Here is a 112500-nt window from a genome sequence, read left to right on the forward strand (position 1 = left end):
TGCCAGGGAGTTTTCATTTCGAGATTTCTCCGTCGGGCAAGGGGTGACTGGTTTAGCCCTTCCTCTTCTCCATCTCGTGGAAGGGTCTTACCAGGTCCTTTCCCTCCTTGGTTGCGACCCGAGGTTTTGTACAAGGAAGCTCCAGGAAGATCATGGGTACTTTCCTCCTCTCGGGCTCAAGCACCTTTGCGTTCCGTCGCCAAGTTTCAAACTTGCGGGCAAACTCAATGTTGGAGCATCTACTGTAGACGCAGTGACCGATGGCTTCCTCTCGGGTGTCTCATCCGTGGATGTCGACTAGCTCAGACACTCTTCCATCCTTGGGAAGAGCTTGTTTGAGCCCAAGGACAGAGACATGGACAGCTGTTGTGTGGAGGAAGTCGAATTCCGTTTTCACTCCTCCAAGGCGCTTACTTCAGACCCTGCAGGCCTCCGACACCTCTTCATTCAGCCTCGTCAGCCTAAGTTATCGGACCGGCTACGGCAGCTAAGACAAGGTGTACAATGGCAGTCCCCTTCTGTCAGGGACAGGTAGCACAGGAGGCTCTCCCGGGGAGGCATAATCCTAGAGGGAGCGGCAGAGTTCACAAACTCTAGGATTGGCAACCCCCCTTGCAGGTCTCACGCTGGGGGGATGCCTAAGGTTACTCGTCCGGATAACAGCTTCCCGATGCCTATTCCTGCACGATTTCCGTGATCAGCCAAGGATATCGCGCCTCGCTCTTACCATCTCTCCGTCACTGTCAGCGAATCCAGTGTCACTGAGCCTCTATGCCATGGGGTCGGCAAGAGGTTTGCCCGTTTGGCCAGAAGGATCCATGCCTTAGGAGTAGGTCCTCCATAGGGTCGTCGACGGCTTCCCCCCCCCCCCCCCCCCGCCTTTTTCAGTCGATCCTTTCTCATAGGAAAGCATCTGAGAAGGGAGTTCCGTCGCCGACCTCTCAGCTCTGATCAAGTTTGTCGAACAAACTTCGTCCAGCGTGGAACAGCAGAGTCGATCAGACTGGTAACGAGACTGCAGGACTCCTTATGCCCTGGATCGGAAGGACGGGTACTTCCAGGTTCCATTCCATCCAACCTCCAGGAAGCTCTTGCAATTCAGCCTAGACTACAGGTGTTCCTACTTAAGATGCGGTGTGGCGATCCCGCCGCGGCATCGCAGGTTTTTCACCAGAGAACTCTCCCTGCTTTCCTCATGGCCGCTCAGGAGCAGGCTTCCGCCTCCTTCGCTTTTTGGAGGTCTGGCCAACTCCGGTAGCCTCGGGTTCGACCTTCTTCAACAACGGGGCAAGCTTCCGGGACTTTACCAAGAGTGAGGGATCATGGTAATTTGCTTGGAGCCTTCTCTACTTCTGCCTCAACATCTGGAGTATCTAGCCATGATATTGACTCCTTCTCCGAGCCTTCCCTTCAGTTGACTGTGGCAAGGTTGAGGAGAGTCGCAGTACCTGTTCTCAGTCAAGCAGAGCTTTCAGCCCTACCTTGGAGCGTTTCCTGGGTCTCTTTTCCTCATTGACCCATCTAAAGTCCCGAACAGGACTCCAAGACTCTTTGGCAAGATGCTTTCCGGTGACGGTGGGACAACATCGACGCCTACGCCTTCCCACCTTTGTTGTCTGTTGAGAAGGGGTCTCAACAAGACCAGGTTGTCTGTCAACCTTTCGATGGCCCTGAGAGCTCTGCTGCGACCATACGCAGAACGGTTTCCGGACCCTCTACATTCCCTGACGGAGCTCCCGGGAGAGCTTCTTCCACGACACAGGCTACTCAAACAACCACGCTACAACATCTTTCACAAGCCGTTGCATCGCTTCGGCTTCACGCCTGGAGACACTACGCCGCCTCCTCAAGAAGAGACATCCCGCAACAGTCGCGGAGCGGAGGTCGCGTCACCTGCGATAGTCATCCGCAGGGGTCTACCAGGCGAAGTGGAGAGTCTTCTGTGGTTGGTGTCGTGGGAGAGATACCTCCTCCCTTGAAGCCTCTACTCCAGCAATAACGGAGTTATTGCTTTTCGGTGGGAGGAAACTCTTTTCTGCTCTCAGCATTGAAGCCTATCGCTCAGCCTTTCCCTGGCCTTCAGGCTGAAAGGAATAGACTTTTCCTTCCCGCGGGATCTTTCTTCGCTCATGCGAAGCTACGAACGTACCTGCCCCAGTCGGAGTGAGACCTCCTCCTTGGAGCATGGTTCGGACTATTTAGTCCCTTTAGAGATCTTCTCAAGAACCATTACGTCAGGCCTCTGATCGTAATCCGTCTTGGGGGACGGCGCTCCTGCTTACTCTGGCCTCGGCCAGGGTGTAAGCAATCTTCATGGTCTCGTACGACTCCGCCCTTTCAAGGGAATAGGGGGAGGCAACATTCAGGTTCGCTCCTGAGTTGTTTTCTAGACTCAGAATCTTGGAGTCCCGGATCTTCGGTTCGACTCCTTCAAGATTTCGAGTCTCCGTTCTGTATCAGATGACCCAGACCTTCTCCTCCTTGCCAGTAAAGGACCTGAGGGGTTATCTTTGAGAACAGCTGCAGTTTGTCCTCACGTGCAAGCCGGTTTGGGAGCACAGGAAGGACACAGGGGAGAGTCACCAGTTTACCTTTTCAGCTCGGACTCAAGGGCATTCATCTCAACCTGAATCCAGACCCTCCCCCATCACGTCGCCCCACATCACGATGTTGGATAGATCGCAACGTCCCTCGCCTTCGAGTAGAACTACTCTGTGACGCAGATGCTACAAGCTGGAGTCTGGAAGCGTCTAATGACCTTCGCAGCCCGCTTCCTGCAGGACGTGACCCACAGGAGTATTGATACGTTTCTATCGCTCTGTGGTGGCTACACAACAGCTGGTCTAACCTCAGGCTTCTTTTTGGACAGGTAGCAGAAGGTTGAGGGCATTGTTACCAGGTTTTAGACTGCATGAATGAAAGAAGTATGTCTGGCCCTTACTTCTTTCTTTATCGTTCCCTCTACTGGGGAAGCAGCATCCTGGTCTCTGCATAGCTGACCTCAAACCTCTGCAGGTAAACCATGCTTCCTTGTGTTCCGAGTATTGAGACAATACTGTTGCGTCCCCCATACCCTGACGAGGTGGTATTGGGAACGTCCTAATCCAGAGTTCCTTCTGGAACTCCAGGTCAACTGCCTAGGACGGGTCACACTTTTTTCCTTCACACACAAGCTTATGTAGGCCACACGTTCCTTGCGGAGCAAGGAACTTGTGAGGTGCAGGGACTCCTTTTCTCGAGTGCGACTCACTCGGATTCTGAGTCCCCGGGTAAGCCAAAGCCAGTATGGCTGGGGACTTTCCACCCTTCCTAATGGGTTAGTCACCCAATGTGAATAGCGTGGTTTGTATTTTGGTTATGGAACAAATGACAAATTCGGAGATAATTTGTATTTTTCCTAACCATACAAACCTTAGCTATTTACACATATTTGCCCGCCAGCCCTGTCCCCCAAGTCAAGTCCTACCTCTAAGTGAAAGATTTTCTCAATAAGCCTATTTTTTGTGCAATTGAAGAAGACAAAGACCTTTTATGTTTCTCAAAAGTAAATTTACTGTCCAGAATCACACCTAAAATTGTGAAAGAGTCATAGATATTTAAAGAAACATCAATACTGAGATCCGGATGTTGAGGAGCCACCGTCCTTGACCTACTTACAATCATATGACATGTCTGTTTAGACGTTTCTTATTTTAGAATGATATATTGTTAATTTGTTCTCTTCATTTATTTATTTCCTTATTTCCTTTCCTCACTGGGCTATTTTTCCCTGTTGGAGCCCCTGGGCTTATAGCATCTTGCTTTTCCAACTAGGGTTGTAGCTTGGATAGTAATAATAATAGTAATAATAATAATAATAATAATACTTTGAGTTTTGTTAGGATTCAACTTCATACCCCATAATTTGCACCATGCACTAATTCTAGCTAAATCTCTATTAAGGGATTCACCAACCCTAGATCTACATTCCGGGGATGGAATTGATGTAAAGAGAGTAGCATCATCTGCATATGCAACAAGCTTGTTTTCTAGGCCAAACCCCATGTCATGTGTATATAGTATGAAAAGTAATGGGCCAAGAACACTACCCTGTGGAACACCGGATATCACATTCCTATAATCACTATGGTGCCCATCAACAACAACTCTTTGAGATCTATTACTTAAAAAATCAATAATAATGCTAAGAAATGACCCACCCACTCCCAACTGTTTCAGTTTGAAAACAAGGGCCTCATGATTAACACGGTCAAAGGCAGCACTAAAATCAAGGCCAATCATACTAACTTCCCGACCACAATCAAGGGATTTCTGTACAGCATTGGAGATTGTAAGAAGGGCATCACAAGCTCCAAGGCCTTTACGAAAACCAAATTGCAAACTAGGGAGTAGATGATTACCTTCAGCAAACCTATTAAGACGTTTTGCCAGAAGACGTTCAAAAACTTTAGATAATATGGGAGTTATGGAAATTGGGCAGTAATCAGTGGGACTTAGCTACCACAAACACATGTACATAGAGGAGTAACATTACCAATTCTCCAACTAGTGCTAAAAGCTCCTCTTCTTGCTAACTTGCGCAAAATAACAGATAACTTTGGAGCTAAGAAATCTGCTGTCTTTATAAAAAACAAAGGAAAAATACCATTTGGGTCTACACCTCCATAAGCATCAAGGTCCATCAACAGAGCTTTAATCTCACGAGATCAAAAAGCTAAACTAGTTAGTTTAGCCTCAGGAAAACAGGAATGAGGAAGTTCAAGTTTTTCATTACTCTGTTTACTGTCAAAAACATCAGCCAAAAGGGTTGCCTTTTCCTTTGGACAGTGAGTGACTGAGCCATCTGGTTTAAGTAAAGGAGGAACTGTTGCATCTACACCAAAGAGTGCAGATTTAAGGGTAGACCACCATTTATGTTCCTGAGTTGTACCAGAAATTGTTTCTTTTATGGTTAAATTGTACTCCTTTTCAGTTGAGGCATAAACTCTCTGAGCAAAAGCTCGAAGCTGAGTATAGTTGTTCCAGGTCAAATCTGATCTGTTTCCCTTCCAAAGATGATAGGCCTCCTGTTTCTCCAAATAAGCACGTCTACAATCATCATTGAACCATGGTTTGTCCTTCACTCGGTACCTTAGCACACGAGAAGGGATACGCCTATCAATTATGTTGACTAGATTTTCATTCAAAGGGACGACAGGATCTACACTATTATATAATTGTGACCAATTCAAGCACAAAAGATCATGTAAAATCCCATTCCAGTCTGCTTGGGATTTCATATAAATTTTACAAGAATATGATATATCAGGGACAGGCTGCTCAGTCTTCACTAATAATGAAATCAAGGCATGATCAGATGTCCCTACTGGAGAACCAACCTTACTAGTTATAACGCCAGGGGAGTCAGTGTATATGAGGTCCAAGCAATTACCAGACCTGTGAGTAGCTTCATTTATGATTTGCTCACAGCCTGATTCAGAGGCAAAGTCTAAAGCTCTTAAGCCATGGCGGTCGGTAGGAGAGATAGAACTTAACCACTCCCTATGGTGAGCATTAAAATCACCAACAAAGACAAAAGAAGCCTTTCTATCATTTTCTTGTATCTTAGCCATAATGGTAAGAAGACAATCGAAGATAGAATCATCTATGTCTGGATTCCGGTAGATCGAACACAAATAAAAGTTGTTATGCCTGCCACAAACTTTTATTACCTGAATCTCATGACATCCACATTGATAGCAGGACTTATGAGAAGCAGGGTACTCGGTCCTAATATACACCGCCATTCCCCTGGCCCTAGGGATGGCATCACGTTTCAACATTATTGGCTTCTTAAAACCAGTTATAAGGAGCTCAGATGAGTGCCTCATATCAGAAACCAAAGTTTCCGAGCACAAAAGAATATCATACTGTCTGGACGCAACTGTAAGGTCTTGGATATTTGCATGAAATCCACGAATATTGCAATACAGAAGACAACATTGACGAAATATAGGACGTACTGGTCCCGGATTTCGCTCAATGTCTCCAGACAGCATAAGAACTAATAGAAATGAAAAAGAGACATCATACTTAAAAACTAGATTAACAAGAATTATAACAAAAACAATACGTACAGAATTATAAACAAAGTGATTAATGATACCCATAGACTATTGTAAAAAGTCGGAAAAACTGGTGAACATGGAGGAGCCGATACACCATGCAAGGCTAAATACCCTCCAGGATAGCCACTTCAACTGAAGGGAGGACAGAAAGGATGGTTTTGAGAAGAAAATTAATCAGAAAAAGGAAAAGACAACCTCTTGATAAACCACCAGGTATCTATGGCCCTTCTATTAAGCCTGCCCAATACACCATTTCAAAAAAACAAGAGAAAGAAAAAAAAATAATATGATAGAATAGTGTGCCCGAGTGTACCCTCAAGCAAGAGAACTCTAACCCAAGACAGTGGAAGACCATGGTACAGAGGCGATGGCACTACCCAAAACTAGAGAACAATGGTTTAATTTTGGAGTGTCCTCCTAGAAGAGCTGCTTACCATAGCTAAAGAGTCTCTTCTACCCTTACCAAGAGGAAAGTACACTGAACAAATTGCAGTACAGTAATTAACCCCTTGGGTGAAGAAGTGTTAAGTATCTCATTGTTGTCAGGTGTATGAGGAAAGACGAGAATATGTAAAGAATAGGCCAAACTATTCTGTGTAAGTGTAGGCAAAGAAAAAATAAGCCGTGACCAGAGAGAGGGATCCAATGCATTACTGTCTGGCCAGTCAAAGGATCCAATACCTCTCTAGTGGTAGTATCTCAACGGGCAGCTGGTGCCCTGGCCAACCTACTACCTAGTTCTCTCTTATTCGATGTCAGGGTGCCAGATAACTTCAAATTCTCTCTCTCTCTCTCTCTCTCTCTCTCTCTCTCTCTCTCTCTCTCTCTCTCTCTCTCTCTCTCTCTCTCTCTCTCTCTTTTGTGTGTGTGTGTAATGAATGAAATTTTTGTTTCTTTGCTAAGTCTCTATTGAGGTTTTATTATCAAGCACCACAGAGCTAAACTAAACTATCGTGCATCAGCATCATCAATTAAACTCCGGTTAAGGTTATGTGATTCAACTCATAGTAAAAGTAAATAAAATATGAGAGAAGCATTTCAAATAAAGCTATGGGAATTAGTATGCTCATTGGAAAAGGGTAGCTCAAATAATAATGATTTCTTTTAGTAAATATGAAATACTGTATCTTTCAGTAGCATGCCTTAATAATAAGAGAGTTATTTGATCTGAAAATTGAGGTTGATGACAGACTACGCAGGGTTGATCAGCTTATTTGAATGTAAACAATGCATAAAGATTATAATTCGCTATGTTTTTAATTTAATTACGATACAAAAATGTGAATATTACATGCATTATTTTGGATACAGTTAAGTGAAACACCAGGGAGAACGGAGAGAAAAGGACGAAACAATATGACAAAGAGAAGAAACGGGGAGGCGGTAGCCAAGTTCCTTCTTCTTGCACATCCCTCCGCCAAATCTACGATAATTGAAATAAATTAGCGAGATCAAGGAATTTGGGAAATGCGCGAAGGAATGAAAAATAGGAATAGGAATAGGTGGAATGAGGGATAAAAAAGGTTAATAACATGAAAATTACAAATGAATGCTAGAAAAGAGAAAATGAATAAAATTGCAACAAATAGAAAGAATCCAAAGAGTTGGAAAGATACATTGTAGATGTGTGTGGGAGAGCAAAGTAAATGTATGAAAGGGATTTGGGAAGTAATTGGGAAAAGGATTAAGAATATGATAATAATAAGTGACGGACAATGATAATGTGAAAGAGATATCATACTAATATGCATGTTATGTTATATCAGTGAGGTAATCCTGTGAAAGTGAATGGTCATATCAGTGGGATAATATCGTGAAAGTGAATATAGGCTGATGATGGACTAGGCAGGGTTGATCAGCTGATTTGAATGTAAACAATGCATTAGATAATTCGCTATGTTTTTAATTATAGATACGATACTAAAATGTGAATTTTGCATGCATTATTATTGGATACAATTAAGTGAAACACCAGTTTAATCAAAATCCGGTTTATTTCAAATATAGATGTAATTTATTACCACAGTTAAGGGGATCTGCCGGTTTCCGACTTTTTTAACGACAGGTTGTTGATATATAGGGGGTTTGTTAAAGGATATTGTGTGGAACTTTTGGGGAATTTTTTTTTGTTCAGTGACCTTAGGTTTTGTGACGCCAGAGCTTTTTTCGGCCAAAAATGGCCATTTTCAAAATGCATCTCCTCTTTTGATTTTTGGTTTTAAGGGATGAGATTTGAACCATGTATAAAACACATATGGACCTTCGATTTAAAGCAGGGGATTTTTTATTTTTCAATTATTTTTCAAGATATAAATTTTTTTTTTATGAAATTTTCCCGGAAAAATTACAGGAAAAAATTTGCTAAAAATCAGAAACTCAAAATATTAAAAATCCACGGCTTTTTTTTAATCTACTATGTTTCCCCATATTATATATGAAATTACATTAAGATTGGTCCAATACTAAGGGAGGAGATACATTTTGAAGGTGAAAAACTTATGTTTTGAGAAACGGGCCTTCGAAGTTTTAGGTACATAAAAAAAAGTAAAAGACTGTGTTACCATTAATTTTATGTTTTTTTGTTTTTTTTGAGTATTAACTGTATTTCAAATCTTATTTTTAATGTCTATTGCTTTAATGCAAAAGTATTATGAATAGAAATATTAATCAATTGATTATCTTTGTGCCTAAGACATTATTATTATAGGCTCCTGGTCCCCCCTTATCTGATCTTGTTATAAGGTATTACTCTAGGGTATCATAGAGGAGGAGTGGAAGTTAGCAAAAGAAAATTTTGTTGGGATTGCAAGTGATGTATGTGGCAAGAAGGTTGTTGGAGGCAGCATGAGGAAGGGCAGTGAATGGTGGAATGAAGGAGTGAAGGTAAAAGTGGAAGAGAAAAAGAGGGCTTTTGAAGAATGGCTGCAGAGTAATAGTATAGAGAAGTATGAAAAATATAGAGAGAAAAAGGTGGAAGTAAAGCGCAAGGTACGTGAGGCAAAGAGGGCAGCTGACCTGAGTTGGGGTCAGGGACTGGGTCAGTCATATGAAGAGAATAAGAAGAAGTTTTGGAAAGAAGTGAAGAGAGTAAGAAAGGCCGGCACAAGAATTGAAGAGACAGTGAAAGATGGAAATGGAAGGTTGTTAAAAGGAGAGGAGGCAAGGAAAAGGTGGGCGGAATATTTTGAAAGTTTGCTGAATGTTGAGGATGATAGGGAGGCAGAGATAATTGCTGTTCCAGGTGTTGAGGTGCCAGTGATGGGAGATGAGAATGAGAGAGAGATTACAATAGAGGAAGTGAGGAGAGCACTAGATGAAACGAGAGTAGGAAAAGCATCTGGTATGGATGGTGTGAAAGCTGAGATGTTGAAGGAAGGGGGTGTGACTGTAATTGAATGGTTGGTGAGATTGTTTGTGTGTTTTGTGTTGTCAATGGTACCAGTAGATTGGGTCTGTGCATGTATTGTACCACTATATAAGGGTAAGGGAGATGTGCATGAGTGTTGTAATTCAAGAGGTATTAGTTTGTTGAGTGTAGTTGGAAAAGTGTATGGTAGAGTACTGATTAATAGGATTAAGGATAAAACAGAGAATGCAATCTGGGAAGTACAGGGGGGTTTTAGAAGAGGTAGGGGTTGTATGAATCAGATTTTTACAGTTAGGCAGATATGCGAGAAATATTTAGCAAAAGGTAAGGAGGTGTATGTTGCGTTTATGGATCTGGAGAAAGCATATGATAGAGTTGATAGGGAAGCAATGTGGAATGTGATGAGGTTATATGGAGTTGGTGGAAGGTTGTTGCAAGCAGTGAAAAGTTTCTACAAAGGTAGTAAAGCATGTGTTAGAATAGGAAATGAAGTGAGCGATTGGTTTCCGGTGAGAGTGGGGCTGAGACAGGGATGTGTGATGTCGCCGTGGTTGTTTAACTTGTATGTTGATGGAGTGGTGAGAGAGGTGAATGCTCGAGTGCTTGGACGAGGATTAAAACTGGTAGACGAGAATGATCATGAATGGGAGGTAAATCAGTTGTTGTTTGCGGATGATACTGTACTGGTAGCAGACACAGAAGAGAAGCTTGACCGACTAGTAGCAGAATTTGGAAGGGTGTGTGAGAGAAGGAAGTTGAGAGTTAATGTGGGTAAGAGTAAGGTTATGAGATGTACGAGAAGGGAAGGTGGTGCAAGGTTGAATGTCATGTTGAATGGAGAGTTACTTGAGGAGGTGGATCAGTTTAAGTACTTGGGGTCTGTTATTGCAGCAAATGGTGGAGTGGAAGCAGATGTACGTCAGAGAGTGAATGAAGGTTGCAAAGTGTTGGGGGCAGTTAAGGGAGTAGTAAAAAATAGAGGGTTGGGCATGAATGTAAAGAGAGTTCTGTATGAGAAAGTGATTGTACCAACTGTGATGTATGGATCAGAGTTGTGGGGAATGAAAGTGATGGAGAGACAGAAATTGAATGTGTTTGAGATGAAGTGTCTGAGGAGTATGGCTGGTGTATCTCGAGTAGATAGGGTCAGGAACGAGGTGGTGAGGGTGAGAACGGGTGTAAGAAATGAGTTAGCGGCTAGAGTGGATATGAATGTGTTGAGGTGGTTTGGCCATGTTGAGAGAATGGAGAATGGCTGTCTGCTAAAGAAGGTGATGAATGCAAGAGTTGATGGGAGAAGTACAAGAGGAAGGCCAAGGTTTGGGTGGATGGATGGTGTGAAGAAAGCTCTGGGTGATAGGAGGATAGATGTGAGAGAGGCAAGAGAGCGTGCTAGAAATAGGAATGAATGGCGAGCGATTGTGACGCAGTTCCGGTAGGCCCTGCTGCTTCCTCCGGTGCCTTAGATGACCGCGGAGGTAGCAGCAGTAGGGGACTCAGCAGTATGAAGCTTCATCTGTGGTGGAAATGTGGGAGGTTGGGCTGTGGCACCCTAGCAGTACCAGCTGAACTCGGCTGAGTCCCTGGTTAGGCTGGAGGAACATAGAGAGTAGAGGTCCCCCCTTTTTTTTTTTTGTTTTGTTCTTGTTGATGTCGGCTACCCCCCAAAATTGGGGGAAGTGCCTTTGGTATATGGATGGATGGATCATAGTTGCCTACACTACTCATTGTTGCCAGGTTATTTAAAATCCTCCAGCTTCATATTCTTGATATTTCTTGTGTATTTTCCTTCTTTCTGGGAATTTCTTCTTTCTGGCACTCAATCTTCTTCTTTCTCTATCTTGATGTTCTAGGCTTTGTTGAAGAGCAGAAGATATGCCAAATTCTTGGAAGAGTGTTGCCTTTCTGTATCCAAAATTATGGTCAAGCACAGTTGTATGTGCTACAAACTTTACTCTATTTGCTCCAGCAAACTTAGTCTTGTGTGCTCTGTTCCAAATTTTTGAATGAAAACTTTCATTCGCGTTTTGTGTAAGACCGCGAACACAGCGTTCAAGCAATTCTTTCGTAGACAGTGCTTCATACACATCCTTTATTTTCCTTACACTCTCAGCATCTAAATTGATAACTGTTGAAGATCTCTTGAACTTTATTTTCTCTCTTTCTATACCCATTGCTATGCTGCGCTGAAAATAGCACCAAGAATCTTTCCCTTTTGGACAAAGTCCATGTCGTTGATCTGCTTTGGAACTGAATATATGGTTGAATGTTGCCATTATATCCTTCTTCATATCAATCCATGATTTACCAATATTACGGTGGATTGCCGTAATAACTAGTCATTAGGCTAATGTTTTTATCAGACAATCTATTCTTTCCACTTAGAGCACTAAATTTTCTTTTTTTTTCCAGTTCTTGTTACTCTCTCTTCTTTTTCATCTTCTCTTAGTCTCTTCATTCTGTTAGTCATTCTTTTCTTTACATGGTTGATGCATTCTACTTTCGTCACTTTTAAATTTTCATACGGTCCATTTCCACCGTTCATTGCACAAACACTATTATAAGCGCTGGAATCTCCGTCTCCAACAAAGGTGGCGTAGCGGAATCCCAAATCTTGCGACCTTGAAAACGTCCTTATGGCGCCTTCTGTTTCCATCCCTCCTGATGTTCCTTCATAGTTTATATTACAATCTTCATCATGAAGGGTTCTCCACACGTTGAAATCTTCTTCTGTTATTTTCTTTTCTTTTAGTTCAGTTGTTTTAGCGGCACATGCTTTGCAAACTTTGTTCATCACTTCAAAGTCTATCACATATCCTGTGCACACTTCTATTATGACTCCCATACCTACATTAGAAACATGGCCTCTTTTCATCCATGTCCCATCTTAGGATACGTCAATATTGAGTATTCCGTTTTCATCAGGCACAACTCCCATATATTTCTTGTAGTATGTTCTTATATTTTCAAATATTTTCTCTTGTTTCATCTGAAAATATGTATCCATTTTATCATAAAGATATCTAAGATGGTGTGAATACTTGTTATTTCCCATTGGTTTTATACCAAGCGTTCCTTGTAATCTCTTCAGTCCCGCGAATCCATAATTTTCCAACAAAGAATGATAGATTACTGACAAATTGGTTTTGTAAATTGGAGCCTTCCTTCCTTCTGTAGAAATCGGTGGGCATTTTGCAGGTTCTGAAATAATTTTCCCTCTACATTTAGGACATATCTTTTTTATTAGTGTCTCAAATCCATCCCTTGCCAAATGGATCCTCGGAATTACTTTGCATCTACAATTCGGTATTTGTGATTCAAGTAATTTTCAATATTTAACTTAGCCGGTGATTATATAGCTGCAACTCTGTTGCTCGACAGACAACTCTACGGAAAAACTCGCCAGCGATCGCTACACAGGTTGCGGGTGTGCCCAACAGCGCCATCTGTCGACCAGATACCCAGTTCTCAATGTAAACAAAGACTCAATTTTCTCTCTGTCGAGGTGTCGACAAGACGTACTTTACTCGCTGTTGCTAAACTGGAGTTTTTCACATCTAATTGGTGAAGTACTATATTCTAGTTTTGAGCTTTCGCAATGCAGGTGTTTTATCTTCATCTTAAATCTTGAACTCGTTTTGGATAGATTTAATTATGGTGACAAAGAGAGTATGGACTTTCTTTCACTTTTAAATGGCCGACCCTTCCCTTAGACGGAAGTGTGTTTAGGCTTTTAGTAATTATCTTATCACGTTATAAATTTTTTATAGATTTTCCTCTATATATTTTATATCTCTCCGCCTTTATTAGGCCTCTTCGATTAACTTTCCATTTATTATAAACATATAAAAATAAATTTTTCAATATTAAACTTACCCGATAATCATGTAGCTGTCAACTCCGTTGCCCGACAGAATTCTATGGAGGGATACGCCAGCTATCACAATACTAGAAGGGGGTGTATTTACCAGCGCCACCTGTGGCCAGGTACTCAAGTACTTCTTGTTGACACCTCCTCAATTATTCCTCTGTCGTGCTTCCGGCAAGACGTTCTGGGATACGCTTATGTTCTTGGAGTATTTTCACGACTTTGGTGAAGTATTTCTCTTTGATTTCGGCTGTCGCTTTACTGGAAAACTTCTATATTAGCTTAGTTAGCTTTTGGAATTAATTTGATTAGTTTGGTGACGAGAGAGTATGAACTCTCGTTCACCTTTCAATGGCCGACCCTTCCCTTAGACGGAAGTGTTGGTGTCTAAGAGAGTATAGACTCTCTTTCTTAATTTTGCTTAACAAAGTTATAGATTTATTTTATATCTCTCCGCCTCTTATAGGCCTCTTCGATTAACTTCCTTTTATTATAAACTCATTAAAATTAATTTTTATATTTGTTTATATTCGACCTTCCTAATAGTAGGCGGTCTTTTACCGAAGTTAATAAACTTTGAGCCCGTCATTTCGGTTTTACCTGTTAACATATTATGCTATTTCCGCCACAGAGTTTGAAAGATTTTCTTTGACAGTCTCGTACTGTTTTCAAAGCTGAACTAACGTTTTGTTTTGTCTCTGCAGTTGTTGACGTTCATAACGTTCAACTTGCACTCTATCGTTACGATAGAGAAAGAATGTTCACGGTTTCACGTTGCAGTAAGAGTAACCGTGTCTAGCGTTTTGTTCATTCTTTCTTAACTTAATGGTTTTGATCCTAATAAAGGAACTTTTCAGTTTTTTCCTTTAACAATAATATGTTTTAACGATATATATGATTGGGCTCTTCTCTCAGGTTCTAAGTCAAGAGAGAGAGAGAGAGAGATAGAGACGGAGGGAGAAAGAGGATAAACGTTTCATTCAAGCCTGCCAGGCGTACGAGTAACGTCATTATCGATTTTTGCTCTTCTCCTTAGTCTCTTTAGGGGAAGAAACTAAACGTTTCTAGAGTGATCTAGTGTTTAGTCTCTTTCCAACCACTGATTTATCTTTCATTAGATTTTTCTGTTACATTGTAATTCTGTTTTCGCAATTACTAACTTTGAGAAAGGATAGAATTGCGTATTTCAGGTACAAACCACTTAAGTTTCGAGTTCAGTGAAATAAGTGCAAACAGAAATCAAAGTGATAAGTGATTAGTGCGTGAGGGTACTTTTGTGCGCGCCAGTCGTCCTCCCAGTCCGGGACCTCTTGCAAGCTCCCAAGCCCAGGGGAGAAGCAATGTCGAAGGGCATAAGGGTTCAGCAGGCCTTGATCGGCGCACAGAAGTATTCTCGGTGGTTGTGGGCGTGTCTTACCGAGACCGTCACTCCCACCCGCAGACGATTGAGCCCTTATTTTGCTCGTCTGCAGAAGAGATTAGGGGAGAAAATAAAGGCAGAGTAACGCTGGTCTCAGGTCTCAAGACTTCTTAAACGTTAAGTCCAGACCTATGCCAGACGTACGAAGTTAAAGTTCACAACCCGAATGCAGTCGTTGGGTTAGCTCTGACTCTCCTAAGTCATCAGTTGATTACACTCCGACTTAGAGGAGTAAGGTTCTGCCACAACAGATCTCTGCTGTTAAGGCTTTACCTCAGCAGAACTTAGTGTCTGCCGACCCCAAGTTAACTCTACTGCAGTCCATACAGTCACAACTTTCGGTCTTGATGCGTGAGTGTCGGGCTGAGAGTGTTGCACCGCCTGCACTCCCTCCACCTGTTCTCGCTGCACCTGTGCTCGCCCAACCTGCACCTGCTCCGCCTGGTCGCAGCACCATCTGCCAGGCGTACGATGTTGTGAACTCTACTACAGTCCATGCAAGCACAGTTTTCGGACTTGATGAGTGAGTGTCGGGCTGAGAGTGTTGCTCCACCGCCTCCGCCTACACTCCCTCCTCCTACACTCGCTCCGCCTGATCACAGTACCATCTGCCAGGCGTATGATGTTGTGGACTCTACTACAGTCCATGCAAGCACAGCTTTCGGACTTGATGCGTGAGTGTCGTGCTGAGAGTGTTGCACCTCCTGCACCTGTGGTGCACCAACCTCCTGCACCCGTTCAGCCTGTGCTGCACCCGCCTGCACCGGTGGTGCACCAACCTCCTGCACCCGTTCAGCCTGTGCTGCACCCGCCTGCACCGGTGGTGCACCAACCTCCTGCACCCGTTCAGCCTATGCTGCACCCGCCTGCACCGGTGGTGCACCAACCTCCTGCACCCGTTCAGCCTGTGCTGCACCCGCCTGCACTCGCTGCACCCAGTCGCAGCTCCATCTGCCAGGCGTACGATGTTGAACCACTTTCGGAGTTTGCTGTTCACAGTGTTGTTCAGCCTCAGCCTTCTTTAAGGCAACCCTTGCTTTGGGATCAGGAGAGTTACACTCTTCCTCCTCCTCCCCTTGCTGCTCCTCCAGTGGTGCAACTCTCGGTTGGGGTACAACAACCTCTCCCCTCCGTGAGTCTGTCTGCTCAACCAGCGCTGCACCGAGTTCAACCCTCATCTAGGCAAGCTCATCTACACCATGCACTTGCGCCTCAGGAGCCTCAGCTTGCTAGAACTTTACCTTGTTCTGCGCAGCCTCTCCTTCTCATGCTCCACTCATCTCTCAGGAACAGGAACGGACTACTCCGCCTCCGTCCTCCGCTCAGCTGGTACAATCCTTGGGTGCAACTCTTGCTAGGAGTCAACCTCCTTCACCCTTGCACCTGCCTTCTGCTCCGTCTGTTGTTCAGCCTATGCAGTCTGAACCTCAGGTTTTCCCTCAAGTTGAGGAAACCTCTGTTGTTGTTCCAGCTCGTTCTGACTCTGCTGTTCAGCATACCATGGTTTAAACCCCATGCAAGCATGCATTAAGCACTCTAGCACTGGTCATGGAATTTCTGAGAAATGTTAAACGCCATGCACACGCTCTGCTTTCCTTTCAGCAGGCTCTGCTTACAGCAGGCTCTACTTCCTACATGCTCAGCATTCAGCATGCTCTGCATTCAGCATGCTCTGCATACAACATGCTCTGCATACAGCATGCTCTGCATTCAGCATGCTCTGCATACAGCATACTCTGCATACATCATGCTCTGCATACCTTACCGCATGCTTCTCAACACATCTTGGGTTGTTGCCAACTCACTAGACTGTCAAGCAGTTTCATAACGTTGCCTTCTAGTCTGCTGCTTTGCACCAGTGAACCCTCACTCAGAGAACTTAGCTTTTCTAGGATAAGGTCCCTGTAGATGAGAAAGTTCTTTTCTCCCTCCTTCTGATATTCCCTTGAGGACTCTGTCATTTGGAGGGAGCCTTTAGCTGCATAACCTCTTATGGACTTTTATTTAAGCATAACATGCTTACAGGGAAGGTAATGGTTACACTTCAGCCGCTAATCCCGTCTGTTACCACACCTGCTCCCATAGACCTTGAGCTGTGTTGCATGACATGCAGTCCAAGCTTAGTCCTTGTTAGAGGATTTTTTGTTTACGGAGTCAATGTGTCACGGGGAAGACGTTCAACAACCAACAGAAGGGACTTGTTGTGACGCAGTGGGCAACCTCAGCAACCCGTTAAGGAGTTGTCTGTACGACCCAGACAGTCTAGACAGATTCGGGTTGTCACTGTACTTCCTCGCTTGCCCATGATTGACAGTTTACAGACTGTGCAGCAGTATCATGATCTTGTGTCCGGCTCCGTCAGACGACTGGCTTTTAAGAGCTCCCTCAAGTCGTCGCTGTCTGGAGATTTTCTAATGGACTATGGATCTGACCAAGGAACTGGGCCTCCTGGTCAATTTTGAGGAGTCTCAGCTCGTTCCATCCCAGACCATTGTCTCCTTGGGTATGGATCTTCAGAGTCGAGCTTTTCGGACTTGTCCGTCGGCCCCAATGATCTTCCAAGCCCTAGAATGCATCCAGAGCATGCTGAGAAGGAACCGATGCTTAGTCAGGCAGTGGATGAGTCTAACAGGGACACTTTCATCGCTGGCCCTGTTCATCGAGTTAGGGAGACTCCACCTCCGCCCCCTTCAGTATCATCTAGCTGCTCACTGGATAAAGGACATGACGCTAGAGACGGGCTCAGTTCCTGTTTCCGAAGAGATGAGGTCTACTCTAACGTGGTGGAAGAACAGCATTCTTCTCAAGGAAGGTCTACCATTGGCTGTTCAGTCCTCCGACCACCGTCTCTTCTCGGACGCATCGGACACGGGCTGGGGTGCGACACTGGACGGACAGGAATGCTCGGGAACATGGAATCAGGAGCAAAGGACACTTCACATCTATTGCAAGGAGTTGTTGGCAGTTCATTTGGCCTTGATAAACTTCAAGTCCCTCCAGCTTAACAAGGTGGTGGAGGTGAACTCCGACTACACCACAGCCTTGGCTTACATCTCCAAGCAGGGAGGGACTCATTCGAGGAAGTTGTTCGAGATCGCAAGGGACCTCCTCATTTGGTCAAAAGATCGAAAGCTCACGCTGGTAACGAGGCTCATTCAGGGCGATATGAATGTCATGGCAGATCGCCTCAGCCGGAAGGGTCAGGTCTTCCCCACAGAGTGGACCCTTCACAAGAATGTTTGCAGCAGACTTTGGGCCCTGTGGGATCAGCCAACCATAGATCTATTCGCTACCTCGATGACCAAGAGGCTCCTCTTGTATTGTTCTCCGATTCCAGACCCAGCAGCAGTTCGCGTGGATGCCTTTCTGCTGGATTGGTCCCATCTCAACCTGTATGCATTCCCGCCGTTCAAGATTGTCAACAGGGTACTTCAGAAGTTCGCCTCTCACAAAGGGACACGGCTGACGTTGGTTGCTCCCCTCTGGCCCGCGAGAGAATGTTTCACTGAGGTACTGCAATGGCTGGTCGACGTTCCCAGGACTCTTCCTCCTAGAGTGGACCTTCTGCGTCAACCTCACGTAAAGAAGGTACTCCCAACCTCCACGCTCTTCGTCTGACTGCCTTCAGACTATCGAGAGACTCTCAAGAGCTAGAGGCTTTTCGTAGGAGGCAGCCAGAGCGATTGCCAGAGCAAGGACGACATCCACTCTCAGAGTCTATCAGTCTTTATGGGAAGTCTTCCGAAGCTGGTGCAAGGCCAATGCAGTTTTCCTCAACCAGTACCAATGTAACCCAGATTGCTGACTTCCTGTTACATCTAAGGAACGTAAGCTCCCTATCAGCTCCTACGATCAAGGGTTACAGAAGTTTGTTGGCAGCGGTTTTCCGCCACAGAGGCTTGGATCTTTCCTCCAACAAAGATCTACAGGACCTCCTTAGGTCTTTTGAGACCTCAAAGGAACGTCGGTTGTCCACTCCAGGCTGGAATCTAGACGTGGTCCTAAGGTTCCTAATGTCATCAGGATTTGAACCGCTCCAATCAGCCTCTTTTAAGGACCTCACATTAAAAAACTCTTTTCCTCGTGTGCTTAGCAACAGGTAAAAGAGTAAGTGAGATCCACGCCTTCAGCAGGAACATAGGTTTCACATCTGAAACGGCTACATGTTCCTTACAGCTCGGTTTTTTGGCTAAAAACGAGCTTCCTTCCCGTCCTTGGCCTAAGTCGTTCGAGATCCCAAGCCTGTCCAACATGGTGGGGAACGAACTGGAGAGAGTACTTTGCCCAGTTAGAGCTCTTAAGTACTATCTAAAGGTCAAAACCATTACGAGGACAATCAGAAGCCTTATGGTGTGCTATCAAGAAGCCTTCTCTACCAATGTCTAAGAACTCAGTTTCTTACTACATCAGGCTTCTGATTAGAGAAGCAAATTCTCATCTGAAGGAAGAAGACCTTGCTTTGCTGAAGGTAAGGACACATGAAGTGAGAGCTGTGGCTACTTCAGTGGCCTTCAAACAGAACCGTTCTCTGCAGAGTGTTATGGATGCAACCTATTGGAGAAACAAGTCAGTGTTCGCAACATTCTATCTCAAAGATGTCCAGTCTCTTTACGAGTACTGCTACACCCTGGGTCTATTCGTAGCAACGAATGCAGTAGTAGGCGAGGGCTCAGCCACTACATTCCCATAATCCCATAACTTTTTAACCTTTCTCTTGCATACTTTTTATGGGTTGTACGGTCGGCTAAGAAGCCTTCCACATCCTTGTTGATTTGGCGGGTGGTCAATTCTTTCTTGAGAAGCGCCAAGGTTAAAGGTTGTGATGAGGTCCTTTAGTATGGGTTGCAGCCCTGTATACTTTAGCACCTTTGAGTTGATTCAGCCTCCCAAGAGGAACGCTGCGCTCAGTAAGGAAGACGATCTTATTAAAGGCAGAGTAACGGTTCAAGTCGACTTCCTTACCAGGTACTTATTATTTCATTGTTATTGTGGATAACTGATTATATGAAATATGGGATACTTAGCTATCCTTTAATCTTGTACACTGGTTTTCACCCACCCCCCTGGGTGTGAATCAGCTACATGATTATCGGGTAAGTTTAATATTGAAAAATGTTATTTTTATTAATAAAATAAATTTTTGAATATACTTACCCGATAATCATGATTTAATCGACCCTCCCTTCCTCCCCATAGAGAACCAGTGGACCGAGGAATAATTGAGGAGGTGTCAACAAGAAGTACTTGAGTACCTGGCCACAGGTGGCGCTGGTAAATACACCCCCTTCTAGTATTGTGATAGCTGGCGTATCCCTCCATAGAATTCTGTCGGGCAACGGAGTTGACAGCTACATGATTATCGGGTAAGTATATTCAAAAATTTATTTTATTAATAAAAATAACATTTTAATGTTTTGTTTATATGCGACCTTTCCTGAGAGTAGGCGGTCCTAACTTGGAAACCGAAGTTAATCAACGTTGAGCCCTTTATATCGTAATTAGCTTTTAAAGAGCTAAGGATTTAAAACTTTTTAAATGTAATATGAAAGAATTTCTTTGATAGTCTTCGTACTGTTTTCAAAGATGAACTAACGTTTAGTTTATTTATGCTACGCAGTTGTTGACGTTCAGGACGTTCAACATGCGCTCTATCGTTACGATAGAGAGAGAGTGTATCACTGTTTCACTTTGCAGTAAGAGTAAATCGATTCTGACGTTTTGTTCATTCTTTCTTAGCTTAAATGTTTTAAATTCTATTTTAAAGGAACTTTTTAATTGAAAAACCTTTCAGTTTTTTCCTTTAGTCAAATAACATGTTTTTTTTTTGACGAAATATAATTGGGCTCTTCTCTTAGGTGCGAAATCAAGAGAGAAAGAGAGAGAGAGATAGAGACGGAGGGAGAGAGAGGAGAGAAAACGTTCCGTTCAAGCGGGTAACGTTGTTCTCGAGTTACTCTCGTCCCTAGTCTCTGTACGGGGAGGAAGGATAAAACGTTTTTAGTTTTTTATTCTCGTCCCCAGGCTATGTGCGGTGAGAGATTGAAAACGTAGTTTATAGGAACTAGTGTTTAGTCTCTTTCCCAGCCACTGAATTTTTTATCTTAAAATATGTTTTCTGTTTTTGCGGGTATTAATGAGCTTGCATTATACGACTGATTTCACAATTACTACCTTTTAATGAAGGGTAGAATTGCGTGTTTCAGGTAGAAATCAGTAAAAGTTTCGATTTCAGTGATATAAGTGCAAAACAGAAAATCGAAGTGATAAAGTGATATGCGCAAAGTGTTACAGTGTTGCGTCCGAGGGTTCGTCTGTTCGTGCCTGTCGTTCACCTAGTCCGGGACCTCTTGCATGCTCCCAAGCCCAGGGGAGAAGTAATGTCAAACGACTTATGGGTTCGAGAGGCTTTGATCAACGAACAGACGTTTTCCCTCTAAGGTATCGGGTGTATCTTACCAAGATCTCCCCTACCATAAGACGAGAGAGACGTTGTTTCTCCTCGTCATCCGAAGGCTTTTTGCATAAGAAACCTGTCACAAGGTTTCGAAGCCCTTAAGCGAAAGTCAGTCCTTTCAGGACAGGTCCAGCGTCCTGGTTACAGCCATTAGGACAGCTCTGACCCTATGCAGTCATCGGATAACTGCTCGCCGCCTAACAAAAGCGTAACACAGACTCCGAGAGTCTTTTTTGTTGGCAAAGTGTTGCGGTCACAGACGTTACCCTCGTCTCTTACCACAACCATTTCCGTTGATCCTTAATGGGTTGTATGGCAAGACATGCAGTATATGCTTGCCTCCCTTATGGAAGACTATTCTGCCGATTAGTCCGTTGAGTCTAGCCGTTTATCTCATTGATATCCTGGCTTTCAGCCAACCTAACGTTCCTTTGTGCTTACTGTTGACGTTGGTGTAGCTAAGTCACGTCAGTCAGGTTGTTTAGAACCACACTCGATGCGGTCTCGTGTGGTTTTTCAGCCGCATTTGGACGTTAGGCCACTTGCTGATGCTCCTGTTGACGTTCAAGACGTTCACTAACAATCGGAGTTGACTTGTTTTGACGCTGTGCGTCAACCTCCGCATTCTAGAGTTGTTTTGACTGCTCAGTCTAGACAGTCAAAGCAGTCTCGAGTGGACGCTGTGCGTCCTCACGCACCTGTTGTGGTTGACAGTTCAGTTGTTGACAGTTCACAGTCTGTCAAGCAGTTACATGACGTTGCGTTCTGGTCCGCTACTAATGCACCAGTGAGTGTGGACTCTGCTTGTAAAGCATTGCCACCATGGTAGGTCTCTCCCTTGCTTGAGACTCAGCTTTTATCGGACAAGGTTCCTGTAGATGAGGAAGTTGCTGTTCCCCCTCCTACTGATATTCCCTTGAGGACTCTGTCAGATGGAGAGGAGCCTAAAGCTGCTTAGCCCCCTATGGACTTTAATTAAATCATGATGATTTTTTTTAAGGATCTTTGTCCGGATCTTTTTGTAACTGCTGCTCCTCGTTCGCCTAAACGTCAGAGCTTACACTAGGCCTAGCTACTTCGAAGCCGTTGTTTTTAAGCTAGTGCTCTCTCGCTCTCCTAGAGAGCTTTACGTTGGCTAGGCGACTGGTTTTTCACCAGGAGGAGTTTGGGGGATACAGCCTTTGCTTTCCCTTTTTTTAAACTGGCTTATAGAGCGAGAGTCTGATATGACACGAGAGAAGTTCTCGGCTTGGGAGTTCATGCCTCTGCCCAGATAGACTTCTCAAATCTCGTAGACTCTCCCTGGCGCCTGGCCAGGAGACGCTCCAAGTTTTTTACAGGTCAACTTCACAGCTGTTTTCGAGCCTTTGATATTTTGCTGTACAATTATGTCATGCATTAACAAGGCTTTCAGGGATGGAAAGCGGTACCGCCTCAGTCGCTAACCCCGTCTGTGGCCGCACCTGCTCCCGTAGACCCTAAATGGGCTTTGCTGCAAGACATGCAGTCCAAGCTTGCGTTCTTGATAGAGGACTTTAATGCGGAGAAGGTTGCTACCGAACCTTCTGGCCAACAACCTTCCAACCGGTCGGTTGTGCGCCATGTTGACGCTGAGGTAACCTACTCGCGTCTGCCAGTTGAGGTGGTTCCTCCACCGATGCAACCCAGTGTGGGTTGCCAGCCGCACGTTGTCGTTAAGCGACGCTCGGAGGTGGTTGTTGACGTTCAGGACGTTCAACAACCAGCAGAGGTGACTTGTTTTGACGCAGTGCGTCAACCTCAGCAACCCGGTAGGGTGTTGACTGCACAACCCAGACGGTCTAGACAGTCTCGGGTTGACGCTGTGCTTCCTCGCGCACCCATGGTTGTTGACAGTTCACAGACTGTGCAGCAGTTCCATGATGTTGCGTCCGGCTCCGTCACGCATGCACCAGTGCGACCGGACTCAGCGAGCCAGACGTTGCCCACTCCGTTGCCGTTTCCTCATCAGTTTTCGGATGAGGAACCCTCTGATGAGGACGTTGCTGAACAACAAGACGATCAGCCCCCAGAATAGATCAAGCCCTGCTATCCATCCAGAAGATGCTGAAGAAGGAACGCTGCTCAGTCAGGCTGTGGATGAGTCTGGTAGGGACGCTGTCATCCGTGGAACAATTTGTGTCACTAGGAAGACTACACCTCCGTCCTCTTCATACCATCTAGCTTTTCACTGGAAAAAGGACAAGACGCTAGAAGCGGTCTCGATCCCGGTTTCCGAAAAGATAAAGTCTTGTCTGACTTGGTGGAAGGACAATATCAACCTAAGAGAGGGTCTTCCCCTGGCTGTTCAGACTCCCAACCACGTTCTCTTCTCGGACGCATCGGACGTGGGCTGGGGCGCGACACTAGACGGTCGGGAATGCTCAGGACTGTGGAACTCGAGTCAGAGGAGCATGCATATCAACTGCAAGGAGCTGTTGGCAGTACATCTGGCCTTGAAAAGCTTCAAGTCTCTCCTTCGAGGCAAAGTGGTGGAAGTTAACTTGGACAACACCATGGCCTTGGCGTACATCTCCAAACAAGGAGGTACCCACTCACTGACGTTGTACGAGATCGCAAGGGACCTGCTCATCTGGTCAAAAGGTCAAGACATCTCCCTAGTAACGAGGTTCATCCAAGGCGACTTGAACGTCATAGCAGATTGTCTCAGTCGGAAAGGGCAAGTAATTCCAACCGAATGGACCCTCCACAAGGATGTGTGCAAGAGACTTTGGGCCACTTAGGGTAAACCATCCATAGATCTCTTTGCAACCTCGCTGACCAAGAGGCTTCCAATCTATTGCTCTCCAGTCCCGGACCCAGCAGCAATACATATAGATGCTTTCCTCCTAGATTGGTCACATCTGGATCTCTACGCATTCCCACCGTTCAAGATTGTCAACAAGGAACTGCAGAAGTTCGCCTCTCGCGAAGGGACAAGGTTGACGTTAGTTGCTTCCCTCTGGCCCGCGAGAGAATGGTTCACCGAGATACTGCGATGGTTAGTAGACGTTCCCAGTAGTCTTCCTCTAAGGGTAGACCTTCTACGTCAGCCACACGTAAAGAAGGTACTCCAAAGCCTCCACGCTCTTCGTCTGACTGCCTTCAGACTATCGAAAGACTCTCGAGAGCTAGAGGCTTTTCGAAGGAAGCAGCCAGTGCGATTGCTAGAGCAAGGAGAGCGTCTTCCATTAGAGTCTACCAATCGAAGTGGGAAGTCTTCCGAGACTGGTGCAAGTCAGTTTCTGTATCCTCGACCAGTACCTCTGTAGCTCAAATAGCTGTTTTTCTCTTATACCTGAGAAAAGGACGATCCCTTTCAGCTCCCACTATCAAGGGCTACAGAAACATGTTGGCATCGGTCTTCCGGCATAGAGGCTTAGATCTTTCCAAACATAAAGATCTGCAAGACCTCCTTAAGTCTTTTGAGACCACCAAGGAGCGTCGTTTGGCTACCCCTGGATGGAATTTAGACGTGGTACTAAGATTCTTCATGTCAGACAGGTTGGAGCCGTTACAATCAGCCTCCCTGAAAGATCTCACTCTTAAGACTCTTTTCCTGGTATGCTTAGCCTCGGCTAAAAGAGTCAGTGAGATTCATGCCTTCAGTAAGAACATCGGATTTTCGTCAGAAAAAGCCACTTGTTCGCTGCAACTTGGTTTTCTAGCCAAAAATGAGCTGCCTTCTCGGCCTTGGCCTAAATCTTTCGATATCCCCAGCTTATCGGAGATCGTAGGCAATGAACTAGAAAGAGTCTTATGCCCTGTTAGAGCTCTTAAGTTCTGTTTAAAGCGTACTAAACCTTTACGAGGCCAATCTGAAGCTTTATGGTGTTCAGTTAAGAAACCATCCTTGCCTATGTCAAAGAATGCTTGGTCAGACTTTATCAGATTGTTAATACGAGAAGCTCATTCACATCTGAGTGAGGAAGACCGAACTTTGCTTAAGGTGAAGACGCACGAAGTTAGAGCTGTAACAACTTCCGTGGCCTTTAAGCAAAATATATCTCTGCAAAGTATAATGGACGCAACCTATTGGAGAAGCAAGTCAGTGTTCGCGTCATTTTACTTGAAAGATGTCCAGTCTCTTTACAAGAACTGCTACACACTGGGACCATTCGTAGCAGCGAGTGCAGTAGTGGGTGAGGGCTCAACCACTACAATTCCCTAATTCCTTATCCTTTTAATCTGTCTCTTGAAGTGTTGTTTTTTTATGGGTTGTCCGGAAGGCTAAGAAGCCTTTCGCATCCTGGTTGATTTGGCGGGTGGTCAAAGTCATTTCTTGAGAGCGCCTAGAATAGGGGTTTGATGAGGTCCTGTTGTATGGGTTGCAACCCTTGATACTTCAGATCCTAGGGGTCGATCAGCATCCTAAGAGGATCGCGAGGCTCCGTAAGGAAGACGTACTTAAAAGGCAGAGTAATTGTTCAAGTCGACTTCCTTACCAGGTACCTATTTATTTTGTTTTTGTTATTTTGATAACTTCTAAAATGAAATAAAAAACTCTTAGCTCATAAAAGTGTAAACATATATTACTGGTCTCTACCCACCATCCTGGGTGTGAATCAGCTATATAATCACTGGCTAAGTTAAATATTGAAAAATGTTATTTTGATTATAAAATAAATTTTTGAATATACTTACCCGGTGATTATAAATTAAATGACCCTCCCTTCCTCCCCAATAGAGACGCAGTGGGACGAGGAGAAAATTGAGTCTTTGTTTACATTGAGAGCTGGGTATCTGGTCGACAGATGGCGCTGTTGGGCACACCCGCAACCTGTGTAGCGATCGCTGGTGAGTTTTTCCGTAGAGTTGTCTGTCGAGCAACAGAGTTGCAGCTATATAATCACCGGGTAAGTATATTCAAAAATTTATTTTATAATCAAAATAACATTTTTTCAAGTCTTGCTTCACTTAGTATTATCATTTTATTTTCACTATCGTTGATAATATCAGCCTCCGATCCACTGCATTCTTCTTCTAAAATATCTTTGCCCTTTAGCAGTGATGAACGAATAGAGAGACGATTAGGGGTGGATTTGGTTGGTCTCTGGCCAGCAGTGATGTTAGCATGCGCCATTTCCTGCGCGGGCCCTCTCTCTCTCGTCGTCGCTTCATTCCCCTCTATGGCATTAGTTTCTTGAATTCTCTGTTCTGCTTCTTCGATGGCTATATCAAATTGGCGTTTCCGCATTCTAGAAGCATGAAGTGAACTCTTGCGCCTTTTAGGCATGGTGAAAAACTAAAAACACCGCAGAAAAAAACAGAGTTCAGTCAAGGCTAGCGAGCATGAAAAAATGCGACCTTATTACGTGAAGATTTATAGGCAACTGAGCGTCATGACTCATGATGGGTGTTCACTGTTTTGTCTTGTCTAGGTATAACCAGAAAGGTGCCAATTAGGATATTATTGACATTATATATTTCATTTCAAAGGAAGTTTTTGTAACATATATCACAAAAACTATACCAGACTAAATAATTTGCGCTACTGGTGTTTTCTGTGTATAAAGTTGTTATTACATTTCAGGCCATAGCTAGAAAATTAAGGCGAATTTTAGCATAATACTTCGTGCACACATTCTTGAATGCTCTACGAAGCCATAGAATTTTTTTCAGCAAATCGAATATGTTTCATATTTTTTCGGTTTTTTAGGCGGCCGATCCCCTTAATGGATATACACTGTACAGAGAGAGTGAGTTAGGACCAGCTGGGTGGAGAGATAGGTAGTGGCGCACAGCCTCCCAATGTAAAAGAGTGCATGCTATTGGAATCATCACTCAGGTAGTGGCGCACAGCCTCCCAGTGTAAAGGAGCGCATGCTTTTGGAATCATCGCCCAGCTTGAATTTTATCGCGATTTTTACGAGAATTTTTATATAATAGGTATTACATTGTTCTTGGCCATCACAATGCTGTTGTCAACTATTAGAAATCAAATTCTTAATGTTGGGAAAGCAATTATCACAAAGACTTTTTCTTTTTTCCTTTTTTCCTTGGCCACGAAAAATCGAAACCACAAAGCAAGAAACTGTGATTAACAAGGTCCAACACGCACACACTCTCTCTCTCTCTCTCTCTCTCTCTCTCTCTCTCTCTCTCTCTCTCTCTCTCTCTCTCTCTCTTTTGTTGCATTCAATAAAATTGTTATTATTTAAGTAATTAATTGTGGTTTAATAAAACATTTATGTACTTCTGTTTTAAATTTCTGGTGTATTTTAACAATCAAAGTATTTTGGGTGCTGTGATCAAATCAGCTGATGAACATATGAATCAATAACATAGAGTAAAATTTCCCATATGTATATGTGTATATATTTACATATGTATGTGTTTATTATTTTTTTTTTCCTTATGGCAGGGATGTTTCTACATCTGTTATTGCCACTTGGGCGGATGTTTCTACATCCGGTATTGCTGCCTGCTTTGATGAATGGGAAAGGTGTCATGGTTGGGAGGTGTTGTGCTCAAAGCTATATGTGAGAGTATTGGATGATCTCAGCCTTCCCGAAGATGGTTTGGACCTTTGTGGCGTAACTATTCTCAAGTGTTGGGTCTTTGGAATCCAGGGGGATCCAATGCTTGGGGTAGGACTCTTGGCTTTTGGCCGGAAGCCCGTCATTACAGATATGGGGATTGATTGATTGATTTAAAGTTTTCAGGCATCCTGACATCTGAGGTCATTGACGCCGACAGATATGGGGAGGATGATTCCATAGTTTCTTGGTCTCAGTTCTAACAGGCGGGTTCAGCTTACACCTGTGCCTCTATATCTGTTTTGATGCTATCCTTCGGGTAGGATATGGAGTGGACCATCTGGGAAGTATACTCTCACTGTGCTGGTAGTGGAGAGTGCAAATTTCCTTCCCAACATGTGATGCCTTAATGTTCTCAAGCAGGTAAATCAAAGTATTAAAAAAAATCACTCTTCTCTTTTCTTTATTTTGATGGATTCTTCTTACAATGACCCCACCTCCCTTGGATATGCTGACTCGCCTCCGGCACTGTTGACGACCTCTGGCAATTCATTTAAAGAAAACTCCGTTGACGACGTCGGAACTAAAAAGGACTATTCTTTAAACATTCGAATTCGGAAAAAGGGTAATTTGGGCAACACAGGAAAACTGAATGTCCTGCACGTTACCCAAATCCCATTAGAAGCTAATTATGATGTGCTACATAAAATATTTGAGTGTTACGGATTAATAAAAAAAATTGGAATGAAACTTCAAGATGATAATTGGGAATCTTGGTTATCATTTAATTGTCATGAGGAAGCATTTAATGCAAGCCGTAATATTGTTGATATTAAAGTAGGTAATATGAGTGTTAAGGGTGCTCTGTGTGATGGGGCACCTAAAGATTTGGATGTCTACAGACCAGCAGACTGGGCTGATAAAGATATAGAGGCAGATATGCCATCCCAAAGAAAGCCAAAACCACCAATGTGGCTTCTTGCTCAATCTGTAGGAGGTACGGAAAATTATTCCAAGATCTGCAAATTTCTTCAGAGGAAGATAGGTACGATCGCACCTGGAGATATATCTCGATTCGGGAAGAAAAGTTACTTGATAAAGGCTAAGTCATACACACAGTCTGTTATACTGTCCAATTTGAAGACAGTAAATGAAGATATAAAATTGGACATCAAACCCTATCTAAACTTTAGCTATGGAAGGGGAGTGGTTTTCAATAGGGATCTATATGAATTTACTGAAGAGGAGATATTGGCTATGTGTCCTCTATCAGTGTGGAAAGTACGTAAAGTACCTGGAACATCAATGATTGTTCTTACTTTCCAGGATGCTGATGTACCTTACCACATAGACATAGAAAACGAAAGGATCAGAGTTTAACCTTTTAAGCAGAAGCCACTGCAATGTTATAATTGCTTTAAATTTGGACATCCTTCCAAAATTTGCAATAATGAAAAAATTTGTAATACTTGCTCCAATATTTACCATGGGGAATGTACACTTGAGGCAAGGTGCTTAAACTGCAACTCTAATCATAAATCTAATGATAGGAGCTGCCAGTTTTATAAGTTAGAAGAGGAAGCCCTCAATAAATCAATTATTGAACATGTAAGCGTGGGACATGCCAAGAGATTATTAAATAAATCTAATACTTATGCAAAGACTTTAAAAACAGGAGAAAAAGTTCCTCGGGAATCATCTCACCCACCTACTACTGTAGGTAGTTCTCGAAAAAGGAATTCACCATCTATTGATAAAGTGCTGCATAAGACAAGAACATCTCCTCCTAAAGATTTATCATTGAGTATCAACAAAAAGACATTGCCCACCACTATGAAACCGTTGTCCCCCATTACAAAGGATAGTACTAACCTCTCCCAGGCCATATCCTTGCCTGATTTAATGGAGATTCCACCTGACACCAAGTTATCAGGTGTACCTGTAGTGGGGAAGGTACAAAAACCTGGTAACTCGCAACCTATTAATCGTAAAAGAGAGAGACCTCCATCTCTCTCACCCCCTTCCATAAGAAATACTAGAATTATGACATCAAATAAATATGATGTTTTGTCTGTTGATGTTGCCGATCAACCAGAAGATAATTTAAATAAATCAGAAATTCAAGTTGAGGTCCACCATCCCCCTCAACAAATAGATAAAATGATACAAAGAAAAACACCAACGTGAACCCAACATAAGACCATCTCTGAAGAAACCTACAGGTAATAATGTTAGATTAAAAACTGCTAATGGGAAGACCTCATCCAAGATGTCTTCCCGAAATAATCCATAGTTTTCTCCTCAATTTTGCAATGGAACTGTCAGGGTTTAAGGGCAAAATTTGAAGAACTTAAGCTCCTAATTCATGAACATTCCCCCATAATTGTATGTCTATAGGAAAGTATGCTTGATGCTAACACTCCTAGTCCTCGAGAGTATGTTAGCTATAGAACACTATATAATCATCAAGCAGGGAGCCATGGTGGAAGTCTCATGTACGTTCGTCGAGATGTTCCCCAAATTGATATAGGAAGAAAATATACAATATGCTCTCTCTACTTGCCTCCAAATGATAATATTTTATATGATGATTTAGCAGAGGTCATTCATCAACTCCCTCAACCATTTCTCTTACTGGGAGATATGAATGGTAGACATCCTATATGGGGTGATATTTTAGCAAACACAAGGGGCAATATTATCTCATCAATTGTGGAGAATGAGGATGTGGGACTCCTTAATACAGGAGAGCCCACACACTTCCATGTTCAGACAGGTACCTTGTCATGCATTGACCTTTCAATTGCAAGCTCTAACTGCCTTCTTGATTTTGATTGGAGGACATTAGATGATTGGCATACTAGTGATCATGCACCAATCATTATAAACACCAACAAGGGTTCGCCTTTACAAAGATCGCCACGATGTAATCTTGACAAGGTAGACTGGGTTAAATTTTGTGAGCTAAGTGAAATCGAAGGGAGTGCAGATCAGTTTGAAAGTATTGATGATGCCATAGACCTACTGAATGGAACTCTCCATACAGCAGGAATCAATTCGATTCCCAAAACCACAGGAATATTCAAAAGACGACCAGTCCCGTGGTGGTCTTCAGAATAAACAGCCTTGCACAGAGCCACCAGAAAATCTCTGACTAGATTGCGTAAACGCCGTACGGAGGAAAATTTGATAACGTACAAAAAGTGTAGAGCACAGTTCCGCCGTGCCATGAAAGAAGCTAGACGCCAATCTTGGATGGCTTTTGTTTCCTCCATTAATAGTAGGACACCACCATCTTCTGTATGGAGGAAAGTAAAAAAGATTGCAGGCAAATTCACCCCAAACCCACCACCATTGTTGAAAGTGAATGGTCAGTATGTGACTGAAGGAATTGAAGTTAGCAATGCCCTGGCTGACCATTTTTCAAATGTATCGTGCAAGAGTATAGCAGCTCCTGGTCACCAGTACAGGAGCATTGAAGAAAAGAAAATTTTAAATTTTGCAACTGGAAGGGAAGAGTCATATAATTCTCCTTTCACTGAAAGAGAATATGATTCGGCACTTTCCACTTGCAACGATACAGCCCCTGGACCGGATAGAATTCCATACGCAATGATTAAACATGTACATTTTAATACAAAGTTGTTTATTTTAAGCATTATTTATAGAATATGGCATGATCATAGTTATCTAAGTGTTTGGGAACTAGCCATTATTTTAGCCTTTTTAAAACCCGGTAAGGACAAGTTTTTTAGCAGCAAACTACCGACCTATTGCATTGACATCTTGTTTATGTAAAATTATGGAGAAGATGGTCAATGCAAGACTGATGTGGTACCTTGAAAAGAAGGATATTTTATCACCCATTCAATGTGGATTCAGAAAAATGCACTCAACGACTTATGTGCTAATACGACTTGAGTCCTCCATTTGTTAAGCGTTTGCTTCCAAACAGCACCATGTGACAGTCTTTTTTTATCTTGAAAAGGCATATGATACCACATGGAGATACGGTATTCTTAAAAGAATCCATGAGTTAGGATTAAGAGGAGAGCTACCACTATTCATTCAGTCATTTCTTTCACATAGAGTTTTCCAAGTGAGAGTTGGGGAAGCTCTATCACAGAGTAAATGCCAGGAAGAAGGAGTTCCTCAGGGGAGTGTGCTGAGTGTAACCCTTTTTGCACTAGCAATTAATGGGATATCCTCAGTCATTCCCCGGGATGTTCTCGCAACATTATTTGTGGATGATCTCTCCATATCATTTGCTGGGACTAGAATGGCAATGGTTGAGAGAAAAATACAACTCTCTATTGATAAATTATCCATTGGGCCGATATGAATGGATTTAAGTTCTCGACAAGTAAAACTACAATTGTCCATTTCTGTCGTATCCGGGGAGTACATCCAGACCCGGATATATACATCAAAGGTCAACGGATCCCATGTGCAAGTGAAGCTAAATTTTTAGGGTTGATATTTGATTGTAGGCTTACATGGGTTTCTCACTTAAAAGCATTAAAAGCTATATGTCTTGAAGCTATGAATCTTTTAAAAGTATTGTCCCATACATCATGGGGGGCAGACCGCAATACAATTCTAAAATTATACAAGGCCTTGATTTTTTCCAAAATTAGTTATGGATGCGAAATATACTCCTCAGTAACCCCAAGCCGGTTAAAAATATTAGATTCTATACATCATGGTAGTATAAGATTGTCCACAGGAGCCTTTAGAACCTTACCTATCTCAAGTCTCCTTGTGGATGCTAGGGAGTTGCCTCTAGACCTTTACCGAATGTCCTCTATTATTCGGTATTGGTTTAGATTGCAAAGACTCCCTATTTCCTCAGCCTTTCAGACTGCATGCCTTGTAAGGCACTCAACCTACTTTAAGTTGTACCCAAAATCTCCTCAACCTTTTGGGTTTTGGGTGAAACAGTTATTAAACAATCTGGATATAATTAGAATTAAGGTGCTTCCATTCAAGGTATCATCAACACCTCCATGGAAATTACCTGACATATCTCTTTGTAAATACTTTATTGGAGTTAAGAAGAATATGACTGACTTAGAATCCAGGTCTCTTTTTATGGAACATGTTGAAGAACATAGGGGATCGACTTTTATATATACTGATGGCTCCAAATCTGATGCTGGTGTTGGATTTGGAGTACATAGTAATGATTTTAATGGTAGAGGTGCACTTCCTCTAACAGCTTCCATATTTACTGCCGAACTGTATGGCATACTAACCGCTATTGAGAAAATAGCTTTGGAAAAGGAGGGTAATTTTACAATTTTTAGTGATGCAAGGAGTGTTCTTCAAGCTTTAGAAGTTTTTAATTCTAGTAACCCTCTAGTTTTAAAGATTTTAGAATGGCTTTTTATTATTGGACGGAGAGGTATAACAGTTCGATTTTGTTGGGTTCCAGCACATGTAGGTGTGTCTGGGAACGGGAAGGCAGATTTACTGGCGAAGAATGCGGCATCCGAGTTGCTACCAAGGAGGTATCCCATTCCCTGTAATGATTTCCTACCTTACATCAAGAAATTGGTTTGTAATACTGTAAATGGCAACAGCTCTGGGATAGTCAAGATGGCAATAAAATGAGGGAAGTAACAAATATCATATCACCTTGGAGGTATAACATTATACCCCGAAAATGGGAGACGACTCTTTGCCGTCTCCGTATTGGTCACACACGGTTGACACACGAGTTTCTGCTGAAGGGCCAACACCAACCGTATTGTGAGGACTGTTTAGTACCTTTAACAGTGAGGCATTTGTTGACCGAATGCCCCAATTTTACTAACTTAAGAAATAGATATCTGTTTGAGGCTCGAGGTGAGGATGGCAGGTTCATCCTTGCCAAGATTCTTGGACATGATGTGTCCTACTATGCGAGCGGAATTTTTAGATTTATTTCAGAAGCAGGTCTTCTGAAAACTATTTAACTATTGTAATGACTTCTTTACTTTTATGGTTTTAATTGAATTCTCTCTTATTTTTCATATATAATAAATGCTATTGGCATTAATGACCTTAGATGTCAGGATGCCAGAAAACTTTCAATCAATCAATCAATCACCTCGACTTGAACAAGTTTCTGTGAACACGGGCAAGGACAAGAGGAGAGTCACCAAGAATACAATCTATTCCTGGATCCGACAAGATATAAATCAGTCCTTGAACCCAGACTCTTCTCCAAAAATTCTTAGACCCAGAGCTCATGATGTTAGGGGCATAGTATGTCTGTAGCATTGAAGAACTGCTCTGTGACACAGGCTTTTCAAAATGGTGTGTGTAAGCGTGGGATGACCCTCATAGTCTGGACCTGAAAAACGAAACCCACAGGAACCTGGATACCTAGGTCCTGTGGCGGCAGCACAACATATGGTTAAAGATACCTCAGTTCCCTTGCAGGACAAGTAGCAGTCGGTCGAGAGTTGACGTTTCCCTGAATTAGTCTGGGATGAACGGTAGAGTAACTGGCCTCTCTCCTTTCTTGTGGTATTGCATCTATGGAACTCTGCAAGCTGATCTCATCTGTCCACATATAAAACCATATCCTTTGTGTTGCATAAAATATGATATGTATTTGTTATGTCCCTTCCCTCCCAGCTAGGGGGAGTCGGGCAATGGCTAGGTTAAGTGCAGAGTTCAACTCCAAACAGTTCCTTACCTAAGGGTGAGTCTCCATTGTAAAGAGCAAAAGGGTTTGTATTTGTGTTGGAGCAAATGACAAATTTGGAAATAATATGTATTTTTCCTCACTATACAAACCTTGAGTTCTTTATACATACCTGTCTCGCCATCACCTAACTCCCGAGAAAGTCCTGCCTGCAAATATTATTATTATTATTATTATTATTATTATTATTATTATTATTATTATTATTATTATTATTATTATTATTACTTTCTAAGCTACAACCCTAGTTGGAAAAGCAGGATGCTATAAGCCCAGGGGCTCCAACAGGGAAAATGGCCCAGTGAGGAAAGGAAACATGGGAAAATGAAATTTTTAAGAAGAGTAACAACATTAAAATAAATATCGTATATAAACTAAAACTTTAATAAAACAAGAAGAAAAGAAACAAGACAGAACAGTTTGCCCGAGTGTACCCTCAAGCAAGAGAACTCTAACCCAAGACAGTGGAAGACCATGGTACAGAGGCTATGGCACTACCCAAGACTAGAAAACAATGGATTGATTTTGGAGTGTCCTTCTCCTAGAATAGCTGCTGAGCATAGCTAAAGAGTCTCTTCTACTCTTAACAAGAGGAAAGTGGCCTCTGAATAATTACAGTGCAGTAACCTCTTGTGTAAAGAAAAATTGTTTGGTAATGTCAGTGTTGTCAGGTGTATGAGGATAGAGGAAAATGTGTAAAGAATAACCCAAGACAGTGGAAGACCATGGTACAGAGGCTATGGCACTACCCAAGACTAGAAAACAATGGATTGATTTTGGAGTGTCCTTCTCCTAGAATAGCTGCTGAGCATAGCTAAAGAGTCTCTTCTACTCTTAACAAGAGGAAAGTGGCCTCTGAATAATTACAGTGCAGTAACCTCTTGTGTAAAGAAAAATTGTTTGGTAATGTCAGTGTTGTCAGGTGTATGAGGATAGAGGAAAATGTGTAAAGAATTGGCCAGACTATTCGCTGTGTGTGTGTGTGTGTGTGTAGGCAAAGGGAAAATGAACCATAACCAGGGAGATGGATCCAATGTAGTACTGTCTGGCCAATCAAAAGACCCCATAACTCTCTAGCGGTAGTATCTCAACGGGTGGCTGGTGCTCTGGCCAACCTACTACCTATGAAAAGTGAAGGTATTTCATGGTGTTTGAGCTAGGTGGTTGGTCTACCCCAACCCCCACTAACTAGTGGTGGGTTGTTATACCTCACTAAAAGGTCTTTTGACTAGTTTTCAGGATTTGCCGAAATAATATCCACTGTAAAAAGTTCAAGGTTTTTATAGTTAGGAAAAATACAAATCCTTTCTAATTTGTCATATCCTGTATTCCAGGTTCCTTGCTATATCTTGCATGTCGCAATGGTGAGAAAGCTAAGAAAATTGTAAGAAATCTACGCAGGGTGACGGATAACAAAGAAATTCATTATTTGCATCTAGATCTCTCCAAATTTTCCACAATAGAGAATTTTGTTACTGCTTTCAAAGATCGTGAGTATTTTACAAATGGACATAGTGTATGCTTATTGTATGAATGTATGTTAAGAACTAATGCTTAATGTTCAGGGTGGCCTACAAACTTTTTTTCAATAAATGTATTTAAAACTCCTACCACCAAATTGGCAAAAGAATTAATTTCTACTAAACTACCCATTCTTTTACCCATAGCCAACATTTTTTTTAGTTAGCCAACCAGAATAACCTTAGTTCAATGCATGCCTTCTATTGACATGACTAAGGCTCTAGAAAATTGCCCTGATCTGTTGAAATTGGTAGTTATTCTTACGCGGATACAAACTTCCGAGTCATTTAATGGGTTACTCCTAGTTTCATTTTCTACAACCAGACAATCAAAAGAAAATTGGTTTGATTGCATCATGCTTCAATCTGCATAATGCTTGTTCAAAGTACTTCCCGACAACACTGGTTGGGAAGTAGGTCGGTATGCCCACTTCCTCTCTCTGTGATCAGCCATGTGTATCGCCCGTACTGTACCCTTATAGTGCTTAGTGCTTGTGTCTGGTATTTACTGTCACTTGCATCTAGCTTTATTTGTGAGATTACGAATGTGTGCCTTACTATTATTAAGTAGAATTCGATGTGCTCCTTCTCCGGCCGAGGTAGACTACCCTCTGGTACATTTATGAGCCTGGTAGAAGAGGATCCACACCCGGTTTGACCTTCCTGTAGAGATAAACAATGTTCTGTGGAATCACCATGTGAGTACTGTAGGGAGTGGTCGTCCTCCCAGTGGGAGAGATATTGTTCTTCCTGCAAGAGACAATCTAAGAGGGATCCTTACCCTTCATCTTTTGTCAGCAGTGACAAGAAATGTAAGATTGGTTTTGTGGCAAACGTTATCCCCCTTCCAGGTCCATTGTGTCAGGAGCCCACTGAGGCTCCAGTCATGGATGACAATGGCCATAATTTTTTTATTTTATCACCCAGTGTTGATAATGTATGATATGAACTTGAACCAGTTCTTATAGTGGATCCCCTGACTATGGCTGTTGTGCTCCCTGAGCTGGATTCTTCAGATGTTCCATCTATCCCTGATTTTTCTGTATTATGTTATGCTTAGATCTCCCTACCCCCTGTGAGTGCATTGAGTGGAGATCTATACTGTACTGTATATGTCATATTATACTGATAAGATATTTCCCCCCATAGAAGTGTTTCCAATTAGTTAAGTGAAAATATCTTCGCATTCCCATCGGAAACCTTATGAGTAGAGCCTGTCGTTTTCCCTTGTACTGAGGCAGCCTTATTGAAAGATCTTTATTACCAGTCATCAGGTTGAAATAACAAGCAAGGCCTGTCTTGTACGCCTACGGGTCTTCAGTAGAGATCTCCATATAAAGAGTTCCTGGCATTAATGATTAAGCTAGGCTGAGCGTTCAGAATAACAAGTCTTAATGCCCCACTGTATCGTAAACATGATGACGTCACTGTACCCCACCACCATCTCAACATGTGAGGTAACTACTCCTCATCTTAGGCAGGTCAACAGGGTCTAAGCAAGTTGTCACCCCTAAACATCATGTCACTAAACGCACAGCCATGTTTGACGCGTGGACAGTCTTCCTCCGCAACTTAACAATGTCAAAGTTCAAGCTAATGTACGTTCACCACGCCCTAGAGGGCGTGGTAGATCGTCTCCCCATTACTTTTAAGGTTCCCCCAGAGCTTTTTATAAATTGAAGGATAAAGCTTTCATATGACCACACTAGCACCTGGCCTAATGTTCATGATGCTAAAACTAAGTATTCAATGGAACGCCATTTTATTAAACATAATTCTTTACAGGTGCAGAGTTTAGATGGTTGTGGAATGAAAGTCACTCCCCCATCTGACACAGATGAAGCAACTATCGGCAGACAACGTAGATGCCCTCTTTCCCTCCTCTATCCTGCTGTCTCGCTGTGATGAGCTCCTATGCAATGGGATCAGCAAAGGGAGCAGTCCGTTCAAGCTGAGGTCCAGACCATGCTAGAGAAGGATGCTCTCTAAGAGATCCAAGACGGGTCTCTTGGTTTCTACAGTTGACTCTTTCTTGTCGAAAAAGCCTTTAGAGGCTGGAGACCAGTCATGGAACTCTCAGCTCTGAATATGTTCAACAAACTCCGTTCAGCACTAGAGAGGCAAGCCCGTTTCTGATAAAAAGGCAGGTTACCAGCTCATCAGTGACAAAAGCTACTGGGTCATCTGTCCTCGTTCGTGAGGCTGGTGCCCAATGGCTGTCTTTTTATCCATTCTCTCGAGTGGCATCTGAAGACCTTTTGGTCTCAGGACAAGGAACCTCTGCACCTTGAGGTTCTAATAGGGTTAGAGCAAAAGAGACATCTGATTTGGTGGGGTGTTAAACAATAATCTCCTCAAGGGAGTAGTAATTGTTTCTCCTCCCCAGAATTGAGGCTTTTTACAGATGCGTCAAAAGAGAAGTTGGGCTCTCATGTTTCACCTCATAGTCTCTGGAGTGTGATCTGAGTCGAGCGACAGTGCCACATAAACCCTCCTAGAAATGACGGCAGCCTTTCTAGCCCTCAAGCAATTCCACCAGCTCCTTTCATGACACTCCGTGGAGCTGATGAGCGACAACACCACAGTTTGTGGGCTTTAGAAACAAACAAGGAAGTACTTTTTCACAGTCCCTCTGCCATCTGGTTGTGGAAATATTGAGATCGGACAGAAGACAACTTGGTAGATCTCTCAGCCTGATTCCCCATTGAACAAGAGAATGCTTTGATGAAGTTATCGTGCTTCAAACAGGGAATATCATTTCCATTTTGGAGCATTGGGACAGGAAAGAGGGCTCTCGAACTTGGGGAAATTGTTCCCTCAGTTCGAATCTAAATTTCTCTCTCATCTATTTCTGCTTGTCACCATCACTTCAAACTCCCATTAAAAGAGAGGAGAGAGAGAGAGAGAGAGATGAGAGAGAGAGAGAGAGGAGAGAGAGAGAGAGAGAGAGAGAGAGAGAGAGAGAGAGAGAGAGAGAGAGCGTGTGTGTGTGTGTGCGTCGCTGGGTGGGCCGGGTGTTTTACAACTATTTTGATCAATAAACTGATTTTAATTCAAACATATGACCATGTAAACATATGCGAACTAATTATGTTAATTCTTGTAAATTGTGATGATTACTCACTGAATCATGTGCAAAGGATGAAGTTAAAAAACATGGCACAGTCCCATATTTTCTTTTTGCATTTATAACGAAAAAGGTATAAGAAAATACTCATATTAGTGAGACACCATGTACGAGAGTTTAATCAAAACATGGCTCATATTTTCTATATTCCTATTAGTTTTTTTAGATTTAATCCACTAAGAATCTAATAATTGTTGTAGGATTGGTGAGATCTGAGTGGAATAGAATTGATTTTAAAAACACCTTTAGATTTTTATTCTGATCAAAATTCATTAGCCAATGTCATGAGAAGGTCGATACCGGTATGTGTTTAGGTTGATTGACGGTCAGGGATTTAGTATAACTAATTAATTGCTGATAAGAATTTGTTGCTTTAGATTTAACAGCTGTTTTAGATGGACTCAGAGTTCATATATGGAGAACATGTTAATCAACTTCCAAATTCTAAAGGCGTACGGTACTCAAAGTAGATGATTTAGTTTATGGCTTTAAGGGGGGTCAATGTTTATCAAGCTAAATTTCTTTTTCTTTTTATTGGTAATTGAATTGACTGGGTTTTTCAACTATTAATTCCTTAAATTTAATAATGTCATGTAATTTATAGCTGGAACTTAATATTTTTGTGTTAATTTAAATAAAATTCTCTCCTCTCTCTCTCTCTCTCTCTCTCTCTCTCTCTCTCTCTCTCTCAGCTGGCATTGATATGGTGCTGGGTTAGTATGGATCGGGGAAAGGGGAACGAATGGGCTTGTTCCTGAAAATTTAGATGACCTATGTTCATCCAAGTCACAAATTAGGTACCGAGAGAGAGAGATAGAGAGAGAGAGAGAACTAATTGGAGGTCTCTTCCATATCACACATACCTCGACAAGGTAATCCTAATTCTACGATGGTGGAAACTATTCAAAAGCTATTCAAAAGATTCTCGTGTCTGTGGAAGGATTTTGCTCTTCTCAGAAGTAATGAAAAATAGCTGGAGGGACTTGAAGAATATCTTTATTCCTTTTCCGGTCTTTCAAGTTCAAGCGGATCGTGGCTGTCCATTGAAATGATAAAAGGACCACAGATTAGTGATCACTGGAGGTGTGGTTTTTATTTTTATTAATTTTTTTTTCCAGAGCCCTTTGTGGCACGATGATACCTGTAAGTTTTATTTTACATTTTTGTTTCATGAATAGTTATACAAGTTAAAAGTAACTTACTTATTTTCAACTGTCTTATTTCTCCTTGGAAATATGTCTTACTGCCATTATGCTGGTTGGGAGTTCAAGATTAGACGCCCCACTCAAGCTTGGTAGCAACTAGTAGTGTCTGCAACCTGCTCGGTGTCAGCAGCTATTGTTTGATGATGGTGAGGGGCTTGGTCGTTAATCGTATGTATATATGGTCAGTCTCGAGGACATTATTCCTGTCCCTTGTATATGCCATTCATGAGTGACCTTTAAACCTTTAAAAACATGATTGTTCTTCATACTCTTTATATTATTTATTGTTTTTGTTGTATTTTGTACTTTTTCCAACTTGGAATATGAAACACTTAAAATGTTAAGTGCATTGAAACTGCTAGAATAGTTCTAGTTTTATAGTATTATTATATAGTAAATTGTTTTGAAGGCAGCTTACTCGATCCCTTTCCTCGCGATGGATCCATGAGATTCGTACCAGTATATTTATTTTATATCTTTGGAGAACATTCTGTTTAATCCGGGTTTCAATTTCTAAATGCTCACTATTATAGCTTTAAAAAACTTCGTCTTGAAAGACTTTATATCATCAGTCCTTATGTCAAGTAAAAATTATTTATACAGCACAACTTTAGATAGGCAGCTATGTAAGAGTGGAGTTTGATTCATTAGGCTGGTTAATTTCTGGTTAATTTCCCCCCTTTTAATGATAATAATAATAATAATAATAATAATATAATAATGATAATGATAATAATGATGATGATGATATTAATGTACAAGTTTGGGGATGCATATTTGAAGGCTAGAACTAGTTTCATTTTGGCACAATTTCTTTGGTCTAAATATCTAAGAAAGTTCTCGAATATATTGGACAATGTGGTTCTGATAACTGAATCAGTCATTGCACACATTTTGAAAACTAGCGGGTGAAAATTCAGGAAGGCATCAAAACTGAATTAGTTTTTATTATATCTAAAACAGAATACCTTATGAGTGTTGAATGGAAAGATCCCAGGTTAGACCGCCATAATTAATCTGGAAACTGGTGCATTAAAGTGAATATGCAGTTTCCATTATTTTGAAAGGTTTACAAATGAGAGTTGTGATATGTGTAATGTAGATTGTCAAATGCAAATGTTGTTTAGGAATAAGAGCAGTCGTAGTTCTCTCTCTTTGCCCTGGAGAGTCGCTGATATATTTCTGTTGGCACTAAATGCCTTTTTGGTGTATTCACTCCACCATCTTCCTTTAAATTAAATTCCCCACAAATATTGCCCTAATTTTCATCTCTATATCACATTCACACTTGGATCATCACATTTTTTCAGAAAATTATACCCAAGCAATACATCATATTTCTTATTAGTTCCCTCAACCACGTAAAAATCATTATCCTCCATCGTCAGCCCCCCAGTCATAACATTTTCACACATCTTGCCTAGCACTGGCATACTCAAATTACCAATGCCTTTCACTTCACCCTTACATCCCTTAAATTCACCAACATCCCTTACCTTATCATATGCATTTCTAAACATTAAATTAACACCACAACCAGTATCAATCAAACCAACCAACTCTATGGCATTAAAAGTCAATTTCACACGCATGCAATCATACGCTTTTCCCTCATCACATATTCATGCAATAAACCCTCACGAACATGCATCACATTCACTCCCCACTCACAGGAGGACTTACCCAGTTGAACCCTCTGACTACCTAGTTTCCCGAACATCCTGGCTGACTTAATCCCTCATTCTTACATACCCTAGGTATATGTCCATCTACACCACATTCAGTACATTTAGCACGCTGCTCCTCGCATGAGGACCATCCTTACCACAATTGCCGCAAGTCACATTTGTACGATTACTCCTACATCCACTCGCTATAGACCCAGTCTTACCACACTCGATAACACTTAACCACTTTCTCTTTCTTTCACTCACTAATACGATGCCCTGTCTCCCCACGGCCAAAACATGCTCCTAACACCCATCTACACTCATTCTTTTCATGTCCTACTGTCCCACACCTAAAACACTTCTCTTCATGGATACAACTACTTGACCTACCTCGCTGCGCAATAGCACTCCTATCTCTCCAAACCTGATTCCCTTGCCTAAACCCTTCATTTTATGAATAGAACTTACCTGGCAGTTATATATACATAGCTAATAATCTCTATTTCGGCAGAATTTTTCTAAACGTGGTAACCGCCTTGTGGTGGTTGGGTGGTAACACCCGTTAAAGGGTGGTGGAGGAATCATTCCAGTTTTCTGTTCTTCAGTTCATCTCTGCCGGCCGGATCGACAACACGTTGGTCCGTCATTAAAAGTTTTTCTTCGCTTTCCCTGCTCGGTGTACCAGTCTGCTTTTTGGTGAAGTACTCTGATTTGGGGTTTTGGCGATCGTGTTTTTTGTTTTCTCTTAGCTTTTTTGCTGTTTTCATTATGAGTGAAAAAAGTCATTACCGTGTCTATGCGAATGAGGAATGTAAGGTGAGACTACCGAAAATGGCGGTAGACCCTCACACCGTGTGTTTGAATTGTAAGGGTTTTGTTTGTGCCCTTAATAATAGGTGCGGGGAATGTAAAGTTTTGGATGAGAAGGATTGGTTGATTATGAAGCGCTATGTGCGTAAACTAGAGCTCGATAGAGTTAGGAGAGCTTCTAGGTCTAAGTCTAAGTCTGTTAGTGGTAAGGAAGACAAACTTAGTGTAGATTTATCTTTTGAACCTTTTATTGATTCCTCTTTGGAAGTTGATCCTTCCCTTGAGTTAGTAACTCCTGCACCTCCTACAGGATCCGTATCTGCAGATGACCCTCGGTACGCTAGCCTGGCTGCCGAGTTGAAGGCCATTAAAGAACAACTGGAGGCCTTTAAAGGTAAGGATAGTGAAAAGTGCTTGTGTTAGTGCAGTGGAGGTGGCGACTGAACGAACCTGTCATTACCCTAGGCCTAGACCTCTACCAAGCTCCCAGGACCAAGGGAGAAGGTACGTCGATGACCGAAAGGGGGTGAGAGGTACGTACCCTCGGGCAGCCATCTCCTCAGACAGTCCTGTTGTCGATTCCCAGGCTGCTCTTGACCGTCACGGAAAAGACGTGTCGGATGTGTTGATTTCTTCTCCGAATTCGTCCAGACGTAAATGGAAGTTTGAAGCGTCAAGACCTACTAAGAGGAGATGGAACCGCGACGAACTGTCTCGTTCTTTCTCTCCCGGTTCTAGCAGTTATGAACCTTGTCCGTCGGAGGATGATTTTGACTCCGTGCCTGTGGAAAGGGCGAAGCCTAAGCCTACTGCCGAAGATCCTCCCCCTTCTACGAGTGTTATTCGTCAGCCCTCCCCTTCGGGGCCGCAAGACCCAGCTGATGTTGCTAAATCCTTCATGTCTGTCATGCAGAAACAACTTTTTACGTTAGTGCAAGCATTTAGCCGCCCTCACACCCAGTCTGATAGACGTAAAGACGACTCGTTACCTATTAAGAAGTCTGATTCTAAGAGAGAACGGAGTTCTTCTCTAAAGAAAACTTCTCCCTCTCTACGCCAGGATGAGGAGTGTGTGCTTTTGCAAGGCGATACTTCTTCTCGATACCAGGACGAGACTGTTTCTCGTTCTCGATACCGAGACGATTCTTTATCGAATGATGCTGCTTCTCGTTCTCGATGCCAGGACGATACCGCCTCCCGTTCACGATACCAGCACGATACCTCCTCTCGTTCGCTTCGCCGCGACGATACCCGCCTCTCGTTCACTACGCCAGGACGATACCTCCTCTCGTTCACGACGCCACGACGATACCGACCCTAGTTCTCGACGCCATGAGGGTACCGCCTCTCGTTCACGACGCCATGACGATACCGCCTCTCGTTCACGACGCCATGACGATACCGCCTCTCGTTCTCGACGCCAGGACGATACCGCCTCTCGCTCTCGACACCAGAACGATTCTGCCTCTCGTTCTCGGTGCCTCCTCGGGACGATACTGCCTCTCGTTCCAAGGATTCTTCTAGCGCTGGACTCCAGGATGCAACCCGTCTTTTGCAGGACGATTCCTTTGATTTGCCCTTGTCGGGTTCTAAGGAACCTTCTTCTCGTTCGAAGGATATTGCAGATGTGGATCAGGACCTCGAGGAGGTTTCTGATGACGATGATAATCCTGCCGACGCTGCGGGAGATTACAAAGTTCTCTCTCGCTCCCTTCTTGAACTTTTTGGAGAGGAATTCCAACCTGCTGCCCCTCAATCTCCTCAGTCCCAATTTAACAGAAAGAAGGCCAAGAAACAGTCGGCCTTCATCAAGATGAAACTGTCGATTTCCGCAAAGAAGGCTCTTACAAAGATTGATGACTGGATGAAGGAGTGGAGACAAGCAGTTAAGACTTCCTTCTCGTTTCCACCAGCTCGTCTTGCTTCAAAAGCGGGTATGGGGTATGCAACTGGGGAACCTTTGGGTCTGGGAGTGCCTTCCTCCTCCAAGGGTGACTTCTCTGGCTTAGTGGACTCTGCTAGAAGGCATGCTCTCAACTCAGCCAAGGTCATGTGGTCGATGTCGGAGCTGGATCATCTCATCAAAGGTATTTTTAGAGCCTTTGAGGTTTTTAGTTTTCTAGACTGGTCGCTTGGGACTCTGGCAAGGAAAACTGACCAGATGGAAGGATCTAGGGACCTTACCAGTATTATGTCCTGTATGGACAAGGCCCTCAGAGATGGGGCGAATGAGTTGGCTGCGCTGTTCTCAGCTGGGATCCTAAAGAAGAGAGCCCTGCTTTGCTCTTTTGCTTCTAGGTCTGTTACCATTGCACAGAAGTCTGAGCTTCTTTACGCCCCCCTCTCTCAACATCTTTTTCCCGAGTCCCTGGTTAATGACATTACGCTTTCTCTGGCCCAAAAAGCCACCCAAGACCTTTTATCTCGTTCTGCTCGTAAGCCCTTGGCAGCCACTCCTTCTTCGAAACGGGAGGAAAGGAGATTCCAGCAGCCCTTTCGGGGCAGGACTACTTCTTCAAGACCATATTTTAGAGGAAGAAGGCAAGAATCAGGACCAAGATCTACCAGGGGCTCTTTCAGACCTCGCTCCAGAAAATGAAGTTCGTCTCCTCCAGACAGTAGGCGCAAGACTCAGGTTTTTGGCAGTCTGGGAAGAGGCGAGGGGCAGACACCTGGTCCCTCTCAGTCATCAAGGAAGGATACAAGATCCCCTTTCTGAAAAAACCTCCTCTCGCAGATGCTCCGCTGGCCTTAGTAGCCCGGTACTCAGATCCGGGGAAACAGAAGGCCCTAATAGACCTTGTCGACCAAATGCTAGACAAGGGAGCGATAGAACCGGTTCGGGATCTATCCTCCCCAGGCTTTTACAATCGCCTGTTTCTGGTCCCCAAGAACTTGGGCGGATGGAGACCCGTCCTGGATGTCAGCTCTCTCAACGTCTTTGTGGAGAAGACAAAGTTCTCCATGGAGATGACTCAGTCGGTGCTGGCATCAGTACGTCCAGGGGACTGGATGGTGTCCCTCGACTTGCAGGACGCGTATTTCCATGTCCCCATCCATCCGACTTCAAGGAAGTACCTGAGATTTGTAATGCAGGGCAAGTGCTTCCAATTCAGAGCTCTTTGCTTCGGTCTCAGCACGGCTCCTCAAGTCTTCACCAGGATAATGGCGAATGTGTAAGGCTGGCTGCATCAGGAGGGGATAAGGATATCCTTCTATCTGGACGATTGGCTGATTCGTTCACGATCACGGGAGAAATGTCTGGAGGATTTATGGAAGACTTTTATGATGGCTCAAGATCTAGGCCTGGTCATCAACAGGGAGAAGTCTCAGATCAGACCGAATCAGACTATTCTCTATTTGGGGATAGTTCTGAATTCAGTTCTTTTTCGGGCTTCTCCCTCTCAGGAAAGACAGACCAAGTGTCTCGTAAAAGTCAGAACTTTCCTGGACAAGAAGAGGTGCTCAGCGAAGGAGTGGATGAGTTTGCTGGGGACTCTATCCTCCCTCGAACAGTTTGTCTCTCTGGGGAGACTCCACCTAAGGCCTCTTCAGCACTTTCTTTCGAAGACGTGGAACATAAAGACGCAGGAAGACTCCTTTTCCTTCCCCATTCCAACAGAAGTCAAGAATCTTCTGGAGTGGTGGCTGGACCCAACCTTGTTAGGGGAAGGGATCTCCTTACACAAGAAGAACCCAGACCTAGCGTTGTTTTCAGACGCATCAGAGTCAGGTTGGGGGGCAACACTAGGAAGCAAGGAGGTCTCAGGCTATTGGGAAGGAATTCAGCTGGGATGGCACATCAACAACAAGGAGCCATTTTTCTGGGGCTAAAGGCCTTCAAAGACTTGGTGTCTGGGAAGATTGTGGAGGTCAAGTCAGACAACACCACAGCTCTTGCTTACATCAGGAAGCAAGGAGGGACTCACTCTCTGTCTCTGTTCGAGACTGCAAGAGAGCTCCTTCTTTGGGCGAAGGAGAACAGGATAAGCCTGCTGACGAGGTTTGTTCAGGGACAGAAGAATGTGAGGGCGGACATGCTCAGCAGGAAAGGGCAGGTCCTTCCCACAGAATGGACCCTCAACTAACAGGTCTGTCAGAGTCTCTGGAGGCTGTGGGGGAGACCCCTCATCGATCTTTTTGCCTCCAACTTATCCAAGAGGATCCCCATCTATTGCTCCCTAGTTCCGGACAAGGAGGCAATAGCAGTAGACGCCTTTTTGATGGATTGGACGGGGATGGACACTTATGCTTTTCCCCCGTTCAAGATCATCAATCTGGTAGTCAGGAAATTCGCTCTCCTCGATTCGGGACGAATGATCCTGATAGCTCCGTTCTGGCCGATGAGGGAATGGTTCACGGAGGTGGTGGACTTGTTGATGGACTTTCCAAGAAGCCTCCCTGCAAGTCCAAATCTGCTCAGACAACCCCACTTCGAGAGATATCATCAAAACCCCCTCGCTCTCAATCTGACTGCCTTCAGACTATCGAAAAGCTCGTCAGATCGAGAGGCTCTTCAGCGCAAGTTGCGAAAGCTATCGCCAGAGCGAGGAGGGTCTCTTCACAGAGGGTCTACCAGTCCAAGTGGGAGACTTTTAGAGCTTGGTATAGGAAGCACAAGATTTCCTCATCCACTACCTCTGTGAGCCAGATTGCGGATTTCTTGTTGTACCTCAGGCAGGACGCTAAGCTGGCTGTGTCCACTATCAAGGGGTACAAAAGTATGCTCTCTTCTGTCTGTCAGCATAGAGGCTTGGACTTGTCTCGCGATAAGGACTTACATGACCTCTTGAAGTCTTTTGAGACAACCAAGCAGGCCCAGTTAAAGCCCCCTTCTTGGAACCTTGATGTGGTTCTTGAATTTCTGTGCACCAAGAGATTTGAGCCCATCTCACAGGCTCCCCTTAGGGAGGTTACCAAGAAAACCCTCTTTCTTTTGGCCTTAGCAACAGCTAAAAGAGTCAGTGAAGTCCATGCAATTGAAAAACAGGTAGGCTTCAATCTGAATGGGGCAGTTTGTGCCTTAAGATTAGACTTTCTCGCTAAGAACGAGAACCCTTCTAAGCCCTGGCCACGGACCTTTGAGGTTCCTAACTTGACCAACCTAGTGGGTCAAGAGCAAGAGAGGCTCCTCTGTCCAGTACGAGCCCTCAAGACCTATTTGTCTCGCACGAAAAATGTGAGAGGCTCTTCTAGCTCCCTGTGGTGTTCTGTGAAAGATCCTCAGAAGCTCTTTCCAAGAACGCTTTGTCTTTTTTCCTGAGGGAAATTATAAGAGAAGCGCATCTCTTGTGTGAGGAGGAACACTTCGGACTTTTAAAAGTGCAAGCTCACGAGGTGAGAGCCATTGCGACCTCGCTTGCTTACCACAAGAACATGTCGCTCTGTCAAATTATGGATGCGACATTCTGGAGGAGCAACTCTGTGTTCGCCTCTCATTACCTCAGAGAGGTGAGAGTGGATTATGATAAATGCTATACCTTGTGCCCATACATAGCTACGGCTTCTGTATTAGGCAAAGGAGTTACTACCTCCCCTCAACCTTAGTTTTGTATACTTGTGTGTAGGTTGGTGTTTTTTTATTGGTTGTCTGAGGACTTCGACTTGTGTACAGTCACCTGAGTCTAGTTAGATAATTTTTATCTACTTTGCAAAAGTTAGGTGGTTGGTTTGGTAAGGTTGCAGTTTTTATTTTGGGCAATAGGTAGTCCTGAAGTCTAGTCAGATTGTTGGTCTCGCCCCGTTGACAGACTCGATTGAGTGTTTTCAGCACTGCAGGTCACATCCTGGCTGACGCTCCTAAGGGAAAGCGACTCAAGAGGCAGGAACCTTTGAAGTCAGCTACCTTAGCAGGTAAGGAATCAAGGTGTTTATTTATCCTACAGCTTTTTTGGTTGTTTCCCCAACGGTGTTTACTGTCTATCACCCTCCTCCAAGTGTGTTAATCAGCTATGTATATATAACTGCCAGGTAAGTTCTATTCATAAAAATGGAATTTTTATGATAAAACAAAGTTTTATGAATACTTACCTGGCAGTTATATATACATTCGAAGGCCCACCCACCTCCCCTCAGGAGACAGTTCGGGCATAGATGAACTGAAGAACAGAAAACGGGAATGATTCCTCCTACCACTCTTTAACAGGTGTTACCACCCAACCACCACAAGGCAGTTGCCACGTTTAGAAAAATTCTGCCAAAATAGAGATTATTAGCTATGTATATATAACTGCCAGGTAAGTATTCATAAAACTTTGTTTTATCATAAAAACTCCATTTTGTCCTTACAGGTAGGTATTCCCACATTACTCGCCCTAACACTCCTATCTACTACACTATCAGCTGCCCTAATCGGTCCTCTCATGACAGCATCTTTAAAACTAACAAATTCTGGCACACTTTCCTCCATTCCAGTTCTCATATTCACAGATTTACTTTCTTTCATACATCTATCCAACTCATAATCCCCAACTATCTCTAAAATATTATCCTATGTTAATCTCTCTCGTCCACTTCATTTTCTCCTTCCGTTTCAAATTAATAAACTCTAGACACATTCTCTGGCACCATACTCAAAAACTTCTTCATTAGTTCCTTATTCTCGTTTATACCTTCATCCCCATACTTATTCCTAGCTAACGTTTCCAACCTACATACTACATCGATATTGCTTGTCCTACATTCATCAGTGCCTCATCAAAATCGTTCTTACACTTATACCTAACACTCCTTTTCATATGTTTTACCTGCTCAATTAACGGATTTTGAGCTAGGCGAAAAATCTATTTTTGGGTGAAATAGCCATGTCGTCCTGATGGAAGGTTCCTATAAGTAGCTTCCTAAGGGATATTTGACTATAGTGATATTCCCAGAGAATTTACCTGTAGGTCTCCAGAATTCTAACTCCTGGCGCGAATATCCTTAAAATTTCTCCTAAGGATATCGCATAAATAAGGGGACGTATATCTTGATACGGCACATAGCAATCACCCCAAATAGCGTTTTTGCTTCGAGGGGAAAAGTGGCAAAATTTGAAGGGGAGCCGATATCAAGGTTTCCCTTACTACTACGAGTATCCAGATGGCGCTGTATGTTGCCGCCATGCTTATTCCTTGTAGTGTTGAGCAAGGTGCTACAGATATAGTAGTTTTGGGAGGGATCCTGTCAAGGCCTTTTCTATAGAAAAGGAGGGCGGGTCCATCACGACGACATGGTCATCTCACCCAAAAATAGATTTTTCACTTCACTCAAAATCCGTTTTTTGGGTTCAGGCTATGTCGCCCTGATGGAAGGTTACCAGAGAATTATTTAGAAAGTACTGTATCTGTGGATTTTTCAAAAGTGCCTTAACCTCAGGACAGTTATTCCTTGGTCATCCAGACCATAGAGACATATGACGTTACCGTTATACGTCATTACTGCTAATCATAAACCATGTTAGTACTTCCTGCCCCTGCAGGGAAGAGTCATACCAGACATAGGAAAGAAGTCTCAAGGTTTGCATATAGCATATGAACAAACTTAGCATCAAGAGCATACAGGTCTCGCTGTATGCGTTACCAGATAAAGTTTGTACTCGTATAAGAACAAAGGTATTAGCTATATATCTTGTTCGTATAAACATATGCAGTTTATTAAATGAAAATAATACTCTGACATATATTTATTGAAAACCAATTTGGGGCGAAATAAGACGCAAACACACATGAAGTATTTATTGGTAAGAAATAACCAGCAAAATCAACATACATAACATAATGTTAATAAATGCAATGAGGAACATGTTCTACAATCAAAGTCCAAAAGATTTTTGTTTCACCTGAAAGGGAAAATGTGTTAGAGCCACTGAAAACTGAAAAATTTATTAAATTTTCTAATATGCATTTCTGTGATATTGATTGTCTCTTCACACTGTGTAAGAACACACGGCACAAGTGTTATCTCTATGATTCTTCACCTTGAATAACTAGAAGAGTCCATAGTGTCACCTTGGTGACACTTATTTTAAAGTATTGCACTGTGAAGTGTCAACACCTTCACCCTTACTTTGACAGTCCCAATCAATTCACTGTTCCTCGCAGCACTAAACGACAGGTTTTAGTACACTACCTGCCGCCACCACAAAGCGTTTAAGTTCTTGCACTTGCTTCGTGTAATGTTTGAAAAACACTTTGGATGACTTCCATCCAGTGTACGAGGGAAGACGCTCAAATTCCATGTATTGAAAGAAATTCAATGATGAAGCAATTTTTCTCGGATCATGACCTGCGGGTGTACTGTCAGGATCTGCTCTGAAAATGAAATAGGTGATCTTCGCCCTTAGTTGTTTTAGGGATAGGTTTGACTCCGAGGTTTCTCCTTTAAAGAGCTGTCCTCCCCTGAAGTCTGAAGTTCTACGAAGATAGACCTTTAGACACTCTACTGGGCACAGCGAGACATCTTCCTCCAGAGGGCAGATTCTCCAGGGACCCCACCTTTTGGTAGGTAGCTCGTTTTTGGCGAGAAATGTTGGGTCAGGAAAAAGATTCAGTTCTCCCACTTCTGTGAACTGAATATGGCCCTCATCTCTAGATAGGGCCACTATTCACTAACTGGCCCCCGAGGCTAGAGCAAACAAGAATATAACTTTTTGGGTTAAGTCTTTCAGAGAGCAATCCTCATTGTTCACTGTTGAAGCAAAGTGTAAGACCTTATCCAAGGACCATGAAATGGGCTTCGGAGGGGCTGCAGGCCTAAGTTTAGCGCAAGCCCTAGGGATCTTATTAAAGATCTCGTTTGACAAGTCAACTTGGAAGGCGTATAGCAGAGGTCTAGTCAAGGCTGATTTACACGTAGTTATCGTACTGGCTGCTAAGTCTTGTTTATGAAGATGGATAAAAAATGATAAACAGAAGTCCGTTGAGATTTCTTTTGGTCCTTTTGCCTTGACGAAAGCAACCCACTTCTTCCAAGATGACTCATATTGTCTTCTAGTAGACTTGGACTTATATTCTTCTTAGAAGTCTATACTGTCTCTCAAGATCCCAAACCTTTTCTTTACTGCTAAGGAGAGAAAATCATGAGATGAAGGTTTTTGGTTTTCTGTGATGAAGCGAAGACAGTCAAATTCTGTACTTGTTGAGTCAGTACTGGGTCTGGCAGAGGGACCAGCCTCAGCTTCAGTTCCTGTACTAGAGGGAACCAATTGCTCTTTGACCACTTGGGAGCCACTAGAGCTGCCGTTCCCTGAAAGGATATCAGCTTGTTGAGGATTTTCATTAAGAGGTTGGTTGGAAGGAACAGGTAAATCCAGTTCCATCCGTTCCAGTCGAGGGACATGGTGTCCACCGCTTCCGCTAGAGTTTCCTCGTATGAGGCCACATAACGAGGTAGTTTCTTGTTGTCGCTCGCCATGAAGAGGTCGATCTGCAGTTCTGGGACTTGACATAAGATGAAGGAGAATGATCCTGCGTCTAGGGACCATTCTGACTCTATCGGCGTGAGCCTGGATAGAGCATCCGCCGTCACATTGCGGAACCCTTGAAGGTGAACTGCTGATAAATGCCATCTCTTCTTTTCCGCTAGGTGGAAGATGGCCAACATCACTTGGTTGATTTGGAGTGATCTCGAGCCTTGACGATTCAAACAACTCACTATCACCTCGCTGTCCAGGATCAGTCTTATGTGGACTGAATTGCGAGGGGATAGTTTCTTTAGCGTGAGAAAGACTGCTATGGCTTCCAAAATGTTGATGTGGAAGGTCTTGAATAGAGAGGACCAAGTCCCTTGGACTTTCCTTTGGTGGGAGTGACCTCCCCATCCTTCCTTTTGATGTGTCCGTATGGATGATGACTGAAGGTAGAGGTGGTTGCAAGGGCACAGACCTCTTCAGGTTCTTGGCCTTCGACCATGGCTTGAGAAGTGATCGTAGTTGAGTCAGAATCAGTCTCCTTAGATGTCTTTGAGCATTTGATGCTTATCTTCTCCAGACTCCTGATGCATTTTTTAGCTGTGCTCTTAGCACTGGGTCTGTCACTGATGCAAACTGAAGAGAACCCAGTACTCTCTCCTGTTGGTGTCTTGATATCCTGTCGGATTTCAGTAGTTTCTTGACAGATCCCGCTATCTCTCCCCTCTTCCCTGGGGGAATGGAGAGACGGGAAGTTCCAATGTATTCCTAGCCTTTGAAACTTTTGAGCTGGAAAAAGTCGAGACTTCTTGACGTTGATCTTGAATCCCAGACGTTCCAGGAATTGGATCACTTTCTTGGATGCGTGCATGCACTCCGTCCCAGATGCTGCCCACCCCAGCCAGTCGTCTAGGTAGGCTACTACCTGGACACCTTCTAGGTGTAGTTGTTGAACGACTGCATCTACAAGCTTTGTAAAAATCCTTGGGGCTATATTTAGTCCAAAGGGCATGGCTCTGAAGACGTATTTCTTCTTCTGTAGCCTGAATCCTAGGTAGGAGGAGAGTGGGCGGTTGATTGGAATATGCCAATAGGCATCTGCCAGGTCTATGGAGACTGTGTACGCCCCTTTTGGCAGCAGGGTCCTTATGTGTTGAAGGGTTAACATCCTGAACTTGCTGTTTTCTATGAACTTGTTGAGTGACGACAAGTCCAGAATGACTCTATGAGTTTGTCTGAGTCCTTCTTGGGAACACAAAACAGCCTATCTTGGAATTTGATGGACTTTGCCCTCCTTATCACCCGTTTGCTTTAGAGTTCTCGGATGTATTCTTCCAGGAAGGGGGTGGAGTGTTGGAAGAATTGAGGAAATGATGGTGGAGCTGTCCTCCAGCTCCATCCTAGTCCATTCTTGATTAGGCTGTGGGCCCAGGGATCGAAGGTCCAGCGATCCTGGAATTATTGGAGTCTTCCTCCTACCGGAAGCATCTCATTGCTTCGACTGACCGGACTAGCCTCCTTGATTGCGTCCTCCCTTCCCGCCTCTTCCTCTTTGAGGGTATTTAGAGGAGCCCCTTTTCGACCCTCTACCTTTAAGATGAAAGGTAGTGATCTGCCTCTCATACGCAGTGTTAAATGCTGGTGACTGGGCCACCAGCTGCTGAGGTACCATCTGGTAAGTTGGTTGGGGTTGTGCCACCATCTGGGGCACCGCGGTCATGGGAACTGCGGGAAGTTGTTGCTGCTGTTGTCTTATAGGGCGAGAGGACAACCTGGGTCTTTTTGTCTTCCTCTTAGGTTGGGGACCCTCATCCGGGGAAGACTTCCTCTTCGCCGACATGCCCCACTTCTGGAGAAGATTTCTATTCTCCGTGGCGGCCTTGTCAACTACTTCTTTGACCACTTCGCTCGGGAAGAGGTCTTTTCCCCAGATATTGGAGGTTATCAGCTTCCTGGGTTCGTGTTTTACTACAAGCACGTCTGGCTCTAACGAAGCCATATAGGTCCTTGACCAGCGTAGCCAAATGTGATTTGGCCATAACCATATTCATGTCTGGGGTTCTACTATTGCTTGCCATTGCCTCCAAGCAAATCTGGAGGGACAGGGGTGCGGCAAGTCTTTCCTTTGTCTCTTGCTCCCTTCGCAAGAGAAAGTCAGACAGCCTAGGGAGGTTTTCACTGAACTGGCATCCAGCAATGTCTGCCTCCAACTTCCCAACTGAGAAGGTAAGGTGGATTTCCTTCCAGTCCTTATCCTCCGTAGGCAGGGCTAGGGATAAGGGTCTACACTCCTCGAGTGTAGGGCAAGGTTTGCCTGCTTCTATTGCCTTCATAACTGTCTTAAAATCTTTTGCAGTAAAGGGAAAGAAGGGAAAGGCTAGGTTGGCTGGAGCAAGAAAGGAGGGATGTTTCTTGCTAAGGGCTGGCACTTTTGAGTTAGTGAAGCCCTTGCCTTTCAGGCTACTTGACAACAGAGCCTGAGCTTTTTCATGGTCAAGAACTATGACCTCCTTTGGTTCTGTCTCCTCCTTGGACGTAGGTTCCGACTTCAAGCGGACGAAGCAGTCTGGGTAAGACTTAAAGCTGGACCAGAAGTCGACTTCCTCTATAAGGACAGCCCCCAGCTTTTCTGATATGAATGTCTTCCCGTTGGTAATCGGCATGTATTCTGCATGCCTCCAAGGGTTCACATCAGAGCAAGGTGGAAGATCTTTCACGTTGAGTCTTCTCAGAGACCTAGGGGATGCGGCGAGATGGTCCATCCTTCTCTTCAATTCAACGTCCCTTTCTTCGTTTTGCTTACGAAGATTCTCCGTCATAGTCATAGTCATAGTCATGAGACTGGCCAATGTCATCTGATGGAGGAGCAGAAGACGTAGAGGGTAATGGTTCTGGGGCCGGAACCGACGAAACGGACTCTGGTTCGACGTCATCCTCTTCAGTCTTGGGAGCCAGGGTAGACTCCTCTTCTAGACCTTCCGCTAGAAGGTCTTTCTCAGTGTCCTCAGACATCTCCGACATCCTCTCATCTAGGTGGATGTCCTTCATCGCGTCAGCGACATCTGTATCTACGGAAATCTGGAGGCAAGGGATCTCAGGTTGAGGCTGGGGTATGACAGCATCCACCCCCGCCTTAAGGAACAGACAAGGGCGCATCCGTTCACTCGGAAGGTAAGGTCATGTGGCATTCTTTTGAAAGCCACGAACCCATCTGTGCAGCTTACTTCGTGCTGCATCCCTTGACTCCGCTGTCTTGGGGATCATCAAAAGCCTCAGTAACCAAGGCTTTGCACACGTTACAGTCCTGGGGGTCCCAGTGCTTCAGAGGTTCTTTGGAGATGGAGAGAGAGAATGAGCTCTGCACTCTTCATGGCCACAGAAGTACTTGCTCCTCACATTGCAAAAGACTCCAAGGCACTTGGGATGGTCCTCCTGTAAAGAGAGGAAAAATAAAGAGTATTCGGTAGTTCATCTCACCTGACAAACTATATAAAATATTATTATTAATATTTTTGCATATATTTTTGCATTTAGCTAGGATAGACAAGCTAGAAAGGAATTAGGAAAGACACATACTTGTGTTTCCTGTCCAGCCAATTGCTGCGATCTCCCCCATAATTCAAACCTAGGAAACCCAGTGGAAAAAATTCTAACCTGTAAGGATAGATAAGTGTAACTTAACACTGACTTCCTAAAGGTTTTAATAATGTGGGTAAATAGTAACTGATCATCTATCAGTATGTTGAAAGAAATCTTTTCTTTTCATATATAATTGGTCTCAACAATAGACTGTGCAAGGATACACAGGGTATGTTGGAAAATAACTACTGTATAATTTATACTATAGTTTTTTGTCTGCAGTATGATCTATACTGCAAATATACTGGCTACTGTATAATCATATACTGCAGTTTTATGCCGGCTAGGCTAGCACCTGGTGCCACAGTCCAGCTGGCATGGGGTACTGCCGGCGCACCGGTGCAGCCGGAGTCTAGCCAGCTGGGGTAGTGGCCGGCAGCATCGACTCAGGCGGCAGTAGGTTAGTACCCGGCGGCACTATCCGATAGAGAGAGAGAAAGTAAGGAGAGAAGGGTACCTTATTAAATGTGTATTAACAATAAATAAGGATGTAAGTACTCAATCTTATTGCCTTCCTCCAGAATGAGGGTTCAAATGGAAGGGGAGAATGTATCATTCAAGCTTCCATCCAAACACAAACCATTGCTGGTCACTGCCGGTCACTGGTATGTGGATGGCAGTCCAAGAGAGGACTGAAGAACACTCTACAGTATAGGAGTCTCCCACCGGCAACCGGCCCAGCTGGCACAGCTTATCCCGGAGCCTTGAGTTCATAAGGGAAGGCTGAGCGACTAAGCAGCTGCATGTAGGAGCCCCAGTCGGCCCCACAACCCGCCGGCAAGCGGCGAGATTGTAGGACGACGGCCAAAGGATTACGATGGCTAGGCCATCACTAAAGGACAGAGGGGTTAGGGAAAAGGGTCCTGTATGAGGTGTGGAAGGAGCCAGCAGGGTTGCTGGTCCTACCACACCCCTAAGAAACTCTGTTTCAATATTGGCGCCGTCCTAGGCGGCAGGAGAATATCTATTTTCCAACCTAGGGTCTGCCAATATCGTTAAGGGGACAGCGGCAGTCTTGCCGCCTCCTCTCAACATAGGAGAAACAGTTCCAGTGCCGGCGCCATCCTAGGCGGCAGAAGAATGTCTATTCTTCAGCCTAGGGTCTGCGAGCACAGGACTAGTTTTCTAGACGCTGGGAGAAGGTGGCGGAATCATACAACCACTTCAAGTGCGGCCTAGGGATGTCTAGCCTCCTATGCCGGCGGCTTAGTCCGGCAGGGGAATGACTATTCACCCTGCCGGCCGGCCACCGGAAAAAGACTATACAGTGGTCCCTCGGTTATCGCGGTTAATGGGGACCGAGACCACCCGCGAAAACTGAAAATCCGCGAAGTAGCGGCGCCTCTTCAAAAATGCTTAAAAAAACGTATATATACCCCCCCTGTATATAGTACACCATATAGAATACGGGTAGAGAGAGAGAGAGTGAAATTCATGTTATAACAAAAAAAAAAAAAAACTAAAATATGTTGTCTGTTTACAATAACAATTGAGGGTCTAGAACACTGTTCTACCGAACAATTTACTTGCGAACAACCAATTATCGTTATCAGCTTTCAAAAACAAGCAAACACTACAACTAGCTAACATAATTAGTCCGTCGTTTTGCGCAACAAATTAACATTTATAATTTCTATTTCTGGGGGTTTAAGATTACAGTAAGACATAAATAAAATTGTACCATACCATATAGAAAATGGGTGTAGAGAGAGAGAGAGAGAGAGAGAGAGAGAGAGAGAGAGAGAGAGAGAGAGAGAGAGAGAGAGAGAGAGAGAGAGAGAGAGAGAGAGATTCATGTTATAACAAAAAAAAAAAAAACTAAAATATGTTGTCTGTTTACAATAACAATTGAGGGTCTAGAACACTGTTCTACCGAACAATTTACTTGCGAACAACCAATTATCGTTATCAGCTTTCAAAAACAAGCAAACACTACAACTAGCTAACATAATTAGTCCGTCGTTTTGCGCAACAAATTAACATTTATAATTTCTATTTCTGGGGGTTTAAGATTACAGTTAATACATAAATAAAATTGTACCATACCATATAGAAAATGGGTGTAGAGAGAGAGAGAGAGAGAGAGAGAGAGAGAGAGAGAGAGAGAGAGAGAGAGAGAGAGAGAGAGAGAGATTCATGTTAAACAATCAAACAATAAAACATTTAACTTACCTCTTACAATAAGTTCTTCTAAGCGTAGTTGATGAAAAGACCTGTGCAGTACGATGAGGTGATAACGATGAATGACTGCACAGGGGCATGAAGAGCTTTACTGCTCCTCGGATGACGCCGCAGACGATGCAGGGGAAGCTGCAGGAGGCGGCGTAGTGGCTGCAGGAAGTGTCGTAATGGATGCAGGAGGAGGCGTAGTGGCTATAGGAGGTGGCGTAGGGGATGCAGGAGGATCTTCTTCTGGTTTTTTGCGCGTAAGAAACATCGTTATTGGGAGTTGTGAACGTTGTTTTTTTTTGTCGATGAAGATGCGCCTATAAACAGCCATGACGTCATCAATACGATTGCTGAATTCGACGGCTCTTACCATGTTGTCATCCATTTCTTTGGCCCTTTTTTGGAGGTCTTTGGCAACATTGAAGAGGTCCTGTAAATTATGCAATGTAAGGCCACCTTCTTCAGCTTCGTCACCTTCGTCACTAGCAGACTCGTCTTCCTCCTCACTCGCCGATTTGGTCATTTCCTGTAGGTCCTCCTCTGTCAGTGGGTTTGAGTGGCAGTCGATGAGATTGTTAATTTCATCAGCCGTCATATCCGAGAAGCCTTCAGTCTGCACCAACCGAGCCAGCCTGACAGCCTTATCAACGGCAGAGTGATGTATTTCGTTAGGCGTGAAACCCTCATAGTCATGAGTGATTTTGTTTGGCCACAATTTCTTCCAGCTGGAGATGAGTGTCTGTTCTTTCATGTCCTTTAGGGCATTCTGAATATTAGCCAGACACGTAGCTATGTTGTAGTCCTTCCAATAAGCTTTGATGCTGAAGGTCTCGTCGGTCTCTTCAATGGAGGAGATGAGACCCTCCATTGTTGACTTAGTGTAGAGGGCTTTGAAGGCCCTAATAACCCCCTGATCCATGGGCTGTATAAGGGAAGTGGTGTTGGGGGGAAGGAACTCCACCTGTACCCCTTCATAATGCAAATTAGTTGCATGACCTCCTGCACAGTCCATGAAGAGAACCACTTTAAAGGGCAGGCCCTTTTCAGCCAGGTAAAGCTTTACCTGTGGTATGAAAGAGTTAAGGAACCAATCAAGTGTGAGGGCCTTGGTGATCCATGCCTTTTTATTGGCCATCCAGTACACTGGCAGTAAGGCTTTATTCTTGCTTTTCAATGCTCGAGGATTCTGTGACTTGTAGATAAGGCCGGGCTTCAGCATGAATCCTGCAGCATTGCCACACATGAGCAGAGTCACTCGATCCTTGTGAGCTTTGAAACCTGTCTTTTTAAGTTTGTCCTTGAAAAGAAATGTTCGGGACGGCATCCTCTTCCAGAAGAGGCCTGTTTCATCCATATTAAAGACTTGCTCCGGGACATAGCCATTTTCTTCTATTATTTCCGGAAACACATCCTCAACATAATTCCTCGCTGCTGCTTCGTCTGCAGAGGCTGCCTCTCCATACAACGACACACTCTGAAGTCCGAATCGCCTCTTAAACTTATCAAACCAGCCCTTGCTGGCAACGAAAGTCGTACGTGGTCGTCGTGGGCTAGTCTGGCTTGAGGTACCAGGCAGAGGATCATCTTCGTCGCCGTCGTTTTCTTCCTCATCTTGAACGTTGTCGTCGTCACCACCCTCAGGCACCATAGCATCAAACAAAGTTTTAGCCTTACTTCGGATCATGTTTGTATCCAGGGTGATTTTCTTCTCCCTACAATCATGGATCCAAATAGCCAGTGCATTTTCCATTCGCACCATGGTCTTATTCTGGGTGTTTACAACCCTTTTGGCATCTTTCGTGAAAGATATTGCAGCAGTTTTGCAGATGTTCTTCTCTTCCTTCTTTATGTACCGTACCGTGGATTCATTAAGGCCATATTGTCGGGCTACGCTCGCGTAGCTATTTCCCGCTTTCAACTTGTCCAATAAACTCACTTTTTCGTTAATTGTTAACATCTTTCGCTTTTTCTTCGGTTCACTAGATGCACCAAGGGATAAAGAGCGTTTGGGAGGCATCACGAAGGGCTTCACAAAACTTTTACACTTAAAAAATCACTGCGAGACAAAGACTAACTAACTGCGATCTATGGCGAGAAGCGTATACGAGAAAAGCGTGGAGCGATGGGCATCGGGAGAAGCTTGGGCTAGTGAATGGGCCAATGGGGAGTCGAGTTCTCAGCGAGTGCTGGCCAATCAGCTTGCGTTTATGCCCGTGATGCTTAGCGTATACAGACGTGCATTTCTTTTAGTTTTAAAATTTTGTAAAATGATGCAATTACTAATTCTAATTGAATATTTTGTTTTTAAAATTTGTAAAATAATGTAATTTCTAATTTTAATTTAATATTTTTCATTATTATTAATTTTTTAAAAATTTTTTGATATTTTTAATTTTTGAATATTTTTTAGACCCGCGAAGCTCTGAACCCGCGAAAGTTGAACCGCGAACTAGCGAGGGACCACTGTATACTCTGAGGTTCTAACCGAAACCCAAAGCCTGCTATCTGCCGGGCAAGGGAAGGGACATAAAATGCTAGCCCAGTCAAGCCGAAGTGTCTACTCGATGGCAAGACTAAGCTAGAGTTGTAGCCTAAGGCTGCACTCAGAGGGAAGGAGGGATTACCCTTAAATCTCCACTGGAGACGAGTATCGGTTTATATAATAATTCTAGGAGATATCTATCTCCGCCTGAATTAATAAAACGATACACGTGGGTAAACTGGGAACATGTATGAAAGTATACTAAAGCCACTAGGCTAGTAGCCTAGCAGCGGGTGAGGTTCGACTACCTTAATCGCCGAAACACTCTCGTATACGATCCCAGAGAAAAAGTAATATACAGTATATGCAATCAAAATATCTTACACGTATAAATTGCCTAAATAGCTTCATTTTTAATTGCTATTACACTAGGAATGTCTATTATATCATGCATGAAAGTAAACTAAAACGCATAGGCTAGGAAGCCTAGCACAAGCAAGGTTCGGTTACCTAAATCGCCGAAACTATCAGGAATACAATCGGCATAATATAAATAACTTCCGAGCAATGAAGACTGAATAGCTTCGTAATATTCATGCTATTAACACCGGGAAAGTCGTTCAGGCTAACGAAATAACTCATGCGTTATGAACGACAGCGCCCAAGGCGCCTCCGGTTAAGGCAAAGCTCCATCACTTAATTTAACCTAATTTTACTGTGAGGCAGGAGCTAAAATTTATGCAATGTAAAGATCAAATACTCAACTTTCCAGAGGCAGAAGAGGCTGGAGATTGCATGATATCCGCAAAAAACCAGAGCGTAACGAGAGAGATAACAGAGAAAATCACCGAGCGATACCGCTACACTTATAGGAATGAGCATGGCGGTGACGTATAGCATCTGGATACTCGTAGTAGTTAGAGAGGAAGGGTAACCTTGATATATCGGCTCCCCTTCAAATTTTGCCACTTTCCACCTCGAAGTGAAAATGCTATTCGGGGTGAAGATTGCTATGTGTCGTATCAAGATATACGTCCCCTGATTTATGTGATATCCTTAGGAGAAATTTTAAGGATATTCGCGCCAGGAGTTAGAATTCTGGAGACCTAAAGATAAATTCTCTGGGAATATCACTGTAGTCAAATATCCCTTAGGAAGCTACTTATAGGAACCTTCTATCAGGACGACATGGCCTGAGCCCAAAAATTCTCTTCACACTTTCATACTCAAAATCCGCTATACCCATTATCACGCCATGCATCGTCAACAAATATCCTGACAAATATTCTCCCAACTCCCTAGCTCAAACTCTCTTACTATCACCATACTTAGCTTGACAAAACCTTTCATATTTCCTAAAGAAATCATAAACATCCCTACTGCTATATTCATTAAACCTTTTACATCTAGGTACCTCTCTGATAAACACTGTCTTACAAACTTCCTCAACTTCATTCTTACTACTATTTTCACTACCTAATCCATTCTTGTTTCCTTCTTCCTCTTTTTGAATATAGTGAATCCAATTCAACACTCAAATTCCTATCCTTAACCATTCCCCTCTTAACCTTTTTCTTATTTACCACTTTCACCCATTCATGATCATCCTCACTCTCATCGTGCCCCTTTTTCTTTTCATTCTTCACACTACTTTTACCGTTATTCTCATTACTCTTCTCACCTTTTTGTTCATCTTTACTACGCCTAATCCCTTTACTTTCACTATCACTTCCTTCCCCATTATCCCTTATACCAGCGTTCTCTTCCACTATCAACCCTTTACCCGAATCAGAAACCACTCCTCCGACTGCACCTTCACCCATGAACGTTTTCAGTTCCTTTCGCATCTCCTCATTCTCACAACTCAGCTTTGCATTCTCTTGCAAGAACTTTTCTTTCTCTACGGACAACTTCTCCTCGTGGTCCTTAATCAACTGCAATTCCTCCCTTAATATTTTGTTTTGCTCTTCCATTTTTTTTCTTCAGTCTTAAATCTAATTCCTAATCCTATCAGTCCTTCCTCCAAGAGTTCAGCTATCAATCCCACCTTGCACAGTCCCTGTTTTGGCACCAAAATAATGTTGCGGGATGTCACAAAAAACAACCCCCACTTCCTTGAATCACAAACTGACAATTGTTCCGTAACCGAAATACAAACCACGCTATTTACAAAGGGGTTTACTTTTAGCGCAGCTGAAATGATGAGCCAATAGTTTTAACGAGGGTTAATTACCCCCGCGCTAGTTAGGGGGGGTGGGGAAGGGTAGCTTGCTACCCCTTCCCCCTCCACACACTGGTGACTTGCTCCACTTCACTTTTGGCTCGGCGGTGATCAGACGTGTCTGCTCATCGCCCTCGTGACAGCCTTTAATTTTCTGCTTTTTCTTTTCAGCGTGTGTGTTGGTTGGAAGTTGACCTTCAGTTATTTCTTTACAATGCGTACATGCCCTGGAGTTGCCGGTCGTCCTTGTGGGACTTTCATGTCGGACGTAAATACGGATCCGCACACCCTCTGCCCTCAATATCGGGGCCGACGGTGTGACCAGGAGAACATGTGCCGTGAGTGCAGGGAGTGGTCTGCCTCCCAGTGGGAGAGGTTTGGCCGTCGGCGTAAGAAGAAGTCCAAGAGAGACCGTTCTCCTCCGGGGTTAGCCTTGAAGGAGGAAGGTTCTCGGGACTCTTCTTCCGCCGCCCAAACCTCCTCCGAAGCTCCCCCTCGTCCGCCTCCTAAGGAAAGTCGGCCGAGTGGGAGCGCAGGCCCTTGTTCTGTCTCCCGACCTTCGGTGGGGGGAGAGGGCGTCGCCTCCCATAGCGAGGCGGTTCCCCCTCCTCCTCCGGGGGAGGTTATTGATAATGCCTTATCCAGTGATGATCTTTTACAGATTGGTCGTCCCTGGAGATTAAGGGCTTGCCCTCCAGGGTCGCTCTTATTGACCTTGTCTCGTTGGGGGCCGCTGTTAAGCAGTCGCTGGTGGTAGCAGAGGTAGACCCTCTGTCTATTGTCGACGTCGTGGTGACAGAGGCCTCCGACGTGGCTGGGCCTTCCGCCGCAGGAGCTGTTGCGGGTGATGGTGCTAAAGGCTCTCCTCCTCCTTCCGTACATCCTTCGAAGGGGGAAGTGAGTCCTTCGGTCTCGGCTGCTGCTCAGCTTCCTTCTGAGGGAAGTGCTTTAACGGAGACTCCCCTTCGGAGGACCGATGGTCCCGACGATCTTCCCCGAGGCCGCCTCCGCCGTAAGGCTCACCGTCCGCTACGCCACAAGGGCCTCCCTTCCCCTGACAGGGGGACTAAGAGGCGCCTTTTTGGGTCTTCAACCTCCGGGAGGGGGGGACTCTCCTCGTCAGCCTCAACCTACAGCTCCGCCCTCCTTGAACCTCTCTGCAGACCGTTCACCATCTCCTGCCAGATCTTCGCCTTCTGGAGAACTCGTCACCCGACGGGCAACGGTCCCTTCGGGGCCAAGGGATCCTTCCCTTACGCGAGCAGTGCTAGCGCACAAGCGCTCTCCTGCTCGCCAGCGCTCTCCTGATCTTCAGCGCTCTCCTGCTCGCCAAGAGTCTCCTGCTCGTCGGCTCTCTCCTGATGTTCGCCCCCCTCGCCAGCGCTCTCCTGCTCGTCAGCGCTCATTTGAGGACCATCGCCCTGCGGTCTCTGACCACCCTTTAGTTCCTGCTGAACTCCCTGCTCACCATCTGCCTCCCTCTTAATGAGAGAATGCCTTGATGAAGTCATTAAGCTTCAGCACGGCATTTAATTCCCGTGCTGAAACTTGGTGACGGGCAAGAGGGCTCTCGAACTTGGGGAAATTGCTCCCCCAGTTCGAATCTAAATTTCTCTCTTTTACCTTTTTCTTTTTCTCAATACTACTTCGACCTTATCCTAATTTCACAAACTTTCTTTAGTCTTGCTTTCCAAACTCTATGAGAAAAATTTCCCTCATTATATGTGTGTATATATTATGTACATATATATTTATTTATTTTTTTTTTCTTTTCTCCTATGGCTTGGATGTTTTCACATCCATTGTAGCCCCGGCGGGGATGTTCATACATCCTTTATTGCTGCCTGCTTTGATGAGTGGGAGGAGGTATCACGGTTGGGAGGTGTTTGCATTCAAAGCTATATATGAGAGTATTGGATGATTTCAGCCATCCCGAAGATGGTTTGGACCTTTTTGGCGGAACTATTCTCAAGTGTTGGGTCTTCGGAATCCAGGGGGATCCAATGCTTGGGGTAGGACTCTCGACTTTTGGCCGGAAGCCCGTCATTATAGATATGGGGAGGATGATTCCATAATTTCTTGGTCTCAGTCCTAACAGGCGGGTTCAGCTTACACCTGTGCCTCTATATCTGTTTTGATGCTATCCTTCGGGTAGGGTATGGAGTGGACCATCTGGGAAGTATACTCTCATTGTGCCGATAGTAGAGAGTGCAAATTTCCTTTCCGACGCGTGATGGCCTAACATTCTCGAGCAGGTACATCAAACTAACTCTTTTCCCTCTCTTTACTATAATGGATTCTTTAAGGAACGAACCCCCATCCCCTGGATACGCTGACTCTCCCCCGGCACTGTTGACGACCTCTGCTAATGTGATAAGGGATAGCTCTGTTGATGACCTCGGAACGGGAAAGGACCATTCTACTGATATTTCTAAATCGAGTAATTTGAGTAACACGAGGAAACTTCGAATCCTCCATGTTACACAAATTTCAATAGAAACAAATTATGATGATCTATGTAAAGCATTTGAATGCTATGGATGCATAAAAGAAATAAGGATGAAACTTGAAGCTGAAACTTGGGATTCATGGATATCTTATAGTAGTTATGACGAAGCATTTAGTGCAATAAGCAGTGAACCCTCGTTTATCGCGGTAGATAGGTTCCAGACGCGGCCGCGATAGGTGAAAATCCGCGAAGTAGTGACACCATATTTACCTATTTATTCAACATGTACATTCAGACTTTTAAAACCTTCCCTTGTACGTAGTATTGTTAACAAACTACCCTTTAATGTTCAGAACACTTAATGCATGTACTACAGTACCCTAAACTTAAACAGGCACAAATATTAAAGGCAATTTTATATCATGCGTTTCCTAAACACGCTAAAAAGCACATTAAAAAATGGCAACCAATGTTTTGTTTACATTTATCTTTGATTATAATGAAGAAACAAACTGGAGGTAGAGCTTTGCTTATTACCCAGACATATTTTCCATACTACTCCCTTAGAACTACATCACATCTTCTTACTTTGGATATATATATATATATATATATATATATATATATATATATATATATATATATATATATATATATATATATATATATATATATATATATATATATATATATATATGTATATATATATATATATATGTGTGTGTGTGTGTGTGTATATATATATATATATATATATATATATATATATATATATATATATATATATATACACATACATACATATATACATAAATACATGCATACATATATATGTATATATGTTACTGTATATATATGGGTTATGGATAAAATCCGCGAAGTGGTGAATCCGCGATGGTCGAACCGCGAAGTAGCGAGGGTTCACTGTAATTTGAATAATATTAATATTAATAACTTGAATGTCGCGGCTGCTCTCTGCGATAAGGTACCAAAAGATTTAGATGTGTACAGGCCTGCCGATTGGTTGGAAAAAGGCGCAGATTTAGTCATGCAGTCAGAGAAATCCAAAACCACCGATGTGGCTTATAGCTGAATCAAAGGGGGTTACAGGGAATTATTTTAAAATATGCAAATTGATTCAGAAAAAAGTAGGAACTATTGCACCAGGCGATATATCTCGTTTCGGAAAAAATAGTTTCCTTATCCATGCCAAATCCAGTACACAGTCGGTAATATTGTCCAATATGAAAATAAATAATGATGACATTAAATTAGATGTCAAACCCCACCTAAATTTTAGCTACGGAAGGGGCGTAGTTTTTAACAGAGACCTATATGATTTTACAGAGGAGGAGATACTGGCGATGTGTCCATTAAATGTTTGGAAAGTTCATAAAGTCCCAGGTACATCAATGATAATCCTTACGTTCCAGGATGCTGATGTACCTTTTCATATTATTATCGAGAACAAAAGGATTAAAGTAAGACCCTTCAAGCAGAAGCCATTGCAATGCTTTAATTGTTTTAAATTTGGGCACCCGTCCAAAGTTTGCAAAAATGAGAAGATGTGTGGTATTTGCTCCAAATCTTACCATGGAGAGTGTGCACTTGGACCCAGGTGTTTAAATTGCAGCTCGAATCACAAATCCACAGACAAGATTTGCGAGCTATATAAGTTGGAGGAAGCTGCCCTCAACAAATCAAACTTAGAACACATAAGTGTGACCCATGCCAAAAGACTATTAAATAAATCAAATACATATGCTAAGGCATTAAAATCAAACCAACCTAGCACTGCCAATAGCTCAAAAAAAGTATACTATCTGACAAAATGTCAAATAACGAAGTAACCTTATTACCTCCTGAGGCTTTACCACGGTGTATTAACACTAGGTCATTGCCCATTGCCGTACAGCCTTCAGCCGCCATTACAAAAAGTAATACAAACCTCTCTCAGGCCATGTCCTTGCCTGATCTGATGGAGGTTCCACTTAAGACTAACTTACCTGATGCACCTGTTGTGGGAAAGGTGCAAAAACCTCGAATCCCACCATCTATTAATCGCAAAAGAGAGAGACCTCCATCTCTCTCTCCACCCTCCATTAGAAACGTTAAGGTTATGACATCAAATAAATTTGATGTTTTGTCTGTTGATGTTTCTAATGAACCAGAAGATGGACTGAATAAATCAGAAATTCAAGTTGAGGTCCACCATCCACCTCAACAAATAGATAAAAAGAATACAAAGAAAATCACCAACGTTAAACCCAACATAACAAGACCACCTCTGAAGAAACCTACTGGTAATAATGTTACATTAAAAACTGCTAATGGGAAGACCTCATCCAAGATGTCTTCCAGAAATAATCCATAGTTTTCTCCTCCATTTTGCAATGGAACTGTCAGGGTTTGAGGGCGAAATATGAAGAACTTAAGCTCCTAATTCATGAGCATTCCCCCATAATTGTATGTCTACAGGAAAGTATGCTTGATTCTAACACTCCTAGTCCTCGAGAGTATGTTAGCTATAGAACACCATATAATCAACAAGCAGGGAGCCATGGTGGAAGTCTCATGTACATTCTTCGAGATGTTCCCCAAATACCCATGTCTATACGTACAACTCTGCAGGCAGTTGTTGTACAAATTGATATAGGGAGAAAATATACAATATGCTCTCTGTACTTACCTCCAAATGATAATATTTTATATGATGATTTAGCAGAGGTCATTCAACAACTCCCTCAACCTTTTCTCTTACTGGGAGATATGAATGGTAGACATCCTTTATGGGGTGATGTTTTGGCCAACACAAGGGGCAATATTATCTCATCAATTGTGGAGAATGAGGATGTGGGACTCCTTAATACAGGAGAGCCCACACACTTTCATGTTCAGACAGGTACTTTGTCCTGCATTGACCTTTCAATTGCAAGCTCTAACTGCCTTCTTGATTTTGATTGGAGGACATTAGATGATTGGCATACTAGTGATCATGCACCAATCATTATAAACACCAACAAGGGTCCGCCTTTGCAAAGATCGCCACGTTGGAATCTAGACAAGGCAGACTGGGTTAAATTTTGTGAGCTAAGTGAAATCGAAGGGAGAGCAGAACAGTTTGAAAGTGTTGATGATGCCATAGACCTACTGAATGGAACTCTTCATACAGCAGGAGTCAATTCAATTCCCAAAACAACAGGGTTATTCAAACGACAACCAGTCCCGTGGTGGTCTTCAGAACTAACTGCACTCCACAGAGCCACAAGAAGATCTCTAACACGATTGCGTAGACGCAGAACTGATGAGAATTTAATAATGTACAAGAAGTGTAGAGCACAGTTCCGTCGTGCCATGAAAGAAGCAAGGCGCCAGTCATGGATGTCTTTTGTTTCCTCTATTAACAGTAGAACACCACCATCTTCTGTGTGGAGGAAAGTAAAAAAGATAGCTGGCAAATTCACCCCCAACCCACCACCAGTGTTGAAGGTGAATGGCCAGTATGTAACTGAAGCAAATGAAGTTAGCAATGCCCTGGCTAATCATTTTTCAAATGTATCCAGCAAGTGTGAAGGAGCCCCTGGTCACCAGTATAGGAGCACTGAAGAAAATAAAATTTTAAATTTTGCAACAAAAAGGGAAGAGTCGTATAATTCTCCTTTCACTGAAAGAGAATTTGATTCCGCACTTGCTCATTGCAACGATGCAGCCCCTGGACCCGATGGAATTCCATATGCAATGATTAAACATGTACATTTTAATACAAAGCTATTTATTTTAAGCATTATTAATAGAATATGGCATGATCATAGCTACCCAAGTGTTTGGGAACTAGCCATTATTTTAGCCTTTTTAAAATCCGGTAAAGACAAGTTTTTAGCAGCAAACTATCGTCCTATTGCATTGACATCTTGTTTATGTAAAATCATGGAGAAGATGGTCAATGCAAGGCTGATATGGTACCTTGAAAAGAAAGGTATTTTATCACCGATTCAATGTGGATTCCGAAAAATGCAGTCAACGACTGATGTGTTGATACGACTTGAGTCTTCTATTTGTGAAGCCTTTGCTTCCAAACAGCACCATGTTACAGTATTTTTTGACCTTGAAAAGGCATATGATACCACATGGAGATATGGTATTCTTAAAACCATTCATGAATTGGGATTGAGAGGAGAGCTGCCACTATTTATTCAGTCATTTCTTTCACGTAGAGTTTTTCAAGTGAGAGTGGGGGAAACTCTATCAGAGAGTAAGTGCCAAGAAGAAGGAGTTCCTCAGGGTAGTGTGCTGAGTGTAACCCTTTTTGCACTAGCAATTAATGAGATATCCTCAGCCATTCCCCAGGATGTTCTCTCAACACTATTTGTGGATGATCTCTCAATATCATTTGCTGGCACTAGAATGGCAATGGTTGAGAGAAAAATCCAACTCTCTATTGATAAAATTATCCAGTGGGCTGACATGAATGGATTTAAGTTCTCGACAAGTAAAACTACCATTGTTCATTTTTGTCGTATCCGGGGAGTACATCCAGACCCGGATATATACATTAAAGGTCAACGGATACCATGTGTATCGGAAACCAAATTTTTAGGTTTGATATTTGACTGTAGACTTACATGGGTTTTTCACCTAAAAGCGCTAAAAGCTAAATGTGTTGAAGCTCTGAATATATTAAAAGTATTGTCCCATACATCATGGGGGGCAGACCGCAATACTATTTTAAAATTATACAAGGCCTTGATTTTTTCCAAAATTAGTTATGGTTGTGAGGTATATTCTTCAGCCACCCCAAGCCGGTTAAAAATATTAGACTCGATACATCATGCAGGTATTAGATTATCTACTGGAGCTTTTAAAACCTCGCCTATCCCAAGTCTCCTTGTTGATGCTGGAGAGTTACCTCTAGACCTTTACCGAATGTCTTCCATTCTTCGGTATTGGTTTAGATTGCAAAGACTCCCTAGCTCTCTAGCCTTTCAGACTGCAAGCCTTGTAAGACACGCATCATACTTTGAGTTGCACCCAAAATCTCCTCAACCTTATGGCTTTCGGGTGAAACGATTTTTAAATAGTCTGGATATAATTAGAAATAAGGTACTTCCATTCAAGGTATCATCAACACCTCCATGGAAATTACCTGACATATCTTTTTGTAAATACTTTATTGGAGTTAAGAAGAATATGACTGACTTAGAATCCAGGTCTCTTTTTATGGAACATGTCGAAGAACATAGGGGATCGACTTTTATATATACTGATGGCTCCAAATCTGATGCTGGCGTTGGATTTGGAGTACATAGTAATGATTTTAATTGTAGAGGTGCACTTCCTCTAACAGCTTCCATATTTACTGCCGAACTGTATGGCATATTAACCGCTATTGAGAAAATAGCTTTGGAAAAGGAGGGTAATTTTACAATTTTTAGTGATGCAAGGAGTGTTCTTCAAGCTTTAGAAGTTTTTAATTCTAGTAACCCTCTAGTTTTAAAGATTTTAGAATGGCTTTTTATTATTGGACGGAAAGGTATAACTGTTCGATTTTGTTGGGTTCCAGCACATGTAGGTGTGTCTGGGAATGAGAAGGCAGATTTACTGGCGAAGAATGCGGCATCCGAGTTGCTACCAAGGAGGTATCCCATTCCATGTAACGATCTCCTACCTTACATCAAGAAATTGGTTTGTGATAAATGGCAACAGCACTGGGACAGTCAAGACGGCAATAAAATGAGGGAAGTAACAAATATCATATCACCTTGGAGGTATAACATGATTCCCCGAAAATGGGAGACGACTCTTTGTCGTCTCCGTATTGGTCACACACGGTTGACACACGAGCTTCTGCTGAAGGGCCAACACCAACCGTATTGCGAGGACTGCTTAGTACCTTTAACAGTGAGGCATTTGTTGACCGAATGCCCTAATTTTACTAACTTAAGAAATAGATATCTGTTTGAGGCTCGAGGTGAGGATGGCAGGTTTATCCTTGCCAAGATTCTTGGACATGATGTGTCTTACTATGCGAGCGGAATTTTTAGATTTATTTCAGAAGCAGGTCTTCTGAAAACTATTTAACTATTTTAATGACTTCTTAATTTTTATGGTTTTAATCGAATTCTCTTTTAATTTTCATATATAGTAAATGGTATCGGCGTCAATGACCTTAGATGTCAGGATGCCAGAAAACTTTCAATCAATCAATCAATCAATCAATCACCATCTGCCTGGTCCTGTGGCTACGCAACATCGTGCTGCGCGTGTGTCAAAAACACATGTTCGCCAACGCGCCAGCGATCTCCCAGTTCCTGCTCGTGAACGCGCCGCGCCACCTGTCCTTTCACATGACACGCGTCGACCTTCTGCTCGCCAGCGATCTCCAGCTCGCCAGCGATCACCTACGCGTCAGCGATTACCTCTTCGCCAGCACGCTCCTGAAGGAACATGGTTCGCCAGCTTCTAGCTCGCCATCGCGCTATCGCCCGCCTGCGCATGCTGCTCGCCTTCGCTCGCCATTGCACGATCGCCCTCCTGCGTATGCTGCTCGCCATCGCTCGCCCCTGCACGATCGCCCTCCTGCGGATGCTGATCACCATCGCACCCCATCTCGCGATCGGCCACCTGCGCATGCTGATCGCCATCGCATGCCCCTGCACGATCGCCCTCCTGCGCATGCTGCTCGCCATCACTCGCCCCTGCACGATCGCCCTCCTGCGGATGCTGATCACCATCGCACCCCATCACGCGATCATTTACCTGCGCATGCTGCTCGCCATCGCTTACCATTACGCGGTCATTAACCTGCGCATGCTGCTCACCATCGCACGCCAGTGCGTCGACATGCCACATTGCGCCATCGCCAACTTGAGCGACTGCACTCACCAGCTCGTCATCGATCGCCTGTGGATCTACATCGCCAGCGATCTTCCTCACCTACGCGGCAGCGTGTTCCCTCGCCGTCGCGCCAACGCTTGCGTTCGTCGCCTCAGACACGCGTTCATTTTCCTGCCCACCCTCGCGCCCACTCGCCTGCGTGACCGCTCGCCTGCGCGCCCGCGCGACCGCTCGCCTGTGCGCCCGCGCGATCATCCACCTGCGCACCCACGCGATCGCTCGCCCGCGCGACCAATCACCCTCGCGCGACCATCGTTCGCGGCGATTTCCGCAGCCGGTGGTAGCAGCAGGAACGAGTGCTCCTAGACGGCACTCGGGATCACCTCCATCCAAACACAGGTTGGTAGTGCAGGACGAGGAGAGGTTAGTACAGCATTCTTCCCCACCTTCTTTTCAGGCAGGTACCGTCGTGTCCACTCCAAAGGATCGCCCGATCCCTTTCCCTTTAGCGAGGATTTCGGACTCTGTGTCCTTGGAGCAGCAGACTTGGTTTGGTCCTCTGGCACGGGCGTTAGTGAGGGTTATGAAACCAGCACTCGCCGGCCAGGGTAACAAACCAATGGCTGTCTCTCCTACGCTGAAGAGAAAGAGAGGAGTGGACTTCGTGGTGACTTCCCCCAGGGCGAAGTTGGTTCCCAAGAGGTCGGTCGCGAAGGTCCCTTCTCCTGCACGAGTACTCTCTCCTTCTCCCGTGGACGAGGCCTTTCCGTCCTCAGGTGAGTCCAGTGGGGCGGTAGTCTTCCCCTCGGCACCAAGGGGGGAGACTTCGCTTCAGGCAGGAGAATCGTCTCGTGAGGAAGGGGCCCCTCGAACCTCGTTGTTGGGATCCTGTATCCCTCCCAGGAGGGAATCCAAGGATTCCAAGACCGTCCCTAAATCCTCTGCAAGGATTCGTCAGGAACCCACGACTACCCAGGGGAATGTCCTCGTATCACCCCAGGAGGAGATTCCTGGGGCAGGAGACTTAGCTGCCAGCCCGCAGGGAGGAGAACAGCAAGAATCCGAACATGCCTTCTAGCAGGTCCTAAGCCTGATAAGGCAACTTAACAGGCTTACGGATCCAGTCATCGCCCCCCGTGAAGGCAAAGACACGATTCTGGATGAAGTGTTTGACGTTCGGAAGGCCCCTAAGACCAGTGCAGCTCTGCCCTGGTCTCGGGGGCTGAAGAGTGCCAGGGCTAGGGCCAACGCTCAGCTTGCACTTCTTGCCTCCTCCAGTCGTTCCACTGCCGGGAACAAGCTCATCCCTCCTCCTCGCCTCCAGCAGAGGAGGTATTTCGAGATCCTGGGTGAGCACAACCTCGCTCTTCCTCTCCATCACTCTGTGGAGGAGCTGGCGAAGGGAGTTTCCCTTGAGAAACTCTCTGCCCGGCAGGTGTCGTTCTCGGCGGCAGAGATCCTTAACCACGAGAAGGTCGCTAAGTGTGCCATGCAGGCCACTTCGTGGCTGGACTTTTGGCTAGGATCTCTGGGCATCCTATTGCGATCGGAGGACTTGTCCAAGGAGACCAATAGGAAGGCCCTAGAGACCTTCTTGCTCTCGGGCACCCGCTCCATCGAGTTTTTGGTGCACCAGGTTACCACCCTGTGGGCCAACTCGGTGTTGAAGCGTCGCGATGCTGTGTCCGAGAGATTCCATCCGAAGGTCCCCGCCGTAGATGTGTGTAGGCTCCGACAGAGGAGGTATTTCGAGATCCTGGGTGAGCACAACCTCGCTCTTCCTCTCCATCACTCTGTGGAGGAGCTGGCGAAGGGAGTTTCCCTTGAGAAACTCTCTGCCCGGCAGGTGTCGTTCTCGGCGGCAGAGATCCTTAACCACGAGAAGGTCGCTAAGTGTGCCATGCAGGCCACTTCGTGGCTAGACTTCTGGCTAGGATCTCTGGGCATCCTATTGCGATCGGAGGACTTGTCCAAGGAGACCAATAGGAAGGCCCTAGAGACCTTGCTCTCGGGCACCCGCTCCATCGAGTTTTTGGCGCACCAGGTTACCACCCTGTGGTCCAACTCGGTGTTGAAGCGTCGCGATGCTGTGTCCGAGAGATTCCATCCGAAGGTCCCCGCCGTAGATGTGTGTAGGCTCCGACATGCTTCCCTTCTGGGGGAGAGCCTGTTTGAGCCTCAAGACATGGAGCGAACGGCTGAGAGGTGGAGGAAATCCAGCACGGACTCCCTCCTCCACAGGGCCCTTACAACTCGGCCCTATAAGCCTCCAGCCCCGCCACAACAGCAGCAACAGCCTCGTAAGGCTCCCAGACAGGCACCGGCAGCTAAGAAAGTGGTGTCTAAGCCCCAGCCCTTTCCAGCCAAGGTCAAGAGGGGCGGTAAGTTCTCCAGGGGAGGCAAGACTCCTAGGGGTGGCGGCCGCGGCCGCAAGCCCTAGGGGTGGCAGTCCCCCTGCATGTCCACCTGTGGGGGGATGCCTTCAGCGTTGCGTCCGCAGGTGGCAGCAACACGGGGCCGATGCTTGGACGGTCTCTGTGATCAGCCAAGGTTATCGCGTCCCGTTCACAACATCTCAACCTCCCCTGACAGCGAATCCAGTGTCGTTGAGCTCCTATGCCACGGGATCGGCAAAGGGGCTGGCCCTTCAGGCCGAAGTCGAGACCATGCTCGAGAAGGGTGCTCTCCAGGAGGTCGTGGACGGCTCCCCAGGCTTCTTCAGTCGACTCTTTCTTGTAGAGAAGGCTACTGGAGGCTGGAGACCCGTCATCGATCTCTCAGCTCTGAACAGGTTTGTCAAACAAACCCGGTTCAGCATGGAGACAGCAGACACGGTCAGACTTGCGGTGAGACCACAAGACTTCATGTGTACACTGGATCTAAAGGACGCGTACTTCCAGATCCCAATCCATCCGTCTTCCAGGAAGTACCTGAGATTCTGCCTAGACAACAAGATCTACCAGTTCAAGGTGCTGTGTTTCGGTCTCTCCACAGCTCCTCAGGTGTTCACCAGTGTTCACCCTGATTTCATCTTGGGCGCACAGGAACGGCATTCGTCTCCTTCGTTACCTGGACGATTGGCTGATCCTAGAAGACTCGGAGTCGACCCTTCTTCGGCACCGAGACAGGCTTCTGGATCTTTGCCAGGATCTGGGGATCGTGGTAAACCTCGAGAAGTCCTCTCTGCAGCCGTCCCAACGACTGGTTTATCTAGGCATGCTAATAGACACCAATCTCCACAAAGCCTTTCCATCAGACGACCGGATAGCAAGGCTGAGGAGGGTGGCGGAACCCTTCCTCAGGCGAAAAGAACTCCCCGCCCAATCGTGGTTGCGTCTCTTAGGCCACCTATCCTCCCTGGCCCGTCTGGTTCCAAACAGCCGCCTCAGGATGAGATCCCTTCATTGGCGGCTCAAGTCCCGGTGGAATCAAGGATCCAATTCCCCGGACATTCGGATCCCAATGGGGTCTCTGGAACAGACGGACTTGCGGTGGTGGCTGGCTGACGAGAACCTGCAGAAAGGAGTGAGTCTTCTCGTCCCCCCCCCCCCCCCCCCGGAATTGTCTCTGTTTTCGGACGCGTCAAAAGAAGGGTGGGGGGCCCACGTTCTGAACCAGAGGGCCTCAGGCCTTTGGTCAGAATCAGAAAAGTGCCTACACATCAACCTTCTAGAATTGAAGGCCGTCTTTCTGGCTCTTCAGCAGTTCCAACGGTCCCTGGCGGGTCACTCCGTGGTGGTGATGAGCGACAACACCACGGTAGTGGCTTATATCAACAAGCAGGGAGGCACTTTTTCGCAACAGCTATCCCATCTTGCAGTAGAGACTCTGAGGTGGACCGAAACCCACTCGATAACACTATCAGCTCGCTTCATTCCTGGCAAGAGTAATGTGCTCGCCGACAGTCTGAGCAGGGCTTCGCAGATAGTGAGTACCGAGTGGTCTTTGGATCCTCAGATAGCCAACAAAGTCCTGACTTTGTGGGGTTCCCCGACTGTGGACTTGTTCGCAACAGCCTTGAACTTCAAGCTGCCCCTGTACTGCTCACCAGTCCCGGACCCCAAGGCACTCTGGCAAGATGCTTTCCAGCAACGGTTGGACAACATCGACGTGTACGCCTTCCCACCATTCTGTCTGATGAGAAGGGTGCTCAACAGGACCAGACTATCGGTCAACTGTTCGATGATTCTGGTAGCTCCGCTACGGCATCACGCGGAATGGTTTCCGGACCTTCTGCAACTCCTGACGGAACTCCCAAGGGAGCTTCCTCCACGACACGAGCTTCTCAGACAACCCCACTCCGGCGTCCCTCACAGGGCCGTAGCCTCGCTTCGGCTTCACGCCTGGAGACTATCCAGCGTCTACTCGCGGAGAGAGGCTTTTCGCAACAGGTTGCGGAGAGAATGTCTCGGCACCTGCAAAGGTCCTCTGAGGTAGTCTACCAAGCAAAGTGGAGAGTCTTTTGTGGTTGGTGTCGTGGAAGGGGTATCTCTCCACTCGATGCCACTATTCCAGCAATAGCGGACTTCCTCGTGTATCTGCGAGAAGAAATGCGCCTTTCTGTCTCGGCAGTGAAAGGCTATCGCTCAGCCTTAAGCTTGGCCTTCAGATTGAAGGGCGTGGATATTTCTTCATCGCTAGAACTCTCTTTACTCATACGTAGCTATGAGCTTACCTGCCCACAGTCGGAAGTGAGACCCCCTCCTTGGAACGTGGTTCGAGTCCTCAGGTCTCTTAAGAGACCTCCCTTCGAGCCATTACGCCAGGCCTCCGATCGCCACCTGTCTTGGAAGACAACTTTCCTACTCGCCTTGGCTTCGGCCAAGCGAGTTAGTGAACTTCATGGTCTCTCGTACGGCATCGCCCATTCAAGGGGATGGGGGGAGGTAACGGTCAGGTTCGTCCCTGAGTTTGTGGCCAAGACTCAGAATCCTGGAGTGCCGGATCCTCGGTTCGACTCTTTCAGGATCGCGAGTCTCCGTTCTGTAACAAACGACCCAGACCAGCTGCCACTATGTCCAGTAGTGAGGTGTCTGAGGCACTACTTGAAGAGAACGGCTGCAGTCCGTCCTCATGTGCGAGCTTTGTTTGTGAGCACAGGCAGGACAAAGAGGAGGGTCACCAGGAACACCATCTCAGCTTGGATTCGAAGGGTTATCCACCATACCCTGAATCCTGACCCTCCTCCGTCACGTCGCCCTCGGGCCCACGATGTCAGGGGTATTGCTACATCCCTGGCCTTCAAGAGAAACTTCTCTGTGACGCAGGTACTTCAAGCTGGGGTCTGGAAGCGTCAAACGACCTTCACAGCCCACTACCTGCAAGACGTGACCCACAGGAGCCTCGATACGTTTTCTATCGGCCCTGTGGTGGCTGCATAACAGCTGGTCTAACCTCAGGCTCCTTTTTGGACAAGTAGCAGTAGGTTGAGGGCGTTGTTACCCGGTCTTAGTCTGCGTGAATGAAAGAGTATGTCTGACCCTTACCTCTTTCTTCATTCTCCCCTCTCTTGGGGAAGCAGCTTCCTGGTCCTCGCATAGCTGACCTCGACCTCTGCAGGTAACCCATGCTTCTTTGTGCTCCTAGTATTAAGCTTAATACTGTTGCGTCTCCCATACCCTGACGAGGTGGTATGGGGAACGTCCTATCCTAGAATTCCTATCTGAAGGTCTCAAGGTCAACTTCATAGGACGAGTCACACTCTCCTCCTCACACTGCTTATGTAGGCCACTTGTTCCTAGCGATGCTAGGAACTTGTGAGGTACTGGGGCTCCCTCTCTCTAGTGCTGCTCACTGAGGGATTGAGCCCCCGGGCAAGCCGAAGTCAGTAAGGCTGGGGACTTTCCACCCTTCCTAAGGGGTAAGTCACCCTTTGTAAATAGCGTGGTTTGTATTTCGGTTACGGAATAAATGACAAATTCAAAGATAATTTGTATTTTTCCTAACCATACAAACCTTAGCTATTTACACATATGTGCCCGCCATCCCTGACCCCCAAGTCAAGTCCTACCTCTAAGTGAAGTGAAGCAAGTCACCGGTGTGTGGAGGGGGGAGGGGTAGCAAGCTACCCTTCCCCACCCCCCGCTAACTAGCGCGGGGGTAATTAACCCTCGTTAAAACTATTGGCTCGTCATTTCAGCTGCGCTAAAAGTAAACCCCTTTGTAAATAGCTAAGGTTTGTATGGTTAGGAAAAATACAAATTATCTTCGAATTTGTCATATTTCTTCTCAACACAACCTTTCCCCTTACGTTATCAGCTACTGGACACTTAGAAGGGAATTAAAGACAAAACAACCTTAAAACTATATTTCTTACAAACTCAAACAAATTTTCAGTCAAAATAATAATCAAACTTAAAACTATTTCCTACAAACTAAACCCAATCATAACTTAACTGTAAAACATAGACAAAGTAACCATAACAGAACTTAATCTGTAAAATATATACTGTATGACGGTGCATTTGCGTACATGGAAACTGTTCCCAATATTTTGAAAAAACAAGTGTAGTTTACCTCCAAATATTATCTTACCTGGTCAAGTAACATTGTTGAGTTCTCGCACATTCACTTGATTGCCCAGGCCATTAAATCTCTCACATACAGTATTCAGAGAGTTGTGAGGTGTCAGGGGTCTCTGTTAAGCTTGTGTGAAGTACAGAATAACACCCAGGGACAGGAACCAGCCTGTTGGTTTTAGGACTTCCACCCACTTAAGGGTAAGTCTCCACTGTAAACTGTGAAAGGGTTTGTATTCATGTTGGAACAAATGACAAATTTTGAAATAATTTGTATTTATACCAACTATATAAACGTTGAGCTCTTTACACATACCTGACACGCCATCATATAATCTAAGGGAAAGTCGTACGTGCAATTGTAAAGTGATGTTACTCAACCGGTGAGTGTGTGAACGTGGGAGCTAGTCTACCCCTTGCTAATTAGCGGTGGTTAGTTATACCTCGCTTAAAGTCTTTTGGCTAGTTTTCAGCCTTCGCTGAAATAATATCCACTGTAAAGAGCTCAAGGTTTTTGTTACATATATTAGGACAACACAAATACTTTCCAAATTTTTCATTTTGCCGAAGTTGATTTCCCCATAAACTGAGTAATAAAAGTATCAACTTGATCTTACTGAACTATTATGGTAGGTTGAGTTCACACTATCCCGAATTATTTTTCTGGAATTGGGTGAACCACAAGTAATTATTGAAATAATAAATTTTTAGATCAAAATTCCATTTTTGGATCATTCACCTTAGATCTGGAGTATGAAAGTTTTGTAATTATAGAGGTAAATATTAATTTTAGGGTATTCAGTTTTGTATTGTCAATAAAATGGCAGCTTGAGAGATTACTGATGAAAACTGATAACTAAAATTTTGATTGTTCACACAGGGGAACAAACGCTGAATGTGCTTATCAATAATGCAGCAATATTCCATCATCCATCTTATCTGACTGAGGATGGCATTGAAGTGACCTATCAAACAAATTACCTTGGTAAGTGTGAATAATTTTTTTTTCTTTGACGTTGTTACTTTTTATAAAATAGTTTTCCCAAAGTTGGATATATTTATTTTTAGAATTTTTACAAAATGTATTCCTTAATCTGAGAATGACCAAAATAAAAGATTAATACTGTATAGGCAAAATGATTGAATATTTATTTGTTCCAGTGCAGATACAAATCTGAATTATTTATGGGTGTTAGCTCTGATGCAGTGTTGTTACGACCAAGTTGAAGAATTACTGTGGGTCTGGTAGCCTGGTATGGCTGCTTTGTGGGCCCACTATGTGCTTCGGTGGGTTGATGCTAATAGCTGTGTGTTCTCTCTTCTCTTGGTCGTGACTACGATCGGTCATCCGTTACTGACCTTATTCAGTCCTTTGTGTTGTTCCTTTTTCTTATACTGTACTCTACTTAGTATGAGTGCTAAACAAGTGTTAATGGAAACCTGCCCAGGCCTTGAAAGTTGCCCTCGTGGCACTTTTATGAGTCGAGTCGCCATAGACCCTTATCCCTTATGCCCTAATTGTAGAGAACATAGATGTGTTATGAATTCACTTTGTGATTTTTGTTGCGAGTGGTTGGCCTCCCAATGGGAGAAGATCAACAGCCGTAGGAAAAAGAAGACCAAACAGGCTCGTTTCCCTTCAACAGCTTTAGTCTCAAAGGAGGAAAAGAAGCTTGTCTTCATTTTCTAGTCTTGAACTTCCCTTGTACAATCCTTCGTTATCGGAGTTCCCAGAAACCATGGTAACGATGGATGACGACCAAGTTTTTGTGAACGAATTTATTGATGTAACGTCTCTTGCCCTCTTAGCGTGGCTGAGAATTTTTCAGTGGATCGTGATCCTTTAGCATCTGCCTTTATCCAGGTGGGAGACGATGTCTTAGTGAAAGTGCCTCTCTTTTTACCAGAATTTGAAAATCCTACTCGTTTGCAGTCTCTACCAACAAGTGTGGTAAGCTTGTACAAGCAACTTTTTTATTGCATATGTTGGAGTCCTTTCAGATTTCTCTTCCATTATTCCATTAAGTGTACTCCTCGTCAGTCTATGGCTGTACACCATGTGTCTGCTTGTACACCCATGTGTCTCCTCGTACACCTTGTGTCTCCTCGTACACCATGTGTCTCCTCGTACACCATCTTTTTCCTTGAAAATAGCTTATCAACTCCCCTTCAAGGTCTGATTTTTTTGTCAGTCCTTCCTATTGCCCCATAGGGTCTTACAGGTCCAGCTTCCTCTCCCCAATAGAAGTAGTGAAAGATTCTCATAGAAAATCTTTTCTGAAAGATCAGCATGTTTTATATCATTGTCATGGAGCTAGTACTAACCCATCAGTGTGTCTGCACACCTACAAGCAATCTCCGCGTCTGCGTACCCACAAAACCTTTGAGACGCGTCTGCCACTGTATCCACAACATGAACAAGCCATGCACCATACCACACTGTTGGTGAACCTACTGAATATGGTGCCACCATTACACGTCCTCCTGCCGAATGCGCTGCCACTATTACAAGTCCTTCTATTGGCACACATCCTTGTACCGCCACCATTACTTGTCTCCCTTCTGAATATCCTGCCATTATTACACATTTTCTGAGTTTTTGCCTAGTTGCATATTGCTCTGTGAACTCTCTTGCTTCAAGGACTTTGCCCTGTCCTCCAGTAGCCTCTTTGGAAGATGGTAAGCTTTCATCAGTGATTTACGTATCCGTCAAAATCTTCAGATAATAATAAAGAATCTGCAGTATCAGAGATAAAACCATTACCTCATCCTAGTGATAGCAAACTGATCGCAGAACTTTGTGCTCCTTTTCCTAAAATTATTCCTCCTGTTTCCCAGCATCATGCTTCACCAGCAGAGAAGTTTCTGAGACCTAATTTTCCTCTAGTAGCTGTTATTTCATAAACATAAACCTTACTCCCGAGTCGAAGGCTCAGAAAGATCTGATTATTCTAGAAGAAATTACAGATTACACAAATCAAGTTTGCCTCATTCCTCTGCTGAGAAAGAGGGAAAGCCTCCTCTTCCTCCACCATCCTATTATGAACCTGTAGAATTGTCACCTCAGTATCCCCCACCTGTAGAATTGTCTCATGAAAATCCCCCACCTGTAGAATCTTCACATGAAAATCCCTTCCTGTAGAATCGTCACCCCAGAAAATCCCTCTTGTAGAATCATTACCTTGTTCTTAATTTGTACAAAGATAGTAGGTTGTTATTAAGTTGAACAAATTATATGAGATTTTGAAAAATTTATTAAATTTCATCACCTTGTATATAATTAACACAAAAGTAATACGGTAGCTATATATGAAATTTAAAAATTGCTTGGATTGCTATTTCCATATAGATCCATCCTTTGATCTGGAATACTTTGTCAAATTCATCGAATTATGACAGGTATTGCACTTCCCTCTTTTAAAGTATCTGTTGTTGTAGCCACCAAAAAACTTTAGAGGAATCATCACACAAAAGTGGAAGAACCACATCTTGGAAGGTATTCTAGGCAATGAAGGATGGCTAGTTTTTAGTAAAAAAAGGATTTTAGTGAGTATTCATCTTTTAACGAAATTCAAAGGAAGAATGGACGAAATTTTAAAAAATATAGAAGGAATTTAAAGCTATTAAATAGCATTACAGGACAATTAGTTAGCCAAGAAATTATCCTCCATGAGCAGTGGCCCTAGAGCCATTAACCCTAGAACCACATCGTTGTTTTTGAGGGACGTTGACCACATCATTTGGAGAATTTTATCCTTTTTTGGAAAATTAAAAAACATGCGTAACTTCAAAACAGGTTTATTACAAAATAAAAATTGAAAGAGTAACTTTTAAACTTTAGGATGATGTTACATAAACGTAATTTTTGGGCTCGGCCATGTCGTCCTGATGGAAGGTTCCTTTAGTTAGCTTTCTAAGGGATATTTGCTACAGTGATACTCCCAGAGAATTAAACCGAAGATCTCCTGGATTTTAACTCCTGGCGCGAGTATCCAGTTAAGGATATCGGATAATATCAGTGGACGTATTTTTTAGATACGACACATAGCAATCTTCACCCCGAATAGATTTAACTCTTTGATGTAAGGGGGAAGAGTGGCGAAAGAAAGGGGTGCTGATCTAGGTACCCGATGGACCTCCTATCCGTACTACTACCGGCCGCCATTCCTTTCTTTGTAGCATTTAAGCTATGTGTTCTCCCAACATTTTCCCAGTGTTTGTTGCAAGTTTTCGGAATATTAATCATGCAATCTCCAGCATCTTCATCCTCGGGAAAGTTGAGTATTAATTCTTTTCTGTGTATAGTTTTAGGTTCCCTTCTCACAGTTAAATTCCAATAATTTAAATGTGTTTTGTTGAGCGTTGTCATGAACCGGAGGCCATTTTACGACCACTGTCGCCGATTATTATTGCATTTTATTTAGTCAGTTGGGCAATATTTCCCGATATTTAGCTATAATATTAGCTAGTTAGGCAAATTATACAAGTGAAGATTGTGCATGAAGAAATATTATTATTCCTCTTCCTATTATGTAACTTTACTTTTCGTATGCGGCTGGAGCCCTGACGGTACCAACCATGGCCGTGGTTCTTACCAGAGCTAGGCTAGCCTCGCTCATATATACGTTAGTAAAGTAATTCCCCATGTGTAGCCTCACCCTATCGTTCCTTATTAATTCAGATAGGGACTTTCATCCTCTAGAATTTATGGATAAGGTTCGATATACATTCTCTTTTAGAGAAAAGAGGCTAAACCCTTCCTCCCTCCCTGAGTACCACCGCCATTACAGGCGGCAACCACTGTCTTATTTCATTGCCGTTGAGTAGAACTCCGGCTTTGGGTTAAATAGTAATTAACTCAGGGTGCCCTTGTCTTGCCGCCGACGATGTCGTCAGCAAAGGAATCATGTTTCCTCTGCCGCCGACGACGTCTTCCTCAGTCCACTGTCGAAGGTAGGCGGCATAGCTGCTGCCACCTCTCTCCCCAGTGAACTACAAGACCCTTTCCCTTCACCCTTCTGTCCTTTAGTGTCGGCATAGTTGTGACAACATTCTTTACCCGGTATTGTGAAAGTCATCCCGGCTTTCCAGGTTGTTTGCGTTGCCAGCCGGGACCCTACCGGCAGCAGTTAGTTCAGCCACCTCAGCCACCTTCCCCCTTATGTCCTTCCTTCACCGGAAGTGAATGTCACGGGGGGAAGATTGAGCCGGCCCTGACAACTGCCGGTGGGAAACCCAACATACTTTTGAGAAGTCTTCAGCCCTCTCTTGGTCTGCCATTCACAAATATTGCCGTCGGCAGTACAGCTGGCAGCAGGCCTTTTGTGGATGGATGGAAGCTAAAATCAGATGGATTCTTACCCCTTCCATTAGAACTCTCATTCTGGAAAGGAGACAGTAGGCACCCGATAGTCCTCCTACACTTCCAATTGTTGTGCTAAACCATAATAATAGGAAAATCTCCTTCCCTAATGCTTTCTCTCTCTCTATCAGTTAGTGCCGCCAGGTACTAACCTAACCTTGGTATTGCGCCGGCTGGACTACAGTATACAAAAAATACAGTAGTATATTTGTTTTATAACATACTCTGTGTTTCCTATCACAGTCTATTGTTGGGATCACAATATCATGTTGAGGTTGAGCAATCCCACAACACCCAGATGATTTCTTTGATCACCGTGACCCTAATAAATCACCAATCAATATTAATATACTACAGGTGGATAAAGTTAGTATAAACACTTACTAACCCTAACTCTAGTTTCTAGAGTTTCTTGCACCCTGTGTTCTGCCTAACAGGGAATCTAAATATTATCATTGACGGAGGTCTCAGCAATTGCCTGGGAGAGGAAACACAGATATGTGTCTTTCCTATTTCCTTTCCAGCTTACTATCCTAAGCTATTGTTTACAATAGTGATTACTATTGTTAATAAAATGTATGCCTTTATATCAATGATATAAAAATCTGTAAACTCATTGAAACCATTTCCTTTACAGGAGGAGCCGATGGTATAGTGTGCAGCCATATTCTGCAACCACAAAAGTAATGACTTTTGTGGGCACACGATGTGCAGGACTCATGCCCCTTGCTGTATCGTGTCCAGATCCGTAAAGTATTTGGACCTGAAGGGTTGCTCCACCTGCTCAACCCTGCTGACCAACAGCTTTGGAGAAGCCATCCCATTCACCGTGGAGACTAAGGACACAGCGAGAGAATCCCTTCGTAGGTGGGTAAGAGGGTTCCAAAAGAACTCTCCGGGACCATATCTACCTAATGAATCCCTAAGGTGCCTTTTGTTCCCTAAGGATCTAGCAAATGCAGTAGTGCCCCAAGAATAAGTCCAGCCTCCTTTCATACTGCTGAAGATCGATGCGGACATCCACAAGGCACTAGAAGGCATGGACATTCACCAAGAACGGATGTCAGTAGTGTCTACCGACACAGAACAGGACCTACTGCAAGAAGGCCTTGAAGAAGACGTGGATCAACCACGCACAGAGGAAGAAGGATCCATTTCGACGGTAACTGAGGACCCTCAGTTCACCGTGACGGCATACCAACCTATGCCATCAACCTCTTCAACCCCAACTTCTCAACCAACTACACAGGTCGACAAGAGTGAAGCAATCCTCACGTTGATCCAGCGGATGTTGGAAGCGTTCCAGTAGGAACAGGAGGCTATGAAGCAGTCCATCCAACAGAACAATAGACAGATACAGGAAAGGGACCGCCCTGGAACTTCCAGGGGCTCTGCTAAGCCCCTTAGAGTATCAGATCTCCCTCACTGCTCTGAAACCAACCCCTTGAGGTACGCGGAGCATATGCCCATGATGAATGGGAAGCTATTTGTCTCAGAGAAGTTGGGAGCCAAACTGTTTGAAGATCTTGAGTTCTGGCCCAGCTTTTCAGCTTACCCAGACTGTTATGTGAGACTGCGGGATGAACTTGCATCCCGTGAGGAAACGGTACCGAAGGAAGTCATTGTCTTCAAACATGACAAGGCACGAGCCATCCTTGTAAAGTCCTTGAAAGGAGCAGGCTTCACCAACTCCAAAGTTTCAGCACTGAGCAAGAGGCATCCCACCTTTATTGCTCCTTCCTCCATCTCTTTCCCTTTTTCGGAAAAAGCTCTAGACTTTGTCATGAAGGCAGTCGAAGAGGGCAAACCCTGCCCAACTCTAGAGGAATGCAAACGATTCTCTCTAGCAATACCTACCTGCGAGGAGAAGTGGAAAGACGTCCATCTGACCTTCTCCGTCTTGAAATTGGATCCAGAGATAGCAGGCCAGCAGTTCAATGAGAACCTTCCAAAGTTGCCAGACCATCTTCAGAGGAGATAACAGGAAACGAAAGAGAGATTTGCGGCCACCCTTTCTCATCAGAACTGCCTGGAAATGTGCGCAGGCCTACATAACGCTGAAGAAATGTACATTTTCCGGGGTAAGTCTCATATGGGTACCCTTGTGAAGGACTTAATGCTTTCATCAGGTCAAGGAGGACCTGCAGAGAGCAGGTGTTTGCCTCAGCAACAGTGAAACACGAACCCAGGAAGCTGATTTCATCGTGCATCTGGGGCAAGGACCTTTTCCCACAGGAAGTGGTCCAAGAAGTCATAGCCAGAGCAGCCACGGAGAATATGAATCTTATCCAAAAGTGGGGCATGACATCAAAGAGGAAATCTTCCTCAGTCGGAGGTCCCCAGCCTAAGAACAAAAAGGTAAGGAGACTATGTAAACCTGTGCAACTTCCGGCCGTGACCATGGCCACGGTGCCTCAACTGGTAGCACAGCCTCAAACCACCTTACAGATGGTCCCTCAACAGCTGGTAGCCCAATCGCCAGCATTTAACCCTAGCTTTGGGAGGCAATTGACCACCTTTCGTCCTTACAAAGGAAAAGGCCCAAGAAGAGGTTCCTCAGGAAACCCCTCACGGGGCAGAGGAGGATGTGGTCACGGAAACAGGTCCTCAGGATGCCCTAGGCAATAAGAGGTTCCAGGTAGGGGGCAGATTATACCACTTTCGGGATTGCTGGACCTTTGATCCCTGGGCCCACAGCCTAATCACGAATGGACTCGGGTTGAGATGGAACAGAACTCCACCCCGTTTTCCAGAATTCTTCCAACACTCCACCTCCTCGTTAGAAGAATATACCTCAGAACTCTTGAACAAGAAGGTAATAAGGAAAGCGAAGTCCATCAAATTCCAGGGAAGGCTGTTTTGTGTTCCCAAGAAAGACTCAGACAAACTCAGAGGCATTCTAGACTTGTCTCCTTTCAATAAGTTCATCGAGAACAAGTTCCGAATGCTTACTTTGCAACCCATAAGGACCCTTCTACCCAAAGGGGCGTACACAGTCTCAATAGACCTGGCAGATGCTTACTGGCATCTGCCTGTCAGCCACCCCCTCTCCTCCTACCTAGGATTCAAGCTAGAGAAGAAAACAATTGTCTTCAGAGCAAACCGCCGGTGTTCCATCGCGTGAACCGACGGTGTTCTATCGCGCGAACCAACGGTGTTCCATCGCGCGAGCGCCAGCTCGATTCCTGCAGTAAGCCATCGCTTACCTACGTGTCGTCGCTCGCCTGTGAACTGTCGGATTCCGACCGCCAGCTCTCGCCCTTCCAACCACGCCCACCCTCCTTCTGCACTCCCTCGCGCACTTTCGTCTGCTCTCCTGCGTGCCCGCTCACGGGCGCTTCCACGTTCGCCCACGCGCGAACCATTAATTTACCATCGCGCGAGCGCTAGGGCGATTGCGACCGCGATTCCCGTCGGGGTCTCGCAACACGGCCAGCCTGGCGAGTCTTCTGGAGCGCGTATTTCCAGAACACGGTCTCTACCCCGTAAACGCGAGCATGGCTCGTGCTAGAGCAGGAAGAATTTTCAGGGAGGTCTGTGCAACATTCTTCTTTCCAGAACCTGGGTTAGTCCTTTCTCTTCATTATTCCCTGGAAGGGTCTTGCCAGGGAGTTTTCCATTCGAGATTTCTCCGTCGGGCAAGGGGTGACTGGTTTAGCCCTTCCTCTTCACCTCTCGTGGAAGGGGCTTACCAGGCCTTTCCCTCCTCGGTTGCGACCCGAGGTTTTGTACTAGGAAGCCCCAGGAAGATCTTGGGTACTTTCCTCCTCTCGGGCTCAAGCACCTTTGCGTTCCGTGGCCAAGTTTCGAACTTGCGGGCAACCTTGATGTTGGAGCATCTAGACGCAGTGTCCGAGGGCTTCCTCTCGGGTGTCTCATCCGTGAATGTCGACAAGCTCAGACACTCTTCCATCCTTGGGAAGAGCTTGGTTAGAGCCCAAGGACAGAGAAATGGACTGTTGTTGGGCGTTTTCACTCCTTCCAGACCCTGCAGGCCTCTGACGCCTCTTCATTCAGCCTCGTCAGCCTAAGTTATCGGAACCGGCTACGGCAGCTAAGACAAGGTGTACAATAGCAGTCCCCTCCTGTCAGGGACAGGTAGCACGGGAGGCTCTTCCGGGGGGGCATAATCCTAGAGGGACCGGCAAAGTTCACAAACTCTAGGATTGGCAATCCCCCTTGCAGGTCTCACGCTGGGGGGATGCCTAAGGTTACTCGTCCGGATAACAGCCTCCCGATGCCGATTCCTGCACGATCTCCGTGATCAGCCAAGGATATCGCGCCTCGCTCTTACCATCTCTCCTTCACTGTCGGCGAATCCAGTGTCTCTGATCCTCTATGCCATGGGGTCGGCAAGAGGTTTGCCCGTTGGGCAGAAGGATCCATGCCTTAGGAGAAGGTCCTCCATAGGATCGTCGACGGCTTCCCCCCGGGCTTCTTCAGTCGATCCTTTCTTCTGGGAAAGCATCTGAGTCGGGAGTTCCGTTGTCGACCTCTCAACTCTGATCAAGTTTGTCGAACAAACTTCGTCCAGCGTGGAACAGCAGAGTCAATCAAACTGGTAACGAGGCTGCAGGACTCCTTATGCCCTGGATTGGAAGGACGGGTACTTCCAGGTTCCATTCCATCCATCTTCCAGGAAGCTCTTGGAATTTAGCCTAGACTACAGATGTTCCTGCTTAAGATGGTGTGTGGCGATCCCGCCGCAGCATCGCAGGTTTTTCCCCCAGAGAACTCTCCCTGCTTTCCTTATGGCCGCTCAGGAGCAGGCTTCTGCCTCCTTCGCTTTTTGGAGGTCTGGTCAACTCCGGTAGGCTCGGGTTCGACCTTCCTCAACACCGGGACAAGCTTCCGGGTCTTTACCAAGAGTCAGGGATCATGGTAATTTGCTAGGAGCCTTCTCTACATCTGCCTCAACATCTGGAGTATCTAGCCATGATATTGACTCCTTCTCTGAGCCTTCCCTTCAGTTGACTGTGGCAAGGCTGAGGAGAGTCGCAGTACCTGTTCTCAGTCAAGGAGAGCTTTCAGCCCTATCTTGGAACGTTCCCTGGGTCTCTTTTCCTCTTTGACCCGTCTAGTTCCGAACAGTTGCCTCAGGATAAGTTCCCTGTGAGGCGGCCCAAGTCCCGGTGGTATCCAAGCAACGATTAACCGGACTTTCTGGTCCCTATGGGACCAGTGGAACGTTTAGACCGGCAATGGGTGTTGACCTATGGAACCTCTTGCATGGGAGTGGATATTCTCGTCCTTTCCCCACATTTGATGCTGTTCTCGGACTCGCCATTTTAAGGGGGGGCATGTTCCGGTTCAGGCCTATGGTCAGGACTTGAAGGGTACCTCCCCATCATTCAGGCAGGCTTAGGGGCCGTAGTCTGGCCCCTCTACAGATCCTACAGACCCTGCCGAGTCGCTCTGTGCGTGATAACTTCATGGTACTGGCATATTCCAACCAGCAGGGAGGCGCATTTTCATACTTTCGCATCTTGCAGTAGAAATACTGAGATGATCCGAAGTCCTCTCAATACTACTATCGGCTCGCTCATTCCGGGCAGAGGAATGTTCTCTCCGACTATCTGAGCAGAGCCTCACAGATAGAGAGTACCTGGGGGTCTTTCGCCTATAGTAACCAGCAAGTCCAGGCCTGGGGGACCTGATCACGACAGCCTGGAACTTCAAGCTTCCGCTGTTCTTCCCCCCAGTCTCAGACCCCAAGACTCTTTAGCAAGATGCTTTCCGGTGACGGTGGGACAACATCAACGCCCGCGTCTTCCCACCATTGTTGTCTGTTGAGAATGGGTCTCAACAAGACCAGGTTGTCTGTCAACCTTTCGATGGCCCTGAGAGCTCCGCTGTGACTATACGCAGAACGGTTTCCGGACCCTCTGCTTCCTATGACGGAACTCCCGGGAGAGCTTCTTCCACGACACAGGCTACTCAAACAACCACACTATAACATCTTTCACGAGCCGTTGCATTGCTTCGGCTTCACGCCTGGAGACACTACGCCGCCTCCTCAAGAAGAAACAACCCGCTACAGTCGCGGAGCGGAGGTCGCGTCACCTGCGATAGTCATCCGCAGGGGTCTACCAGGCGAAGTGGAGAGTCTTCTGTGGTTGGTGTTGTGGGAGAGATACCTCTTCCCTTGAGGCCTCTTCTCCAGCAATAACGGAGATCTTGCTTTTCGGCGGGAGGAAACTCTTTTCCGCTCTCGGCAGTGAAGCCTATCGCTCAGCCTTTCCCTGGCCTTCAGGTTGAAAGGAATAGATTTTTTCCTTCCCGCTGGACCTTTCTTCGCTCATGCGAAGCTGCGAACATCCTGCCCCCAGTCGGAGTGAGTCCTCCTCCATGGAGCATGGTTCGGACTCTTTAGTCCCTTAAGAGATCTTCTCAAGAACCATTACGTCAGTCCTCTGATCGTATTCCGTCTTGGGAGACGGTGCTCCTGCTCACTCTGGCCTCGGCCAGGGTGTAAGCAATCTTCATGGTCTCGTACGACTCCGCCCTTTCAAGAGAATAGGGGAAGGCAACATTCAGGTTCGCTCCTGAGTTGTTTTCTAGACTCAGAATCTTGGAGTCCCGGTCCTCCGGTTCGACTTCTTCAAGATTTCGAGTCTCCGTTCTGTATCAGATGACCCAGACCTTCTCCTTCTTGCCAGTAAAGGAATCGAGGGGTTATCTTTGGGAACAGCTGCAATTTGTCCTCACGTGCAAGCCGGTTTGGGAGCACAGGGAGGACACGGGAGAGTTACCAGTATACCTCTTCAGCTCGGACTCAAGGGCATTCATCTCAACCTGAATCCAGACCCTCCCCCGTCACGCCGCCCTACAGCACGATGTCGGATACATCGCAACGTCCCTCGCCTTCGAGTAGAACTACTCTGTGACGCAGGTGCTACAAGCTGGAGTCTGGAAGCGTCTAATGACCTTCGCAGCCCGCTTCCTGCAGGACGTGACCCACAGGAGTATCGATACGTTTCTATCGCTCTGTGGTGGCTACACAACAGCTGGTCTAACCTCAGGCTCCTTTTTGACAGGTAGCAGAAGGTTGAGGGCATTGTTATCAGGTTTTAGTCTGCATGAACGAAAGAGGTATGTCTGGCCCTTACTTCTTTCTTCATCGTCCCCTCTACTGGGGAAGCAGCATCCTGGTCTCTGCATAGCTGACCTCAAACCTCTGCAGGTAAACCATTCTTCCTTGTGTTCCAAGTATTGAGTCAATACTGTCGCGTCCCCCATATCCTGACGAGGTGGTATTGGGAACGTCCTAACCCAGAGTTCCTTCTGGAACTCCAGGTCAACTGCCTAGGACGGGTCACACTTTCTTCCTTCACACACAAGCTTATGTAGGCCACACGTTGCCTTGCAAGGAACTTGTGAGGTGCAGGGACTCCTTTTCTCGAGTGCGACTCACTCGGATTCTGAGTCCACGGGTAAGCCAAAGCCAGTATGGCTGGGGTCTTTCCACCCTTCCTAAGGGGTTAGTCTCCCAATGTAAATAGCATGGTTTGTATTTCGGTTATGGAACAAATGACAAATTCGGAGATAATTTGTATTTTTCCTAACCATACAAACCTTAGCTATTTACACATATTTGCCCACCAGCCCTGTCCCCCAAGTCAAGTCCTACCTCTAAGTGAAGTGAGACATTTCACCGGTGTGTGAGGGAGGGAGGGGTAGCAAGCTACCCCTTCCCCTACCCCTGCTAACTAGCGTGGGGTAGGAAACCCTCGTTAAAATCTAATGGCTCGTCATTTCAGCTACGCCGAAAGTAATACACAATGTAAATAGCTAAGGTTTGTATGGTTAGGAAAAATACAAATTATCTCCGAATTTGTCATTTTTCGCTTCGCTCAAAATCCGTTGATTGGTCGGTCCATTGGGTTTCAGACAGTTCATGCATATTTTTGTATAATGAACTTAAATTTCTATGGTTTTTTAGTTCTTCATGATTATGTACAGTAAAGAAAACACTTACCATTTAGCTTGGAATTTTTTTTTTACTTATGATTACTGAAAACTCACCAAAATTGAATCAGTTTTCAGAGTCTAATTTTGATACCATTTTTAAAGCTAGTGAATGTAGATTTGAAAGAAAAATACTCCATATTTTTTTTTTATGAGTTTAAGTTCGTTTTTATCTTTTCAGGTGTATATATGCTGACATCTAAACTAGAACCACTTCTTAAAAATACTCCAGCCTCTCAAGTTGTATTTGTCTCTTCTGAAGCACATCGTTTAGTGACAGCTGAGGATGTGAAAAACTTTGATTGCACGAAGGAAGTGGAATTAAGAACATTTCATGACCATGTGAAACTATATGGTATCTCAAAACTGGCATTGCATATGTATGCTGATCATCTGTCTAAAGAGGCTGTTGGTAGGTTGGCGAAAATGTCAATTTTGTACCATAGTAAGTCCAATATATCCTTAGTAATCTATTGCTGTTGGTATGAAAAAACCTGCTGAATTACTAGATAATCAAAATTTGTTAGTTTAGGTAAGCCAAACACTAATAATCATGGCTTATGATGTCTGTAAGTGATTTGATTAATGTAAACCTACATTTATGGATGCAACTTAGTGAATTTACTCAGTTTAACATAATAGGCAAGCATACCATGTTCTTGCGTAATAGTATCGTGAATCATAATGTAGGGAAAATATACATGTTACTCATTAAGTATAAGATAGCCTATGACATAACGATAAATTTAACAGTTCATATTTAAGAAAAATGAAAAGGATGCCAAACTTTGACCAGTTAACTATGAATCTTCAAGAATTTTATACAATACACGTAGTACACATTTTCACAAGTACAGTAATCCTTCGCAGTTCAAGTTTCCCTGCCTCAGTGCATCACTGATTTTTCAAAAATATTCATCGAAAAATAAAAATGAAAGCCGTATTGTGGAAAATAGCTTTGTTTCATTGTGATGCATAAGAGAAACGGTTTCCCAGGATGCCAGACAAAGAGAGAAGTTCTTGGAGCCTGTGTACATACCCACGGCCACTCAGACAAGGCACGTGATTGGTTCCCACCATGAGATCGACGAATGAGAGCACGAGTGGATGTATCCCGTGAGCGAATTGGCTGCGCATCATATCCTCTCCCAGCTTCTTGTCCTGTATCTTGTCACTCTTGTTCACGCTGTCAACTGTGTCTCGCGTATCTTAGTTTTGTGTTCGAATTAACATTTAAGCCCTTACAATGGCTCCTAAGCACCGTGCCCTGCGAAAGATTCCTCTAGTGAGCCCAAGAGGAAGAGGAAGATGAAGATGATGACCATGACCATTAGTGAAAAGGTTAAGCTTTTTAGATATGTTAAAACGGCAGACGTTATGCTGCGGTGGCACGCTATTATGGAGTGAATGAATCAACTGTGCACTACATAAAAAAAGATGAAGCTAACATCCGCAAAACTGCTGCAATAAGCTTCAATACAGAAGTGAAACGTGTGGTAACTCCGCACAATAAGAGTATTGTGAAAATGGAAGCTGCATTAGCTTTGTGGATTGCTGATTGCAGGAAAAAAGAAACATGAGTTTGAACACTATTATGATCAAGACAAGGGCCAAATCTCTCTCGTGGCATTTTTAGATTTATTTCAGAAGCAGGTCTTCTGAAAGTTATTTAACCTTTATAATGACATATTTTTTTCTATAGTTTTAATTGAATATTCTTTTATTCTTTATTTATAATAAACGATATCAGCGTCAATAACCTTCGATGTCTGGATGCCAGAATACTTCAAATCAATCTATCAATCTCTATGATCAAACCTTGCCCGATGGTGATGACCAAGGAGATGCTGAAGATGTGCCTGACGAACCTTAAGCCAGTACTAGCTCTGCCATAAGTGATTCATCTCCTTAATGACGAGGCTTTACAGCCAGCAAAGGCTGGTTCGATAAATTTCAAAAGAGATACGGCCTCAAAAGCATGCCTTTGTATGTTGAGGCTGCCTCTGCCGACACCGATGCTGCTCGTTTTTACATGGAGGATGAGTTTCCTAAGCTCATCAGTCATGGCAGCTACCTCCCTAAGCAAGTTTTTAACATGGAGAGACAGGCCTCTTTTGGAAGAGGACCCCTTCTCGTACATTCCTCTTCAATGATGAAATGAAGAGGCCAGGCTTCAAGGTCCACAAGGACCGTGTCCTTCTCATCGTGTGTGGCAATACTACAGGCCTTATGCTTAAGCCAGGCCTTATTCATAAGGCCAAATATCCACGGGCCTTACACATTAAAAATAAGGCTCTGCTCCCCGTGTATTGGATGTATAACTCTAAGGCCTGGATAACGAAAGCCCTGACTCTCGAATGGTTCCTCCATTATTTCATTCCTGAGGTGAAACTGTACAGTACGGTTCCGAATTATGCGATTCCCCATTTATGTGGTCGCTATTTTTCAAAAATAAATTATCTGTATCTACGGAGCTGTTCAAAGTCTGCGAGTCAAGCACTACAAAATGTATCAAATCTGTTGTGTTTTTAAGTATATAGGTTGCTCTAAATAGGGTGCTTGATATAATAAATGTTACAAAATGATATTTACCTTACATCATAATAACATAATTTCCTAATAAATAGCCTATTTAAGGATAAAATTCTCCATCAACAATGAAATCAACTTTAACTATGCAGGTCCAGCTGACAAAATGTAAACAGAACTGTAGTTACGTTCTCGGCAATCTTTATCTTTCTCAAACTTTTCGATAATTTTAATGGTAGTGGTAATTATGACGGTATATTAAAGTATTATTTCTGTTTAGTACAGTATACATAAAAGCTTTATTTTTCCCTGTGGGTGTTCAAGGTTTTCACACGTAGGCTGGGTTCGTTTATCAGCAGTGAATAGCCTAAACTTCGGTAACGAGTCAGCAATATTTTGTCATATTTTAAATAGTATATATAGTTTTACTTTACAAAGATTTGTTTTGTATAGTACACGGTATAATTATCAAAACTTCTCTCTGAGAGAGAGAGAGAGAGAGAGAGAGAGAGAGAGAGAGAGAGAGAGAAACCTCAAATCTCTCTCTCTCTCTCTCTCTCTCTCTCTCTCTCTCTCTCTCTCTCTCTCTGTAAGAAATAAAATCCTAGTTCACATATGGCAACATGAGTTTAATAATGAAATTAACATGACTATTCTTAGTTGTGGCGATCAATCCTTCGCTTCAGGTAGTACAAGAAACAAAAACACGGCATTCGATTGCAACAGCTGATATTCTCTCTCTCTCTCTCTCTCTCTCTCTCTCTCTCTCTCGTGTTATGCAATACTTACATATAGATGAAGAAACCAAAATAGGTTTTCTTAATAAGTGTCAATTAGATACGAAACGAAAAAGTTTACGTTGTATACATCCAGTTCAGTCGTAGCTTAGAATAATGGCATCAGATTTCGTCAGCAATCCACTATTTTTTTTAGGATACACCATTTTATTCCAGAAAATTGTTATTCTTTAAATAGTTAATTGCGCTATAATAAAACATGTAATTTTGTTTTTAAATTTCGGGTGTGTTTTAAAAATCGAGTATTGCTGACTTCTTTATGTTTTACTTTTGGCTGTGATCAGATCAGCTGATGTTTAGCTGCCGCTCTCAAGAATATGCACATACGAATACAGTAAGAAAGTATTGTTTATACCATTTAACTTATTCAAACCATCTATACAGTTAATATTACATAAGCACCAATGTGTTATAACCTATTATATTTATTGTTTAGTACATTTAAAACCATTATTATCTCTCTCTCTCTCTCTCTCTCTCTCTCTCTCTCGGATACCTTTCACTACCCCTCATTTCTTACCTCTCTCTCTCTCTCTCTCTCTCTCTCTCTCTCTCTCTCCAACAAAGGAAATCTTTATTGTTTCACAAAGTTTCAGTTATATTAAAAATCAATCATGATTCAATTTTCCTTGCCTTCTCCAATCTCGTACCATCTCTGTCACATCGAACGTCTTAGCGGTAACCTAATTGTTCGATGACTTTAAAAAGCGCCCTAGGACATTCTTCTTCTTTTACCTTTTTCCAGATGGTTCCATAATTGAGGTGGGTACAAGTTGACTTATAACTGATAACTGGAAAGGACAATTATCTTTTGTTACCGTTTAGAATCATCGTAAATTATCATTCTGTCAGCGACAGTTTGCTATTCTTGATTAAATGAAGGAAAAAAAAAAAAAAAAAAGGTTTTCCAGCTTTGCTACGAATTTAGGAATTTTTAGGCTCAAGCCATGTCATCCTGATGGAAGGTTCCTAATAGTAGCTTCCTATGGGATATATGTACTACAGTGATATTCCCAGAGAATTTACCTTTAGGTCTCCAGAATTCTAACTCCTGGCACGAATATCCTTAAAATTTCTCAAGGATATCGCATAATATCTATCAGGGGACGGATTCTTGACACGCCACATAGCAATCTTCACCCGGAATAGCATTTACGCTTTGAGGGGGAAAGTGGCAAAATTAGAAGGGGAGCCATATCAAGGTTACCCTACTTCCCATACTACTATTGAGTATCAAGATGGCGGACATTCCTTGTAGCGTTGAGCATGGTGCTACAGATACAGTAGTTTCGGGAGGGATTCTGCGAAGACCTATTCTATAGAAAAGGAGGGTGGGTCCACCAGGACGACATGGCTATCTCACCCAAAAATAGATTTTTCGCTTTGCTCAAAATCAGTTTTTTGGGCTCAAGCCATGTCGTCCTGAAGGAAGCTTACCAGAGCATTACTGTCTCTGTGGATTTTCATTAGTGCCTTAACCTTGGGACAATATTTCTATGGTCATCTGGACCATTTGAGACAAATGACGTTACCGTTATCCGTCATTATCACTAATCATAAACAATGTTAGTGCTTCCTGCCCCCTATAGGGAAGAGTCATTCTAGACGGTAGATAAGGGGCCTCAAGGTTAGCATATATTCTATGAACATACATAAGTATTCACTGGGTATACGAATGGTCTCACGGTTTGTATATATTATCGGAACAATATCATTGTCCATTATATCCATTGTTTGTAAGCATACGTACAATGATATGAGGTTTACTTACATGAGTAAGTCAAAGAACTCTGGCATCTTAAATATGCAAATTGCCGGGCGAATTAGGACGCGATTACATTCTAATAGACATTTATTTCTAATAAATGACTAAATGAAATAAGGGATGGAGGATTTGTTGACATAACGGAGAAAGACATCAACAGCCTTATCAATGCTTACTTGGACCCACTGACAGATGAAGACTTCCTTGAGATGATGAAGTCTGCAAGTGAAGACTAAAGCGAAAAAGAGCAAGATGAAGAAATTAAAGAGAGTGGCCTTACCCTGGAGAACCTGTCGCAATTTTGCAACATGGCAAGGGCAATGCAATGATTTGTACAAGACATTGACGGTAATATGTTTCTAGCTGTCGAGTTTAGCTACCATGTTGACGGGGTTATATCCTTGTACAAGGGCATCTTGCAACAAAAGAAAAAAATGACAGCATCTACCCATCACCATGTTCTTCTCCAAGATTAAAACCCCAGTTATACCATCAGTGCCTCCACCAGCCTCTTCTCTTTCAGAAACAAATGAAGATTCAGCGCCGATGATATGAGAGAGAGAGAGAGAGAGAGAGAGAGAGAGAGAGAGAGCACCTCTGTGCAAATGATTTTACATTTTCCACTGTTGAAAGGCATTTGCCATTTTCTGGGCCATTGCATGGTCTCTCTCAACCTATGTCACATTCAAGAGAGTAGAGAGACCTATCTTTGTCTTTTGTTCTCAAATTTGTGGCTAAAGCCCAGAATCCGGTTGATAAATGTCTCAGATTTGACTCTTTCACACTCTTGTCTCACAAAGAGATAACTGAGGTCCAGGATGACATATTACTATGTCCTGTAAGAGCAGTGCGTATATATTTGAAAAGAACACAGTATCCTAGGCCTAGAATCTCCGATTTTGTTTGTGAGCACTGGCTGCTCCAAAAAGTAAGTATCCAGAAACACTATTTCTTTCTGGTTGAGAGAAACCATCAAGATAGCCTATAAATACTCAGGGGAAGCATCTCCAAGGGCCTTACCTCGAGCACATGATATACGTTGGCTTGCCACAATCCTAGCATTCTGCAAAAACCATTGTGTAGCACAAGTTCTCAAAGCTGGTGTTTGAAAGAGACAAACCAATTTTACTAAACATTATCTTAGAGATTGCACAAACAGGTCCTCAGACACTGTTTTTTATGGGCCCTATTGTTGCAGCACAACAAATAATATACTGTAACTATAAAGTCTTATGGGGCATGCAACTGCTGTTATTTCATCATCATTATTATCATCATCTCCCCCTATGCCTGTTGATGCAAAGGGCCTCGGTTATATTTCGCCAGTTGTCTCTATCACAGGCATCATTTATTCTATGCATTATAAGGGTATTTAATGGGCACTAAGGCAGATGGTAATCTTTGTTGGATTTGAAGCCTTCGCTTGAAATTCACCCCAATGCAAGTAAGAATGCCTTGAAGTTGAGTACTAGATGATATATTTAAATTTGGATATTATGCAAGACTTGATATTCATATCACCTCATCCCTGGCAAAGTATTTTATTCTCTGTAATTAAATATAAGGCCTCGGCTCTGTATGAGCCTGCTACACTGTTCACAAATAATTTACTTTGATCTCTTTCTATTACATATAGTAATTGTATCTCTGAGAGAGGAAGGGCAGTCCCCTAACTTCACGGAGACTTCCTCCCACGGAAGGAAGACTCCCATATGAATGACTCAGAAGTTTGTATTTTTCCTAGCTATACAAACCCGAGACATTTATCAAAGGTTCTACCTCAACTGCTCCACAAGTCTTTGTGAGGAAGTGCTTTGAACAGGTGTTATACATGCCCAGCAGTTGTTTAGCAACGAAGCATTTGATTGTCTGGTCATAGAAAATGATTCTTGGAGTAACCCATTTAAATGACTCTGGTTTGTATAGCTAGGAAAAATTCAAATTATTTGAAAAAATTGTAGTATCATGGTAAAGCCCTCAGGCTGCTCATATGGGAGGGAATCTGGCATTGGAAAAGTTTTAGAATGTGTCTTAAAAAGAGTATTTGTTCCAAGAGCTATCCTGCTAAATGAGGAATGCTAAAGCTACTTTCCTTCGTCCTTTTTTCTTTTAATAGTAGTTTTAATTTGTAGCTTTCAAGGTTTATTTTAGAATAAATTTTCTTGCAATAAAGAAACTTTACAAAGCTTTGTGTAATATTGGGATCATAATTTCACAGGAGTATCTGTTCTGCTTGTTAACCCTGGCAATGTGTGGTCCAACATTTATCAGAACTGTTGGCTCTCCTGGAGAGATCTGGTGACTCGTACCAAGTGTGCCGTGTATATGCGAGATCCTAAAGAAGGTGCCCAGTCAACTATACATGCTGTTAATTCTCCAAGAGGTACCAGATACTATATAACGTAAGTAATTGAGACTTGTTCATATAACTCTGGGAAAATTAGTTTTTAATGATTGATAAACCAGTATTTAAAGTAGTTTAGATACTTAGCAGCAATTTTAATGTATTTTATTTATTTAGTTCATCATATTCCTAGTATTTATTTGTGTGAAAATATTTGTGTTTGGATGATTTAGTCTGCAAGTCAAGTGTAGGTATAAATATCCTTTAGCTTTTAAGGCCTAGTAGCCCTGTTCCTCAACCATGAGCTACTCCTCTCTTTTGTAATGAAATTTTGCAAATTTGTTCATTATGCATTGTTTCGCTATTCATTTGTTCACAGGAAACACATTTGCCTCATAAGCTAAACTCTTCTTCATTGCAATATAAGTTCTGAACCTAGAAATCTTCAAGATGTCAAGGCATCAATACTTTAGTGAGAAGGCAAAGTGCTGAACCTTCATAAACAAAAAAAAAAAAAGTTTGTGATGAACATTGACAGGATTAAAGGACTAGCACAATTAGAAGTAGATTGTTTGCATAGGCTAGTAATTACCCATAAAATTTTGTATTGTGTATGATAAATCTTTGCAATGTGCACTGTACATGATATAATAAAATTCTTGGAACATATAGCCTAGGGGACATTTGGAATTAAATTTCATTCATACATACCTAAATGTATGCAGAAATAAGATAGATTACTGAGTGTCTAAGAGCATCTGATTTTTTTTCTTTTTCTCACAAGAAGAAACATTTAAAGAGAATAAAAAAAAGATTTTAATCAAATTGGAGCTCCTGAAGGAATTATTTTCATTATTATCATTGATTAATATGAGCTCACATTATGAAACAAGTTGTAAATGCTATTAAATTCCATAGTTAAAGAAGAGAATGCCTGTTTAAATAGAAACAGATATACCAGAGATAAAGCGTAATGTACTGTACAGACAACAATAAACTAATAAAATGTTAAATGAGCGTAAGTTATATGATACTGAAAATTCTCTAAATGCACTTAAAAAGTTGGAAGGGCAGTGGTGCATGACATTGTCAAGTATTATTGTAGAATCTTTCATCATCAAAGTTCAGAACCCACCAAGGTAACTAGTTCAAATCTTTTCAATATGTAGCTATATTGATTAGAATATCTACAGCTGTAAGTAGTGAGACATACATCAAGAGAATATTTTTTCTGGAAAATGAAGAGCTGCTTATTTCTTGAGGTGCAGATGCCAAATGTCTAAAAATGTTTTATGGTAATGAAGAAGGTTATTCATCAAAATAAAAGAGCTTGTACATAAAGTATGTAGCTGGGCAAGATATAAATATGGATGTGGTTAATGTACTTTGGATTGTACACTAGTTGGCTTATAACATAGCTGTAAGGTATTTCTTAATTCCATATATAAGATAAGGTCTTGATTTTTATGACTCCTTTTACAGTGACACACTCAGCAAGGATACTTTGGAGGAGTATGATTCTGGCCTCCTGATTAAAAAGTCATCACAGTTACTTCGTCCTAAATCTGTATCCATGTCCTAACATGTTGGCTTAGATAAAAGATTTTGTTTAAATTTTCATTGATCTAAGGTGAATTCTGTGAAGTGAAATTTAGGAGAGAATTTCTTTTTAAGGTTCTTATACTTTTGCATTTTGTGAGTAGCTTGATCAGCGTGTGTAGCCTTGCTAACTAAACTAGTAGATTAATTCCATGAAATCAAAAGCTTGTTTCTACTAGCGAATGGTCCCATATATAAAAAAAAATGAAGAAAATTACAGTTTCTGGTTTATTTGAATTAAGTGTTGAAGGGCTTTCTCCATATGTGGGAAATGGTCGACCTCAAGAAACAAGCAAGATTTGTGTGACTGTTATGGACATGAACTGTACCCCTGAAGTGGGTAGCTTAGATTCTCAATATTTATCAGCAAAGGATAAAGAGTATATTCTTGGGGAAGCTACCTCATTAATTGATAGAGCCATAGAAAAAGCACTCTATGTAATGGTTCATGATGAAGTTGCATGTATTGTTATTAATTTACCTGGAAAATATTTCTGTGACTATGTGAATGAAGTAGCACTTGAATTAAAAGTGCACTTAGAAGTAAAGGAGGCTGCAAAGTCAGTGTTCCACCTAAGTTCTACTGAAATATTAGGACTGGCTGTCAAGTATAAGAGCCTTGGAGTAGATTTATATAGAGAAGGGACTTCAGCTAATCATCTATCTGCACACTTGTTTTTCTGTCAAGCTGTTAAATGGCTAGCAATGATTGAACCGTGTGATGTAGATGATATTTTGGAAGATATTAAAGCAATTAAAATGCAGTGTTATAACAATTTAGCTTTGTATCACTTGAGTAAAAAGCACTATTCCCTTGCTGTAACAGCAACCACAAAGGTTTTGGAAGTCGAGAATACAAATGTTAAAGCTCGTTATAGACGTGCAGTAGCAAATACAGAATTACAAAATTATGAAGAAGCTGAAAATGATCTTAAACTAGCTTTAACCATGGATCCAAATAATGTTCCAATAAAGAAACAGCAAGAAGAACTGAAGAAACGTCAGAAAGTGGTTACTGATAAGTATGCTGTTGCTATGAAGAAGTTCTTCAGTTGAAGTTTAGTTGGTGTAAGTGCATTAGTTATAGTAAACTTGTTTTATATAGTATCTAATATAAAGTGATATCAATGCCCTCCTGTACAACATTCGTTTTGCTTAATAAATTGCAGTTTTTGTCATGTTTTCTTAATCCAAATATTATATATTTTAAAACAATTGTAAATTAATGCACTTCATAGAATTATGCCCTCCTGAAGATTCGAGAGATTTAGATTTCTGATTTATCATGATTCTTTAGGGACCATTAGATACGGTTCTTGTACCCTCTTTCCCTCAAAACTAGCTAATTAGGTGTTATGTTTGATATCTAATAAGAATGTGTCCTTAGGCTAGGCTTTAGATCTTCTAGCATTGGTGGGGGAATGACACAGGCTTCTGCTTGTTAAGCATCTTGATATTTGGCAAAGGATTTAAACCACTTCTCTAAGAACAATGCCAATAAGTCCCATGATCCAAAACAATTTAATTGATAAACAAATATCTTAAGACAAGATGTGTAAATTGCTGCAAAAAGCTGAAATTTCCTCTAATGAATTTCAATATACATTCTAATTTTGTATTTGTAACTAATGTGAATACTACCTTTAACTCTCCTCCACTTGACCTAGTATCCATAAGAGAAAGTGAGAGTTAAGCTAATTGAGTAGACAGATTTCTCTCCCCTTACCATACCTTGGCCATCTTTTTAATAGACTGAAATGTAGATAGAAATAGGAATGAATGGCGAGCGATTGTGACGCAGTTCTGGTAGGCCCTGCTGCTTCCTCCTATGCCTTAGATGACTGCGGAGGTAGCAGCAGTAGGGGATTCAGCATTATGAAGCTTCATCTGAGGTGGATAATGTGGGAGGGTGGGCTGTGGCACCCTAGCAGTACCAGCTGAACTCGGTTGAGTCCCTTGTTAGGCTGGAAGGAAAGTAGAGAGTAGAGGTCCCCTTTTTTGTTTGTTTCAATATGTTGATGTCAGCTACCCCCCAAAATTGGGGGAAATGCCTTGGTAGATGTATGTATGTATGTAAAATGTAGATAGCAATTATAATTTTTTTTTTTTTGAAAATTTATAACTTCTAATTGCAGATTAATAATTGAAGATTTAAAATAACGCTGTCTTTTAATACTTTTAAGATAATTGTAATGGTGAATTAATGATTTTAGAGTAATGTTCTAGTTGTTCCAACACTAATGCTAAACCTTGTCCTTTGATAGGATTTTGCTTTCAGGTAAGCTGAATACTGCTGTTAAAATGTCAATGAGATAGCAACAGTTGCTTCTGGATTACAGGAAAACCCTGCTCACCTGACAAGTCATTGAATCATCACTTTATTTTCAGTTGCTGGATAATACAGACATATTTCTGGTGCCCTCAACTGGTTGTTTCAATCTTATGCATTTTCTTTTAAACGATTATGTTAGCAGATAATTTTTTGCAAGGGATATTTGGAAGGAAGAACATATGTCTAGTGGTTTCCCAAAAATTGTAGCTGTGGCAGTTTTCTGTGCAAACCTCTCGATATCCCCATTCTTGATCCTGTTAGACAGCATTCATGTTTTCAGTTTATTCCCTTGCTTTCTGGTGATCCTTGAAGTGTGTTGCCATGGCATGGCTGAAGAACATTGGGGGTCTCAATTTGGGTTTATTAACTCAAGAATTGACACTTAGTGTTAAGTCTTGAGAATGTATCTTTACAATTAGGCACTTGAACTTCTCTTATCACCTCCCTCAGTCCTGCTCTGGCTCTCATGGGTTGCTGGTATGAGTGCTCTGGAGCAGAACAGATCCGGAGTAAAATAGTACTTGCCTAGCTTAGTGTCACATAAAAATGGTGAGGCAACGACGTAGCACCGACTAGGCTGGGAAAGGGTAATCAAGGTTGCAGCTAATTGCCCCTTCTTATGTGAAGGGAGCCCTTCAAGAAACCTCAAACAGTCCTCCTGAAGGGAATGGGTTTGTCAGGAAGGGTTGTGGGAGAAAGCATCATTCTCCAGCTACAGGGTGGCCACCCAGGGAACGTTCCAGCTTTCAGTTTAAAGAAATGCCCTGTTTTATGTAAGTGGGGATAGGATGGCTTTGTGGATCTATGATGAGCCTTTTCTCGGAGCCATGAGTCTTGGAGCAGTCACGGCCTCCTTAAATTCAGTTAGTTAACTCCATAAGCCTTTCAACCAAGTCTTCTTTATATATAAAAGGGATTTTGACATAGAAAAAATCTATTTTTGGGTGAGATGGCCATGTCGTCTTGATGGAAATTCGCTTCGGCTGCTTCCTACAGTATAATATTTCTGCGAGTGATATTACAAGAGAATTACCGTCAGGTATCATACCGTCAGGTATCATACCGTCAGGTATCATGGGGTTCCAACCCCTGGAACGACTATCTGTTGATATCGTGTATAATCAGGGACATATCCTAAGATAACCATAGATATCTCCACCCCCAATAGACTTTACCCAGTCTAATCCACTAAGGGGAAGGATAATAGAGGAGCCGTTACACATCCTAGCACCTTCCGGTGATCCCACACGTCCCGTCGCTTCATTCCACATCGCAGCGGAACTACTGTGAAAAAGAAGCATCCTACAAGGAGATGGGGAGGGACACAGTAACGGGTGGGCCATCAGGATGACATGGTCATCTCACCCAAAAATAGATTTTTCCTACGTCAAAATCCCTTTTTTGGGCTTGAGCAATGTCGTCCTGATGGAAGTGTACCAGAGAATTACCTATTACTCGGTAGGAGGCCTCGAATAAAGGTTCCCATACCGGAATGCGCTATCCGGAATACTCCGTCAAAGCATAGGTACCAAAGTTCACCTTTATTCCTGAACAGTAATAAAGCTGTAATTAAAAAGTATGATGGCCTATTAAGGGAGTAGATCTTATCCAGATCATCACCCTCCACCATGAAAAAAGACATCCGACCTTAATGAGGAGATGTCAAACAGCAAGAACCGTAGTAAACTCAGTGAGTAAAAGGCATGGAACCAATTCTCATCTTCGATACAATTTTTTCATGTTCAGGAAGGTTAAAACTAGATTGGTACATCAATTTTATTGCCACTAAAATGAAATTAGGTCTTAAATAAAAGGCATGCATAAATTTACAGACTTTTATTTTCAAAAGTAGAGCAAAGAATAATTATCATTAATGTAATAAGCATAAGGATCGTGATTCTGTACCCAACAATACATCCCCATGATAATGGTACACAAGGTGTCATGAAGGAAAAAAGTTCAAACCTGTCATAACCCACTAGAAGGAGCTTATGGCAAAACAAAACAAAAAATAAGACAAGTGATAAATATAGTCTTGTATCTAAACAAAATTTAAACTATAGTTTGACCTATACTAAAATAGATATACTATAGTGATACCATAATAAATCCTGAAAATAAAAATAATTTATGTTAGAGATCCTGAAAAAAAAACCTTTAGTTTACTTATCAAAAGAAATAAGCTGGAAGAATGCCCAAGGACGCACTTGAGGGCTACGTCGATGCGGCGGGTTTGATGACACTACCTGCTGCCACCACAAAAATGACGTATTCCTTCCAATTGTTTCAAATAATGCTTGAAGAGCACCCTAGTCGACTTCCAACCAGTATAACCCTATAGACCCTCAAAGGACATACAGTGAAACCTCTACATATGATCTTAATTTGTTCTGGAACCTGTTTCGTATGTTAAAACAATTGTATGTTGGAGCAAATATTCCCATAAGAATACACTGTAATTTGTATAATTCGTTCTACAGCCCAAAAACCTATGAAAACTCCTTAATAAATTACTACACATAATTACAAATAACAATAATACAATTGCATTTTGTAAGATAGATGTCAGAAAGAAGAATTATAGAGAAATAATAAATAAAAAAGGTGTTTCTTTTGTCACTTTACCTTAGAGACAGGCAAGCGCAGGTGTAGAATTTGCTACGCAGGAGATGGACGGTCGGTGAGGAGGTAGCGATGGTGACTGCGATAACATACTGTAACTTACTCTAACTTACACTACGTGAACTTTAACCTAATTTAGCTTATTTTTTTTTTTTCATTTTCATAATTTATATTTTTTTACATTTTTTAATCTTTTTGATTTTTAATTTTCATAACTTACATACGACACTGGGTGATAGGAGGATAGATGTGAGCGAGGCAAGAGAGCGTGCTAGAAATAGGAATGAATGGCGAGCGATTGTGACGCAGTTCCGGTAGGCCCTGCTGCTGCCTCCGATGCCTTAGATGACCGCGGAGGTAGCAGCAGTAGGGGATTCAGCAAATGAAGCTTCATCTGAGGTGGATAATGTGGGAGGGTGGGCTGTGACACACTAGCAGTACCAGCTGAACTCGGTTGAGTCCCTTGTTAGGCTGGGAGGATCGTAGAGAGTAGAGGTCCCCCTTTTGTTTTTGTTTCTTTGTTGATGTCGTCTACCCCCCAAATTGGGGGAAGTGCCTTGGTATATGTATGTATGTATGTACATATGACACTTCTATGTAATAAGAGAACACTCTCTCTCTCTCTCTCTCTCTCTCTCTCTCTCTCTCTCTCTCTCTCTCTCTCTCTCTCTCTCTCTCTCTCTCTCTCTCTCTCAATTTAGTTTTCTTTGCTTCACTTTCATCACCTTTGATGGTTTGACTGCTTTAATGGCTTCCTTCTGTTTGATGATCATCGAGATCATAGACCTATTCCAGACATAATGTTTAGCCCAATCACTCACATGCACTCTGCGCTCATGTTTTTCTATAATTTCTTGCTTCATTTCTAATGAAAGCATTGCCTTCTTCATTTTCTCACTCTACCGAAACTAAGCTTGTTAGGACCCATGATTATACGTAAAATAAAAAATGAAACGTGAGAAAAGGTAGATAATAAGCACTGTTAATAACAGACCGAACAGAGGACAACCACACAATGTGGACTAGAACAGAGAACTGACCGACTTGACGCTCAATGGGGTCCCTCCAACGTGCTGCCGTCTACCGGCGTAAGCAAGATCTATGTCGGATGTTGGAGCATTACTTCGGGTATCGAGACGAAAATTTGATCAAAATTTACTTCGGATGTTGGAACAATCGTATGTAAAGGCAATCGTATATAGAGGTTCCACTGTATAGTGAAAGAGGTTCAACAAAGAAGCCACTTTCTAAACGGCATACAAGCCGGGTCCGCTCTTATAAAATATACCATCTTCACTCTTACTTGTTTCAGAGACAAACCTGTTCTCACTGTTTCACCTTTGAATAACTGACCACCTTATAAATGTTCTGTTCTTAAAAGATAGGCTCTTAAACACTGCACTGATTTCAGGGAAAGATTACTTACGAGGGAAACTTTTCCACGGTCCCTATCGTTTAGAGTGGAGCTCATTCTTAGTCAGAAAAGTAAGACCAAGATATAGATTAACTAAACTGTTTTCCACATTTTCTATATGATCTCCGTCTCCAGAGAAAGCCATAATCTCTATCACTAGCAGCAAAAACCATTGCAGTTAGAAAATTCACTTTTAGAGTCAGATCACATTAAGACATGGCCTGACTGTCAATTTCAGAAGTAAATTGTAACACTTTATCCAAAGATTAGGAGATAGGTCTCAACGGAACCAGTAATCTTAACCTTGCACAGACTTTCGGAAACGTAATGAAGAGATGCTAATTGTAAACCATATCAAAAGTATCCATAATGTTTCTAGTAAGGGCTGACTCGGACGATAAAATTGTAGAGGAAGCTTGGTCTTGTGCATGTGTGTCAGTCAAGAACCCCAAACATAAACCCATGGTAATGGAATATAGATTCCTGTCTTTAACATATCTAACCCATTACTCCCACAACATTACACACTGAATCAAAGTAGTGAAAATTTTACATGGTGGCGTTGAATTTTGAACCTCTTACAAGAGCAAAAGCGAAAAAACATGATATGAAGGTTGTTCGATTTCCATGATGAGTCTTAGACAACCGTCCTCTGTACTTGCCGGGACTGACTCTAGTTGGGTAACTGCACCAATCTGAAGTTTTTTCTAAACCCTAGACGCTCCAGTTGCTCTCCGGCCGTAGAGAAGCAACCGAAGCTACTATCCCGTTGAACGACCGTAGTTCGTTCAGAACCTTCGTGAGAAGAACGAAAGGTGGAAACAGGTAGATCCTTTCCCACTAATTCCAATCCAGAGACATCGTATCCATGCTCACTCTTACCAGATCCATATTTGGTGCTACAAAACAGAGAAGTTACTATTAAGGCTCTGCAAACAGATCCACTCGAAGACCAGGGACTTGATCCTGCATGAAATAAAAAGATTTTCCATCTAGAGACCATTCCGACCCTAGAGGATATGTTCTAGATAAAAAGTCTGCCATCACATCCCCTACTCCGTGAAGATGGAATACTGACAGATGCCACCTTTTTCTTTGAACCCATCTAAAGATTTCTAACATGATATGATTTAGATGGGGAGACGTTAACCCTTGCCTGTTGATGCAATGGAGTGAGATGTAATCCTCCCCACCCCCCACCTCCCTCCAATGAGGCGTCCATGCGAAGAAAAACCTCCAATGAGGCGTCCATGCGAAGAAAAAACTACCAGAGGAGGAAAGCACAACGGAATTACTTGTGAAAGACTTTTGACAGTAGACCTTAGTCGAAGGTGCCTTCGGTGTAACACTGGGGTCTTCTGATGGTCACAAAGAACTTTGGAGACTCTCCGTTCCCAAACTCTGCTTGCATCCTTGAGCCGAACTTTGAAGTCAGTATTCATTACTGGAGCATCTTGCAAAGAGACAAGAGCCTTTTCCTGGCGTTGCTGGGTGGTCGTTCCCGACTTGATCAGAGACCAGACTGACTTCAGTAATTCTTAACATTTAGAAGGAGGTATGAAAGGGGAATGAGACTGTAGGTAATCCCCAGCTACTGGAAAACCTGAGCTGGAGTCAGTCTCGGCTTCTTGAAATTGATCTCAAATCCAATGGACCACCGAAACTTGGTAACTAGAAAGGTTTCTTCCATGGATTCCCGTGTTGAGGTAGCTCACACTAATCAGTCGTCCAGGCACACCGCTACTTGAAAGCCTTTTTTTCTCCCGAAGTTGTTGAATGACTGCGTCGATAACCTTCGTGGAAATTTTCATAGCCATGATGAGCCCAAATTAACTAGCTCCAAATACATAAATTTTTCATTCCGGGCTGAAACCAGGGTAGGGAGAGAAGTGTTGACTTATCAGAAAATGCCAATAACCATCTGAAAGATCTGTAGAGACTCATAGGTCTTGAGCAACGGATAAAGTTTTTTGTCAAGAGGACTTGTACATATTGATCCCGAAGAGATGTTGACCTCTGGAAAAAATTTTCACACTTTGGAGGCTGTTTCTTCACTTCCAACCCAAGCCTTTGGAACTGATACTCTGATCTAAAGGACCGTACTCTCACCAGTACTTACACAAGTTCAGCCGTCCCCTTACCAGAATATCCTCATTGATTGATCTGAGGATGTGCACCCCTACCTCCTCTGCCACCTCGGTGACCACGCCCTCTTGATCTACCACTTCTACCTGAATGGCTTCTACCAGGGCAGTTTTCTTAAGGGATTGGAAGGACGGTGACCCTTACTCGAACTCCGAATTGAAAGATGAAGACTGTGAGGGCACCAAATGAGAAACAGCAAAAACATTCTGTGGAGCATTTATAGAGGTAGGTGCAAACGACCTCCTGAGATAGGCTGGTTTGCGGGTCCTCTTTGGCTGAAGTCCTACCCCAGGAGTGAATTTTCTCTTAAAAGAGATTCCCCACCTCTGAAACAGGCTCTTATTCTCGGCTGCAACTTTATCCAAAACCTCCGTCACTGACATCTGGGGAAACAGATCCTTTCCCCATACATAAGCGTCGATGAGACGTTTCGGCTCATGAGGTATAGTAGCTGAAGCAAGAATATGCTCTCTACAGACTCTTCGAGCCTGAAAGAAAGCATATAGATCCTTCTTAAAAGTAGCCAGATGAGTATTAGCCAAAAGGGAAAAAACTGGGGCATCAGTAAAATTCCCAATCATTATTTCAATAAAACACTGGAGAGGCATCGAGGCAGATAGTCTCTCCCTAGCCTCCAATTCAGCTTTAAGAAGGTGTTCAGGAATCCTAGGCAATTTTTCATTAAATTGGCGACTGGCTATATTCTTATCCAGTTTACCTTCTGAAAAGGTAAACTGGACATCCATCCAATGGTCAGCATCATGAGGAAGATCAAGAGACACAGGCCTACATTCTTCCAACACCGGAAGAGGTTTACCCTCCTGGATTGCTTTTTCCACAGCTACGAAGCTTTTCAAAGCAAAACGAAATACCATTGAATCTGGAGCTACAAAGGTGGCTAACCTTTTACTGAAAGCAGCTAACTGTGTGTTAATACACCCTGCTGTCTTCATTTCCTTCACAGCTAGATGCTGGGCTCTAGTGTGTTCCAGAGGGATCGTTTCTTTGGGGATAGTGTCATCTCTTAACGGGACTCCTTCAGCCAACTTAACATAGCAAAAGGGATAGGCCTCCATATCTGGGTAAAATTCCAGATCAGCTACTGGCCTAGAGCCTAACCCTTCCCAATGTGGAGGATACCCTTGGAAAGTACCGTGTGACCCCGTACCTCCAAGGGTTCTGTTGAGTACAGAAAGGTAGCTGAGAAGGCAAGACTTTAGCCTTACCTGGGTCCTCCTGATGCTTCAAAGCCTGAAACTCCTCATGCAAGGCTTTGAACATCATTCTTTCATATTCTTGAGTCCCTTCCATGAAAGCCTTCATTCTAGCTAAGAAGGACGAGTCATCCAAATTACTTGGAATTTGGGGAGTTTTCTATTCTACAGGCTTGACGGGAGGAGAAGGAAGAACCGTAGCAGTCGTTGCTCCTAAAACCAAAGATGTAGTTGTAACCGTAGACAGAGAAGCCGCTGTGGTAGTAGTAGTGGAAACAGCGGTACCAACTGAATCCAATATAGACGCCACACTATCACTATCCAACTTGGGCAGATAAGAATCGTCTACTGGAGGGAGAGGCTTGTCATCTGATTCCATGGTTGACAAAAGGACTGATTCTTTACCAGGAGATAGAGAGGAAACTGTAGACATGTTCTCGCGGTGGAGGCTCATTGCACCAAGCGCCTTATCCACATTCAACTGGATGGGTGGTAAGGGCTTAGGCTGGGGATAGCCCATGATCGAATCTGGTGCCGCATTAGGGAAAACGATATCCTTTCACTCCGAAGATGGAAGGAAAGGAGTCTTCTGGTCAGCAATCTTCTTAAATCCCCTGACCCAGGTACGAAGGGATCTTTGAAAGAACATCCCGTCGTCTTCAGAGATATCCACCCCGAGTTGTGCAAATCCTTGCACACACTGCAGTCCTGTGGGTCCCAGTAAGAGACTGGACCCCTCATCTTCTGGCACTTGGCATGGATCCTGCAGGAGTCATGACCGCAGGGATGCCTAACGGTCCTGGCACAAACCTTCACTCTGCAGTGCATCTCTTTCGAAATCCCCACCTGTAAGGAGAAGAGAAAGGACATGAGTACAATTGTCTCGAGATCACCAAATGCTCTATGAAGATAACAAAAAGGTAATAGTAATCCCCAAATTGTGTGTAAATGCAATTGATGAGACAGTAAGGGATAGAGGACAAAATATTCAAACCCCTGTTGACAGTGTTACATTAGAAAAATTAGTCTTTTACAAAAATTTTTTTACTCATAACATCAATTAATATGTTTGGAGTTTAGGGGTCTTAGAGTGGGGGGGAGGGTAATGCTAATAAAAGAACTATAGCCTCTAAATCTCCGCAGAGAAAAGGCCAGACAGAAGGCAACCAAGCCATGATCCAAATAGGATACAATAGCGACGCATCGATCCCTGAGCAAATGTCCGAAGCAAGCACAGACTAAAAAACTAATCAATCATTCTACAAGAAAGAACCCTAACAGGGATATATATATATATATATATATATATATATATATATATATATATATATATATATATATATATATATATATTCTGGTTCAAGAATTGAAGAGACAGTGAAAGATGGAAATGGAAGGCTGTTAAAAGGAGAGGAGGCAAGGAAAAGGTCGGCGGAATGTTTTGAAAGTTTACTGATTGTTGAGGATAATAGGGAGGCAGATATAATTGCTGTTGCAGGTGTTGAGGTGCCGGTGATGGGAGATGAGAATGAGAGAGAGATTACAAGAGAGGAAGTGAGGAGAGCACTAGATGAAACAAAAGTAGGAAAAGCATCTGGTATGGATGGTGTGAGAGCTGAGATGTTGAAGGAAAGGGGTGTGACTGTACTTGAATGGTTGGTGAGATTGTTTAATATGTGTTTTGTGTTGTCAATGGTACCAGTAGATTGGGTTTGTGTGTGTATTGTACCACTATATAAGGGTAAGGGAGATGTGCATGAGCGTTGTAATTCAAGAGGTATTAGTTTGTTGAGTGTAGTTGGAAAAGTGTATGGTAGAGTACTGATTAATAGGATTAAGGATAAAACAGAGAATACAATCTTAGTAGTACAGAGTGGTTTTAGAAGAGGTAGGGGTTGTATGAATCAGATTTTTACAGTTAGGCAGATATGCGAGAAATATTTTGCAATAGGTAAGGAGGTGTATGTTGC

The 112500-nt window shown here is 43.5% G+C and overlaps 2 protein-coding genes across 2 annotated transcripts; both read left to right on the top strand.

Annotated features, from left to right (window-relative positions):
- The first annotated feature begins 35531 nt into the window (after positions 1-35531).
- LOC137627189 (WW domain-containing oxidoreductase-like) lies at positions 35532-100826 on the top strand. Its single transcript, XM_068358266.1, has 6 exons — positions 35532-35544; positions 35742-35897; positions 79320-79424; positions 91951-92181; positions 99079-99262; positions 100687-100826. Exons 1-6 carry the CDS (start codon positions 35532-35534, stop codon positions 100784-100786), a joined length of 789 nt encoding a protein of 262 aa, XP_068214367.1. The 3' UTR covers positions 100787-100826.
- A 174-nt stretch (positions 100827-101000) lies between these two features.
- LOC137627403 (uncharacterized) lies at positions 101001-101967 on the top strand. The gene has a single exon (XM_068358492.1). The coding sequence runs from the start codon at positions 101008-101010 to the stop codon at positions 101857-101859; it is 852 nt and encodes a 283-aa protein (XP_068214593.1). The 5' UTR covers positions 101001-101007; the 3' UTR covers positions 101860-101967.
- Positions 101968-112500: the final 10533 nt, after the last annotated feature.

This window comes from Palaemon carinicauda, chromosome 35 (assembly GCF_036898095.1).
Source record: "Palaemon carinicauda isolate YSFRI2023 chromosome 35, ASM3689809v2, whole genome shotgun sequence".
NCBI classification, from domain to species: Eukaryota; Metazoa; Arthropoda; class Malacostraca; order Decapoda; family Palaemonidae; genus Palaemon; species Palaemon carinicauda.

Excerpts from the sequence above, each read along its gene's own strand:
- LOC137627403 (XM_068358492.1), top strand. The coding sequence starts at position 101,008 with ATGAAGAAAATTACAGTTTCTGGTTTATTTGAATTAAGTGTTGAAGGG.
- LOC137627189 (XM_068358266.1), top strand. Across the intron at positions 79,425-91,950 it reads CTATCAAACAAATTACCTTG|GTGTATATATGCTGACATCT; the intron begins GTAAGTGTGAAT and ends TTATCTTTTCAG. Across the intron at positions 92,182-99,078 it reads TCTGTCTAAAGAGGCTGTTG|GAGTATCTGTTCTGCTTGTT; the intron begins GTAGGTTGGCGA and ends ATAATTTCACAG.